Source organism: Pelodiscus sinensis, chromosome 1 (genome assembly GCF_049634645.1).
Source record: "Pelodiscus sinensis isolate JC-2024 chromosome 1, ASM4963464v1, whole genome shotgun sequence".
Classification (NCBI taxonomy): domain Eukaryota; kingdom Metazoa; phylum Chordata; order Testudines; family Trionychidae; genus Pelodiscus; species Pelodiscus sinensis.
Genome location: NC_134711.1, coordinates 273180880 through 273325058, shown reverse-complemented (window position 1 = coordinate 273325058; position 144179 = coordinate 273180880).

Below are 144179 nucleotides of genomic sequence, written 5' to 3'. Positions count from 1 at the left end.
CAATACATCAATGATATTATCAGAAAGTGTTAATTCACTCTAATTCTCTGCTATTCTGGGAGGCTGTTTTGCTCACAGTATGGAATTGTGACTCTTAATCCAGGTCCTTTCCAATTTTCAATAATAGTTTTAAAAAAACCACAGTTAAATGTTGTTAGCTTGCCAATGACAGTTAAATCAAATCTAATTCTAAAGCTGGAAATATAATAAACAGTTACTCTAATTACTGAAATGTCAACTGAGTTCAAAATTCCTGTACTACAGTGACAGTGGCATTATGTGTGTGGGTATTAAATATGATACTACTCAACATGAGTAAGTTATAAATTCTGAGTCTGGGATTCTAAATAGCATGGAATTGATTCTTTCTATGCTTTTGTATTTTACATTAACAAACATTGCAGTTAAATTATGCTCCATAATGTCTGGGCTGAATTTGACCTAACTGTGTATCTTCCCTGTCTAATGGCTGGTACTATTAATTGGTAATGGCTGTTATTATTTATTAGTGAGGAAAGGAAAATAGGTATTTTTTAAAAAATTCTTGATCTTGGATTGTTCTTATAAAAGGTTTTATGACTGATGGTTTTCCACGATGCTTCATACATTTCACTTTGTTGTAACATGAGACATTTTCAAAAGGTACACCCTTGTCAGAAGGTGCACTTTGAACTCTCAGAATTTGTGCCCACATTACATGTGTGCAATTCAGCTGAGGGTAAATATTTTAAACAATTGTGTCGCACAGAACTTGTTTCCTCAGTCAATCACCCTTATAGGCTGGAGACAGGAAGTACTTGCAGGGATTCCAGAGAATGTACATGGTCCTGTGGACAAATAAACCTTCTGGAACGTAACCAGCATCCTGCCTTTCCTGCACAGTAGAACATTACTGGTTTCAAGGGAGGCAGGATTTATTCCCAATTGACCAAGTCCAGTAGAAGAGTTGAGCCACCAGTTTGTAAATACAACACAGGCTTCTCATGGTAATTTTTTCAGAACGTGGTATAGTAATTGATTCTCTTGAAGTTAATGCAAAATATGTTTTTCTGTGCAACTCTCCTAATATAGTTACTCTTTAAAACACGAGTTTTAGAAATGGGATAAAGAGAGAATTCATACTCGGGAAGAGTGAAATGCCATTCCATTTTATTGGGTGTGTCTAGACTACATGGCTCCGTCGATGGAGCCATGTAAAGTAGTTTACTCGACATAGTCAGTGAAGCAGGGATTTAAATAATCCCCGCTTCATTAAAATAAAAATGGCTGCCGCTGACAATCAGCTGATCTGGCACAGTGCGGCAGTCTAGACGCGGATTGGTCAACAAGGGATGCCTTTGTCGACCGCTCTGTTATGCTTTGTGAAACGAGATTTACCGGAGCGGTCGACAAAGGCTTCCCTTGTCGACCAATCTGCATCTAGACTGTTGCACTATGCCGGATCAGCTGATTGTCGGCACAGCACGGCAGCCATTTTTATTTTAATGAAGCGGGGATTATTTAAATCCCCGCTTCATTGACTATGTCAGGCAAACTACTTTACATGGCTCCACTGACAGAGCCATGCAGTGTAGACATACTCATATAGATGAATACCCTGTCAATAAATACAAAACCTCAGACACTCCACCTAATTATTTCTTGAAAAATTCTCTTGTTTTAACTCCAACCATCTTGTTTAGTAGGCTATTTCGCAAGACCTATTACTGTTTCCATGTCACAGATGAAAATATTTTTTGGAGATGACGTGATCCATACTTTTATATTTCTATACACTTCAGTGAATTCTTTTTTCACATCTTTTTTTAATAAGATTTTGATTTTCAACCTGTTTTTATAGTGCAAACATTTTGGTCTCTGTATCAGCTTTTTTACGCTTCTTTATATTTCTCCCTCCCAGTATCGTACTTTAAAAAATCCTGTGTCTGGAAATAAACTGGTAGTAACAGTGGAAGCTAAAAGAGTATTTAATCAGGTAAATATTTTCCTGAGAACAATATACTACAAAACAATGTATATGCACCCTATGAATCTTTAGACTTCTTAATTTTATTTTCATTTTTAGAAGGGTCTGCTATAATTAAAAGTTATCTGTCAAACACAATACTTTTCAACAACTTATGCCTCTGTTCATTTTGAATCTGTATCATGTACAGTGGACCAAATTCAGCCCTGATGTAACTGGTCAAAATCTCCCAAATATCTGTGAAAGTTGTATTACATGATGCCAGGGCTGAATGTGGTCTGTTCTGTACTCATTCTTATTTCTTCATATCGAGGCTATTCTTGAAATATTCTGATCATCTTTTCAGTTTTTGAGCCTTAGAATTCCATGTCTTCTGCTGAGAATTTCCTGCTCTTCAAGATAAATGTCATTAAATAAAAAATTCTGACGTCTTGCTTAAAATAAGTAAGAAAATAAATAAAAACCCTCTTGTTTTCTGCAGTTAGCTATGGTTATTTCTACACTACAGAGTTTTTTCAGAAAAACAGCCATTTCTTTCGAAAGAAGAGGAAAGAGGAAAAAGCACAGATGCCCTGGTGGCCACTCTGTCCATAGTAGTCATAGCTTAAATGTGAGATAGCATCCATTCAGTGTGGACACTTTCTTTCGGAAGAAGTTTTTTCAGAAGATCTCTTCCGGAAAAGCGTCTTCTGAAGGAAGCCTGCAGTCTAGACATAGTCTGGAATTCTGAAGCTGCTACAGAACAATAAATGTCTAATTGTACGGGAGACCAAGAAGACAAGGAGCCTACATCAGTGGTCCCCAACGTGGTGCCCGTGGGCGCCATGGCGCCCACTGGGCCATTTATGGGTGCCAGCAGAGCAATCTGGGCTGGCCCTGCCCCCGGGGTCCCGGCACATGCCGGTAACGGCCCTAGGCATGCGGTGCCTGGGAGGCCCCTGCCCGGGGTCGCAGCACATGCCGGTGCTGGCCCTGACCCCGGGTGCGTGGCACATGCCAGTGCCGGCCCTGGGCACATGGCACCTGGGCAGCCACTGCCCGGGGTCGCAGCACATGCCGGTGCCGGTCCTGGGTGCGCGGCGCATGCTTGGCTCCACCCCCAGGCATGTGGCCTGTGAGCCACCCTGCCCCTGGACGCACGGTGCATGAGTGGCCCCGCCCCCAGGTGCCTGGCAGCCCCAAAACGTTGGGGACCACTGGCCTACAGTATAGCACTTTGGTAATGCTTATACTTAGCCCTTGTCAGGGCTGTTTCCCACTTTGACACTCAGGCAATGTCTATATAACAGTGATCTATCAGAAAAAGGTACTCAATTTGCATACCTTTTTCTGATAGTTCTTTCAGAAGAGGCTTTTCCAAAATTTGGCCCATCTACACTTGCACAAATTTCAGAAAAGCCTCCTCTTTTGGAAGAGCCTTTCTTCCTTCTGGGAGGTGAAAGACAGGGCTTACGAAAGAGCATGTCTGCTCTTCCACAAAAAAAAGCAGAAGAGCAGATGTGTTCCCTGGACTCAGCGGAGTTTTTCTAGGCTACCTCTGGTATCCCGGAAAAACCACACAGTGTAGACATAGCCTCAGAGCCTCAGATGGGGCCCCGCAAAAAGCTCAAGAGAAAAAAAAAACTTGCTTCTATAGGCAATGGTTATAACTCCTCCCTCTCCTCCCCTCCCCCCCCCCCCGGATCACAATACATAGATTTGGGGTGATCACTAACACTGTCATGTAATTTTATCCTTACCAGGGATGAACACTTCAACCCTTCTCCACGGTTACCCAAGCTCTTTTGCCCTAAAAGAGCTTGGAAAAAGAAAAGAGAAAAACAAGCAGAAGTCTCTAGTAGTTGACCTTTCAGTCTGAGGCAGACCTCCTGTACCTTCCCAGACAGAAGAATCAAATCATCCCCTTAAAAAAAAAGGTGATTTTTATTACAAAACTAAAGATGAACTTGATAAAGCATACTTGGTTGCTAGAACAACTAAGGAAAACAAATAAAACACAGAGAAAAGTCTCTGGGCACAATGCTAGATGGTAAATGGGGAGAGGAGGTGTAGATTAACAAAGAGCAGTTCAAACCAAACCACAAAATAAAGAAAAAATACCTGGAATATGACTAGATTCACTTTTTCCCTTTTCTTACTTCCAATCTTCTCTTTATTCAATCCACTTCCATGCCCCAAACTCCTTAGATGCATGGTAGTCCTGCCTGGGTTTAAATCATTCTGTGTCTCTGAACTCTTGGTTTAACTTCCCCACACAAAGAAAGGAAGTGTACAATTCAAATGTTATCCCTCTATCTCAATTGGTTCTCCCACCCCCCTGGCCAACACCTTTGCTAGCTACCTTACTTTAATCCCTTAGTCACTGGGTGCTGGTTAGCACTCCCCTTGTCCATTACAGTTCTGGATCAAAATCTGGTCAAGAAAGTGAGTCCAGGTTCACTGATAAGTGCCTAAGTCAGAAGTCAGACTCTTTCATGGGAAGACAAGGGAAAAGAAGGCCATAAGGACAAATGGTCAAAACCATGACCCAGGAGGAAATGCCTAGATTTCCCTCACATAACCCAGAAGGCTACCCTATTTCTGGATGCTTAATATACCCTGAAAATGGTAAACATAAAACACACAACCTGGCAGGAGGGCTGAATCATTGAAAGGACTGACCACCACAGCATCACACTGGCTGCCATTAGAAGGGTGACAGGAATGAAGAAGTCCTGTCCCAAACCCTGCCTGACCACAGGGTGGTGAAGGACTGGCTTTACAAGGATATAGTGACTGTATAGTAACTCTGGAACAGGGTTTGGTAATTAATTAAGATTAGTCAGGATGCAATGAGGCTGGTTTGGGGAGAAAAGTGATCCCTTGGGAACAGGATCTACAATCCTAGCTTATTGACTTAGTTACCTCCAGCATCAAATCTCGAAGGCAACTGTCGCAGTGTAGAACTGGTCATTTTTGGAGCAAGTCCTACACATCCATCCCAGTGGCATGAGACAACAGTGTATTAATATAACCCACTCTAGGTGTGTAACCCACACACCTAGTGTGGTTCACTTTAATGCTAGGTAAAGTTGCTGGCCAGTCTACCAAGACAAAAATTATATGGATGAAGAGGCAGCTCCCAACTTTGCAGAATAGTCTAGGCTGGTAACTCTTAGTTGGACCCAGAAGAAACTGTCCAGGGTGTGGTCTAGGAACACAATTTTTTTTCTTCCCTGATAATAAAGCTGAATACTGGAAGATATTTGCTTTTTTCCCACCAGACTTATTTCAATATGAAAAAGCCCACTCCAGCACTCACACTCCAATATTTGGGCTAACCACATACGTGAAAAGACCTTTTGATTCCCTAGTATCTGTTTACCCCCCTGGGCATGAATTAACTGGCATAGTAGGAAGCCTAGAGTGCTTTGGCGTCATACCACATCCGAGGTTTCACAAAACAATAAGCCAAATTCTGAAGACCTTACTAAATCAAAACTCTCAACATGCTGGTATCCATTATGCATTTTCATCAAGCAACTAGTCGGTCTCAAGAAGAATTTGTCATTACATACCAACTCAACAGGATTTCAGGCACAAAAGCTGCTGTTTTCTTAGATGAGGTGAATGAACTCCAAAAAATTGTACCTGAAAACTCTTAGACTTCTTTAGCTTTCCCACAGTTGTGAATAAATAATCTGGAACCTAATGGTAGACAATGGGTGATGCTGCTAAGCAACCACCATGTCCTGCATAGACAACTGTGCTGCACGTATTGCAGTTAGCTACTTAAATGCCTAACAGAGCTACAATGGACACATTAATAAACCGTAAAGCAAATTCATGAGGCAAATATTTGGGTGCTTTGTGGTAAGAGAAGCAAAGGTGACTTGGTTCAACATTACATATACTGCAATATACATATTAGCTCTAGGGTTAGAGTATGTAAGTATGAGTACAGAACGTACTATAAGACTGACACTTTCCCATATGGGTGCTTCATGTTAAAGTTATAAATTCATAGTTACATACCTAAACAATAGAGGATTGATAATCAGAAGCACTGAGCATGCGTAAACTCTAAAGAAAGCAAGGTAACATGCAGGTGCTTAGCACCTTTGAACAGCATGTCACTTTTCTTTACGTGCATCAGGATATGCAAATATGGATTTAAAAACCTAGCCTGCTTTGTAGCTATGTTTATATACATATACATGAATCAAGTGTCACTCTGACACATATTTAGATACTTTTTAAAGCTTGCAGTCCATGGGCCAGTCTTATTTGTGAGTATGTATTGGCATAAGCTGGCAGATTCTTTTTCAGTCTCCTGGCCATGGAAAGCTCGTTAGGGGAGAGAATGCAGTGGCACAAAGTAGCCACAACATCAGATATGTAGGGAGAGCTATAGGGTCATCATCCACGGTGGTAACTGTTATTGTGTCGTAAGAGGGCATGACCAGAAGATGTGTGGATTAAATACATCTCCATAGCAGCCTCCTTTCACCATGCTTATATGGAGTCCAGCCATAAATTAAGCTGTCCACCCTTTTTGATCAGAATTCTTCATGCCAGCATGGAACCAATGCCAATTGATCTGTCTCAGGGATGGCGTCTTCTGAGCAGTAAGTCCCTTTCTACAGCAGAAGGTATATGTCAGACTTTCATGTGCCAATACTGATGCATGTTTCCTGCAAATACCCAGGGTTCAGGGGCACCTTGTTACCATCTCCCCTTTGTATGAAGAAGCTTTGCCTGTGCCTACCACGAGCAATACTAGCACTCTCCTCTAGGTTTTGCTATTGCTATACAGGTTAGTGAGCCCTTTGGGTCTCTTCCTGGAACGTCCAGTCCTTATTCCCTTGATCCCCTGAAGTATTTACAGATTTGTTGCTTCTAAAGGACGAGTACACCTCAGCTTCGCACATAGAACTTAGATCTCAAATCACCAAGCCACTTAACGCATAGAACTTAGATACGGTTATAGTGAAATCAAGTACAAGTTTATTTAATAATATTCAAAGATTCAAATAACAGCAAATAGAAGTATTGGAGATAAATAGTTATATACAGAATAAAATCATAACATATATTCTGGAATCTAGATTTACTTAACTGGATATCTCCTATTTTGCAGATTAATAAATCCTTTCAGCATTTTATAGTCAGGCTTTGCTGTGATCATCTTTTCATGAAACAGCTGCTCTGCTGTATGTATTTCCTTGTCCCCTCAGTTATTCCCTAACAAACTTTTGTCTTTAACCATAAACAAGATACATCCTTCTCTATCTTTTCTCCAGTGAATTTTCTGACTTGTAGATTTCATAATCTCTTTTTGCCTGTGGTTTAATATGAAAATAGAACTGTATTGTGGGGCATAGAATGTGCATCACACAAAGAGTGTGACTACACAGAACCCTAAACTCAAAATGAGATACGCAATCTGTGCTATGCAAATTGTGTATCTTATTTTGATTCGGTTTTGAAATAGCTTATTTTGAAATTTGGTGTGTCTACACAGTGCCAAATTTTGAAATAATGCACTATTTAAGCATCCCCGTAACTCTCATCCCTCGTGGGATGCTTAAATAGTGCACCCATTATTTGGAAAATATTTCAAAATAATGGGCAGCTTGTTAAGACGTGGGGTAGCTATTTCAGGATACCTCTGGTATTCTGAAATACCTGCACAGTGTAGACCTACCCAAAAGGAGATAAGCATCTGTTACTGCCTGCCTTTAAGGAACATGTCATTGAGAGCTGACCTGCCTTAAGTTCAAGACTTTAAGAAAATAATTTTCAGCATAGATACATAACTTTGTAAATATTATCTGTACTTACAATTCACAATGATAGACCAGTGGGCTATTGGCTTATGGTGGAGTTACATTGTGGTGAACTGTTATGAATATATCTAGTCTAGGATATCCCTGTAAAAACCTGTGCTCTCCGTCTGTTAGCAGCCAGAGGTTCTGGGGTTACTCTTGCTCCTCATTGTTTATTTTGTGCTTTCTTTGGATTTAATTGATAGATAGTTGGGTGCATGTGCCTTGATTATACGATCCGTAGATGTTCTTTTAAGCATGAATAAACATTTAACACTGTCTTGTGTAAAACCTCAATAAATTACTTTTCCAGCAAATAAACTCTGGTCTGTTTTTTAACCAGTTTTTTTTATCCTTTTCTGTGTCTTAATCTGGATCTTTACAGCTTGTAGTTTTATGCAGAGGCCTGTCAGGTAAAAGGTGATCAAAGACTTGCTGGAAATCCACATAAAATATATTATATGCACAACCATTATCAAACTTGCCTGTAAAATGAAGATATAGGTACAGAAATCTCAGGCTGTAGCAGCGTATTTGCAAGCATTACAATATGATCTGCTACAAAGGGCTATTCTTTTGATGTTTCATTTGTTGGCTGTATTGTTCTATGAATAAGATAATCCCTAATATCTCTTTGTACTGTACAGGGTGTAAAAAGAATGTCAATGAGCAAAGAGATTAATGTAAAATAATGCAATTTCTTTACTAAAATAGTGTATTGAATTTTTTGGTTTGAAGTAGGTATTTGAGATATAGCAGGATCCTCAAATCTGACCTTTTAAAAAAAATAATTGTAATGAGTGCTGAACTATGCACCTAATTTGCAATGATTTCACATAGAAAATGCTACATAAACTTGCACATTTCACCAAGAGTGTTGCTTTAAACTGTCTCATCACTAAGGATTTAGTCTGAAAGACTGAGAATTATGGTTGGTGTTAAATAAACTATTGCACTGTGAATCAGGGGGCTCTGTTCTTCAGAGTTACTGCCTTTAATTTTTGAGGTGTGATTCCCCTGCAGACCAATCAGCACAGCATGCGAGTCAAGAGGCTGATTGGTCTGCAGGGGAAGCCTTTGTCGACCGCTCCTGTAAACCTCGTTCCATGAGGCATAAGGGAGTGGTTGACAAAGGCTTCCCCTGTCGACTGATCAGTTGAGCCGGCACAGCGCAGCAGCCATTTTTATTTTAATGAAGCCGGGGATATTTAAATCTCTGCTTCATTGACTATGTTGGATAGCCTATTTTACATGCCTCTGTCGGCAGAGGCATGGGCCGTGTCTACACTGGGCCACTTATTCCGTAAAATCAGCCGCTTTTCCGGAATAAGCTGCGAGCTGTCTACACAGGCCCTTAAATTTCCGGAAAAGCAACGATGCTCTACTGTACAAAATCAGCCGCTATTCCGGAAAAACTATTCTGCTCCCGCTCGGGCATAAGTCCTTATTTCGGAACACTGTTCCGGAAAAGGGCCAGTGTAGACAGCCCAGTAGTCTTTTCCGGAAAAAAGCCCCGACCGCGAAAATGGCCACATTGGCCACAGACGCTTTTCCAGAAAAAGGGCTTTTCTGGAAAAGCAGCCTGCCAATGTAGACGCTCCTTTTCCGGAAAAACTGAAAACGGAATAGTATTCCGTTTTAAGCATTTCCAGAAACTCATGCCAGTGTAGACACAGCCATGTAGTCTAGACATACCTCAGTAGTCTATACATATTTGAATCTGGACATGCATTTCAAAAACTTCAGCATATTCTGTAAAAGTTGCAAGAAAAGGATCACAGGATAGCATGATTTTAAATTCAATTCTTTAGTGTTGCTTTTAAAGCCTCTTACTGCTGTTGACCTTCTGGTCCCTTGCTCTGTAGTTGGCTCAAGGAAGGACTTTTATCCATAACTGAAAAGAAGGGATTGATTCTGTCAGTAACCATTCAGAGCAGCAAGGACAAGAGAATTATCACAGATGTTAATGGTAGTAAGGAAAGATGTATGGAACAAAATTTCCATCAGAATACTACAGTTATGGAGTGACCTGTGCTTTGGAACACTTTTAGTTCCTCTCCAAGAATTGGTTTTCCTACCTACTGCCTTTTATCATTGGAAACACATGGCCCTTCTGGTCCAGTCTTACATTGCATTCTGGGCTACTGACCTTTGGTTAACCACCACATCAACAAGTCAAACTCAACCGGATTTAGCATCTGCAAACTCTTTTGCTTTGGGAGTCTGTGATAGTGGCTGATTAAAATGACTCAAAAATAGCTTCTTCAAAACAAGGGATTATTTATTCCTTCATGTTGAGGTGAAGCAGAAGGTAACATTGCTGAGACTAGAAGCTGATCTGTAAGAAAAAAATAGAAATATTGAAAGGTTTTATTATTGCACTGGAGCACATCATTATGAAATTATAATTATTATTCAGAATTCTGAAGCACACCAGTCTCTCAACTCTTAAATTTTAAAGCTAAAAGCTAGATTTTGAAGCATTATCCCCTTTTTCCCCCCCATACTGATTATCTTGCTACTGATTGAGGGGTATCTGTTCTAAGGGATTCAAACAATTTTAGAGGGTGGAGAAAGGGAGTTAGTAGTGTAATTTAGTAACAGAGATGGGATCAGAAGGCAGAACAGAAATAATGTCGGCAAACTTACGAAGATCAGGAAGGAAACTTATAGCAGACCAAGAAAGGTCCATTGAATTGAAGATCTTCAGATGGCTTTTCAGATCATAAAGGCTCATGTCTGTAGGGAATGCATTTTATACATCCTAGGCTTCACCAAGGACTTCCTACTGATTCTGAAGTTAGGATCCTATCTGATTCTGAAGTTAGGATGGGAGATATCTTGTCCCAGGTGACTGGTGGTGCAGAACATCCTTTCTTCTATTTGAGCCAAAAACAGTTCCCAGGAGAGAAGGCCTAGTCTGGTATAGAAAAAAGTGGGATTAAGCTGGGAAGGGGGCAATGGAAAGACTGTAATATTACTTTTTTGGCAACAAATTCACTCTAGTCAATGACTGTGCCTGTCTAAAATGGTTTCAACCTTACTCATAAACAGGTATGTATTCCTCCAGCTCTTCATGTCCAAAATAGGACTAACAATATTCACCAAAATAAAGACTTTTTCTCTTCATGTAGAGGGGAGTTGGAAGGCTGTAGGTTCTGAGAGGAAGGGTGTTTGATGGGGCAATGCTGCTGCTGCTAGTGCGATGCCAATAGGATTAAGGTAAACCCAATAATCATCCTTTACCACACTTGCAGCAATTGTTAGGTAATGAGAGAGAAGTTTAAAGGAAGAGACCAAGGCCAATTTAGGATTGCCAAAAAGGAGAACAAAGTTACATTTTTCTTGATGTGAGAGAAACCGGATTGTAACCTACAGTCTGAGTTAGTCTGTCAGTTGGATGAGCCTCTTGCTAGAAGGGATGAGGAAACCCTGGCAGACTGGCTAAAGTATGAAATATTTGAAGACAAGCTCTGAACAGAAAATCAGAGTCTCTCTGAAAATTCACTGGATGACCATGTTTTGAGCTATGATTTCCTTTGGACCTTAACATCCCCAGAGAGGTAAGACTGAAGTCTTTTGGCTAAAAGGCTAAAACATAGCTACTTCAGACGTATACAGACAGTGATCTACAAGCGGAGACCTGCACCTGTGTCAGTCATGTCTTGACAGGCCACAAGGGTATGCCTTAGAAACAAACTTGATCACACCCTCAAATATTTTAGGTAGGCTCTCGTTTGAAATATTTGTATCCTTCATATATTAGATCATGAATGCACCCATGAACATGCCCATTAAATATGGGCAGGAAACAGTTTGGTGAAGAGAGATCTCAGTTGCCAGTAGCTTGGTGATCAGGGAACTCAACTGGGAAGTGGAACACCCAGGAGCAAGTCCCCAGTATGAATAAAGCAGAGCAGGTACTAGAATGTATGTCTGTCATAACCCAGCTGAGTGTAGATCACCAGACTATTGGATATTTTTGGGACTCTTTCTCATTTGAACCAGAAATTCAATTCCTAAAAATAGTTTAAAAAAAATGGTACATGCCCCCCAAAAAGTTTGGTTTAATTGAATTGACATTTTCTGATTAAAAATCATTTTGTCAAAAAATTCATGACCAACTTTCTAATTCCCTTTCACGACATCAACCCTTGATATATGTTTCTCTTTCTCTGATTTATTTTAAACAAGTTTATAAAGGGTAAGGCTTTGAATATGTCCACATGTAATTCTGGTGTTAATTTCTTTTAAGTGAGTTCAGAATTCTTTAGTGAGTACAAAACAATTCAGCGGGTGTATGAAGAATATTTAAAAATCAAGTAATTTGTTCTACAATTATTAGGAATAACTTTGCTGTTCTATGGGACAAGTAAATATGCAAATAATTAAAGTTCGATAATTGGAAATAGAGTATACAGATGGAGTAAATCTCTCTAAATTTTTCCTAATAATTTACTAGAAAAAAGTATGGAGAGATTATTATTTGGAATTATTATAAATTATTAGGAAAACTCTGGAGAGATTGTTAGAAGTGTCCTCAACTGCTGGAAATTAACTGTGTTTTGTATGAGACAGTGATATGCCGATACTATTGCATATCTGATTCATGTATAGGGGAATTAAAAGAGAAGCAAGGCTTTTTAGTTATATTTTGTGCTGGTGCTCAACATTGCTTACTGTACAGTTTATCAAAATTACAATACTGAAGTTAACTATAGTTTAAAATTGTTGCATATGATCTTATGATTTAAAGATGGAAAATTGGTGCATTCAAAGCCTTTCATTATGTCTGTGATGCATTGATTTTTCCTGGTTGCTAACATGCTGATAATGTTTGTATTTAGAATCACTTTAAGTTATAATTTCAAAAATTAGGTCAAGTGTATTGACCTAATTAATTTTAATAAACCAAGTAGGTCACAATTAAAACTCCTCTTTTCAAAGATAAATGATCTCTTTTCTCAATTTTCCTTAATAGTTTAAGATTATTCTTAAGGCTATTGATTCTGAGCTAGTCTTGATCAGCAGATCTATTCTAAGGAACTCTATTTAAAAAACAAAACAATGTCCCTGGCCAGCACTCTCAACAAATAAATTAATGCTAGCCAAATAGTTTGAGGGCAAGAAGGAAGGGCCATCAGTAAATGAGGGGAGGGATGAAATTAATGAGCATTCTGAAATGGCAGAAATGGAACAACAAACTCCTTTTAAAAATCTATGTGCAACAGGAAAAATACAAACAAGAGGTTGGGTAAAGAAAAAATGACTGTGACAAAGTTGATTTCAGAGAGAAATTAAATCCACTTTTACTATGAATACATTTCTTGACCCTGCAGCTATGTAGACTCCAGGAGCAGATGCAGATCAAGAACTACATTAAGATGGCAAATGTCCATGCTAAAGGGAAGGATAGTCCCTCAGTTATGCAGGCAGAAACTAGTCCTAACAAACCCTCCGAAGGCTTCCTCCAGCTAGCTAACATGACTTCTGCCTTAAATATACTAAGCTTCAACCATTTCACTCTAGTAGAGGTTTCAAACTCATCCAGCCACTGGAAAAGCAAATATACTACACTTTCTAGGTTTAATTGAAAAGAAACATAGAGCTAGATGTCAGCCTTACACTATTTCACTATAGCACAAACCAAGTACTAACCCAGAATTAAATCTACAATGAACAACAAGAGCTACAGAACAGAAACCCTGAGGAACCATCCTGAAGGGAGAGTTGTTGGGGTAGATGATACATTTCCCAAGACTACTATTCTTAAATGCTTCTGAATTGCAGAAAGAAACCATTTAAGTGTGATTGTATTGACCCATGCCAAAATTCACAAATGAGTCAACAAAACCCTGTGGACAGCAATCTCAAAGGCTGCTCCTAAACTTAAAACAGCATGGATTGTTGACTATTGTCCTTTGGATTGTTGATTATTGTCCCCTCAACCAATAGGCCAATAAAATCTCCAAATCATGGGCAAGCCAAAGGTTTGGCTGCATGGAATGAAGTAAATCTGTGGTCTCCAGATGACGCCAACATTGCTCTGCTACTTTCTTGATAAACTTGGCCAAGACATGCTGGGGATCAGGTGACTGCCAACCAGAATGTCAAGGTTAAGAAACGGTTTCCTGAGCAGAGACCTAATAGCTATTTGTCTTAGGGAATCTGGAATAATTGGCAGTGGAAATAAAAATAACAGCTAACAGAAGACCCAGTTCATCCAGACTTGTTTCTTTTCAAATCATGGCAGCAGCAATAGCAGCAGCACATGATGCCATGAAGCAGGAACAGAGCCCATTCAAATCTATTGTGATGATAACAACATTTTGCCCAATTGTTTCATTGCATTTCCAAGCAATCACCACTTGGGAGTATTCCTATGGAGTCCTACATATGAAAATTCCTTTTTTCCATTGTAACCCATACTGAGGGTATGTCTACGCTACAGAGAATTTTCAGAAAAAACATCGCACTGCAATCATGTTCTTTTGAAAGGAAATCAAAAGAACAGAGGGGTTTTTCTGACATTGGTAAACCTCTTTCTATGAGGAAGAAGCCTTTTTCTGAAAGAGCACTTTCGGAAAAAGGCGTGTTTGGACAGGGAAGAGGAAGTTCTTTCAGAAGAAGAGGAAAGAGTAAAAAACACAGGTGCCCTGCTGGCCACTCCATCCATAGTAATTACAGTTTAAATGTGAGATAGTGTCCATTCAGTGTGGACGCTATTTTTCAGAAAAGCAGATCAATTTTTCGATGCGCTCTGGCAGTGTGGATGCACTCTTTTGGAAGAAGTTGTTTCAGAAGATCTCTTCTGGAAAAGCTTCTTCTGAAAGAAGCCTACGGTCTAGCTGTATCCAGAGTGTCCTGTAATCAGTTTCATCCTCTACCAATGATTAATTGATCTTATTTCAACAGATTTTTTTCCCAACTGTTCTAATTTATTCTAAATATTTTTTCCATAGAATGGAAAGTACCACTGTGATCATCTAGTCTGACATCCTGAATCTCAAAGACCACAGAATTTCTCCCAGTGGTGAATACTTGCATAAATGCAGTAAGAAAAAAAAATTGAACTTGCCTTTTGGAAACCTGATAAGATATCAACAGTTTTGCTTTGCATTCTAATTACTTTACAGAGCTCTACAGAGTGCCTTAGGCAGCCTCCCCACCCCCTTATCTTTTTGTCACCCAATCAAGTATAGGGAATTGTTACTATCTTTCAAGCAGAAACCTTTCCTTGCCAAGAAAACAGCATGATGATTTCTCTTATCCCAACTGGTCCCTTCGTCATAACATCCACCTCTAATATCATGAGACTTCAGAATGAAGCAATTCTGCAAGGATTGTTCATAAATCAGATTGTGTGCATAATTAAATGTGTGACAGGGCACTTCAGCTAGACTTTATGAAAAGTCTGAGTTATCTGCTGAGCATATCTTGATATTTAAATTACATACAGCATTTCATTGTCTGAAATGGCCTAGTTCTCAAGCCAATAGCTGGGATATATTTGTAAACCTGGGGAAAAAAAAAACCCTGTCAGTGAGACAATTTGTATCTTGCAGAACTCCGTGTTTGCTGGTGAAAAAATAAACCAGAATATTTTCAAAGCATAAAATTTTCTAAAGGGCAGAAAAATCAAGCTAAAACATCTTAATGATTTTATGTTACGTTCAAGGGACACAAGTTATGTCAATAACTTGACATAAAAAGTGCTATTTTTTGTTGCCATGGAAATTAAATAACCCCTTATTTTAACACATCAAGCTGAAATCTGCAACATTAACCCTCTAAGTATGAGAACTTGTGTGATGTAGTGCGGGGTACCTTGCTGGTTGCTATGCAGGGCAGTGGGTTGTGAGTGACCTCCACTGGCTGCTGGCTGCAGCACGGCCCAGCAAGGGGGCTCCGAACCTGTCTGACCAGTTATCTTCCAGGGAGCGGAACAATGGGAAGAAGGAGAGTGGAGCCCTGGCTGGGGGCAGGGCTAGAAGTGAGTTAATTTGGTTTCTGGATGGTTTCATTGAGGAAGCAGCCTAGGCAATGAGCTGGGATTTAGGGGCCCAGGCTCCCCCATCCCAAGGGGGGCTGAGGCATTCTAGGCCTGTCCTGTAACCAGATTACATCTGTGCTGTGCTGTGTCCTGGAGAAGCAATAAACTCCCTCTATTCTACTGGCTTGTGGAGTCTGTCCATGCCATTACGGGGGTGCAGGAGACAGGAAAACCCCAGCGTGCCGTCACAACTTGTTATTTCTGAGTATGTCTAACTGGATATTTTTCTATTTAGCTTATATAAAACCTGTCTTTTGTTTTTGTTTTTTTCAAGGTCTAGCTACAGGCTACAGCAAAGCACTGACATGTGCTACTGGACTTTCACAATCTGTAGTCAACTGATAAACAGAACTTCTATTTTCCCCTTTCCCTGCCATGTGGAGTATTTTCATGGGAGGAAATGCATGGCTTAATCTGATATATTAGAAAGTGAATATGTGTTTTGATGACAGAACAAAGTCAGTAAAGCTTGTAAAAGTGCCCTCTTCTATCACAATACACCTACAAAAGGCTTTGGGATCTCTAGTAGCTCTTTGCTTTTAAAAACACCCAGCCTCTACAACAGAAATACCCAAATGCGTCTTTTGCATGGAAGAGATGCTGGAACCATATGGAAAGCAATATTTTCCCTGTCACAAACTGCTTGACTAGACAAAATTCTGTTAGGCTTAGGATGGGGCACATCAGGAGCATGAGGCTGCACCTGGTTTGTCAGGATTACTTGCTAGCAGGCCACCTGCTGATTTGTTTACCTAAGCATCCACAGGTACAGAGCCCTGCAGCTCCAGTGACTGTGGTTCACTGTTTCTGGTCAAGGGAAGCTTCAGGAACTTCCTGCAGCTCCTGTTGACCAGGAATGGTGAGTTGCAGAGCTCTCAGAGCTATGAGAGCTGTGTCTGCAGATGCTCAGGTAAAGAAACCATGAGGTTACCCACAAGTGATTAACTCTGACAAACCGCATACAACTGGTGTGCTGGAGGTTCCCCACCCCTGTGTTAGACCCTCATCATACTGTCAGCTGTTAAGGATGACATAGTGGTTGGAACACTAGCCTACAAAACTCCGATTCCTTTCCCTGTATAATGTTAGGCAATACACCAAGCCTCTCTGTGCCTCAGTTTCCCATCTTACAGTTAGCAGTAATAATACCTCCCAACCTCAAAGGACTGTTGGTGAAGAGAAATACATTGAAGACTGTGAGACCTTTGAATACTTATTAGCGTATGGACCATATATCTTAGACATGTCTGTTTACATTTTTTGGAGACACACTTCAAAGATTAGCTGAGATATGTCCATCTCCAAAGAGAGAACTGTTTGTGGAAACTGTTAAACCTCCCCATGCAGCAGGGACCCACGCTGCCACTGCAGCCTCATGGTTGGCACGCAGCCATGAGGTTGCAGCACGAGCTCTCCAGCTGGTAGGCGGGGAGGTGAAGAAAGCAAACTCACTTCTCTGCACTGGCCACCGTGTTACGCGTGGAAGAGCGCCACTGCCATGGTAAGAGCGGTGCATCCCTCAGTTGGTCCCGTGGGGCAAGCAGTAGGTTGGGCTGGGCGGGGTGGGCTCTCATGGTGTACGAGCAGCCAGCGCCCCCCGGCAGATTGGTCCCGCAGCAGTGAGACAAGGCAACACTGGGACTGAGGACCCTGCCCATACAGAAGGCAAGGGGGGGGACTCAAGGCCCTTTGGAACTTTGCAAAGTTCCCTCGAAGCTGCATGGCTGAGCATTCACACCTGAGCACTACACAAAGGTTCAAAGCTCCCCAAGCAGGCAGAGAGATGGGGACTGGCCTCTGGAAAAAGCAGCTTAACGCTGCCTGCCTCATGCTTGAAATGGGAGACAATCAGTAGATAAGCAGGGAATGAGTAGCTAGGAGGAAGAAGGGAGGGAGTGATTAACTGGCTTGAGGAAAAGTCCTATCTGTGGGAGAAGACAGAGGCAGAAACCCAGCAGTCTTCAATCCTTCTGAGCTGGAGAGGGGAAAGTAAAGGGGCTGACTGCATGGAGTAGGTGAGGGAAAGAAGGCATGATTGAGTGCTGGCATCCGTGCAGTGAGGTGAAGTCAGGGGCAGTTTGTTTGGGGTGTCTGACTCACTGAGGTCCTTTGTTAGGCTGGTTTGGAAGGGTGGGGGAAAGTTTAGTGTGTGTTTGTGTACTAGGAGGGCATTTGCATGATTATATTTCAAACAAAGTTTGCATATAGATGTTAAAAGAATCTTTTCTTATCTTAAGCCCTTAACAGTTTCAGAGGAGTAGCTGTGTTAGTCTGTATCTAAAAAAAATATTAAAAAACAAGGGATAATCCTAAAGAACGCAGGAGTTATTTGCAAGACCTTTGAAACATGCAAATGTCTACCAACCCTGAAGCTATGTGCTAATTTGTTCTGGGACTTCTACTCTTCCTCCAGTGGAAGAAGGGTAATTCCCTACCTTTGTACAGCACCTTTGTAGTCACTAAGGGTACCTCACAGCCACTAGTCACAGGTGTCTTGTTTTAATATATTTTATTCCACGCATATGGACTGCTTAAAATATGTGTATATATGGTATGTGTGTGTGTGTGTGTGTGTGTCTGTGGCTATGTCTAGACTACAGCTCTGCTGCATCCAAGGAATGCGTTTGCTTTTTTGGAACAGTTTCTGAAAAAGCGGGCGCATCCTTTCAGCATCCCTGTATTCCTCTCAGTGAGAGGAATAAGGGATGTTCTGAAAGAGGAGTTTTTTGCGAAATTTGGCCCCGTCTACATGGCCTATGTGTAGATATGGCCTATGTGTGTCTGTGTGTCTATATGTGTGTGTGTTTTGTTTGTATTGGTACTGTACATAAGATAATTCAACCCGCACAAAAGAAAATTCAACCCCGCCAAGGATAGAAAATGTTAGAGGGAACAATGCTTTGCACCCACAGGGATTTGTTCTGTGGGGAGGGCTGAGCAGTGGTTCCACCCCTGAGGGTGCCATGGACTTGACCTCTGTGGGACCCCTTCCCCTGCAGGGGGACACCCTGGGGATACCTACCTCCACCTTGCTCTGCTGTGCCCAGCCTCACTGCCCTCTATCCCTCCATTTCCCTGAACCCCCCCAAGCCACTGTGACCCCAGCCTTCTTCCCAGGGGCACCCTTCCCACATCTCCCTGAACCCCCTCAGCCATGCTGCCCCCCAGCTTTAGCCCTAGGCACTCCCTTCCCCCATCTCCTGGCCAAACACTCGACCCCAAGTCTGCTCCTGCACCCTCCCTTCTTGCCAGACATCCTATCCCCAGCCTGCCCGTGCATCTTCCCTTGTTCCTCTCCATAGCTAGACACCTATCCCCATTCTGCTCCTGCACTCATGGTTGCTCCTTGCATCCACCCTTGTTCCTGCTTGTAGGGATAACATATTAATGTATTGAAAATGATTCCCCCAAATGGAAGTGACTCCCCATAATTTGTTCCCCACAACTTAAAGTATTTAGATTTATTATTAATTCTTCTTATTATTATTATTTGTTAAGATTGTTAAATGTTTAGATTTATTATTATTATTGCCCCTTTAGAATATAATGTATTAGGTCATGTAACTTAGAACTGTTAAGAATATAATCCTATGTAAACAGAAACAGCCCCCCCATCTTTGCTCCAGGGCATGCTCAAGTTTGTGCAAGGGGCTGCTTGAAATTGACATTGCAGAGATACATTGTAACAATGCATTGTCAAGCCACTAACTCTGCTATGGGAGCCAAGCCCTGTAATTGACTAAGGGCATTGTTAACTTTACTTAGCAGTCAGAGAATGTTTTAAGCAATACCACCCAGAAACTTTCTGTAACTACAACTCTGATATATGTAAAGTTATTATTATACAAAAATATTGTATGGGAAACATTAATTAAGGAATATATGTAAGAGAGAGAGAGTGCTTGGATGATGAGTGAATGGTTCTGAGAGGTGCCAGCCTGAGAATACAGCAACAAAGGGCTGAAGAAGGCGTCAGGTGCCAGTGCAACCAAAAGGTGTCAAGTGGAGAAAACCAAGTACTGGAGGTCCACCCGATGAGATTACTGACGAGCACCTGGCAGCCACCCTGGAGACATCAGCATGATGCAGCAATTTCCATAGACTGGCATAGGAAAAAATTCCTATAAGAACTGGACTAAAAAACTATGGAATCAGAGTCCAAGGTTCTGCTGCCAGCCTACCAGGAGCTTCAGATGCGCATCTGATCAGGACTTCGCTCCCCACTACCATCACTTGTGTACAGAGTACCTGGCCAGTATTCTGTCACAAGCAACTTCCAGGCTGGTAACTATACACAGAACTTGAATTGGATGTATGAATGAATGGTTATATATATATATATATATATATATATATATATATATACACACACACACATACATACAAGTGTATAAGGGGTTAAGTAGTGTTAGGAATAAGTAGTTAAACAACGTTGTTTGCTTCTATCTTTTCTTTATTTTTTTATTATTATCTTTACAATAAATGTGGCTTTTTGCCTTATCCCCCTCATAAGATCCTGCTTGCTTTTATTTGGTACAACATGCTCACTCCCCAAGGCCAGATTCCCTGCTTCCAGCCTTCTTCTGAACCCTACCTCCCACTAAGACCTTGCACCCTCACTCCCTACTGCACCCCTCCTCCCTCCCGGATCCTGCACCCAATCTGTATTCCAATCACTGGCAGCCGTGTCCCACACACTAAACCCCTCATTTTTGTCCCTACCCCAGAGCGTAAGGTGGTCCATAAAATTCACTAATTCTGGAACCCCAGAAAATAAAATCTTGCCTCCCTGTCCCTTCCCTTCCCCTTTCCCTGTGGGGCTGGAATGCCAGAGTAGTGAGGTGTCTGAGTTGGGGGCCACACCAGTGAGGTTTGGGGTTTTTTGGAGGAGTTCTTTTGCTTTTCACTTGTGTGGTCCCCAACTGATTTTTCTGTGGGGCAGTGGTTCCTGACACAAAAAAGGTCCCCCATACCTGCCATAAATAAAGAAAACACTGAAACCTTTTGTGTTGGACATAAATTAATATTTTATTTTATTTAAAATGAAGTTTGATAAAATAACACGAGAAAGTTAAAATGCTTAATCTTTTAAATAATTTAAATTAAACCTTTCCCCCTAATTGCAGCACTAGCAAAATGGCTTGGGCGTAACTATGTGATTAATGGTTAGTTTCCATTAGCAATTGGCGGTCTGCGGAATGGTTTACATTGAGCCAGGTGGTCCATGGGCCAAAAAGTTTGAGAATTACAGATATAGACTCTTACCAACTTGCTGTATGTTTCCCTGTGGGACTCTAAACATTCACAGGCAACACCACAACAACTATTGTAAGAAGCTGATCTGAACCTAAGAGTAATGTGTGGGAGTAAAGATCACTTGGGGAAAATAATGCATCTTATTGTATCTGAAGTTGATATTTTGGAGACTAGATCATAAAGGTCACACATTTTCAGTACTCTGAATGGCAAAGGTAACTCATGCGATTCTTTATATCATATTAAAGGGTTTAGCCGTAGTGGTGTTCAACATAAGCAACCTGCACATGATGGGTCAACCTGCACAGATTCCAAGGCCAGAAGGGACCATTGTGATTATATAGTTTGATCTCCTGTATAACATCATAGAATCTCCCCAAAATAATGACTAGAGCAGAGCTTTTACAAAAACATCCAATTCCAAATTTAAAAATTATCGGTGACCAAGAATCCACCACAACTCTTCGCGAATTGTTCCATGGTTAATTACTCTTGTTAAATATTTACATCTTATTTCCAATCTGAATGCGTACAGGGGAGTGTTGAGAAATATTCCTAATAAACTACTGACAATAAGTAAATGTCCACTTACGGGCAGGCTAGAAGGTTATTTGTTATGTTCTATGCAAAACTCAATCTCCTGAATTACGTGCCACTGTATAATTCCTAGTTAAAACAATTCATCATAGGATAGTTTGCATTTTAAGGTTTTGTCAGAGAAATTGACCCCAATGATCTATAAGCCTGAAATTCAGACTAAGAAAGGAAAGGTGACAGAACACTCTCAACAGTGCAAACACTATGTATTGTTATTGAGGAAGAAATCATTGGCATTTCAGAAACTGTGATACTCAAGTTATAATTTCAATTTCATGTTTTTTTTCAGGTGTTGTGACACTAATGTACTGTAAACAGCATCAGAATATAGTCTCATTGACATAAAAATGACACTAGATCATACAGTTTCTTTGTCATAAGATTTATGGGCAAAAAGCTCTTGAAGTATTAAAATGTATGCATGATTCATCAAAGAAAATGCAGTTAATGTCATTACTTTCCTATACTGAGCTGAGAAATCCTGTACATTATATGTGTTGAAGTGACATAAATGTAAATAATCACATGAAGAACTTCATGAGATCTGAAGAACACCACCAACAACAATGCTGGCACTTTTTTGGACCAAAAACGGAGAAATGGGTTTAAACACTGTCAGAAAAGGCATATAATGTAATTGCTTTTGATCCACAATGACATGGAGGAGCAAGCATATTGGGCTGGGGTGTTGTAACTTCAGCTGAGGAATTGGCAAAAAGATTAGCTAGAATAATAGCTTTTAATAAATTACTGCCATCATGAAATTGAATACAGAGAATTTGTGATTTTGTCCCTGTTTGTCCCTCTTTACACTACAGAATCTGTAATTATTTTCCTCTTCTGTTTGGGATAGTTTTTCCCTACAGAGGAACTCTAAATCTTCACTGTCCCATAAATATGTGAACATAAAACTGTGATTTATGGGAATTTAGCTCCTGTTTCAGTGGAGGAGGTTTACAGTGCTGAGAAAACTCATTAATCTCATTCACAGCTCATCGTATAAACATAACCTTTACAATATAGAGCAGAAGAAATTATGTGTGGGTATGATTTACTGGTTATGTTTTGGAAGGAGAACCAACTGAAAACTTGTTTTTCCACTTCCAGTTTAAATACTCATTGTGAATTAAAATGAATCCACCTTAAATTACAATCTATGCATATTTTACTTTCTTATATACATTTTATATAAATTAGTCTCACAGAAGTCAAAGGGAAACATTTGTAAATTAATGCACTAGTCAGTATAAATAAGGGTGCCAGAATCTGACTCTAAATGTGTATAGATTTTCCAGAGACCTACAAGTTGTTTGAAAAAGACTAACAAACAGCAAGGTAACCTAGACTAGAATTTCCAAAAGGAGTTAAGTAGCCAAATGCCATTAAATTTAATATGGGGTGAGTGCCTAACTCGCTTAGGCATCTTTGAAAATCCCAGACTCAAAGCAGCACCAATAAATCATAATAAAGCAGGCTATAAAGCTTTGTCTTATTTTATGCCATTGCAATTTTCTGAAAATTTTTTCTCATTTTCGTAAATTTCCTGATAATTAAATATACAGCACAGAAAGTCCTTTGTAATATTAGTTGTACTCAGTTGTATAAATGTTCCTGCATCAGTTTAATGGAATGACAAATTTTACTTCTATCAAGTAAGGGAAGAAGAGTATGTTTTAAACTTTACCAGAAAAATATATTTAAATATCAGGGCGTAAAGTGGTAGAGAGCAATAAAACATGTTCATCATGTTGACAAAGTATCAGAGCAGTTCAAATGGCTGGTAATTGCTTCTGAAGATTTAAATACAGAAGGGCCATATACTACCCTTGAAATGCATGAACAATGCATGATGACACTATGAGAACAGCGCCCAAAAATCAGTGAACCTTTACTAAAGTGGCCTAAGTAGAAAGAAAGCATATTCTTGAATGCTAAGTCTATCTTGCAAATAATGTATAGATCATGCATAAACACCACCCCATTTTCTGGCTTGGTTAAATTGCACATGTTCCAGGAAAGGGCTTTATATAAAGGAAGCCTGTTTAAATCTAAAAGGCTTACGTATGTATTTAAATGTTATAATAGAGACAAATCTATAAATAAAGCTCCTAAAATGTTACAACAAATCTACAAGTAAATTTCCTCAACACCTGAAAAGCACAGGAATAAAGTTGGCTTACAGCTGTTGGGTCTGTGGTTTTACTCATTCAAAACTGAAGCTAAATGATTCAAGATCATTCAGATTGCTCAGACAGATTTGATGTGACATGGTTGTTTCCTCCCTAGATTTATCTCATTCCTATAATTCTTAGGAATTCATTCTGAAAATGACCAAATACAGAAAAGGGATGTCTACACTACAGAGTTTTGAGGAACGTCCACACTTGAGGAACATCCACACTGCTGTTGCATTCTTCCACAAGCAAATAGAAAGAATAGAGGGGTTTTTCTGGCATTGGTAATCTTCATTCTACGAAGAAGAAGCATTTTTGCAAAAGAGCTCTTCCAAAAAAAGCTTCTTCCGAAAGAAGCCTGTAGTCTAGACATAGCCTAAAGGAAGAAAAAAAAGCTAAGTTGGCAAATTGTCTACCTTCTCTTTCAATGGCACATTAACCTGAGTGTGACATTTGCATCTTCCTACTGCCTTCCAATATTATTTGTCTGGGAAAAAATGTCACACAGGCGTTTATTAATGTAGACATTTTAAATGATAGTGATAGAAATGTAGCCGTGTTAGTCTGGGGTAGCTGAAGCAAAATGCAGGACAATGTAGCACTTTAAAGACTAACAAGATGGTTTATTAGATGATGAGCTTCCGTGGGCCAGACCCACTTCCTCAGATAAATGACGGTACTTTGTTTTGTCTTCTGAATAGGACACCTGGTTTTTATATTGTCCAATTTCTGTTGCTTTGGGATCAGTCCTTATTCAACTTCAGGAGCAATTTATTCCATAGGTTTCTGCACTGAAGTCAATGGGACAGTTAACAGTGAAATATGCTATTCAGACTGATTAAATGTATCAGAATTTCGCCCGATTCTTATATTTTTGCTGCTCAGAGGTCTGGGAGCATTCACAGGCAAGAATGCTTAATAATATTTTTATTGTTTACAGTGGTACTGTAGCTGTGTTGGTCCCAGGTTATTTGCAGGACAAGATGGATGAGGCAATATCTTTACTGGACCTATTCTCTTGATGAAAGTTACAAGCTTATGAGTTATACAACATTAAAGAAGAGTGTAAGGTGATTTTTCTGAGGCACCACCATCCCCTGGTACTCCAAGTATCAGTCTCCCCTGGGGAAACCCATTTTCCTGTCAAGGAGCCTTGGATTTCACAGGAATCTTTCTCTACTTTTCTTGACATGAGAGTTTTCAGAACTGGGGCTGTCTGCTTCAGCTCTTGCCTTCTCCAAGGAGGGATCAGCTAGTTGGGAACTCTATAGCTGGAGCAGAGAGAGTAGCCTGCTACTCCCTGATAGAACCATTTCCCTCCCTCCTCGTCCCCTTTCCCTCCAAGCTGGGATTTCATCCATTGCAACACTGACTTTGCCCCATGGCACACACTCTCACAGGCTGGGACCAGAAGCTCACTGCCACCCATTCTGTGTGCCTACATTCTTGTGTAATGGCTGGCTGAAATTCTCTGACGCTAGCTCCTGGAAATACCAGATTGCAGTGGATACTGTGTGGCCAAGTGTGCAACTTATACACAGACAGCACCTCCACAGGAAGGTTGCAGCTCATGCAGGTACTTGTGCTCTTTTTTCAGCAAAATACTTGGCCTCCAATCCAGCTGCTTCTCATCCATAAGCAGCTTCCTTTCCACCTGCTCCTTCGTCTTCGGGTCCTGCCATTCTGAGGCCCCCATCCTGGATGAAGACTGACCATTCTTCCTGTCTAAATACCTCATGTCCTCCAATGAGTCTACATGACTGTTGTTAAATGGTCTCTGTAATAGGACTACAAGTCGCTATGAAAGGCAGAAGGGGATAATGGATGACTGAACGCCCAGTTAGCCCAAATTCAGAAACTGGATGTAGGTGGCAGGCTTCTAAGGAGGGGCTTAAAAAGAAAAGCCCTGCTGAGCTGGGAGGAGCTGGCAGAGATAGCAGAAGTAGAACACTCTTTGTGGGAGAGGAGGGCTACAGACAAGGACTGGAAAACACTTGTGTCTAGAAGATTTTCAGGGGGAAAGGGAAAAAAATTATGTTGCTTTATGCTTGTTTTGGACTTTGAGTGCCATGGAAGGGACATATCTATAAGATATGCTCAGGGGACACTGCAAATAGATCTGTTATTAGGCCTGGGATCTTGACAGTTTCTAGCTCTGGGACTCTTGTGCTCAGTCGTAGGCTCAGATCTCTTTCTGAGGACATGTGCAACTGTCTGGAATAAAGTAAAATATGCTGTCTGGGCAAGTCCAGACTTGCATATTCACTGTGGCAATATTTCCACGTATAGTTCTACACAGTTCGTAATCTGACACCGTCATATCCCGCTCTATCACAAACTTGTCTCTGGCATCTGGAAAAGGAAGATCCTGCTAAAAAGAATCACCAAATGATAGAAATCTTGAACTGAATTTACACAAGTTTTATGACTCGGCATAACAAACAAGAGGAATTGAAAAAGTGCACATTTATGAACACATTTACTGAAATCTGGTGGGATGATTTGCAATATTGGAATGTTAAAAATCAATGGTTATAATTTATTTAGGAAGGATCAAGTGGGCAACAGTAGAGGACAAATGGCAGTTAATGTCAAAGATAGCATTACCTGTTTTCCAGTCACTGATAAGTTGGAAGAAAATAATCTTGAATGCTTATCGAGCAGTGTTCTAGCAGATAAAGCACATGATGGGGTTTTAGTTGGTGTCTGCTACAGATCACCAAATCACACAAGGGAGCAGGATGATCAACCCCCTACACAGATATTTATAATGTGTAGACAAAAACGCTGAATGATTATGGGAGACTTCAGTTTGAATGAATTATTCCAGAGGTTTCTTGCTGGCAACCCTAAAACATTCTTAGAATTTCTAAACAATATAGATGACTATTTTCTAACTCAAAAAATGTTGAAACCAATGCAGCTGAATGCTATGCTCATTGTTAAACAAATAATGAGGAACTGGTCACAGAACTAAAAATTAATAGTCACTTGGGTACAATAGAGCCTGCCTTGTTCACATTTATTATGTGTAAACAGAATGAATTCTAGACCAATAATCAGGGCCGCAGACATGGGGGGAGGGGGTGGACAAGGTGGCAGTTGCCTAGGACCTGGCAATTTCAAAAGGCCCAGGACTCCTTGCTGCCACCATTGCTACCGTGGGAGCAGAAGTGGCCACGATGCCCAGCTCCTTAAGTTGTCACTAGAGCCCCACACAACGCAGTCCAGGTGGTACTGAGGGCTGGCTGGAGAAGCCTAAGCCCCAGTCCCTCCCCTTCCAGGGGCTTGAAGCTGAGCCCCTTCCCTGACCTTTCCCAGGGCCCAGCAAGGCTGTCACCTGCCCTTCCCTGCTAGTAATATGTATACTTGGTCATTTAAAATACTCAATTACATAAAGCAGAAAACACATGACACACAAAACAGGGAAGAATTAATCAGAAATATGTGAATGATGGCAGAGAGTCATGTGAGAATATTTACTAGATACCCCATAAGTCAAAATCCCACTATTCTGGGGGAAGGCTATACTGGTTAGAAAAAAATACACCTGGTTTAGAAGGGACGTAAAGATATATATATATATAAAAAATGGAAGAAAAGAGAACTTGCTAGTAAAGTTTGAACCTCTCTAAACTGGGAATCTCTGGTCTAACAGGACCATGGATCGTCTAGGACCAGAGAGGGTCCTGATGGAGGGCTGATGGTTGTGAACTCAGTGGGCTGGCAGAGCAATGGGTTGCCAGCAGCGAACTGCCAGTGAGGCAGGGAGCCCAGTGTAAGGCAGTGGGGCTGCCCAGTAGGCCCAAGAGCCTGGTGTGCAGTAGCAGGGCTGGGAGCCTGGCACATGACAGCAGGGCTGCCTTACGGGGCCTGGAGTCCAATGTGCGGGCATGGGGCTGCCCAGTGGTGCCGGGAGCTGGGCGGGAAGCAGCTGGGCTGCCCGGCAGGGCTGGGAAAACCAAGTGGAGCCAGCAGACCAGCATGGCCAGTGACAGCAGAGGAACTGGCTGAGAGGCTGGTGGCCAGGCCAGGGTTGGGGGGGGGCAGTGATGAGGGGGCCAGAAATAACCTCCCTTAGTCTGGAAAAATCCATCATCCGGGGCTGTTCAGTTCCCATGGGTGCTGGGCCAATGAGGTTCAACCTGTAAATATTATGAATCAGCAATTGGGAATTGGAGACAATTGATAAGGGAAGCCAAAAGTTATAAACTAAATACTATGGCTAGAAGTATTTTATGTTGAGGACAATAACATACATTTTAAAATGTTTGAAGAAGAAAAAGAATCCTTACAATAGTATTAATCCACTGCTAAATGGAAAAGCCACAGTTATCACTAATAGCACAGAAGAGGCAGAAAGGTTGACTAAATATTTCTGTTCAGATTTGGGAGAAAAATCAGATAATATAATCTCACTATATGTTATCACTCTTTCTACTCCACTAATAAAAGGAGGCTATTAAACAAAATTAATTAAACTTTCTAAATCAACAGGTCCAGATGACTTGCATACAAGAGTTTTAAAAGAGCATGAGGTCAGACTAGATGATCAAAATGGTCTTCTCTGGCCTTGAAATATATAAATCTGTGAATCTGTGAGCTGGTTGAGGAGTTTGCTGAACAGTTAATGTTGATTTTCAATAAGTCTGGGGGCACCAGAGAAATTCCAGAAGGCTGGAAGAAAGCTAACGTTGTGTCAGTTTTCAAAAAATGTCATCAGGATGACCTAGGTAATTATCGGCCTGTCTATCTGACATCAATCCCCAATAAGATAATGGAGCAGCTGAAATGGGACTCAGTTAATAAAGAATTAAAGGAAGGAAAGTAATTAATGCAAATCAGCATGGGTTTATGCAAATTAGGTCATCCAAACTCAATATCTTTTTCTGATGAGATTAGAAATTATCTTGATAATTGATAACTTGATGGTAATAGTGTAGATGTAATATATAGTCTTCTGTAAGGTGATTGACTTAGTGCCATACAACATTTTGATTAAAAAACTAGAATGATATAACATTAACATGTCACACATTAAATGGATTAAAATTTGGCTAGAGGATTGGTTTCAAAATGCAGTCATAAAGAGGGAGTTGTCATAGAGAAGGTAGTTTTCTCATGGGGGTACTGCAGTGATAGGTTTTTGGCCATATGCTATTCAACATTTTTATCAATGCCCAGGGAGAAGACATAACAACATCACTGATAAAGATTGTAGATGACACAAAAATCATGGTAGCAGTAAATATTGAAGAAGATATGACATTTTTACAGAGCAAAGTGGATCACTTGGGAAGCTGGTTAAAAGTAAACAATATGCCTTTTAATATGGTTAAATGCAAATGAAGGCCTTACTCACAGTATAGGGAATTCTGTCCTGGGAAGCAGTGACTCTCAGGGTGCATCTGCATGTCACTGTAACTGAAAATAAGATACGCAATGTGAGCTATGCAAATTGCATATCTTATTTTGATGCTATTTTGAAATAGCTTATTTTGTCATTTAGTGCTGTCTACATAGCACCGAATTTTGAAATAAAGCACTATTCTGAAAAGTCCCTTACTCCTTGTAGAATGAGGTTTAGAAAGGACATCAGAATAGCCAGACCAAAATAACAGGATTGCTGTGAAGATGTGGGATAGCTATTTCGGGATACTCCGGTATCCCAATATAGTGCTGCAGTGTAGACATAGCTCAGAAATCTTTGGGAATGTGGTGGATAATCTGCTGATGATGGGCTCCCAGGGCAACTCTGTGGCCAAGAGTGAATGTGAGTTTTAGATGCAAAACCAGACAAATCTCAAGAGTAGTGAGGTTATGTTACCCTACATATTTGGCACTGGTGTGATCACTTCTGCAATATTGTATCCAGTTCTAACTCCCACAGTTCAAAAAGGATGTTGATAAATTGTAGAGGGCTCAGAAAAGAGTCATGAGAATGATTAAAGAAATAGAAAATTTTCCCTATAGTACAGTACTAGAATGAAAGAGATCAATGTATTTGCTTAGCAAAGAAAATGTTAAAGAATGACTTGATCACAGTCTATAAATATCTACTGGGGGAAAAATATTAACCATTCTCTTTATAACAGCCTCTCACTTATTTAAAGACTGTTACCAGGATTTCCCTTGGTCTTCTTTTCTCAAGACTAAATATGCCTAATTTTTGAAAATCTTTCTTCAGAAGTTTAAGACTTTTATCCAGGTTGGTCCACATCTTCCTTGAAGAGTGGCATCCAGAACTGGACACAGTACTCCATCTGAAGCATCACCAGAGCTAAATTGAGTGTGACAATTACCTTCATTGTTTTACGTAAAATACTCTCCTGAAAGACATTACTTTTTTGCAACTACATCATGATAGAGTGTAGTACTTTGCGATTGTTTTATTGCATTTGAGTGTATTGATTTTATATCAAACCTTTAATTTGTGAAGGGTGTCTGGAATTCTAACCCTGTCCACCAAAGTATGTGAAACCCTGTCCAACTTGATCTCACCTGCAAACTTTTAAAGAATTCTTTCCACTTAGTCTTCCAAGATTTTTGTGACTGGAAGTGGAAATCTCATTGTAGAACCCACTAAATACATCTTTCCCATTTCACAGTGAACCATTGATAACTGTTCTTTGAGTATGTTTTTTCAACCATTTGTGCACTCATCTCATAATACTTTTATTCAGACCATACTTCCTCAGTAGACTGTGTCAAAAGAATCATCAAAATTAAGATACATCACATCTATTGCTTCCCCCATCTATTATCAAGTAATGTTAAATAAGAAAATGAAGTTGGTTTGGCATGATTTGTTCTTTACAAATCCACATTCAATAATGTTATTAATGTCCAGCTGCTTATAAAGTGATTGTTTAATAATTTGTTTCAGTATATTGTCAGGTATTGAAATTAGGAGGACCAGTCTTTAATCCTCAGAGTCTTTCCCCCACCTTTTTAAAGATAGGTGCTATGATGCTTTTCAGTTCTTTGGTACCTTCACCAGCCTCCTTAAGTTCTGAAAGATAATCGCGAACAGAGATTGCTTTTCCTAGTTCTTTATGTCTTCTGCGGTGAACTTCCTCTCCCATGTCAATTTAAATATATCTATTTTATATAAAAAGATGATGAATAGGTTTCTGATACTGGATGAAAATCACCAGATCCTCTTCCTATGATCCAGAATCTCCTGTTCTTTCTGGAGAAGAAGTAGGCCAAAAGTTCCAAGGAGCTCGGCTTCTGTTTTTGGAGAAAATGGGTTGCTGTCCTTGATATAGGTTCTTTGCTAGAACATAAGCAGGTCATTAGCAGACTGAGTCCTATTGCTTCCTCTAGATGAAAAAAGAAGGGACTCGGTGTCTTGTGCTTGCTGAAACTGGGGCTTTAATGGGCAATGTCCTCTCTCTAAGAAACTGCTACTACACAAGGAAATGGGGGTTTGAAATAGATTTCTCACCTGTTTCTTCCTGTGTTGCAGAAGAAAATGTAGTTTATTTACTTTTGACATTGCAGTGCTACACATTGTTAATGGCAGCAAGCTATGTGCTGCACATCAGGAGATTTTTTCACCTGTCCACCTTGTTTCCTCTGCCATACATTATCTTCAGTGTCTCCTTTTTTGACCTTGGGCAGCTGATTGCCGTGAAGAGAGATGCCCACACATCTTTTTATGTTACATTTTCCCTCCACACAGATGGCAAGTCCACCTGCAGATCTGTCTTTCTCTCAAGCTATTACCAGCTTTATGCCCTGTTTAAACTGTGTGATGTTTGCAAGCAGGTCACCTGCTGAGGGGATGGCTACTTCTGAAAGACCTGATCGTCTATCAAGAAAATGAGATACAGACACAAAGGCCCAATTATTATTAAGTGTTAGCATAATCGTAATTATAAGTAGAGTGTTTCATTATATTACAGCTGTTGGGGCTTTAATGCATTCCTGTAATGTGCCTTATTAATAAGCTGTATAGAACTGCTGACTTCACATTTTTCTGGATCACATTTATGATAACAAAAGAAGGTATGAAAATGAAATCACTACCAGAGCCCCACTGTGTTAGTTACTATGATTCACAAGTTTATTATGGTAATAAAGCAACATGAAGCGATAATGTTGAAAACAGAAACACACTAATGATGCTTCATATTGTTCCAAAAACATTATGCAGAATTGGTGAAAAGTGTTATGACTCTCAGACAATAAAATGTAGCAGATGTCATGCTACTGAGTAAGAGCAAGGGCTACACAGCCCCTTGCCACTACTCTGCTTCTTGCTTCAACTTAAGGTTTTCTCAAGTGAAAATGTATGCATTGGCTCTATCCCTAAGAAAGAAGTGGGTGGGATAATGTAGATGACACTTGGCTTCTTGATCTACAGACCACAGCGACATGAGAGAGAGAGTGTGTTACTCATGGTGGGAGCTGTAAATTTTATCTTATTACATGAATTTCTCTTGTGATTTGGTGCGTGGGACAGTGAGATCCGGTCATTACTAGACTTCTTTTCCTGAGTTAATGGGCAATCAGTTAATAGGGTGATCTTTAGACTAAAGAACACTGTATAGGGAGTGTCCACACTTGTCTTTGAACATGTTAATTACCTTAAAATCTTTGGCAAGGCTGTATGAAAACCTAGACTCATAGAATCATAGAATACAAAAACTGGAAGGGACCTAGAGAGATCATCAAGTCCAGTCCCCTGCCTTCATGGCAGGACCAAGCACTGTCTGGATCATCCTGACAGATGTTATCCAGCCTGCTCTGAAATGTCTCCAGTGATGAAGATTCCACAATCTCTCTAGATAATTTATTCCAGTGGTTAACCATCCTGACTGTTAAGAAGTTGCTGCAGTTTAAGCCCATTGCCCCTTATCCTATCATCAGAGGCCAAGGAGAACAATTTTTCTCCCTTCTTGTAACACCCTTTTTGATAGTTGAAAACTGCTCTCATGCCCCTCTGAGTCTTCTATTTTCTAAACTAAACAAGCCCAATTCTTTCAGTCTTCCCTCACAGCTCATGTTCTTTAGACCTTTAATCATTCTTCTTGCTCTTCTCTGAACTTTCTCCAATTTCTCCACATCTTTCTTGAAATGTGGTGCCCAGAACTGGACACAATACTGTACTTCAATTAGCGCAGAGTAGAGCAGAAGAATGACTACTCATATCTTGCTCCCAACACTCTTGTTAATGCATCCCAGAATCATGTTTGCTTTTTTGCAACAGCGTGAAATTGTTGACTCATATTTAGCTTGTGGTCCACTCTGACCCCTAGACCCCTTTCTACAGTACTCCTTCCTAGACATTCACTTTCCATTTTGTATGTGTGAAACTGATTGTTCCTTCCTAAGTGGAGTACTTTGCATTTGTCCTTATTAAACTCCATCCTATTTACTCCAGATCACTTTTCTATCTTGTCCAGATCCTACTTTGAATAGGAGAAAGACTGATCAGAGCTATCAGATAGATGACAAAAAAGCCGCAAACACAGAATCAATGAAAAAGTCCATAAATCCAGATTAGCATTTCTTTGTATATCATATTTAGCCTACTTTAAGATGGGCAACAGCAAGAGTCACTATTGTTCTCTTATAGTTTGTCTGGCTTTAATAAAATTGTCCACAATTTTGGACTTCAACACTAGCACCACCGACTAATCACGACAAAGTTAAATCTAAGGGTATCCAAAGCACAGTGTTTACATCTACCACTCAATAATGTACAGTAAGAAAGTACTATACAGTAAGAAATATTGGGCTGGAGGAGACCTCTAGAGGTGATAAAGTCCAGGTTCCTGTGCTGAAGCAGGACCAAATAAAGTTATAGCAATCCTTATAGGTATTTGTCTAAACTGTTCTAACCTTGAATGAGATCCCACAACCTGCCTTCAAAGCTTATTCCAACGCTTAGCTATTCTTATTATTAGATTTTTTTCCTTTAAATTTGCCCCATTTTTTACCTTTCCTTACTTTTAATAAAGACGTTAACAAATTGGACAGAGTCCAGAGGACAGCAACAAGAGGTTTAGATGAGAGAAGGCCTAACTAGTGCCAAGCAGTATAGGACAATTATATTATGTATCTTAATATGACACTCCTCTTAATACATTCTAGAATTATGTTAGTCTTATTTGCAACTCCATTGCACTGTTGATTTATATACAGTTGGTAATGCTCATAACCCCCAGATCCTTTTCAGGAGTACTACTTCCTAGCCTAAGTGGAGTAGTTTGCCTTTCTATTTATTAAATTCTAGTTCATAGATTTCCAAACAATTCTTCAATTTGTCCAATAAATTTTTATTTTTAATCCTGTCCTACATTTCCAACCCCTCCCCAGTTGGTACAATCTTCAGATTTTATAAGCATATGGTCCATTCCACCATCAAAATAACTAATGAACATTCTGAGTAGTACAGGAGCTGGGGGACCCCATTAGATATATCCTCTTGACATCAATCCACAGATAACTACTCTGAGTAAGATGGTTCACCAGTATTGCACTCATCTAATAGTAATTTCATTTAGGCCAGAGGTTCTCAAGCTGGGTGTCAAGCCCCTTCTGAGAGGTGCTGCATCTATTTGGGGTGGGAGCGGGGGCAGGGGGAGGGAGGAGGGAAGGACATGAGAACCTTTAAGGAAAAAAAAGTACTGCCCACATTCTGGTGGTTGACTTAAGAGCGATGGCTAATGGGTGCCTGGGGAAGTGGTGGCGGGAAGGAGGAGTAAATTACTATAGACCCAAAGAAGAGAGGGCATGATCAAATAAGTTTGAGAAACACTGATGGATCCCATAACTGTAGTTTGCTTATGAAGCTATCTTGTTGGACTGTGTCAAAACCCTTGCTAAACTCTAGATATATCACATGTATCACTTCCAGCTATCTGTTAAAACAGTAATCCTGTGGAAGAAGGATATTAGTTTGTTTTGGCATAGCTTGTTCTTGATAAGTCCATGTTGAATATTAGAATCGAATCATAGAATACTAGGACTGGAAGGGACCTCGAGAGGTCATCGAGTCCAGTACCCTGCCCTCATGGCAGGACCCAGTACCATCTAGACCATCTCTCATAGATGTCTATCTAACCTTCTCTTAAATATCTCCAGAGATGGAGATTCCACAACCTCTCTAGGCAACTTATTCCAGTGTTTAATCACCCTAACAGTTAGGAACTTTTTCCTAATGTCCAACCTAAACCTCCTTTGCTGCAGTTTAAGCCCATTGCTTCTTGTTCTATCCTCAGAGGCCAGGAAGAACAAGTTTTCTCCCTCCTCCTTGTGACACCCTTTTAGATACCTGAAAACTGCTATCAGGTCCCCTCTCAATCTTCTCTTTTCCAAACTAAGCAAGCCCAATTCTTTCAGTCTTTCTTCATAGGTTATGTTCTCTAGACCATTGTTTCTCAAACTGTGGTTTGCGACCCCCAGGAGGGTGGTGAGCAACTTAGAGGGGGGTCACAGCTGGATTTAGTTTTTCACTTGTGACCCCTCTCCCCCCGAGCCACAAAGAGAGGCAGTGTGACAGAAGGCAGCCGCTGGGCAAGCCGCACAGCATGGCTGGGGCAGCGGGACTCCTGGAGCGCAGCTCAGCTGCAGGAGGAGGCAAGGCAGTGGGAGAGTGAGGCTGGTGCCGGCGCAGGAGTGGACGCGCAAGGGGCTGGCCAGGGCGTGGTTGCAGGGTGATCGAACTCTTCCCCAGCTGGGAAAGGGTGGGGTTCCTCGGGTAGCAGGCTGGGGGATTGGGTCGGAGCAGAGGACCCGGAGGTAAATAAGGGCATGTGGGGGTTAGAGGAGGAGGCAGAGGAGACACAGGAGAGGAGGGGAGGGGAGAGGAGAGGAGGAACCAAAGGGAAATGGAGTGGAAAAGAGGCACAGTGGAGAAAGAGATGGGGGGAAGGAGGCTGCAGGGAGGAAGGGCGTTGAAGACTGCAAATGCCTTGAAGGAACCCCATGAGGGCAAGGAGTATGGTGAGAAGGGGGGAGGAAGTGACCCAGGGCAGTGAGGGTCGGGGGGTCACACAAATTCATTTAGCATTTTAGGGGGTCGTGGTATCACAAAGTTTGAGAACCCCTGCTCTAGACCTTTAATCATTTTTGTTGGTCTTCTCTGGACCTTCTCCAATTTCTCCACATCTTTCTTGAAATGTGGTGCCCAGAACTGGACACAATACTTCAACTGAGACCTAATCAGTGCAGAGTAGAGTGGAAGAATGACTTCTCGTGTCTTGCTCACAACATACCTGTTAAGGCATCATAGAATCATGTTTGCTTTTTTTGCAACAGTGTCACACTGTTGACTCATACTTAGATTGTGGTCCACTATAATCCGTATAATCTCTTTCTGCTGTACTCCTTCCTAGACAGGTACTTCTCATTTTATATGTGTGAAACTGATTGTTCCTTCCTAAGTGAAGCACTTTGCATTTATCCTTATTAAACTTCATCCTGTTTACCTCAGACCATTTCTCCAATTTTTCCAGATCATTTTGAATTATGACCCTGTCCTCCAAAGCAGTTGCAACTCCTCCCATCTTGGTATAATCTGCAAAATTAAGCGTACTTTCTATGCTGATATCTAAATCGTTGATGAAGATATTGAACAGAACCAGTCCCAAAATAGATGCCTGTGGAACCCCACTTGTTATACCTTTCCAGCAGGATTATGAATCATTGATAACTACTCTCTAGGAATGATTATCCAGCCAGTTATGCACCCACCTTATAGTAGCCCCATCTAAGTTGTATTTGCCTTGTTTATTGATAAGAATATCATGCGAGACCGTATCAAATGCCTTACTAAAGTCTACGTATACTATGTCCACCGCTTCTCCCTTATCCACAAGACTCATTATCCTATCGAAGAAAGCTATCAAATTGGTTTGACATGATTTGTTCTTTACAAATCCATGCTGGCTGTTCCCTATCACCTTGTTGTCTTCCAAGTGTTTGCAGATGATTTCCTTAATTACTTGCTCCATTATCTTTCCTGGCACAGAAGTTAAATTGACTGGTCTGTAGTTTCCTGGGTTGTTTTTATTTCCCTTTTTATAAATGTGCACTATATTTGCCCTTTTCCAATCTTCTGGAAACTCTCTTGTCTTCCATGATTTTTCAAAGATGATAGCTAAAGGCTCAGATAACTCCTGTATCAGCTCCTTTAGTATTCTAAGATGCATTTCATCAGGCCCTGATGACTTGCCGACATCTAACTATTCTAAGTGATTTTTAACTTGTTCTTTTTTATTTTATCTTCTAAACCAACCCTCTTCCCACTAGCATTCACTATGTTATGCATTCCTTCATCAGACTTCTCGGTGAAGATCAAAACAAATAGGTCATTAAGCATCTCTGACATTTCCAAGTTTCCTGTTACTGTTACTGTTTCTTTCTCCTCACTGATCAATGGGCCTACCCTGTCCTTGGTCTTCCTTTTTCCTCTAATATATTGATAGAATGTCTTCTTGTTTCCCTTTATGCTTATAGCTAGTTTGAGCTCATTTTGTGCCTTTACCTTTCTAATCTTGCCCCTGCATTCCTGTATTGTTTGCCTATATTCATCCTTTGTAATTTGACCTAGTTTCTATTTTTTATATGACTCCTTTTTGATTTTTAGATCATGCAAGATCTCCTGGCTGATCCAAGGCAGTCTTTTGCCATATTTTCTATCTTTCCTATGCATCGGAATAGCCTGCTTTTGGGCCCTTCATCGTGTCTCTTTGAAAAACTGCCAACTCTCTTCAGTTTTTTCCCCCTCAGTCTTGCTTCCTATGGGACCTTGCCTACCAGCTCTCTGAACTTACCAAAATCTGCATTCCTGAAATCCATTGTCTCTAATTTGCTGTTCTCCCTTCTACCATATCTTAGAATCATGAACTCTGTTATTTCATGATCACTTTCACCCAAGCTGCCTTCCAATTTCAAATTCTCAACCAGTTCCTCCCTATTTGTTAAAATCAAATCTAGAACAGCTTCCCTCCAGTAGCTTTTTCAACCTTTTGAAATAAAAAGTTGTCTTCAGTGCAGTCCAAGAACTTATTGGATAGTCTGTGCTGTGCTGTGTTAGTTTCCCAACACGTATCTGGATATTTGAAGTCCCCCATCACCATCAAATTCTGCGCTTTGGATGATTTTGTTAGTTGTTTAAAAAAAGCCTCGTCCACCTCTTCCACCTGGGTACGTGGTCTATAGTAGACCCCTAGCATGATATCACACTTTTTTTTACCCCTTTTAGCCTAACCTAGAGACTCTCAACACGTCCGTCTCCTACGTCCATCTCCACCTCAGTCCAAGTGTGTACATTTTTAATATATAAGGCAACGCATCCTCCCTTTTCCCCCTGCGTGTCCTTCCTGAATAAGCTGTACCCTTCTGTACCAAAATTCCAATCATGTGTATTATCCCACCAAGTCTCTGTGATGCCAACGATGTCACAATTGTATTTATTTATTATTTATTCATCCAGTTCTGCTTATTACCTATATTTCTTGCATTTGTATATAGGCTTCTAAGGGTATGTCTATACTACAAAGTTAATTTGAACTAACAGCCATTAGTTCGAATTAACTTCCATAGGCACTACACATACAAACTGCTAGTTCAAACTTAATTCGAACTAGGTAAACCTCATTCTACGAGGACTAACGCCTAGTTCGAATTAAGTAGTTTGAATTAAGGGCTGTGTAGCCACTTAATGCAAACTAGTTGGAGGCTAGCCCTTCCCAGCTTGCCCTGGTGGCCACTCTGGGCCAAGCCAGGGAAACTCTTCTGCCCCCCTGCCGGCCCCGGAGCCCTTAAAGGGCCACGGTTTGGCTACAGTGCCCATGCCAGGTGCAAGCCTGCCAGCACCCAGCCAGCAGACCCTGCACCTGGCACGGCATGACGCAGCCACCCGCTACCACCCAGCCCTCTGCCTCTTCCCAGGACAAGGCTGATAGCTCCCAGAAGCCTGCCCGGGGCTGCAAGGCGGGTGCCCATCTGGTCTAGTGCAGAGATGGTGGACTTCATCCAGGTTTGTGGGGGGAGGCCTCCAACGTCCACAATCTCCTCTCTAGGAAAAGGAAAATGGCCGTCTAGGGCAGGATAGCTGCCAGCCTGGCCACCAAAGGCCACATGCGAACCCAGGAGCAGGTTTGAATGAAAATCAAGTTGGTCCAGTGAGACCCCCAACCCTGAGCTCTGAGCTTAGAACACAACATAAGAACAGCCGTACTGGGTCAGACCAAAGGTCCATCTAGCCCAGTAGCCTGTCTGCCAACAGAGGCCAGCACCAGCTACCCCAGAGGGTATGGACCGAAGACAATGACCAAGCCATTTGTCTCATGCCATCCGTCTCCAGCCTTCCACAAACAGAGGCCAGGGACACCGTTCCTACCCCCCGGCTAATAGCACTCCATGGACCCAACCTCCATGACTTTATCTAACTTCTCTTTAAACTATGTTATAGTTCTAGCCTTCACAGACTCCTGTGGCAAGTAGTTCCACAGGATGACTATTTACTTTGTGAAGAACAACTTTCTGTTATTAGTTTGAAGCCTGCTACCCATTCATTTCATTTGGTGTCCTCTAGTCCTTATATTATGGGAACTAATGAAGTTATGGGAACTTTTCTTCATGCACCCTCTCCATACCAATCATGATTTTATAGACCTCTTTCATTTCCCCCCTCAGTCTCCTCTTTTCTAAGATGAAAAGCCCCAGTCTCTTTAGCCTCTCTTCATATGGGACCTGTTCCAAACCCCTAATCATTTTAGTTGCCCTTTTTGTAACCCTTTCCAAGGCCAAAACATCTTTTTTGAGGTGAGGAGACCACGTCTGTACACTGAAGATATGGTGTATCACAGTTTGATACTTTCCCTCCTCCTTCTTCCCCTGGCTTCCCCCTTCCAGCTCCCTCCTCCCACATTTCCCCCTCCCCTCTCCCACCCTTTCTCTTCCCCTCTCCCACTTCTTTTTCCCAGTCTCCCCAGAGGTTAATCCTCCCCCCTCCCAGTTTTGTTAAATAAAGAGAGTTTTTATTTTTGAACTCACGTGTCCTTTATTTTTTACATCAGGAAGGTGGCTAGGGAGTGGTAAGTGGAAGGTAGTGAGGGAGGAATGGGGCACAAGCCCCCGATGGGGAGGACTAGGGTGGCTCTGCAGGCTCCTCAGGGTGGAAGCTCTCTTGCAGGGCCTCCTGGATCCTGACAGCCCCCCGATTGACCCTCCTGGATGGCAGCCTGCTGCAAGTGCAGCCGAGCTGATGGCTGAGTGCTATGATGTGCCGAGTGCGGGCACTCAGGGCACTCCAAGACAGGACTGCTTTGCTGTCGCTCATCGAGGTAGACAAGCAAGAGGGGAACCCCGAGAACTGTCTGTCCAGGGTGGAGGTCGGGTCCCTTTAAGCACAGCCCTCAGCTAGCCTGAGGCAGCAGCTCCATACTCTAAATCCTAACCTGATGCCTTGCCAGCACTGGTTCCGGCCAGCCTTAACTTCAGTTCAGGGTCCACTCAATGTGGACATCTTAGTTCGAATTAGCAAAATGCTAATTCAAATCAGTTTTTAGGTCTAGATGCACTTGTTTTAATTAGCTTAGTTCGAATTACCTAATTCGAATTAAGTTAGTTCGAATTAGTGCTGTAGTGTAGACATACCCTAAGATACTGATTTGATCTGCCTCCCAGTTCTGCCTTGTCCCTCCTTTCTCTGTGCTATTAGAGCCACTTTCCCTCCAATTACTGACCCATCTCCCAGGTCTCTATGATCTTCACTTACCCGTGGGCTTTGGTCATGTATCCCCGTCTAATCTAGTTTAAAGCCCTCCTCATTAGGGGTACGTCTACACTGCATCCCTAGTTCGGACTAGGGATACAAATGGAGACGTCCGAAGTAGTTAATGAAGTGGGGATTTAATTTTCGAACCTGGAAGTGCGTGCCGGGACGCATTAGTTTGGACTAAAGCCCTTAGTCCGAACTAACGTTACTCCTCATTTTTTTGAGGAGTAACGTTAGTTTGGACTAAGGGCTTTAGTCCAAACTAACACGTCCCGGCGTGTACTTCCTGGTTCGAATCAGCTGTGATTCGACCTAGCACGCCAGCGAGATCATGTTAATGAAGCATGGGATATTTAAATTCCTCCTTCATTAACTACTTCGGTCGTCTCCATTTGCATCCCTAGTCCAAACTAGGGATGCAGTGTAGACGTATCCTGAGTTAGCCAGTCTGTATCCAAATACTGTCTTCCCCTTCCTTGAAAGGAGAATACCATCCCTGCTTAGCAGTCCTTCAATATTACTTAAAATTGTATTAATATCTACGTGCTTACAAATTTATTGTTTAGTAATTTGTTTCAGTTTCTCCCCCACTGACATTTTTATGTATTGACACTTCTATCCAATATGCAGAATCCACTACACAAAGATGTGGCGATTATACTATATTCCAGCTCCGACAGCAAAGGCACTACTATACTATGTTTGTATCTATGTGGACTTTATTCAGCGTTGATTAATGGGAACACATGATGACTCATGCTGGAAACTGGAGGTGGCAGTATGAAGCATTGCCAACCGCCAAATACACAACAATATGATTCTGAGAATGCTTGAGGGCATGGAAAAACCTTTATGAAAATAGATTAAAAAATGATGGTGTAAGAAAGGTAAATTAAGATCTTCTGTTCTCACTGTTTCAGAGCACAGGAGTAAGAGAACGTTCAATGAAATTAAACGGTGGGAAATTCATGACTGAATAATATGGTTTCACGTAATGTGTGACTAGACCATGGAGCTCATTGCTACAAGAAATGTATTAATGCCAAGAATTTAGCAAGATATAAAAGGGTTTTGTACATTTATATGGATAACAAGAATATCCAGAATTGTTATAATTAACAAAAACAAAAAAAATGGCAGTGTTGTTAAACATCGCAGCTTAGGGCTTAAGCCAGTTACTGATGACTAGAGAGCTGGATGAACCCTAACAAGGCAAGGAGGGGAGAGTCGAAAATCCAATATTTGTGGGGTTCTTAACCCTTCCTCTGAAGGCTCTGGTGGGGAAGGCACTGCTTGAGTCAGGAAACTGGTGTAAGTGGCCCTTGGATCTGGCAAATCCTATATCACTATGATAGACATGCCTTTGACTTCTGATGTATGGTTCTCTCTTGATATGAGTACTTATGGACTTCAGATTAGGTATCAGTCATGAACAATGATAACTTATTTGGAAGTCTTGTGGGAGGCAGAAGGCATGGTAGGTACTTGAGGCCTACTGTAAATTTTAGCAAAACGAAAGAGCTGAGCTGAAAGCAGCTCTTTTAAGAGGATAGCATTCGCAGGGATAAACTGGTACAAAACAACGCAAGGTGGAAAAGATGAAGGTCCCTGATGGCAAAACCTTGAGAAGTCTCTATAGATTGATAGTTGAACAGTTGTGTGAAAACAATTTACCACAGTAGCAAAAAATAGTGAAAAAATGTTTAATTCCCCTGATTAGTAAAAAGGAAGAAAACCTTTACAATTGTTAAAGGTTTAAAATGCTGTTGCTAGACTCACCGTAGTTCAACATCTATCTATCTATCTATCTATCTATCTATCTATCTATCTATCTATCTAAAACAAAACTAAATACACAACATTCCATGCTATTCCGCACACACAAAGGGCAGAACATGTACAGTAGACTTCTGATAATCCGGAACCTATGGGACCTAGGTGGTGCCAGATTATCAGATATGCCGGAGTATCAGGAGGTACTATAAGCTGGTTATGTATATACTGTATACAGTATATACTGTATATAAAGTATTCTTAACCCTTTTTATTGTACATACTGTATACAGTATACTGTAATGTTTTAGTTTTTGTAACCCTTTTCGCTCAGTTCAGCTGCTGCCGCTGTTACCTTGTGACTCATTTTTTGCTGAAGCTCACTCACTAGGCTCTTGCCATTTTGATGCCGGACTATCAGGAGTGCCAGACTATTGGATGCCAGACTATTGGAGTTTTACTGTACTTTCAATCTAGATAGCTTGTTTTTTATTAAGAAAAACAACAAAGAAAGGAAGAGAAAAGATAAAATCTCCATGAGAGAGTTAGCGAACAAGCAAGCATGCATCTCTCTTTCTCTCTGTAAGATCCTTCATCTTGAAACCTCACACAGCTATGATCCCTGGCATATAGGCAGCAAAGGCATTTAAAAATAAAGTAAACAAAAACAACAACAAAACCAGAACTGCCACTGTGAACATCACAAACTTGGATAAAATTTCACCTTCTTTCAGAAACTTTCAACTTCTTTCTTTTAATTGAAACTACCTGAATCTAATCAAGTCTCCCTCTAGTTCAAAAGTTACTAATTTTTTTAAAATAATTTGCTAGGTTGCCTTTTGAAAAAAAATCCCCCAAAATGTTTATTTTTATGGGCAAATTTATTCTTGATAGGAGCTGCTTCTGGAGTTAGTGAACATAATTGTATTTTGGATGTTCCAAAGTCAGCAGTTGCTGTCTGATACATGAGAGTGACTTGTTTACATATGTTTAATCATTCAGAAAAGGCTTCTAGAGTGAATTACTTTTGACACTAATGTTCAGTTTAAACTCATGCTCTAGTACATTGGATAAAGTACAGCTGCTGCCCGACAACTCTGGGTGTCCTAAATGTCTTACAAATTTAAGTGTCAGGGGAACATGGCTGTATAAAAAAGCACCTGAAAGGATTTTATTGTGTCATTTGCCAGTACAAGGACAACCATTTTGTGGCTTGCTGTTTAACATTTAATTTCTAAGAGAACACAAAACTTTAAGTACTTTGATTTAGTCTTCAAAATGAGCTGCACAGGTTTGCAGCCTTACTAATTTGCTGTTTATTTGTGCATCACAGTTAACCTTGAACAGACTAAGCACATTGATCAAGAAGCACAAACATTTTTTTGCCCCTTCTCACTCCAAATAAAATGCTAACCCAGTAGTTTATACAAACAGAATGCTAAATCAGTGTCATGGAAATACCTGGTGGTACAACTGATTTTGAGCATCTGGGAGACTTTGATCTACTCATGTGACTAGGACCCCATATTTAATTGTTTTGTTCTATTGAAGAGCTTGCAATTAGAGCATCAGCCAGCTCTCAGAAGTACCTTTTAAAAAGCTTTTTACACATGCAAGCTTGTTTGTTATCTTTGTCAATAATATTGAAATTTCATAATAAGACAAGCCAGTTCAATAATTACTGCAAACTGTTCATGAGTCTGTTAATTGTGCCAATCAAAAATGTAAACAGACAGGTTAAATGTTTACTTAGTGGCTCACATCAACAGGGGGTTTAAAAAGGGCACAAACATAGCAGTTGGAAACATTAATCCTCCAGCAACAGGCACTGCATGATGATATTTCAATGAACTGTACATGTATGTATGCTGGGTTTAGTTTTGCCCTCTATTTGGCCTTTGTGCAGCTGGGGTGAGGGATGGTGTAAGCAGGGCCTCTGATGGAGGGGGGAAACAGAGGACAAAACGGGCAGACATCTCAGGGCCCAATGATTTAAAAGGGTCTGGGTCTCCTAGATACCACTGTCGTTACCACAGCAATGGCAGCGGCCCTTTAAACCACTGCTGGATCCCCCTCCTCCCCATGTGGGTTCTGTGCCCCCATTGGCTGGAGGAGGCTAGTCCCTAGCACCACCCCTTCCATCGGAGGCCTCCCCTCTTCTGGGGGGCCCGGAGCTGGCTCTCTCCAGGGCCTGGCAAAGTCTCTTGTCGCTCCTGAATGTAAGGAACTATCTCAATTTTTGCTCCCCGTGTGGAGGGAAGGGCCACAATCACTGTGATCATGAGCACCTCAGACAAGTAACTTCTTCATAGCTAACACCTACTCGCTACCTCAAAGATTTTGGAGCGGGCTGGATGTGGACAGTGGCTGCACTTGTTTAAGGGGCAGATGTCTGTAGAGAAGCTAACAAAAGGCACGTGTAACAGTAAGTCTATTGTACAACTGGTTTCTGTTGTAACCCTCATGCTTGGACACTTTTAAATCCAATCATTTGTTATGTTAGGTCTAATTTTCAATGTAAGGGATCTAAGGCTTTTTAATCATCTGTAAACTTCAATACACACAACCTGTCCTTTTGTCCAAGTATTCAGGAGACTTAGATCATTAATCAAAACCAAAATACATAAAAAATGATTTTACATTGGCCACTGAATGTTAAGCAGACATTGACACATTATTCCTGTTGCCAAACTGGGCTGAATTCAGCTGGGTGGCCTAAGGTTGCATGTCTTTATAACCCCCAACAATCCCTTGGGCACTTAGTCGCATGAGGCTATTTGAAATACACTTTCCTTTTATTATTGTGGCAAATGAAGTTGAAAATTCTAGGCAGCAACAGCTCTGCAGGCATACACCATAATCTGTCATTTTTATTAAAAGTACAGAACACTGGGGCAGAAATATTGTTGTATAACAATGCAAGAATGTAATAATGCACATTTTACTGCAGAGGGAACTTTTTTTCCTATTTTATTTTATGGTAGATCGGTAAGGCTAGACAATTTCGTTTTTTGGAGAATATTTGGTTGACCAAAACTTTTTCATGAATTCAAGTCAAGTTTTGCTGAGTAAATAGTGTCTCAGCCTTAAAACAAAATCAAAACATTTGGTAATGTCAAAATGAAATATTTTGTTTTTGCCTGATTAGAGATATTTTTTATTTTTTTATTTTCCACTAATTTTCAAAATTTTTCCTTTTGCCCAAAATAAAACTGTTTTTTGATTTTTCAGAATTATCAGTAAACTGTAAAATCATTATTCAACCATCTCTGGAAAATAGTAGACCTGGGTTCAATTCGTGGGTGTGCCACAGATTCCCCTGTGACCTTTTATTGGGGCCTTATTTCTATCTTGAAAAAAGGGATAAGAATACTAACATTCTCCCACCCTTTGCTGTATCTATTTTGGTTGCAATCTCCTTGGGACATGATTATATTATGAGGTATTTGTCCAGTGCTTAGAACAGTGAGGGTTGGGGGTTCAAAGCACTATTTTTTCCCCTTAAAAAGGAGATTAGAAAACTGCTCTCTGCCTCTCCACCACTTCTACTGGTCTAGATGTAGCCTAACATACAGGACATAAAAACCTTCTTTGCAAATTTTGTATGCTTATGAAGCGGAGATAACATAATCCCAAGAGCTAGTCTATTCCTCCAGTGAGAATAAAGAATCAGATTATTGTGAATTATTGAGTGGCCCTAGAAACTGCTCAATAATGCTTATCAGGTCAAGTGTCATACAAAGAAAGCTCAACTTCTGATGACTTCCAGCTGTCTTGCTCAATCTTTATCCACCTCTTAGAGTCTTAGAGTTCACTTTGGAGGAGAGTGCTTGCTTGTTGGAAACATCCTCCTGGCGAATAAGAAGCTATTGAAGACCCAGGATGTTGAATGCTCTGAGATCGTCTCAAAATGTCTTGATTGGTCTCCAGAGTGCTGTTAGTGTTAAAGTTATCATTGCCATTGGTATCATAATGCCAAATTTGATCCAGGGAACACTGCAAGGTCAGAACACCAGAGTGGTGTTATGAGTCATTACTGAAATGCTGCCTCTGTGGTTAGCGCAGCCTTAACATCCTGCTTTGTACCAACACACAGCAATCACTTGGAGTGCAAAAACCTGTCACGATATAAGAAAGTACTTTTACATTCTTTTTATTAAAGAATGCATGTTAATTTTCAGATAAAGTCACATTTAAAACAGCTGAATTAGATAAGTCTTGTCACATATTTTAGAGGATTACAAACAGGTTCAATTGTAATGAAAGGGAATTGTGGGCTACAAGGATAGGAAGGTCCAGATATTACAGCAGAGCAGTAGGAGTCAGGAGAAACGAGGTCTGAACTTATTCTGTTCTCTGTAGATTCTTTACCGAGCTCATTACTGTAATGTCTGAGAACTCCCAGTACTGATAAAAATAACATCTGGTATGTTATCCTTACCTCAAATGGAGAAGGATGTGTTCAGGTGTCTTTTCGATTGTTTTTAAATACATTTATAGACATACACACTTGTTATATGTTTGTTAGAGAAGGCCAGGTCAAAGGAATATGCTTCACACTCAGAGCAGAAGGTAGTGAGAATTTTGATAGTCCAGAGTTTCTGTAGGATTTTGCTTCACTGTCTTGGGCCAGTCCTGTGAGAAACTGAATGCTAAGGCAGCTTTAGTATCTTGCTGTGTCAAACGCTGGGCTTCTATTTCTGACCTTTTCACTTACTCTCTGTGCGATATTTAGCAAGTGAGTTAACTCAGCAGATAGTAGGAATGGCATGAAGACACTAACAGATCCTCTTCCTGAACCAGAATGCTACTCACAACTGCAAGATAGGTTTACTGTGATAACACTTACCCACCTCCATAAAGTGATTGGAGATCCACTGATAAAAGTGCTATATAAAAGTTCAAAGTATTATTACTATTGTTATAGTTGTGGAGAGCATCTTTTAGCAGCCCATCTATGGATGGAGCGGAGGGAGGTATATACACGTCAGAAGGTCAGAAAGAAGGAAGTTGCAGCAATCAAGATGTGAGATAATCAGGGTATAAGCAAGCCTTCTCGTGGTTTAGACAGCTGTCCAAATATATGATCTTCTCTTGAGAATGATGTTAATGGTACAATGAAACACTTGTATCATTCTTTTATGAAGAAGTGGAATCCACTGGAATGAAGAAGTGAAATCCAGAAACATTAAAAAATGAGATTTTTTGATCATTTGCTGGGAATCCTACTTCAAAGTAGGAATAAGAGCCTCCGGAAAAGGGCGCTTTTTCCGGAGGATCGGGGCCAGTGTAGACGCTCTTTTCCGGCTTTTTTAAAAGCCGGAAAAAAGTGGCGGACATTTTTATTTAAATGCCGCGGGGGATATTTAAATCCCCCGCGGATTTCCCTACTACGATAGGTGAAATTTACATGCCCCTTCCGGAAAAGGGGCCAGTGTAGACGAGCCCTTGGAGTAACACAAACATTACTCAATGTGCGTCTTTCATTGAAATGATCACAATACTGTATATATGTCTGAGGAGAAATTACCTTTCGAGAGAGGTTTACTAATAAGGAATATTTTCAAGACAATTTAATAAAATAAATGAAAATGTGATCCCATGCTGTTGTCATGGTCAATGAGACCTGGGATATGGTGCAGGGTAAATACTATTTGTTCAAGTTAAAAATAGCTGGCCACAACATTAATTGCAGACAAAACACACAATCATGTAGGGCACCACAAAGTGTAAGGCACCAAATTGCCCCAAATTTCATGGTGCCCTATGCAGCTGTATGCCACCCAGGGGCGCTGGCAGCCCCCAGCACCAGCCCCTAGATGACTCCCGCTCAACTCCGGCCAGCTGCCTCCCGCTGATTTCTGGGAGCAGCTGAGCAGTTCTCGTGGGCTAGAGGACTGAGCAGGGGGCAGCCACGCAGTAGGTGGCTGGCATGGCTTCTCTCTGGCTGGCTGCGTGGCTGCCTGCTGCTCCTCCAGCTCACACTTCCCTCCCAGCCCTGCTCCTGTGTTGCCAAGTCTCCCGGACCAAGTGGATTAGACACCATTGCAGTAAATGGAATCCGGGCTGGGACAGTTGGCAAACCCTTTTCCTACAGCTTTCACCCCCATCCTTCCTCTGTGTGATGTGTCTACTCCAATGGTGCTGGTGCTGGTGCTGGCCTGCATAGGGCTCCAGCACTGGTAAGGAAAGTTTCGGTTAATTGTAGCAGGCATTTTAATACCAGGAAGGATAATGATTTATTGAATGAAAGCCAGACTACTACTTTTCCCATTCCTATCAAAATAGAGGCCTAGCCTTTTAGGCTAAGCCAAATGGTGCTTGTAAAGAAGATGAAGCTTCCCTTACTCCTACCCTACAGGCAACACACCAAGTCAATTATGCAGTTCTATACATGGAAGAAAAATTGTGCTCTGACCTCTGTATGTGCTTATCTTATGTTCAAGCCTGAAGCATAATATTTGAATATCCATATCTTAGCTTGTGAAGCACATGCTATTAATATTCATACAATTATCTAGCACTTTGAAAAACTCTGGCCATGGCATTAGACTTGAAATAACATGGAAATCAAATATAAGCTGGTAATAGAAATACAGAAGTAAAGAATTACTGGGAAATAAAAAAAAATGTAATTTCGAAGACATTATTCCCAAGTCACGGAAACTAAGCAATGAGCTGGCTAGTGGTATAGCTGATATGATGATAGTGACTCTATATTTGTGATCACACCTGCTTTTAAACCGTAGACTAAGGTGTCATTTATTTGGTATCTTTTACCCAGAGGCATGATTATGTTACCAGAATGTTGTATGTGAGAAGGCAATTGCGGAGTATTGGCAAATTCTGTTATTTATTTTAAGATATTTGGTTTTTTTTAATGAATGAATTAATTATGAAAAACAGGGGATTCGAAGTGTAGGGTAAATATAAGCATCCTGTGGGTATTGAAATGTAAACTAACTTATACACTAGTAGCTCAGCTACGTGATCTCACTTCTGATATTTAAATTCCTTTTCATTGCAATCATTGTCTTGAATGGAAACTCCAGCTTTCAGTAGTATGGAAAAAATTGGAACCTGTTTTTAAAGAGATCACCAAGAGTTTCTCTGGATTTACGTAGGAGTAAAAGTCAGATCTGAATCAGATTGAGATGGATGTCTGAGCAGTCAGCTTTTGTTACTGTCATGCAAAGGTAGATAAATGAAAGGTAGATATCATCTCATTTTTGTAAGATCCTGTGCTACAGCTGGAATTGTATAAAGGGACCTTAAGTATGTTCTAACTAGGCAGCTAAGAAGACAGGAAATCTTAACGGCACAAAGCTACAATAACTAGTTCACCATGGGTGGAAACTATTTATTCAGCTGTCAGCCAACGTCATGATTGGGGAGGGGAAAAAAAAGTTGATAAGAGCTTCCCCCTTATCATCAACTGTGCAAACACTATGAAGAACAGAGGCAAATATTATAGCAATTGAATTTACTGCTCCTCAGTATGTTTGTTAACTATTAGAACCTATAATTTCAAAGAAAATTAATTTAATTTGTAAGGTCCTTAATACTAAAAGTATAACTAAAATCAAAACTGTATGGGAAAATGGCATTACAGAATCACCTAACTTATCATTCCTGCGCTATCAATACCCCCACTTAACCCCCAAAAAGTAAAAACATTCTTGGAATGCAAGGATGCTGCAGATAAACTCTTATTTAAACTCTTGAGGAGCAAGAACATTGCCCAAAGTGGTAGTAGCAGCAGAACTAGAGTAGTACTGAATGCAACAAAAAACGTAGATGGCATGCCCAGATTTAGCATGAACAAATCTGTACTGAATCTGAGTTCTTGAACAGGTGCCAGACATTTATAGAGGAAGCTCTTCAGAAGCTTTCTAAAAGTTTTGCCTATATCTATTAAATTATGTTGCCTTATCTACAATTGCATCCTGTCAGCCTCTCCTCCTTTCTGACTGTAGTTCAATGACAAGTAATGCTGCAAACTCAACTCCAGTCTTTTCTCCATTCAGTGAATGGACAGGGGTTCAATGACAAATAATCTCCTACCCAACTTTCTAAAATTCAGTCCGGTTGGTGCAAGTCAGCCAGCCATGCCCTAAAGAGGAAGCCACCTGATTAATTCCACAAGACAGCAGTGGTTAAATGGTGTATGCTCTTGATTAGGGAAGGGAAGGTTCTGGGCAGTTCAACTCCTTTTACAGTTTAGCGTGAACCTTACAAAGAGAATTGGGGATCTAAATAAAAGAATGACATTTGTATCAAAATAGGCCAAGTGAGTTTAATGTTTCAATTAAAAAAAAAAGTTCTGCATAGCTAAGCTATGGTCACAAATAACAGGTATAGGAGGCAAACTTTATCTCAGGCCAGCTACTTTAGTGCCATATGCACAATGACCCTTTCATAGTGCTGTACACACATCATTGACATTACTGGAACTGAAAAGCATAAGGACTTTTTTTTTTTGGCAGAATGACAATTTGCATTTGAAGAAGAACAGTGTTTGATACAAAGAGTTCTCTTGTGATGTCTAAACCCATCAAAATAGATTAATGAAGAGGCTTCTTTGCCTGCAAAGACTCTATTCTTCCATAAAGTATGCAGGATTTAGACAAGATTTATTGAAATGTTGCTTGGAATGACAGCAAAACAATTCTCTTCCAAATATGTTAAATTTAATTAGTATTCCATCATTGAGTATTAGTTCCATGATACATAGTGTCATACAAGGCTGATATCTAGTAGATGTGCTGAAGTCTACAATTGGAAAATAGGCAGATACAAAAGGGAGTAAAGAACAGTAATGAGTAAGTTCCTTTAATGTGGAGCTGATAAGAAAAAAATCCACGGACATTTCTGATGATAATAAAACCAACCTTCCCCCATATGTCAAAATTTTCTATTTGTACTTGAATAATCCAAACTGCTGAAAATAAATTAAAAAATAATGGGACTTCAGCTACAAATTGTCTAGTTTTCTTAATCAAACGTATTTGTAAGGATACATGCTGAAAAATAGATTACTTGCCTTCGGTTTTCAGATTCATATTTAGCCAAGCCAACCCATAGTATTACATCTTCAACAAACTTCTCTATATGTCAATATCTCTTTCTCTCTTAGCAATTGTCTGTATCATTTCTGATCATCCAGAGATCACAAATGGTTAACTCTTTGTTGCTCTTTGCTGGTATAATAAATACAATTTATCTCAGGTATTTAATCTCAGTGGCAGTATCACTACTATGAACAGCATTGATCATAAGGAATCGACTTGAAGAGTCTCAGCAAAGGTAGTCCCTTTCAGTTAGACTTGAATATTCTAATTAACCATAGATTGCTGCAGAAAGGAAACGATCTTTGAATGATCTTTGTGTGGAACTTTCAGTTTCCATAATGGGGGACACTATGCTTTTTAGTAGCCTCTCCACACCATCTCTATTTTATTGTCTTTATTGTTTTGCATTTTCTGTGAGCCTCTTGTTCAGCCTGAGGAAGTCTTTTCACTTTCATTTTACTGTGCACCCATATTTCCTTAGGAGGCAACATACCATTGTGAGCTGGCAGCATCTTGTTATTTTTTTTTGCAGATTTGAAATTAAATGCTTCCACACAGTTGGTAAACTCATGAAAAGTCTATAATTGACAAGATCACACTGGCTTTCTTTTCAAATTATGACGATCATGATGATGGCAATTAAATGTTGGGTGTATTGCACAAATTAGGAAGATCTAAATCATGTACAGTATTATGGTATCAGTTACTATGGCAAAGTGAGATTATTATCCATCTTTCAATTATAAATGTGAATAAACAGACTTTAAAATATGTTTTAATGCTGATTTTTTTTAAAAAATCATGATTCAAGAAAAATGGTGATATGCAAGTTTAAAATAATGTTGGGGAAATACCTAATACTGACTTTAATACACATTTATCTTCCATTTAAGTTAATGGAAGTTCGGCTTCCATGCATGTATTTGAAAAATGACTCCTTTTCCTCAAATGCACACAATGATGCATAACAACTTTAAAAATATTTCCCATCTCCAGATATTTGTGACAGTGTAATTTTCAATGAAGTCAATGGAAGCTGTAGGTGTTGTACCTCTGCAACTAGGCCACTTTTTATGTATTCAAATACAGATTTAATAGCTAACTTTAAGTACCTACGTTTGGAAATATTGGCTATTGCCTTAGTCATTTACATAAAGTACATTCCCTTTGAAGAAGTGTTGTTAGAGATTAACAAGGTAAAGTATGTAAAAAACACACCTAACAAAACACAACTTTAAAACTAAATAATCAACCTGAACAGTTCTATCCCCAGACCTTACTATTATATCAGACCAAATAAAGGGGAACTTTTCAGATAGATATATAAAAAAAGGCAACTTTTACTTTGAATTTCCAGCTTTTAACATGTCTTTCTGTTTATTGCTCAAAGTTTCCTCTGGTTTAAAAGGAAAATATGCTGTATTTTTATCAGATAACAGCAAACTGAACTCATCATAAACCCAGATAAGAGGAGAGTTTTAATTCTAATTCTTTAATTTCCTCTCCAAAAGTTATCTGCTCTCCTATTTCCTCTCTCTCTTTTCTTGACTGTAGCAATATTATCAAGATAACCCCAGATCATACAGCTTTAGTAATAGCCCAGGGACTCTTTATTTGGATATGAACAATGTCATTTAACAAGAAGACTCTTGTGGAGCACAGTTAAAGTAATCAAGCACATGAGACTTATTCAACAAGAGTTATTAATTTTCACATCCTTTTGGAAATGCAGCTGTTGGTAGTGGTTAACACTGCAATACTCTTAGAGCCTGGGCAGAAATGGTGACATTACCATTCTGATAGTCAGGAAGTTATAATCAGGCTGAACAATAGTAGTAGCATACATCATCAAAAGAGTGGAAATAAAGTATGCAGCTTGTTTGCCAAGGATGGGCAGTGTTTTAACTTTTTAAGAAACTGATCCTCTGTAGGATTTGGTTCAACTCCATTTGTAGTTTTTCTCTAATATCAGAAAATGTCCTATAATCTCTTTAAAGAGCCCTTCTTTCTCTAGGCACAAGGGACCCTATTTTGCTCTGATTTACACCCCTGGCCATCCTGATGAAGTCATTGCCCAATGGTACTGCTCTGGTTCCGAGTTCTCTATTCTGTCAGGTGTAGAAATTGTATTGTGCATAATATAATATCAATTTCTTCCTCAAGTCATTGAAATTCTGGCCAGTGCTTTACTTGCATCAAACTGTACGTGTTCCAAAATAGAAGTTCCTCTGAGTGCTCTGGAATGTATTAACAGGCAGTATCCATGTTGGGATATTGCTCTGAGAAAAAGAGGGAAGGAATTAACATCCCTTGTTAACTGGTTTACTACTGTAGCAACACAGTTAAGGTTAAAGGTCTAAAGGAGTGCTATGATAAATCCCTATTTGCTGATTTTTATAAACTCTATCATAAAGATTGGCTTAGGTACATTGCAATGGAGCTCAAAGAGGCACATGCCCCAACCTTTGGGGGCAGAATGGGCAAGGGGGTCAGAGTCCCTCCCTGGCCATCCAGGGGAACTGGTGGAGGGGGCTAGGTGCCCACAGCATATGTCCAATCCCCCTGCAGTCACTGGCAGTGGCAAGGGAAAACAGAGCAACACGGCCCCATCTCATTCTGCTCTCCTGGTGCACTGTTCAGGGGAGTGGGACTCGTTCTGCAGTCACTGGCAAGAAATGGAACTACGCAGCCAGGGGAGCAGAGTGAGCTGGGATTGTGTCGCTCCACTTCCTCTGAAGCTGCTGGTAAGTGCAGGAAGAGAGAAGGGGCTGGACGCCCACTGCCAGTGACAGACCCCTGTTGCTACTGGTTCCCCAGGTCTCATTACTAGGAGAGGGAGGATGTGGGAATAAGTGGGGCAAGGGCAGAGCAAGAGTGGGGAGGAGGAGGGGAAAGGATGGAGTATGGGCAGGGAGATGTGGGGCTTGGAGTGGAGGGGTTTGTCACAGCACCCTAAAGTCAAAATAAGATACGCAATTTGCGCTACACAAATTGCATATCTTATTTCGATTCCATTTCGAAATAGCTTATTTTGAAATTTGTTGCAGCTACACAGTGCCAAATTTTGAAATAACATGATATTTTGAGACATCCCTTAATGAGGGCTACAGGGATGCCGAAATAGTACACCCATTACAGGCAGTCCCCGGGTTACGTACAAGATAGGGACTGTAGGTTTGTTCTTAAGTTGAATCTGTATGTAAGTCGGAACTGGCGTCCAGATTCAGACACTGCTGAAACTGACCGCCAGTTCTGACTTACATACAGAATCAACTTAAGAACCCCAGGCGTCCCCAAGTCAGCTGCTGCTGAAACTGATCAGCAGCTGATTCCAGGAAGCCCGGGGCAGAGCAACTCTGCCTGGGGCTTCCTGTAGTCAGCGCTGGTCAGTTTCAGCAGAAGCTGACTTGGGGACGCCTGGGGCAGAGCAGCTGGGGTGCTACTGGACCAACCCAGCAGCACCCCATCTGCTCTGCCCCAGACGTCCTGATTCAGCCGCTGCTGAAACTGACCAGCAGCGGCTGAATCAGGACCTGGGGAAGAGCAGCTGGGGTGCTGCCGGGTTGGTCCAGTAGTGCCCACGGGCGCTGCAGGACCAATCGGCAGTGCCCCAGCTGCTCTGCCCCAGAGTCCAAAACAAAAGCCTGGTCTGCTGGGGGGGGGAGCACACTAGCTGCGCCCCCCCCCCAGCAGACCAGGGACACGGGGAGCAGAGCCGCGGGACCCCCCGCGGCTGCGGCTTCAGTCAGGGTGCCTGTGGTCTGCTGGGGACCGTCCCCAGCAGACCACAGGCACCCTGACTGAAGCCGCAGCCGCGGGAGGGTCCCGCGCCTCTGAGGCTTTGCCAGAGCAAAGCCTCAGAGGCGCGGGGAACCGCCGCTGCTGCCGCTCCAGTCTGGGTGCCTGTGGTCTGCTGGGGACGGTCCCCAGCAGACCACAGGCACCCGGACTGAAGCCGCAGCCGCGGGGGGGGGTCCCGCGCCTCTGAGGCTTTGCAAAGTCTGGCAAAGTCTGGCAAAGTCTCAGAGGTGCGGGACCCCCCCGCGGCTGCGGCTTCAGTCCGGGTGCCTGTGGTCTGCTGGGGACCGTCCCCAGCAGACCACAGGCACCGGGTCTCATGCGGCAGCAGCGGGGGTTCCCGCGCTTCTGAGGCTTTGCTCTGGCAAAGCCTCAGAAGCGCAGGAACCCGCCCGCTGCTGCCGCTTGGGTCCCGGTGCCTGTGGTCTGCTGGGGACGATCCCCAGCAGACCACAGGCACCGGCACCCAAGTGGCAGCAGCAGCGGTTCCCGCGCTTCCGAGGCTTTGCTCTGGCAAAGCCTCAGAAGCGCGGGAACCCGCCCGGTGCCCCTGGTCTGCTGGAGATGGTCTCCAGCAGACCAGGGGCACCGGAGCAGCTTACGAACGGGGCTTTCTCGCCCCGACTTCCGGGGCGAGAAAGCTCCGTTCGTAAGTGCGGATCCGACGTAAGTGGGATCCGCGTAAGTCGGGGACTGCCTGTACTACAAAAAAATATTAAGATGTGGGGTAGCTATTTTAGAATACTTCCAGTATCCCGAAATAGCCACGTAGTGTAGACGTGTCCTAAGACAGCTTCTTTCTAAAATCGCCAATTAAGTTTGAAAACTGACTAGTCTGTGTTATGAACAAATCACATTTCACATTTATACAAGAAAGCAAAAAATGAATAAATATGATAGCCTAAATAGATACATAGCTTTGGCTATGTACGGGGGCAAAGAAAACTACATGTGTGTATTTTAACAGCTCTTCTCTTATATGAAATGACTCTGCCATAGTTTGTAAAGATAGTCAGTGCATCCATTCTAATTATTTTATGTCAATTTGTTTTTAATTTGTAGAAATTAAGGGCCAGATACTTCCAACAGGTGAATCAATGTCTTATTCTGTGATTAGTCTACAATAAGAATTCCAAGAAGACTGCACCATCTGAGCAGGGGCAGAAGAATCTGGTCTCAAATTATGGAAATCTACAATGAAACAGATATCAAGCCACAAAAAAAGTGTGCTGAAGCAATGGTAAGACTGGTTTGACTTACCCATTGATGCAAGGCAATTTAAGTTAAACACGAAAGTTCAGGAATCCAGGTTAACACTCCATACTTTACTCAGACCGCTGTGTTTTTTTCTTCATTATTGTGTTAGGAGATTTATATAAAATATAGATAAAGCATCAGGTAGGTTTTTATCACTTGTTTTTTTAGAGGGTTTAATTCAGATCTATAATTATGCTTTAATATTTAAATTTTAAAGCACAAAGACTCTGAGAAATATTTAATGTTAGAAGTACCTAAATCTGTTGATACCATTGAACTGGGGGGAAGCAACATATAAAGAGGACCAGTGCAATCACATTTAAAATTATTTGAGTAGATGAGGCTTCTGGATTGATCAGTCGCTCATGCCATTGGCTTAAAGTAGTAAACTGTCAATAAATATTAGTAATATAAATCAATTGAAGTGTTCTAGACATTATTTTAGCAAAAAGGAGAAAATACATTGATTGATAAAGAGTTAAAGGAGGGGTATATAATTAATGCCAAATAATATGGTTTAAGAGAAAGTAGATCTGTTAATCCAGGGTTTGGCATCCATTGGCACATGGCCTGCCCGGGTAATCTGCTGGTTGACCGAGAGACAGTTAAGAACATAAGAACGGCCATACTGGGTCAGACCAAAGGTCCCATCTAGCCCAGTATCCTGTCTGCTGACAGTGGCCAGAGGGAGGGTACACAACAGAGAATCATCACGTGTTTACTCTCCTGTCACCCATATCCAGACAAAATGGATTTTTGAAAAGACAAAAAGTTTGTTTACATTGAGCATCCGCAGGCACGCTCTTACCCTCAACTCCCAGTGGCTGTGGTTTGCCATTCATCATCAGAATAGAAGATCACTGTGATACCTTCATTTTCTGAAACTGGAGAAGTTTGAAAAGTCACAGTAGAAAAAAAGAAAAAAATAACAACTGATGGGGAGGATTAATCACTGCTTTTCATGGAATGTGTTTCTTGGAATGTATGAACAAGCGAGAGCAACAGGCTGTGTGTGTAATGGAGAGAAACCCAGTCTATAAAAGGGGATGAAAGTAATTTACAAAGGGGAGGAGCAAAGGGAAGCAAATAAGATGTTTTTATTGACTTTCTGAGCAGCTGTGTGCCCTCATTCTGCGCAAATTTTAAAGATTTTTTAATTGTGAAATATTCTTTTCAAAAAGTTCTAAAAGTTTTTTTGTCTTTTTTGTGCTTTCTGCCCAAGGTAAAATACAATGAATGATTTACCTTCCCCCAGCAAGTTAGTTCTTTTTCCTTTTTGCTATTGTAACTTTTCAAACTTCTCCAACTTCAGGAAGGTTACACCATGGAAAAAGGAAAGTAGAAAAATTAAAAAAGTAAAACAACATCATATCATGTGATATATTGCTTTAAGAATCAAAATATTAAAAAGGAGGTAATGGAGAAAATATTAATCTAGAGAAGATAAAAATTGGAAGCTTTTCATAATAATTTTCAGTTCAGCAATAGGCTATTTTTCATTGCAAAAATTAAATCTTTTTGGAGCTCTATTAAGAAAAATTATGCTATGTCAAAAGATTTGTATTAATAACAAAAAAAAAAAAAACAACCTGTGTCAGGGCTGTTCCCCACTCTGGCACACTGAGTGCAGAAGGTGGGGGCCTATAAAGACCTTAAATACCTAGCCTCTGTAGGCTCTGCTTACAAAAAAAACCTCCACAGTCACAGACCAGTCTCTGAGGGAAAAAACCCCCAAAAGCTGCCACTGTCAAATGATTTCACCCTAAAAATGGGGGTGGAGGAGTGGGGCACTTGAATTCCTTCCCCAGGGGTATCCCAAGCTCTTTTGCCCCAAAAGAGCTTGAAAAAAAAAGAGAGAACACAAACTGCAGTCTCTGGTAGCTGACCATCCAATCTTAGGTAGGCAAATACACACACAGACACCCTTTACTTTCCAGGACACAAGAATCAAATCATCAACTTAAAAAAAAGTAATTTTTATTAACAAACAAAAGATATACTTGATAAACATACTTGGTTACTAGGTGTATAGAGCACCTAAGTAAAACAAGTTAAAACACAGAGAAAATCTCTGGGAACAACTCTTAAATAGTGAATGGGAGAGGGGATGCACAGATTCATACAGAGACATTTAAACCAAACAATCAAAATAAAGAAATATTCCCTGATCGTGACTAGATACACTTTTCCCTCTACTCATGATACATTCTGATCTGTACTTCAAGGTCCAGCTCACTCCCATGTCCAAAATTTCTTATAGGCATGGTAATTCTGATCCCTGCATCTGCTCTCTCCAGATCTTTTCTTAGAAATCCCCACAAAGGAAGAGCGGGGCAGGTATCTACATCCAATTCAAATTTCGGCACTGTATCCCCATTGGTTCTTCTGGCCCCCTGCCAACACCCCTGCTAGCTACCTGAGTTTAATCCCTTAGTCACTGGGTGACAGTCACAACCAGAAAATGGCATTGCTCAAAAAGAACTTGCAAATAATATGAGGTAAAAATTTTCAGTGTGGGAAAAAAAATGACTGTCTCCACTGAAGTAAAAGATCCAAAAGTCTGACAGTGCTTGAGATTAGCAGTGACTGGATGACTCTTGGACAGATACAGAGTCAGTTAAGTTTTGTGTGGCTAAATCTAAAGTCAGCTGAAGGATGAGTTTTGGACCAGTGCCTTTGTGCTCTGGTCACTATCATTTATTCATTTAAAGCTAGCTTAAGCATTTTTCATTTTAACTCTTGGCTAAATCTTAGCACCAGTGAATCTGGTCATTGACTGCAGGGTCTGGAGTGAAGTTGATTGAAATCCTTGCCAAGAAACAGTGTGAATAAACTTCTCATATACCATTTTTGTTTTGCTCAAAGGCATTTAACTATTTTGCATATTTGTCAAGTGCCTCTAAAGCCAAGTAAACAACAGCAGAAGTCTGAAAAAAAGACAAAACTGTGATGGGTTGCTCCCTCTGAGAACCAGCTGATGTGCTGGGGCACCTTTGGCCGTGTCCACACTCAGGGGTTCTTTCGAAAAAAGTACCCTTTTTTCGAAAGAACTTCCCCTGCGTCCAGACTCAAGCCGCGTTCTTTCGAAATTAAATCGAAAGAACGCGGCTTTTCTTTCGACGGCGGTAAACCTTGTTTCACGAGGAAGAACGCCTTTTTCGAGGGAGATCCGTCGAAAGAACGTGAGTCTGGATGGGGGGAGCCCTTTCTTTCGAAATTATTGGCCTCCAGGAAGAAGCTCTGGTGGACAATCTGGGCCATGGGTTGCACGTCTGTGGTTCCTGGCTGCAGCCATTCCTTAAAGGGACAGGCGCACCCTCACAGCCACTTGTTGCAGACAAGGAGCCAGAGCACACGGCGACCTTGCTGCAGCATGTCACAGCCCCAAGAGCATCCTGGCCCTTCCACAGAGCCTTCTGGGGACCCAGCCAAGGGCTCCAAGCGCCGGGCACCATCCTGGTCCGGCGCAGAGATCAAGAGCCTGCTGGAGCTGTGGGGAGAGGAGGAGGCCTTACAGGCCCTCAAAAGCCGGCGGCGAAATGCCAAAATTTATGGCCGCATGGCTGAAGCCCTGGCCCAGAAGGGCCACTACCCCCGCACACAGGACCAGGTGCGCTCCAAGGTAAAGGAGCTGCGGCAGGGCTACGCCAAAGCCAGGGAGGAGAGCTCCCGGTCTGGGGCAGCCCCCCACTACTGCCCCTACTAACGAGAGCTGGACCAGATCCTGGGTGGCAGTGCAGAAGCACGCACACCACGGAGGTTCATGCAGTCCGGACTGGCAGACCCGGTGGTGGACGCTCCAGAGCGGGAGCTACAGCAGTCCGGAGACGGGGACATGGGCCCAGAGGAGGAGGACAGCGAGGAGACGGCGACCCTCACTCTGGAGCCAGTCACCCAGACCTCTGAGGCCTCCCAGGCGTCATCTGGCGCGGGAAAGGAAGCAGCAGGTGAGTACAGTGAGTTTGTGTCACACCCGGGGGGGGGGCAGGTAGGTGGGTGCACAGTGGGTGATGCACAAGGGAAACCTGTCATGCTCAGGCTGATGCCCAGGTCACACACACACACACACAGTGTGACCTTCAGAATGTCTGCTTCCCCTGTCTCAAGGGAGAGGGCATGCCCTTTTGGACAGCTGTTGCACACATGACTGATAGAAATGTAGCCGTGTTACTCTGATCGGAGGAAGTGGGTCTGGCCCTGGAAAGCTCATCCCCTAATAAACCATCCTGTTAGTATTGTAAGTGCTACAGAGTCCAGTTTATAGGACTGATTGTGTCTTCTTCTTTTCCTCCACAGCCGGACCAGCCGTGGAAGAGGGCCGCAGCACCCCAGGCCCACCTCCATCTCCATCTCGGAGACATGGGAGCCGCAGACACAGGCGTGTCTACGCCGACATCCTCCGGCAGCACGTCGAGGCTGTGCAGGAGCAGAACGCCATCCTGCTACAGAGGGCGGAGGCAGAGGAGCGGTGGCGTGATCGGCTCATGAATGAGCTGGTCCTGCAGCGCACGGTGCTGTACGCCACCCTGAGGGAGGTCAGTGGCTTGCCTGCTGCTGTGCCTGGTCCTGCTCCTCCAGCACCCCATGACCCCACCCCACCAAACCCCCCTTCCACAACAGCAGCCCTTTCCCCCCTTGGACCTCCCTCTCCCCCAGCCACCCCAGCTCCCCAGCCCCTCTCTCCCCCTGGCCCTCCTCTCCCCCAGGCTTCCACGTCCCAAGAGCCCCCCAGCAGCCAGCCAACTGACAGGTGCATCACCCGATCCCGTAGCCGGGGAGCACCCCAAACACGAGGCCCAGCCAGGAAAGGGAAATCTGCCAAGCCCCGTTCAACCTGATCCCCTTCCCCCCTCCAGGTTTCCAGTCCCCTTCCCCCCTCCAGGTTTCAATCACCCCCATCACCCCAGTTATTAAGCACAAACAAAGGATTAAACGAACTGTTTGTTTATTGTATATAGTTTGGCAACAACAAAAATGAAAAAAAAATTTGTTATGTTTGCAACATTGTTTGATAATATGTACAAAATTATAAATAAGTAAAGAGAACATTTTATTTTGAAACACACCCTGGTGTAAGTGATGTGTCCAAACTGGGTCAGGAGATGGGTTGTGGAGGGAAGCTTCTATTGGGGGCCAGGGCCCAGTCCCCAGGCAGAAGCCCCTCAGTGCACTCAGTGGCCTCCACTGGAGAATTGCTCCTGGAGGGCCTCCCGGATGCCAACTGCAGACCGGTGAGCCTGGCGGATGGCAGCTGTCCGGGGCTGGGCAAAGAACCTCTCCTTGGGCATCAGCAGCTCTCCCCCACCCTGGTAGGAAGGCCTCCCCTTTCCTCTCCACGAGGTTATGGAGGACGCAACACGCGGCCACCACCTCGGGGATGTTGGTCTCCCCCATGTCGAGGCGTGTGAGGAAGCACCAGAATCTGCCCTTTAAACGGCCAAACGCACATTCGACCTGGTTGCGAGCCCGGTTAAGGCGAGCATTAAACTGCTCCTTGCTCGCATCCAGGTGGCCGGTGTAGGGCTTCATCAGCCACGGCATCAGGGGATAGGCGGCATCAGCCACTATGCACACCGGCATGTGCACATCCCCAACCGCAAACTGGCGATGGGGGAAAAATGTTCCTGCCTGAAGCCTCCGGTACAGGTACGAGTTTCTGAAGATGCGGGCATCGTGTGCCCGCCCTGACCACCCAACACAAATGTCCGAAAACTGTCCATGATGGTCGACCAGGGCCTGGAGGACCATAGAAAAGTAGCCCTTTCTGTTTATGAATTGGGCTGCTCGATGGGGCGGTGCACGGATGGCAATGTGTGTCCCATCGAGCGCTCCTCCGCAATTGGGGAAGCCGAGGGCAGCAAAGCCGGCCATGACGCTGTCCAGATCCGGTAGACAGATGAGCCTGTTGAGCAGCTCCGAATTGATGGCCCTCACCACCTGCAGAATGAGACAGACAACAAAGTGTTAGAAGGGGTGCCTTATGTCTTAGGAGGAGAACCCACCGCCCACCTTCCCTCTCAAACAGCCCGGGAATCCCCTCCTCAGAACCCCCCCCCACAATTCAGGGTGAGTGGAGGAGCTCCCTCCCACTCCCACTCCCACTCCCACTCCCACTCCACTTGGCCCTTCCTGACAGTCTCCCTTCCCCCCACCCCAAACTGTGACTGTCCCCAGACAATGACTTACCTCCATCAAGACGGCCCCGACAGTAGATCTCCCCACGCCAAATTGGTGTCCCACGGAGCGGTAGCTGTCGGGGGTTGCCAGCTTCCAGAGGGCAATGGCGACCCTCATTTCCAGGGGGATGGCGGGCCGCAGGTGGGTGTCTTGCCGTTGCAGAGCAGGGGCGAGCCAGGTACAGAGCTCCTGGAAAGTGGTCTTTCTCATGCGGAAGTTCCGTAGCCAGTCTTGGTCATCCCAGATCTCCATCACGAGCCGGTCCCACCATTCAGAGCTGGTGTCAAACCGCCAAACACGCCTGTCCACAAAAAAGTTCGGAGGCAAGGGCAGTGTGGCTACCGGACGGGGGAACCCCTCGTCCCTCTGGTCTGGGTCCAGCTCGGGAAGGAGCCTCATGATTGTCTCATGAAGATGCAGCAACAGCTGCAGTATGGTGGTGTGGGGCCATCACCTGCCCAGGGGCAGCTCTGGCTCCATGCCAAAAATAAGGGTCTGCAAGCAGAAAAACCTCAAAAGAAAAAAGCTGCTGGGGTGTCCCAGGAAGCTGAGCACTCCAAAGCAGCACTGCAATGCCTTGCAAAATTCCTCAAGGGACAGCAAAGGCAGCTGCAGGAGCAGAGCAACGGGTGTTCAGGAGTGTCCCTCTCACCACGCGTCTCTGCAAAGGGCAGGCAGGCAGCACCCGGAAGGAAATGCTGCCCCCATGCCCTGGCAGAAGCAGTTCCGGGTGGCTTTCAATTTCGAAAGAGCGTCCAGCAGTCTGGACGCTCTTTTTCGAAATAGCGGATCGATCTTTCGATCCGCGCATTGTACTCTAGACGCGCACTTTCGAAAGAGCCTCTTTCGAAAGATGCTTTCGAAAGAGGCTCTTTCGAAAGAAGCCTGCAGTCTAGACACAGCCTTTGAGTCCACCTGTTCAATAAGACTGGAAATCCTTTTTCCCTGTCTTGCTGAGTCAAGATGTTAAGCCTCCTTTGACACACATACAGGCAGGGCCATACCCAATTGTAGAATGACAAAGACATTGGGAACTGCTCTGAGAAGATTTAGCTTAAGGGAATTGCTTCAACACTCAGGTGCCCACCTCTCTTGCAGTGCACTGTTGTACCTGAAGGGCCAGTGAGAGGTGACACCCAAAGCTGGACATTTGAAATAATGATATATGGTCAATATTTCTAATATTCCAGATACTGAAGTGATACAAGCATAGCCACTGGATAATCACAATACGTAAATCAACCTTTTCCAATGATTTCTTATATGAGCTATCTTATAAGAACAAAAGAACGGCCTTACTGGGTCAGACCAAAGGTCCATCTAACCCAGTATCCTGTCTACTGACAGTGGCCAGCACCAGGTGCTCCAGAGAGGGTGGACCGAAGACAATGATCAAGCGATTTGTCTCCTGCCATCCCTCTCCAGCCTCTGACAAACAGAGGCCAAGGACACCATTTTATCCCCTGGCTAATAGCCTTTTATGGACCAAACCTCCTTGAAATTATCTAGCTTCTCTTTAAACTCTATTATAGTCCTAGCCTTCACAGCCTCCTCTGGCAAGGAGTTCCACAGGTTGACTACACGCTGTGTGAAGAAGAACTTTCTTTTATTAGTTTTAAACCTGCTACCCATTAATTTCATTTGGTGTCCTCTAGTTCTTCTATTTAGGGAACTAATAAATAACTTTTCTTTATCGGCTCTCTCCATACCACTCATGATTTTATATACCTCTATCATATCCCCCCTCAGTCTCCTCTTTTCTAAACTGAAAAGTCCCAGTCACTTTAACCTCTCCTCATATGGGACCCATTCCAAACCCTTAATCATTTTAGTTGCCCTTTTCTGAACCCTTACCAAGGCCAAAATATCTTTTTTGAGGTGAGGAGACCACATCTGTACACAGTATTCAAGATGTGGGCGTACCATAGTTTTATACAGGGGCAGTAAGATATTCTGGGTCTTATTTTCTATCCCTTTCCTAATAATTCCTAGCATCCTATTTGCCTTTTTGACCGCCGCTGCACACTGTGTGGAAGTTCTCAGACAACTGTCCACGATAACGCCAAGATCTCTTTCCTGATTTGTCATAGCCAAATTAGCCTCCATCATACTGTACGTATAGTTGGGATTATTTTTCCCGATGTGCATTACTTTATACCCGTGGTCCCCAACACGGTGCCCGCGGGCGCCATGGTGCCCGTGGGGGCATTTGTGTGCGCCCGCCAAGTGCTCGGGACTGGCCTGGCCCCGGGCACGTGGCGAATGCGTGGTCCTGGCCCTGGGCATGTGGTGCACAATAACTCCAAGATCTCTTTCCTGATTTGTCATAGCCAAATTAGCCCCCCTCATACCGTACGTATAGTTGGGGTTATTTTTCCTGATGTGCATTACTGTACACTTATCTACATTACATTTCATTTGCCATTTTGTTGCCCAATCACTCAGTTTGGTGAGATCTTCTTGGAGTCCCTCACAGTCTGCTTCTGTCTTGACTATCCTAAACAGTTTTGTATCTTCTGCAAACTTTACTACCTCACTGCTTACACCTTTCTCCAGATCATTTATGAATAAGTTGAAAAGGATTGGTCCCAGGACTGACCCTTGGGGTACACCACTAGTTACCCCTCTCCAATCTGAAAATTTACCATTTATTCCTACCCTTTGATTCCTGTCTTTTAACCAGTTCTCAATCCAAGAAAGGACCTTCCCTCTTATCCCATGGCCATGTAATTTACACAAGAGCCTTTGGTGAGGGTCCTTGTCAAAGGCTTTCTGAAAATCCAAGTATACTATATCTACTGGATCCCCCTTGTCCGCATGTTTGTTAACCCCTTCAAAGAACTCTATGGGTATGTCTACACTACCACGCTAGTTCAAACTAGGGTGGTAATATAGGCAACCGGAGTTGCAAATGAAGCCTGGGATTTGAATTTCCTGGGCTTCATTTGCATAAAGCCGGGTGCCGCCATTTTTAAATCTCCACTAGTGCGGACTCCATGCCGCGCGGCTACACGCGGCATGGACTAGGTAGTTCGGACTAGGCTTCCTAGTCCGAACTACCGTTACTCGTGAAACGGTATATCTCGATCATCTAGAGGACCCACAGGTTTTTTAGCTAGCTTCCTGCTTCTGATGTACTTAAAAAACATTTTATTTCTTTTTGAGTTTTTGGCTAGCTGTTCCTCAAAATCTTTTTTTGCTTTTCTTATTACATTTTTACACTTGATTTGACAGTGTTTATGTTCCTTTCTATTTATCTCACTAGGATTGGACTTCCACTTCTTAAAAGATACCTTTTTGTCCCTCACTGCTTTTTTTACATGGTAGTTAAGCCACGGTGACTCTTTTTTAGGTCTCTTGCTATGTTTTTTTTAATTTGGGGTATACATTTAAGTTGGGCCTCTACTATGGTGTCTTTAAAAAGTTTCCATGCAGCTTTCAGGGATTTGGCTCTAGTCACTGTGCCTTTTAATTTCTGTTTAACTAACCTCCTCATTTTTGTGTAATTTCCCTTTTTGAAATTAAATGCCAGGGTGCTGGACTGCTGAGGTGTTCTTCCCACCACAGGAATGTTGAATGTTATTATATTATGGTCACTATTCCCAAGCGGTCCAGTAACGGTTATATCCTGGACCTGATCCTGCACTCCACTCAGGACTAAATCTAGAATTGCCTCTCCCCTTGTGGGTTCCTGCACTAGCTGCTCCAAGAAGCAGTCATTTAAGCCATTGAGAAATTTTATCTCCGCTTCTCTTCCTGAGGTGACATGTATCCAGTCAATATGGGGGTAATTAAAATCCCCCATTATTATAGAGTTCTTAATTTTGGTAGCCTATCTAATCTCCCTTAGCATTTCAATGTCAGTATCGCTGTCCTGGTCAGGTGGTCGGTAACATATCCCTACTGCTAATTTCTTATTATTGGAGCATGGAATTACTATCCATAGCGATTCTATTGAACATGTTGATTCACTTAATATTTTTATTTCATTTGATTCTACATTATCTTTCACATACAGTGCCACTCCGCCACCCACCCGGCCTGCTCTATCCTTTCTATATATTTTATATCCCGGTATGATTGTGTCCCACAGATTTTCCTCATTCCACCAGGTTTCAGTGATGCCTATTATGTCAATCTCCTCATTTAATATGAGGTACTCTAGTTCACCCATCTTATTAGTCAGACTCCTAGCATTTGTGTACAAGCACTTTAGAAATTTGCCACTGGTTATTTGTCTGCCCTTCCCTGATGCATTGGATTCCTTTGTATGAGATTGTTTGTCTGCGCTGGCCAATGGTTTGCCCTCTCCCCTCCTCTCTTTCTGACTACAGCTTAGAGAATCTCTATCAATGGATTCTCCTCTAAGAGAAGTCTCCCTCTGATTTACGTGCATCTCCGCACCAGTCGGCTTTCCCCCATCTCTTAGTTTAAAAACTGCTCTATGGCCTTTTTAAGGTTTAGTGCCAGCAGTCTGGTTCCACCCTCGTTTAGGTGGAGCCCATCCTTCCTGTATAGGCTCCCCCTCTCCCAAAAGTGTCCCCAGTTTCTAATAAATCCAAACCCCTCTTCCCTACACCATCGTCTCATCCACGCATTGAGACTCTGAAGCTCTGCCTGCCGACCTGGTCCTGCGCGTGGAACTGGAAGCATTTCCGAGAATGCCACCATAGAGGTCCTGGATTTCAGTCTCTTTCCTAGCAGCCTAAATTTGGCCTCCAGGACATCTCTCCTACTCTTCCCTATGTCATTGGTACCTACATGTACCACGACCACCGGCTCCTCCCCAGCACTACACATAAGTCTATCTAGATGCCTCGAGAGATCCGCAACCTTCACACCAGGCAGGCAAGTGACCATACGGTTCTCCCGGTCATCACAAACCCAACTATCTATGTTTCTAACGATTGAATCACCCACTACTAACACCTGCCTCTTCCTAACTGGCATTCCCTTCTCTCAGAGGTATCCTCAGTGTGAGAGGATACCGCAACATCCTCTGGGAGGAGGGTCCCAACTACGGGATGGTTTCCCTCTGCTCCCATTAAATGCTCTGTTCCTTTGAGACTTTCATTCTCCTTAAGAGCACTGGGGCTCTCAGCCTGGAGGTGGGACTGTACTACAGTGTCCTGGAAAGTCTCATCAACATAGCTCTCTACCTCCCTTAGCTCCTCCAGTTCAGCCACCCTGTCCTCCAAAGCCTGAACTCGGTCTCTGAGGGTCAGGAGCTCCTTGCAACTGGTGCACACATACGCCACCCGCCCACAGGGCAGGTAATCATACATGTTACACTCGACGCAATAAACAGGATAGCCCCCACTCTGCTGCTGGGCTTCTGTCTCCATTTTTCCAATGAATAAGTTTAAGTATAAACTGGGATTCTTTTTAAACCTCTGGAGTATAGATTATTGTAAGAGTTATGTTTTAAAGAAGGTCACAAGTCACTAGTGCCCTCTAAACTCCCTCTCCAAACTCTCCTGTTAGTTGTTCCTGGTCGCGCTCTCCCTGGTCACTGAGTCACAGGCTTATATAGCTCTGATAGCCCCTCCCCCTGACTGAGGCTCAGCCAATTAACAGAGGCTTCTAGATTTCAAACCTTTTAGAAGCTCCTTCAAACAAACCAACCAACCAACCAACCAAACAAACAATCCAGACAAACACAAGCTCAGCACACTGCAAATAACTCCCCCACACACAAACACACACTCCAGACAGCCACTTACCACAAGGGTCCCGTTTTAACTCCTCTTTTACCTGGAGAACTCCCTCTCCAAACTCTCCTGTTAGCTGTTCCTGGTCGCATTCTTGAATTAGGTATATTTCACATAAGTACACAAGTATAAGCAAATTTTCATGAAGAATACAGAATGTAATGACACAAAAACAGCAAGAAATTCAAAATATACTGCATGGAAAATAAGCCTTAGAACTATCCTGCATTAGCATGAGGATGGAGCAGGAGATCCAGTACTTTAATGTTGCATTCAGAAAGGAGTGCAAAATAAGGATATTCACATGTTTCACATTCATTTTAAATCCCACTCCTCTAGTGACATTGTGGTGTTTTTTTTGTTTGTTTGTTTGTTTTTTTGGTTACCCGAGGTCTCTAAAACAAAGGAATTGGGTAATAATGACTATTGGATTGTTTATTAGGGTTTGATTGTAAATACTGGCTTGTGCAACTGTTTGGGAAAATAAGAAGGAAAGACATATGATAGTATCTCCGTATAGGTTCTTGCACAAGCCAGGTAACATCTAATACAATATGAGAAAAGTATTATTAATAAAACAAATTCATAAGGTCCAGTGTGTAAGTAGAGTGAGTAGAAGAGTCTGAACAGGGATGACAAAAAGGAATAGAATATTCTGAGTTAATCCCAAAGTAATTCTTCTCCTCAACTCATGACTTGATATCAGGAAAGCATTATAAGTTGGACATTAATTGTGATCCATTCAATACAGACAAATTAGTGTGTGGGGGGGAAAGCATCTGGCTTAGGCGTTATGGCACTAGAAGTGCTTGCAATGAGGTAGGGAACGGGCTTTAAATTATCACCAGCAATTTCTATTGATGAGGAAAAGTCATTCAATTGAAACATCTAATTGGCACACTATTGAGTAAAAGTGATTTGTTTTATGGCTTAGGAAGGAAACAAAATTGGCATGGAGTATTGGCTATGAGTGCAGCTGTTGTGAAAATGATCTGCATTGGAAAATGAAGATGAATAAAGGCCACCAGTGAACAGAGAGTTTGGAAAAATACTAGCATCGCTCAAAAAACCTATACTTTTTCTTCAAAGAGTTGGAGGATTATTTATCTTTTCCAAATCCATCAATAATCTCTATAGCAACTTATAGGAAGAGCAAATGCTCTGTAGGAGTTAGTGAGCAACACACAGGGCTTTGTGAGTATAAGAAATGCTTTGGAAACACTGAAGTGCGGAAGATGACTTGTTGAAACGTGGAGGGTGACTTGTTGAAAAGAAGAGAAGATAGAAATGTTCTTTCTCATTGATTTAAGGCACTAACTAAATGGTGATGAAATTATTGATAAAAAATAACAGAAAGGTTGAGAAAAGGCAAGAGTGGATATTAAATTTAATAATTTACATCAAATGAATCGATGGCTCATTGCACAAAATAATAGGCAAATAACAGTATGTGCACTGTGTACTGTATGAGATGTGGGATATGCCGAGGAAAATCTAAACTCCAAGCTTGATGGAGCAGATAAGTGGCAATCCTATGAGATGCTGGGCATCCCATGCTAGATGCTGAGCACCTTCAAATTACACTGAAGTCAATAGATGAGAATGTTCAAAGTTTTAAAGTAGGTGCTCAGCTCTTTGCATGATTAGATGTGATATCCAGTTTCTGATAAACTTACCATTGTGGTATGTCTACACTGCAATAAAACGCCCGTGTCAGCTGACTTGTGTTTTCATGGCTCAGACTGTGGGACTATAAAATTATAGTGTAGATGATCAGTGTCAGATTTTAGCCCAGGCTATGGGATCCTTCCCCCTTTTGGGGAAATCAGAGCCCAGGCTCCAGGCCCAACCTAGACAGCCCTGCTGCCCATAGCTTTAGCTGCCTAAATCACAGTTTTTGGATCACTGAGGTCTGCACAACCTTCAGTCAACTGTCATCCAACCTTACAAATGCTTAAGCTCACTTGTTAGCACCTTAATTGTTTGGTGTAAATGTCCTCTAGGGGCCTACATTGCTGCCTTTGGTAATCCCACTATGATCCTCAAACCAAATGAACACAGGTAAGCCTAATACTGAAGTGCCTTGAAATTCAATGGAATCCACCATGTCTGTGTTTGTTGCCAAGGCTCCCTATACAGAGCACGAAAAGGAAAAACAGTGTAGCACTTTAAAGACTAACAAGATGGTTTAATAGGTGATGAGCTTTTGTGGGCCAGACCCACTTCCTCAGATCATATTCTGGAAGAGAACTGGCATGACCGTTATACCAAAGGAATACAATGAAAAAAGTGAACACATGATTAAACTGACAAAGCAGATTTAGTACAGAAGATGGGGTGAGGGAGAGAGGGGGAGGGAATAGCTATTTATGAGTCAATGAATGGCTAATCAGGAGTGATAAGCGGGGAAGCTATCTTTGTAATGGGTAAGGTAATTAGCATATTTGTTAAGGCCCATTCGTAAAGTGTTAAATTTAAGCATGAATGAAAGTTCTGAAGTTCCCCTCTGTAATCTGGTGTTAAAGTCTCTTTGAAGTAAGATGCATGTAGTAAGGGCACTAAGACTATGTCCAGGTAGGTTGAAATGAAAAGAAACTGTTTTTTCCCTGTGAAGATTTGTGAGCATTAATTCTTTGGCGAAGTGTCTGAGAAGTCTGTCCAATATACATAGCAGAAGGATACTGTTGGCAGAAAGTGGCTCTGGCCCATGAAAGCTCATCACCTAATAAACCATCTTGTTAGTCCTTAAAGTGCCACATAGTCTGATCTTGCTAAAACAAAAGGAAAAACAAACATGGCTACCTCTCTATTACTATTCAGAGCATGGGGAGAGATAGGCTCCTTAGAATGAGATCACAAAGAGCAACACCTTAGAGAGCTCCTTTCCTAAACTAACCAGTAGAAGAGTGTGAGTGGCAAAAGCCTCACCATCTCATGGAGTTCTTTTCCTATATACAGGGTGCAGGAAGAGACCCTAGGTATTACTCACATTGAGGAAAGGGTATCTGAACCAGGGCACAAAGAAAACACAAAGGTTTGACCTTGAAAGTCTGAATAATTGGCTTAAAAAAAGATGGTAAGCTAAGGGTCATCATCAAGCAGGTAAACTGGTTACAGTATCTCAGTGAGAAATATTCAATGTCTGCTCTTCTGCAAGCGAGGAGTATAGTGTTTCTGCAAGTTGCATGAAGAGAAGCATAATGTCTTTCAGCTATGATGGTTACTTTATCTTTTATCACTGCACAGAACAAAATAATACAGATCTGCTATGTTGCACAAAGCAGGTCAGGTGTAGTCTGCAGTTTAAATAATAAACTAAGTCTGTATATGTATGCAGAATATCAATGTGAGGTCTAATATGTCAAGTTCTAAACTCGGCAGAGCACCTGGGTGAAAGGAAAACGGATGGGTAATGACAAACTTGGCAACTTAGCAGATTCTTGGAGAGCTTGGAGTAAAAATCAGCTTATTAATGCCAGATTCTCTTGTAATAGAAAAACAAGAGTACAACATCCAGTCATTTTTTTTCTGCCTGCTGCTCAAAAGCTGGTAAATACCTTAACTTTTACAATGAGTATGTAGGCTTGTTTAATAGGACATCTAATATTTCACAGGATTGTCTGACATTTCTGGTATGTAAGCTGGAGTGGCCAAAGTTCTTGCTTTTACACAGTTTTCTAAAATGTGTTGTTGTTCAAACTGAAATCTAAGAATTCCGCGCGGACATAAATTTTGCATTGTCTGGACTAAAAATATATTTTGGATCAAATTTAAATTATTGATTACTTGGATGAGTATCCAATTGATACCTAAAGGCCAGATACTTATACTGAGTAGTATTTTACTACAGATTTAGAGAATTGAAAACAAAGGAATAATTTGTAGGTAAGAGTATGTCTACACTTGCGGCCTATTTCAGAATAAGGCTTCAAATGTAGGCATTCAGAATTGAAAATCAAGCCCAGGATTTAAATATCCCATGCTTGATTTGCATCTTCCCGGCTGGGTGCCATTTTTGAAATTTACAAGCCCGGAATAACTGCCCGCGTCTACACGCGGCACTGAAATGGGCGTTCAAAATAAAACCTATTTCGAACTATCTGTTAAACCTCATTGCAGGAGGAATAACAGGTAGTTCTAAATAGAGCTTTATTTTGAACGCCTGTTTCACTGCTGCTTGTAGACATGGGCCATAATTCCGGGCTTGTAAATTTCAAAAAATGGCACCTGGCTGGGAAGATGCAAATCAAGCACGGGATATTTAAATCCCAGGCTTGATTTGCAATTCTGAATGCCTACATTTGCAGCCCTATTCTGAAATAGGCTGCAAGTGTAGACATACCCTAAGGTACTACTCTACAAGCAATGCCACGTACACAAAGCTAGCGGAAGCTAGCTCATTTATTTATAACATTCAGCTGCAGAGGGTACATCCTTCTATTACTGGGCCGTATACCAGTGGTTCGCAAACATTTGTACTGTGCCTCTGAGTGTGACCCCCTTTATAAATTAAAAACACTTTTAAAAATATTTAACACAATTATAAATAGTGAGGGAAAACAGGGTTAAGGGATGGAGCTGACCCCCCTGTAATAACTTTGTGAACCCCTGAAACTGTCACCCTCCATAATAACTTCATGACCCCAGGTTTGAGAACCCTTGTTTTATACTTTAGCATAACCTATGGTACCTATGGTAGGGCTATCTGATAAGACAAGCCGTTATTTGGCTTTAAAAATCCACTCTTAATGCTGCTTTGATTTGATTTAATCTTGATTTATTTGAAAGATCATTGATTTTCTTGACTGTGGGACTTTTGTTTTGTTTCCAATTTCTGCAGTGCTGAGAGATGGCTTTGCTGCAAAAAGCTCCTTTATAAAATAAAGTTGCAGTAAAAAAAATAAAAATAAAAAGCATTGCATTGAGGTTACCTGGAGATATCACAACATGACATTTTCTCTTTAAAAGTACTGTGCAAGAAGTAAACAGCCATACCTAGAAGAAAAAAGGCCTTTTAAAAAGCTCGAAGTCTGGTACACAAGATAAGCAAAGGGGATAATGAATGTTATAAACCCTGAAAATTACTGCTTATTTTAGTGAAGTTTATATGTCAGAGAGAAGAAAAAGCAAATTTTAAAAAGAGTGTCCTAGATGTACACAAAAAGTTAGATACCTAAGTGCCAACGTCAGGCTTCACTGCAGTGCATAAAACTTTAACTGAATTCTGTAGATGCCTAAATATATGTGGCATCTCATTTTTGTAGTAAACGTTCCATAGTTATCTGTCTTCTGCCTCTGAGCATGCACACTGCTGCTGCTCTCTAAGTACCTAGGTTCTTATCTCATGTCTATGTGCCAGAGTGATTCATAATGCGGGATTAGATGCGCACTGTGGAGCCCAATCTGGTAGGTGGTCCTTGAGATTACATACTGGGTCAGGAACCTCAGGGGAGTTCACTCAAAGCATCCAGAAGAGGATTTCTCCCATAACTTTTAGCCCAGAGGTTAGAATACTCACCTGGGATATGGAGACCTCACTATTCATATCCAGTCTCTCCCTTACAGGTAGAAGCGATTTGAACAGGAATCATCCAATGCTCAGAGGAGTGCTCTAACCGCTAATAGCAGGCTCCCTCACTCTCTTCAAGTGACACTGTGGATAATCAATTAAAAAACCAATGGAGCATAAGAACAAGACCCTGGGTTTCCTAGAACCTATGTAAGCAGTATAACCTCATGGTTATAGAATCTTTCCCATGCTTGGGTTCTCTCTCTCTGGAACAAGTGACTCTTAAAGAGAAAGTGAGCACAAGTGTTAGAATGAGTCACTGGCCTGGTGGCTAATGAACTCTTTGGAGAGGGAGAGACCCAGAATCTAGTTTTCTGGGCTCCTGGCTCTAGTTATTTATCCATAGTGGAACACGTTGAAGGGGTGAAATTGAGGGTAAATACCACAGCCATTGGGCTGAAAGTTGGACAGTGGGCACTCCCTCTTCTACCAGAGTCTTGCAAAGTGGAAAAGGTGCCTATCTCTAAAGCGGGTTCTTGGCTGTGAATTGCTAGCAAATGTAGGTACTTCCTTGTTGCCTGGATTTAGGCACCTATTTCATAGAGAGGGACAGGGCTTAGCATACATCCCCTCATTGATATCTCCCATTAGCTGAAACAGTTCTTTGCACAGCATGATGGGTTCTGTAAATTACAGCCTATTTTCCTCTATTTATTGTCCAGAAGCCTAGGCTCAGGCTTTGTGCACATCAGTGATTTCTAGGTACCTGGAATTTAGGTGCTGTGATTTCAAACAGAGAAACAACCAACTCTTTTTGTGTATCCACATGAGAGAATCATAATCATACAATACTAGAACTGGAAAGGACCTCGAGAGATCACCAAGTCCTGTCCCTTGCCCTCACAGCAGGAACAAGCACTGTCTAGATCATCCCTGATAGATGTCTATCTAACCTGCTCTTCAATATCTCTAGTGATGTAGAATCCACAACCTCCCTGGACAATTTATTAAAGGGAGAAGCAGTGGATGTCATATACCTAGACTTTAGTAAGGCATTTGATATGGTCTTGCATGATATTCTTATTAATAAACTAGGCAAATATAACTTAGATAGGGCCATGATAAGGTGGGTACATAATTGGCTGGATAACCGTAGTCAGAGAGTTGTTGTTAACGGTGCTAAATCGTGCTGGAAAGGGATAACAAGTAGATTTCCACAAGGGTCTGTTTTGGGTCCCATACTGTTCAATATCTTCATCAATGATGTTGATATTGGGATAGAGAGTACGCTTATTAAGTTTGCAGATGATACCAAACTGGGTGGGGTTGCAACTTCTTTGGAGGATAGGGACATAATTCAAAATGACCTTAGCAAGTTAGAGAAATGGTCAGAGGTAAACAGGATGAGGTTTAATAAAGAAAAATGCAAAGTGCTCCACTTAGGAAGGAACAATCAGTTCCATACATAGAAGATGGGAAGCGACTGTCTAGGAAGGAGCATGGCGGAAAGGGATCTAGGGGTCATAGTGGACCACAAGTTGAATATGAGTCAACAGTGTGATGCTGTTGCAAAAAAAGCAAATATGATTCTAGGCTGTATTAACAGGTGTGTTGTAAGCAAAGCTCGTGAAGTCATTCTGCCGCTCTACTCTGCACTAGTTAGGCCTCAGCTGGAGTACTGTGTCCAGTTCTGGGCGCCACATTTCAAGAAAGATGTGGAGAAATTGGAAAGGGTACAGAGAAGAGCGACAAGAATGATTAAAGGTCTAGAGAACATGACCTATGAAGCCAGGCTTCATGAACTGGGCTTGTTTAGTTTGGAAAAAAGAAGATTAAGGGGGGACATATAGCGGTTTTCAAATATCTAAAAGGGTGTCACAAGGAGGAAGGCGAAAATTTGTTCCTCTTGGTTTCTGAGGACAGGACAAGGAGTAATGGGCTTAAAGTGCAGCAGGGGAGGTTTAGATTGGACATTAGGAAAAAATTCCTAACTGTCAGGGTGGTCAAATATTGGAATAAATTGCCAAGGGAGGTGGTGAAATCTCCCTCTCTGGAGATATTTAAGAACAGGTTAGATAGACATCTGTCAGGGATGGTGTAGACGGAGCTTGGTCCTGCCTTGAGGGCGGGGGGGCTGGACTCGATGACCTCTCGAGGTCCCTTCCAGTCCTATGATTCTATGAAAGGACATTGCATTCTTCTCTACACTGCCTGGGAGGGGGTCATTTGTTGGGGAGAAAAGATACACAAATCACCCCATCCAATCAATCCCTACACTTTCTTCTGACACTGCCAAAGGACTTAGTAAGGTGGACACCTGTATAATAAGGATTGTAATTCACATTCAGATACTAATTCATTTCATAGAGACTGCCAAACACCTGTCAGACAGCAATGGTCCAAATTCTTCTGTCCTTAATCAAACAAGCCTCCCTTGGCTTCAATTAATGTTTACTTAATTAAGGGCTGTAGAATTTGACCCACTGCCATAAAGTAACAATTAGGTAGCCTTGGAAACTCTAGACCACATCAGCCACATAGCTGGAGCAGCACACAGTGTTTAATAAAGTTCCACTTGCTCAATTTAGCTTGTATTCAACTTCATTGAGTGTGATAGCACGTGGAGGTAGTGTCTGAGCTGTGAGTTCTCTCAAGTGCAGCAGTAGGTAGTGTGAGTCATGGTACTCAATGTGAAGTCTCCCCATAGCCGCAGACTTAACCTAGCAATGGGCCTGGTGGAAGGAGAGTTCTACATGGATGTGGCTAGATAGGGGGCAACAACAGAAGGAAAGCAAAACTGTGATTTTACCTTACTGGGAACAGGGCAGTGAGATCTGGCCACTCTGAACCTCTCCATTACCTCAAGACTCACTATAGCCCAAGGAGCCCTGGGTAATTGTTACTTCCCAGAGCAGAATGAAACTGAGAAATAGCATTTTTTTTTCACTAGAGACTACTCCAAAGGGAAGAGGACCACGCTGTATGCTGCTGCTATTCTAACACTGACTGATATTTTTGGGAATTTGACAGATTCCCTAATTTGGAGCAGGCTAGTTCACCCTTAGGATCAGCATCAGCTGCTCCAGGAAGTTTATCTCCCATAAAAGAGTAGCTGAAACATGCAGCATACAGCAGATATCTTATACATCTTAAGAGAAAGGATGAAAGCCCTAGGAGGCACAACTCCCCTAAATATACATGCAGTGAGACAACAGCAAAGGGGAGCAGGTGGCCAATGTTCCATATACGTAGCAAGGCACATTTACAGTGGCAAACTCTGAGGGGGGAAAAGAGAAATGCCCTGCACTGTGACAGCAATACAAGAAATGTGGAAAGTTGGACCATTTCATCTGATGAAGTGGATTTTACCTACAAAAACTCATGGCCATATATATATATATATATATATATATATATATATATATATATATATATATATATATATATATATGTACACATGATCATAATATATATTGTTAGTCTCTAAGGTGCAACAGGATTACTTGTTTTTTAAAATAACAGACTAACATGGCTGCCTCTCTAGTGTCTACACTAGCTCCCTAGTTCAATCTAGGGAGGCTAATGAGGGTGACCGAAATTGCAAATGAAGCCAAGGATTTAAATATCCCGTGCTTCATTAGCATGTTCCCGGCCAGTCGCCATTTTAGAAATTGGCTAGCTTGAAGTAACTGCCCACGTCTAAACCCTAAATTGAATTAGCTGGTAAACCTCATTGCAGGAGGAATACCAGCTAATTTGATTTAGGGCTTTAATTTGGAATCCCATTTCACTGCTGCGTGTAGATGCGGGCAGTTACTTCGGGCTAGTCAATTTCTAAAATGGCGACCGGCTGGGAACATGCTAATGAAGCGCAGGATATTTAAATCCCACTCTTTATTTGCAATTTTGGTTGCCCTCATTAGCCTCCGTAGATTGAACTAGGGGGCTAGTGTAGACATACCCTGAGACATTTTAGTAGTGTATGCAGCAGCAGCAGAAGCTCTGAGGAATATTTGGTCAAACCTTTACATTTCCCATCAGATCTTGGTGATGACATCATGGCTTTCTCCTTGAGTTCAAGAACATATCAGGCACAGACTGATGGGACAGGAAAGCAACAAAGTACTATACCAATCACGGTGCTTGCAAGAAGGTCAATAGGGGAACACCATGTGTGATTTCAGCTGGATAATGAGGCCTCCTATAATTCTTTAGGGTTATTTACATATCAACACTCCTATTACAAAGAGTAGGTGCAATCTCATAATGTACAATGAGAGGGATATGGGACCTCACAGTAACTAACCTGAAAAATAACAAATGGTATTAGCTGAAATTTGTTATGGTAGGTGGGATGGTATACACTCCTCTTGGGGAGTAAAATCAAAGTGCACCATCAGAATGTTATAGTTGCAGTGCAAGAAGCAAAAAGGGAAGTCCTATGGACAACAGAGACAAATTTAAAAGCATATGGTGATGTTTTCAAAGGCAATGTGTGCCTCAAAGGAAAACTGAGATGGGAAGTACACCCCAATGTGGAAATGTTTAATGTTTACCATTAAAGAAAATTCTAGTGGCACTACAAAATCCAGTGCACAAGAAGATTACAAGTCTGCAGAGGAAAGGTGTCATAGCACACGTAAAGACCAGGATAGCTGAGTAAGCAGCTTGGTCATGGTAAAAAAGATATCAGGCATATATTTGCATCTATATAGACCCCAAACCACCTAACCAGACTTTAAATAGATGTTACTATCCACTACCCATAACTGAAGACATCATAACTGGGAACAGAACATTTCCAAACCAGAATCTTTATAGTCTCTGATATGGGGAACAAGATTTGGCATACGAACCTGGATAAAGCGTCCAACATACTAACAATATTTGCAACACCATTTGATTACTACAGATGACTGAACATGCGAATGGGAATAAGACTAGCACCAGAGGTGTTCCAAAGAAGACTTGTCCAAATGCTACTAAGATTGGCTGGGGTGAAAATAATTGTAGATGATGGGAATGACAGAGAGGTTGAACAAGTCCACGAGAACAAACCAACAAGCTTTTCTACAATGATTCAGGGGCAAAATAAAATAAAATACACAAAAAAAGCAACTCAAACGGTGTGAGGTGAAGAACACTGGACATCTGCTCAAAACAGAGAGACTGAAAGCAGATCCCAACAAAATCAAGGCAGCCAGCTCATAAGGCAGGATGTTGAGTGAGACTGGGCAGGTCCCCAAGATCAATCATTTTACATGTCGAAACAAATGATTAATCAATGACTTGTCCAAAAGTGGTGCCAGCCAGGGAAACCACTGACAGTCTATTATGATCCACCAAAGAAAGGACGAGGTGTAGCTCTTTTGCAGGAGCAGTGCTTGTTTATGCTGGCATATCCATATATGAAATGAAACAGGGATAAACCCAAACAGAAAAAGATATTCTGGTTGTAGTATTTGGAGTGAAGCAATTCCATCATTACATCTGTCATCAAGAAATAATGGTACCATCAGACTACAGTTATCCAGGGACAATCATGACAAAGGCCCTTTTTAGGGCTCTAAAGAGATTGCTATGCATAGTGATGTGACCCCAGAACTGCCAGATAGAGATCAAATATTATTCTGGAGAACTAGTGGTGTTAACTGACACACTAATCAAGACATATCTGCCCAGCATCATCAAGTTGTGGGTAGGGGTTATGAGAAAGAATCTATTAACATGCTGCACTCTCAGTTTCTGCAGTGAAGATGATAGAAATGAAAGAGATTATGGAAAAGGACAGTCAGCTACAGGCAGTTAAAACAGGAATGCTGGCAGAGGGGCTAAAGGACAAAGGCCAACTGCTGGAGCAGAACCATATTTTGAAATGAAAGATGAACTGAGTGTGCAGGATGGAGTCATATTTCAAGGACAGAGTTATTGTTCCTGTCTCATTACATAAGGATGTCATGCAAATATATATATATCTCATACAGATGTCTTAGGCTGAACAGTGCATTTTCTTGCCAAAAACTAATATAGAACTCCACTCCATGATAGAAGTTTATGACACCTGACAGTCATATGATAATAAATAGCAAAAAGAGGCTCTATTACCACATAAGCTTCCTGCCTATGGGCAAAATGGGACTGGACTTCAGTGAAATGCAGTATTTCATTGTGGCAGACTACTATTCATGGTAGACTACGTTGATCAGGGAGCTTGGTTGTGCTGTGAGGTCAGGGGACTGGATTTGATGAACTCTCGAGGCCCCTTCCAGTTCTAGTGTTCTATGATTCTATAACACATGGCAGGGTAAGGATGATAGGAAGGTCTGTCCCTATTATGAGTCAAGATATTCCAGTTAAGTGATAGCTGACCAGGTCCTGGTTAAGTGACCAGGTACCTGTGCTTTTTCCTGGAGGCCTCTTCTTTCGAAAAAAACCCCTCTTTCCTGTCCACACATGCCTTTTTCTGAAAGAGCTCTTTTGGAAAACGGCTTCTTCTTTGTAGAAAGAGGTTTTCTGCTGTCGGAAAAGCCCTTGTGTTCTTTTAACTTTCTGTTGAAGGAATGCAATTGCAGTGTGGCTGTAAGTGTAGTTTTTCTGGAAAAATGGCTGTTTTTCCAGAAAAACACTACCATGTAGACATACCTTAATCCCCACAGGCTTCTCCCAGGAGATAATACCACAGCAGTACCTTCTATGGCAGCACCTGAACATGGTAGAGAGCAAGTTAGGCTGCACACAGACCCATGCTCAATTGTACAAGCTAGTTTCTGCAACTCCCTTTCTCCCTTCATGCCCATTAATATGATTAGGTTCAGTGGGAGCTGATGGCATCCATGGTCCTCAGGTTTTGACATAGAAAAGTAATTAATAATTCAAAATGAAGTAATGGGTAATATCTTCCAAATACATGTATGCCATGACGGTTTACTATACAACCTTTCCTATGAAGCTTACAGCCGCCTCATAGCATGCTGTTTGCCTGCTTTCACTTGCTCTTATGTATTTTTCTGCCTCTCCTTATAGAAAAGCTAAGGTCAGTTTGTGGCCACATCCTCAGCAGGTGTAAACCTATGTAACTCCACAAACTGGTGAAGCACCTTGGATTTCAGCGGCATTATTTATGTCCATTTACACAAACTCAGGATCTGACACCTGTAAACTCTATGGCTGTGTCTAGATTGGCAAGTTTTTCTGCAAAAGCAAATGCTTTTGCGGAAAAACTTGCCAGCTGTCTACACTGTCCGCTTGAATTTCTGCAAGAACACTGAAGATCTCATGTAGGAAATCAGTGCTTCTTGCAGAAATACTATGCTGCTCCTGTTCGGGCAAAAGGGCCAGTGTAGACAGCTCAGAATTGTTTTGCGCAAAAAAGCCCCAATCGCGAAAATGGCGATCGGGGCTTTTTTGCGGAAAAGCACGTCTAGATTGGCACAGATGCTTTTCCTCAAAAAGTGCTTTTGCAGAAAAGCATCTGTGCCAATCTAGATGCTCTTTTCCACAAATGCTTTTAACGGAAAACTTTTCCATTAAAAGCATTTCTGGAAAATCATGCCAATCTAGATGCAGCCTATTAGTAAAAGGCAGCTTCTCAAAGGGCATTATTTTTGTATACTTGATAGTCATATCAGACCAATTCCATCCTGCCTGTAATTATGTACTTTAGTCAGTGTGTCAGATCAGAAATCTCAGAGACACCAGTAATTTTCCACTTTTAGAGTGAATCACATGAAATATTAGGGTTAGAGAATGAACCTTACGTAACCGAACCTTTGATTTTCCATTTCTTCCAAGAGATATGAAAACACAGAGGCTAACATTTTTGTTAGTGCCTGCTCAGCTAAATGACCACAGTCATTTTAATGGCAAAACCAGAGTAATATCAGAAAACATATAGAACTGCTCTATGCCTTTAATAGCAGCCGCAAACCTTACTGTGAAACCTAAGCTCTTGAAACATAAAAAAGGAAGAAGTTGTTTTATTTATTTATTTATTTATTTATTTATTTATTGCAAAACATAAACCCAACAACAAAGCTGATAGACAAGATAGTTGATAAGCAGCTGTGGAACCTAAAGGTCATCTCTAAACATGAAGCACATTTACCCTTTTAGCAGTTGTACTGGGATTTTGTTCAGGCACCAGACTCTTGAGGTTTCACTGTATTTCTTCTGTGTTGAGTTACATTGCTAATTTAAATACCTAGTGATTATGCTATGTTATGATATCAATTGAAAGGTCAATGGATTCATTAAATTACCTTTTTTCCCTGTAGCTCATATGACAGACTGGTCCCAGGAATTTTTGCCATTTTCAGCTGAAAACTGAATAGTTGAATGCTTTGCATATTACAGAAGACAAGCCACCAGAGCATATAATGATGCCATTCATAAGGAGATATAATGATACATTTTGCAGCTTGCTTTATAACAGGATGGTTAATAAACTGAAAAGTAAATAATGCCAAAGAAGTCTCCTCTTTTTAATGAAATATTAAATCTATTTGATATATAAACTAAAACAAATGCAAAAAACTATTCAACCATGTAGTGGTTTAAATCTCTAATACCCATATGCTTCCTTCCTATGTTAAAAGGCACAGGAGGCTAAAATGCTCTTCCATATAGAACTAGAGAAAATACTTAAAACATGGTGTTTACAAACATTTATTTGAATTCCAAATGACTTTTTACTTTAACTATATTCCTTTTCTTTGCTAATTGAAGATATATGCAAAAGCAAGTTTTTCTTCATAAAAATGTATGGGGAATTACCGTTTTTCCTGTGGATACACTTTTCTATGTCAAGAAGAGCATTCGTGCATACACATTAGTATTTATGATATCCATTAACCTCTTTTTCAATTACAACTGGGGGAACAGAAATAAGAGCAGAATCAGTCCAGAGAGGTCTCAGTTTGTGAAGATGACTTTTCCTTCAGAAAGAATGAAAATACACCTGGAACCCATGAAACAGATACTTTGAATGCTGGGGTAGCAATCTTATGCCTGTTGGTTGATCTCTGGTTCTGGTCCTAAAGAACTGGCACAGTGTACATCATCTTTAACCTCTAATGACAACCAATGACTGTGGAACTTCAGAATTAGGATGCAGACATTTCATCTAGTTGTTTGAAGTACTTGCACCAATGTTCATGATCACTCATTTTTAGAAACATATACTCAGAAGAGGATTATAGTTTTGTGGGGCTTTGGGAGATGTCTACTTCTTCTTCACCTCCCACTCCTCCTATTCCTCAGACATTTTCCCAAAAGTGGAGAATGTCTAAGGAATATTCTGTAGACTAAAACATGGGGAAATCTCCTACGTGAGGTTTGGGACTGGGTATAGACTGGACTACAGGGACAGGATGGGACTCATTGTTTCTCTCAAGTATCAGAGGGGTAGCCGTATTAGTCTGAATCTGCAAAAGCGGCGAGGAGTCCTGTGGCACCTTATAGACTAACTGAAGTATTGGAGCATAAGTTTTCATGGGCAAAGACCCACTTCGTTAGATGCATGTAGTGGAAATTTCCAGATGCGGGTATAAATATGCAGGCCAGAATCAGGCTGGAGATGACCAGGTGGATCCAATCAGGGCCTCATCCTCCCTAATTGGATCCACCTGGTCATCTCCAGCCTGATTCTGGTCTGCATATTTATACCCACCTCTTAAAATGTCCACTACATGCATCTGACAAAGTGGGTCTTTGCCCATGAAAGCTTATGCTCCAACACTTCGGTTAGTCTATAAGATGCCACAGGTCTCCTCGCCATTGTTTCTCTCCTTCATAATCTGGAGGGCTTGTCTATGAAGGGTTTGGGGTGTCAGAGGAATATCTTGTGCCAAGCATTCACCATGCATTTCCCTGGTAGGGGGTGGGAATATACAACGTCAGCAGCAGACTGGACTACTCTGGAGGAAAAGGAGAAGGAGGAGAAGGTGCTGATAGTTCCAGAAGAGAAGCCGAGGAACTGGTGGTGGCCAGCCCCTTAAAGTTGGCCCAGGGACTGCATGAATGCATGACCTTGTCCCCTGGGCTTTCTCTCATTGCCTGTGCTGTGTTTCCATTTGCAGGTGTGCCTCAATCTACCCTAAGAAAGTCCAACTTCTCCTGATTTCTGTATATGTCAAAAACCAGGCCTCCAGGATCTTTCAGTATCCTCTTCTGCACTGCTGCTCCTGGCCTCTCAGCAAGCTGGGTTACCCATCTGCTCTGGAGTGTCCTGCCATGCCAGACTGCAGGAAGGCACCTGGATCCCCCTGCATAATATTGATGTGCTGCTAAAGGCCACAGTGTTGATACTTTTAAGAATGCATGCATCTGTGACAGCCTTCTTCACTCAGACTACTTTGCAGCCCACAAGGCCAAAAACATTAAAATACCTGTGTTTTTATTTAAAAGTGTTCCTGTTTACACTACATGGATGGGAGGCTTTCGGTCGTGTTCAGTTCTTTCCAGGGTAACCTTAGCAAGTCACTTTTCTCTAAAGGCTGGCCAGTATCTGGAGAAGATGGCTGCTTTGAAGGTACCAGAATGGAAAAGAGAAGTGGCTTTCCTGTATCTGAGAGGACACAAAACAACCTGTGCCACAGAGGTGTTTCAGATAAGGGTGCCTCCTCTATAAATTGTAGTCTGAGGAGATTTATTGAACTATCAGTTTAGACCAAGAACATTTGCCCTGTCATTAAACTTGAGGAGCAAGCTTGAATTTCTGGTATGACAAAAATTTGTGGAATAGGTGGCAATTGCACAGGTAAATCAACTGTGCTAGCTGATGGCATTGCCATGGAAGAGACCCAATGAACTACAGACAACATTCAACCTCCCCAAACACTTTCTACATCACTTGAAAGTCCAGTCAAAAAGTATTGAAAGGGACAGAGAAACAGAGGCACTGTAGAACTGTATTTTCTTTCCTGATTTATGCCTCAAGCCAGTCCTGTCTCAATTACCAAGGGACACAGCATTGTGTGAAGATGCATTGTAACTTACCTGCCTCAAATTCTGACTCCTGTCATCACTTGAAATCTTCCTTAGGCTCCTTTGGGCAGCGGGGAGCCTTTCTCAATGGGGTCTACTGCATAGACATGAAGAATCACATCCTCCTCTTCCTCTAAGGTCCCTGCTGCTTCCTTGTCCCACTACTCATCTGCATCACATTTTATGAGGGAGATGGCAGGAGTGGGTTGTGAGTGTCTTTGAGCTCTGTAATCACAGCCCTTGAAAACATCCAAGGGCAGCTCACTGAAGTATGGACATCTGCTAAGTCCTTTCCCAGAATGACTGTTTGAGTCCTTCACTCTGGTACAGGAGCCGAAGGGGCTTCATATGCTGTTGGCACAGAGGTCAGTGAATGCTCACCTCCTCTAGATCACCTCTTGTTTCCTCGTTCCGGGTACCCCAGGTGAACTTGTGGAGGATGGAGTAATCTGAACAAACATTGTGCAGCACCTGTGTGATCTAGAGTCTAAGCTCTTGGACCATGATCCCAAATCATCTGCATTGATCAATAGATTTCACCAGAAAACCCTTTTGGCATGCTCAGTGCACCCTTATATCTCTGGGTAAAGCTCAGGCATCTAAGGATCAATGCACTGTGGGAATGGCCTTGGAGGACTAGTCACACCTGTAACCTGGTACATGCTTCTTACTTCCATCCACAATACGCTGTAGAGTGGGCACAGGGTGTGTGTTTATATATCCTCACCTGCCATCTGTTCTGGCTTTTGTACTCTAAATTGTCCTTCAGGAGCTTCTACAGGGCTTCATATGTGGACAGTATGGTGATTATGGTACAGCAATGCATGTGCAACTGTGTACACTTTCAAGTGTACACACTCTTGCAGTAGGTATATCTACACTGCTGTCCAAGTTGTGTGTGCAGCGTGGGTAGGCATACCCAAACTTTACTCTAACTAGCATGAGTAAAAGTAGAAGAGAAGGAGATATTGTTGTACAGGATCAGATGTGGTTGTACAAGCATGCTAGATACCCAGGATGTCTGCTTACATTACTGGCTGATGCTGACTGTGTCTACTGTATTACAACCATACCATAAATCACAATATAAATACCCATCATTGCCAGAGAAGGTTTTCTGTGTTTTTGATTTCCACATACTACTGTACTAGGGAGAACATTGCACTCAAATTGCCCTATTCTATGTCCATATATGCAAGTGTATATCACTGCCTAGTTGGCAAACACAGCTACTGTATGCATGTGTGCACAGTAGGTAAGTTTTCAGGATACCCAACAACTGGTTTGGTTTACCGGAGATCAGAACTGGGTAATTAATTTCAGAGAGAAAACTGAGCAAACAACATTTTTCCCTCAGTCTCATTTTCAGATGGTACAAAATTGATTGAGCAATATATTTATGCAAGGTGGTAAAATGTGCAAAAGTGAAATAATAGCATATTGTGAATAATTGCAATATTTAGGTACAATTGGTCTATCATTCATTGCATACATGTAATAATTTGTGGCAACCACTGGGGCTCCTGGACAAGGTGGGGAGCCCAGGTCCAATCTCCTAGAAGGGATGGACATTGGATCAGCCAGCTCTCTGCACCACCCAGAGAGTGTTACAGTGTGGTTTCCCCAGCTATCCCTCAGAGCTACTTGGCGTGCAGCATGGCACTTTGGCAGCAATTTAAAGGGAGCCCCAGGGCCTTTAAAATTGCCAGGGCCTGGGGTAACTGCCCATTTGCCCCCCATCAGCGGGCCTAGTGGCAATTAAGAGCTGACCATGTTAGATCAGATTTTGCAAACAATTTAAGTATATGCTTAAATTAAGCACATAAGAAGTCCTTGAATATACAGCCCATCAGAAGATGGAGAATCTAAACCTTTGTTTATTTTCTAGTAAAATAATTCTGAAAAATAATCACAGACTGCACATGGTATTAAAAGAGATTTTTAAAAAGAAAAATAAATTCAAGACTGTGTTTCTGTTGTTTGGCCACTGCTGTCAGTATAGCCCTGTGTAATGTGTCATACTGCCATTTCCCCCCTGAAATCTATGAATTGTAAGGAAACTACAATAAATAGATATTCTTGCTTCTGTGGTATTTTACTGGTGTTTTCCTTTCAACGTGATAGCTGTTCATCAAGACATGCAGAGAAGTATGAAAATGAATGCCTCTTCCCTCAGTGCTCTCCCACCATACACACACCAACACTCTACAAAAATTGACTGACTTTTTTAGAATGTCTGTAAAAACTTCAGTGAAATCCAGCTCTGTGGAACTGAATGACAAGGTCTTTCATGACTTTCAACGGGCCCACAATTTCACTCCTCATTTTTGGTTTGTTTGAAAGGATAGTTGGAGACCTTAGTTTATTTGAGCCAATGAATCCATCATGCTCCTTCCCATCTAGAAATACATTTAAAATAATATAATGGTAAGATATTATTTGTAGCCAAATCTATAGTTCTAATAGCTAGCCCAAACGTGCACTGGTATGTGCTACTTGCTCAACCAAAGTTCATGGGTACATGGGCCCTTTTAAGTAACACACACTGCAAAGTCATGGCCTTAAAATCCAACAGCTAAAACTCAAGCAGAAGCAGAACAGTTCAGGGGAGGGAGGCAGAAACAGTCTTCTCCAATGAGCTAGCTTTCAAATCTTTTGTGATCAACTGGATTAGATGAAAATAGAAATGTTAAATGTATCCACAAATAACAATGGTGAGATATGAATACTTTCCTGTAGTACGATGAATTAATACTCACACATGAAAAGCTGTTTTTAAGGTTTTTTTCTCTAATTATCATAATATTATTATTATTGTTAAATGCAAAGAAAGTGATTTCAGATACATCATTATAATTTTTTTTCAAGATGATAAAATATTTGAAGGAAAAAATGATTTGGAAGTGTGTCTCACACCTTCATGTCAGCAATACACATATACTAATTAGATAATGTTTGCAAAGCACTGTCAGGATGAAAAGAACAAGACAAAAGGCTAAGTACTATGATTGCTTTATTATATCCAACTGTATAGCAAGTATTTGGAGAATACTTACTTTGTTTTATCTGGCATACTTTATGTAAGCAACAATCAATATCAGTTACAGTAATCTACTGAAAATGCACACACGTCCAACCAGAAAGTATGAAATACTTGTGGCTTAGATGTATATCATGAAGAACATTTTGCTATGCAAGGGTAATTTCAAATGCAAAGAAGTGCTGCAGCAGCACAGCTTTCATAACAAGAGATCTTGCTAGTAGTCAGAATATTCCATTTTTCTCATGTAAGATTACCAGATCTTTGTATTTGTCAGTGTAAAATGTTTTCTAAGAGTATGTCTACACTTGCAGCCTATTTAAGAATAGGGCTGCAAATGTACGCATTCGGAATTGCAAATCAAGCCCAGGATTTAAATATCCCGCACTTGATTTGCATCTTCCTGGCTGGGAGCCATTTTTTGAAATTTACAAGCCTGGAATAACTGCCCACATCTACACACGGTAGTGAAACGGGTGTTTGAAATAAAGCCGTATTTCGACCTCCTGCAATGAGGTTTAACAGATAGTTCGAAATAGGGCTTTATTTCGAATGCCAGTTTCACTGCCGTGTGTAGACTCGGACAGTTATTCCAGGCTTGTAAATTTCAAAAACGGCACCCTGCTGAGAAGGTGCAAATCAAGCATGGGATATTTAAATCCCCGGCTTGATTTGCAATTCTGAATGCTTACATTTGCAGCCCTGTTTCAAAATAGGCTGCAAGTGTAGACATACGCTAAGTGTAAAAAGCAATACATACGAAATATGACATCTGGAAAAGCATATCTCATTTTTGAATGGTTAGTTTGGAATCTTATTATAACTTTGCAGGGGATTCCAAAAAAGGAAAAGTTGAGTGAATAACAGAAAATTCGAGTACTCAGTTATGGTGCTTTTCTAAGGCAGATAGGCAACAGTGCTGTAGGTGAAATGTATTGTTCATGTATATATTAGATAGTACTAAAAAGGAGTAAACATGATGGATGGGAACATTGTCCCAGAGCAGGAAATAACTTGCATATGTAATCAGTGGATTACTGGAAAGAGCATGGTTAAGACAGTTTAGAGCACTATCATTGGCTACATGCAAATCAATTGAAATATAGACTCAGTGAGTATCAAGTGGCCTGTAGCTATGCAGGACCCCCCAGTATATGCTCTTGTATCATCATCTCAAAGAGAGAATGGAGGCAGAGGTTTACTCTTCAGCTGTCACTCCAGGGTGTATCTAGACTACGCTACACTTTCGAAAGAGGATATGTAAATTTTCTGTGGGAATTTGCATATCTTCTTTCGAGCTCACTTTCGAAAGCAGCACTTTCTAAAGTGAAAGTAATTAAGATGCAGTTTTGTCAATGAACCCTCCCGTTTGTCAACAAGCCGCTTTTCCTTAAAAAATGATTTTTTTGTGGCTTGTCGACAAATGAGAGGGTTCGCCGATAAAACCATGTCTTAATTACTTTTACTTTTGAAAGTGACGCTTTCAAAAGTCTAGTGTAGTCTAGATACAGCCCAAATGTCCTGATGTTGCATGGTTACTTGAAAATATGGATTCAGTTATATTATGCCAATGCTATTCCTTAAACACATTTTTTATTCAATCCTTAATTTACAGTTTATGCAAACTGCTAACCAAGGGAATGATCCATCCTAAAGGAATTGCAGGGTATTAGCAGGGTGTTAGTTTCTTTTATGCAAAAAGTTCCCCAGAGCATGCTAGGCCTGCTAATTCTTGAAAGAACATGGACACATCCTTCTGCTGAAGTATATACACACAAGCAGGAATTCTTTAAAAAAAACTTATTTATTGAAAGAACATTGGCCAGGGTATATCTAGACTACAGGCTTTTGTCAACAGATACTGTCAAAAAAGCCTCTGTCGACAAATAGCGTCTAGACTTCATTATGCGGATCGACTGCTGGACGCTCTGTCAACAAAAGAAGGCACCCGGAACCGCTTCTGGCAGGTCACAAGGGCAGCACATACTTCTTGGTGCTGCTGCCTGCCCTTGGCAGAGACGCGTGCTTAAAGGGACCCTCGTGAACAGCCGTTGCTCTGCTGCTGCAGCTGCCTTGCTTACCTCCTAGAGGGACAGAAAAGGTTTTGCAGTGCTTGCTGTAAGTGCCCTGCTTCCTTAACACCAGAGAAGTTTGTTTTGTTTTTGGAGGTTTTTCTGATTTAGATCCCCTTTTTTGCCATGGAGCTAGAGCTGCCTCTGGGCAGGTGATGGCCCCACTCCATAGTGTTTCAAGTGCTGCTGCAACTGCATGAGATCTTCATGCTGTTAATGCCCGGTCCAGATTCTGAACCCAGCATGGAGCCCCTCCTTCAGGATGCAACACTACTGTTCTTGCCACCGAACTTTTTCCAGGAGAGGCGTTTTTGGAGGCTGGAGAAAAGTACAGACTGGTGGGACCGGCTTGTCATGGAGCAGTGGGATGACCAGGGTTGGCTCTGAAACTTCAGGATGTGGAAGTGCACTTTCCAGGAGCTCTACCTGGCTTGCCCCTGCCCTGCAATGACAGGACAGCCACCTGCACCATGACAGGACAGCCACGTGTGCCCTGCCATCCCACTGGAGAAGAGGGTAGCTATTTCCCTCTGAAAGCTGGCCACTCCTGACAGCTACCGGTCAGTGGGACACCAGTTTGGTGTGGGGAGATCTGCAGTTAGTGCCACGTTGATAGAGGTAAGTCCCTTAGGGGGTGGACAGTCCATGAGGGATAGGGGGACATTAACAGGAGAGGGTGGGAGGCCCTGGCCTCACTCCACCCTACTGCTGGGAGCAATCTCTGCGGGGGGAATCCTGGGGCCTTGGGGGGGACCTCCCAAGGACTTAGGTAACCCCTTTAACTTCCTATTCCACGTGTTTATATGTGTCTATTTCTGCAGGTGGTGAGGGCCATCAGCTAAGAGCTGCTGAACAGGATTGTCTGCCTAGGAGAATTAGACACTATCATGGCTGGTTTTGCTGGGATGAGATTCCCGAACTGCAGAGGAGTGCTCAATGGAACTCTCATTCCCATCCGTGCACTGCCCCATCGAGCAGCCCATTATATTAACAGAAAAGGGTACTTCTCCATTGTGCTGCAAGCCCTGGTGGATCACTGTGGACTATTCACAGACATTTCTGAGGGGGTGGTCAGGCCGGGCATATGATGTTCGGATCTTCCGCAATTTGCACCATTACCAAAGTCTGCAGGCTGGAACCTTCTTCCCCCGGTGAAACTTTGCTGTTGGGGACATGGAGATGCCGGTCTGCATTGTGGCCGATGTGGCATACCCCCTATGCCCTGGCTCATGAAGCCATGCACAGGGCATCTGAACCCAAGCAGGGAACTCTTTAACGTGCATGTTTACAGGTGGAATGTGCGTTTGGCTGGCTGAAAGGAAGGTTTAGGTGCCTGCTCAGTCGCCGCGACATGGGGGAAACACAATATCCCTGAGGTAGTGGATGCATGTTGCGTCCTCCACAACCTGGTGGAGAGCAAAGAGGAGGCCTTCCTCCCAGGCTGGGGGCCAATGGCTGAAGTGGAGGGGAGGCGGTTTGCGCAGTCTCGGACAGCTGCCATGCACCAAGCCCATAAAGTGGAGGCTTTGCATGAGTGCTTCTCAGTTGGAGCGCAATGACTTTCCCCAAGGTCTCCACAATGGGGCCTGTGGGCCTGGGCCTGGGCCTGGGCGTGGGCGTGGGCCTGGGCCTGGGCCTGGGCCCCCCATCCCAAAACCTTCCCTCCCACAAACCATCCCTGCACCAGCCTCTGGACAGTACACACACACACACACACACACACACACACACACACACACAGTTAAATCTCAAAAATATAATGTTTATTAACAATTAACATTTCTATTTTTTTTTTCACACAGTTATTTATTGTACTGTTCAACAAGTATTCAAAAATAAACTGTTTTTTCAACTCAAACTGTTTTTAAAACTGGGGGAGATGGGGGGAATGTCAACCTGGAGGGAGAAAGGGAGGGCAGGAAGCTTAAGGATAATGGCAGTATCGCCTGGGCTGCAAGCCTTTGCCACCTCGGATCCGTGGACCCTGCTGTCCTCGGGCTCAAGTCAGGGCTGTGCCAGTGGAGGGGTCTGCAGATGACTCTGCCCTAGTAGGGATGGTGGGGGCAGGGCTGGAGGGGTAGAAGGGACTGAGGGAAAGGAAAGCGGGGGGATCAGAGGGGGCTGGAGCCAGATGAGCAGGAGTCCCCAGGGAAGAGGACCTGGCACATCCAGAGCCTCTTGGACACTGGCACACATAGCACTCCACTGGGGGAGGAAATCCTCCAGGAGCCAATTGTTCCAGCGAGCCTCTCCCTTGTCCTTTCCACCATGGTGTCCTCCATTCTCGTCATAGTGCCTTCCATTTTCTCCATGGCCTCGACACGCCTCCTCAGGAGGTCGTTGTAGGACCGCCAATGCCTGCGGGTGCTGTGGGACTGGGTGGGTGGTGGCACAGGTATTGCCTGACATTCAGCAGCAGCAAGTCGGTCTGTGGAGGAGAAGAGGAAGAACTGATCAGTGTTAGGAATTCACACACTGATTCAGTCCTTACAACAAGGGATGGGAATGTTGTTACTGCAAGGCCACGTCTGGCCCTGCCAGCCACCCTGGCCTCACAGGGGCCCCATTGTGGCTAGGGCAAGGTCCAGCTCAACCCCTTACATTTCCCACCTCTCCCCCCACCCTGGCTGTACAGGCCAGGGAAGTGTGCAGCCACAGTGGGTCACAAGATGTAGGACAGGGGCCTGGAGCACCTTGGGCCTCCCAAGGTCCCCACCCACATACCCACCGCCTGCCCACCTGCTTGCACATGTACAGAGAGATGCAAGACGTGCACATTGCTCTGCATCCTCTGCTCCCACCTCTCCCATTCTGTGTCTGTGACCCTGACTGCACTCACCTGATGTTCCCTCCCAAGCATCGGAGGATGCCTGCGAGGCCTCCTGGGTCTCAAGGACAGGCTGCAGGATCAGGGTTTCTGTGGTGTGCTTCTCCTCCTCCTCCTCCTCCTCATCTTCTCATAGAACCTCCTCGTGGCACTGCTGCACCAGTGTGTGCAAGCCTGTCCGCATGAGCACCAGAGCAGACATCAGTTTCCGACCACCCAGGATGCAGTTGAGCTCCTGATAGTAGGTGCAGTGCACTGGGGCTGCACCTGAGGTGGAGCTAAGCTCTCGGGCCTTGCCTGAGCTCCTTGACTTTGGTCCGTACTTGCTGCAATGTCCTAGGGTAGTGTCCTTTTTGTGCCAGCCCCTGAGCCATGCGTCCATATATATTCACATTTCTGCAGCAGGTGTGTAGGGCCTAGAGCACTTCCTCCTCCCCCCAAAGTTCTGGCTGGAGCTCTCTTTCTGTAGAGGGCACCTGAGATGGCTCCTTTGAAGGTCTGTGGGGGCCTCGGGGATCTTGTGCTTCGCACATGGCCCCGTGGCAGGGATGTAGGGAGATCTGCATGCTGACAGTGTTGGTCTGTGACCAGCTTCCTGTCAGAATGGCTGCTCAGGGTGTCTGTGCATTTAAAACATGGCTACAGACAGGAACAATAGAGGTTTTCCCTGAAGGAGGACTGCCCAGTAGGGGTTTTCCTTGGAGGTCTTTTGTTGCCAAAAAAAGAAACACCTGCGTCCACACTGCCACATGGCATTATTCCTCATAAAATGAGGTTTCCCGCTGTCGACAAAACTGCTCCGTTCTGTCGACTTACTGTCGACAGAATGCTGCGGTAGTGTAGATGCAGGAATTAGCTAATTCAGAATTAGCACTGTGTAGACACTTAGTCCAAAATAGGGGGCCTCCAACCTTCCCATTTCCCCCTAGTGCCCACTCTGGGCCAAACCAGGAAAACTCTTCTCCTCTCTCCCAGGCCCGGAGCCCTTAAGGGGGTATACTCTGGCCACACTGCTGTGTCAGTGCCAGGCCTGCCAGCAGTCCCAGACCCTCAGCAATGGCCACAGCATGAGCCAGGCAGCCAGTGGCAGCGAGCTGTCCTCCGCCCAGGCCCCCAGCACCCAGGAGCCGTACATGGCGGTCACCCTCATGGACTAGTGCGGAGATCAGGGACTTCATTGAGGTTTAGGGGCAGGCCCCCAATGTCCATGATCTCCACACTAGATGGAGGAACATGGCCGTCTATGGCCACATAGCTGCCACCATGGCCAAGAAAGGCCACAGGTGCACTCAAGAGAAGGTGCACCTGAAGATAAAGGTGATGTGGCAGGCGTATGCCAGGGCAACTCGGGGCAGCTCCTCATCAGGGGCAGACACCTGCCCCAACTTCAAGGCACTGGACCAGATCCTGGGGGGGGGGATGGTCTGTGCCACCCCAGGGGGTAGCGAGCCTAGAACCAGAGGGGCCCTGACCAGAGCGTGGAGCAGGAGCCACCATGCTGCCAGGACCCTTGCGCAGACCCACCTGCAGAGTCAGCAGGATTGTCCGGGGAGGCCACATCATGTAAGTGCCGTCACTGTCCCCTGCCCAGGGGGAGGGGGACCAGGGACTGCACATGTGGGTCTTGCTTACCACGGATCACGCAGCAACTTGTGCATGTGCGAGCATGTGCTGTGCCACCCCTGGGCAGGTGGCTCCAGCTGCCTGCCACAGTGGGGCCTTGACCTGATCTTCACACACGTGTGTGAAGAGACATGACATGCTCCTGATGCCGGGACAGGACACAGCAGACACCCTCCCTTCACAAGCCCCCTCTATACAGAGGCAGGGGACATCTCCCCCCCCCCCCCCATCTCAGCCACACTATACACTGCACAGGGACATGGGTGCGGTCCCGGGGCAGCTCCCACTCCCAGGATGTCCATGGCCTCTGTGCAGCAGAATGCCCTCCCTCCACAAGGCCACTCTATACAAAGGCAGGGGACATCTCCCCTCCACCCCACCCACACTACATACAGCATGGGTGTGTTCTTGGGGCAGCTCCCATTCCCGGGGATAGCAGGACATTCCAAACAGGGCCGCTGTACAAGCACATCGGCTCTGATGGTGCAGGGCCCGGTCATCCTCATCTCGCAGAGGGGTACTGGGCTTCACCCACTGTGTCCCCAGGGAGAACTGACTACTTCTCTTTCTCCACAGCTGCACCAGCTGCACATGCAAGGCACACTACCCTGCCCAGAACATCATTCTGCACCCAAGGGCTGAGCAGGACCACCCATAGACTCAAGGGATACAGACAGCAGCACGTGGAGGCCCTGCAAGCCATGCACGAGTGGGTGCAGGACAACTGGGAGTTCCACCGGGAGCTGCTTGCTCAGGGTTGTGCTCTCTGCAACCATGTGCAGACCCTGGTGCAGAGCCTGCTGCCTCCTGAGCAAGCACTCCTTCTCCCGCTCCCGCCTCTCCCTCCTGAACCTCCGCACCCTTCTCCTCAATCTCCCCCCCTCCCTCCCAGCCTCCACACCCTCAGCCCCATGCCTTTGGGGACACCGAAGTCCCTGCATCCATGGTGCTGGGAGTTAGTTGGCCCAATGAGACCCCCACCCTTGAGCTTCCCCTCCCACTTCTTCCCCTTACTTCCCCCTTCCAGCTCCCTCCTCCCAGTTTCCCCCTCCCTTCTCCAACCTTCTCTCCTTCCATCTCCCACCTCTTTCTCCAGTCTCCCCAGAGTTTCATATCCTCCCCTAATTATTAAATAAACACAGTTTATATTTCTGAAAAAAAGTGTCCTTTATTTTTTACAACAGGGAGGGGGGCTAAAGAGGGGTAAGTGGAAGGACGTGAGGAATGAGGCACAAGCCCCCAGTATGGCAGACCAGGGAGGCTCTGCATGCTCCTCTGGGTGGAAGCTTTCCCCCAGGGCCTCCTGGACACTGACAGCCCCCCTAATGGACCTCCTGGATGGCAGCCTGCAGCAAGTGCATCCAGGCTCTCAACAACGCATCCAAGAGAAGTGCCAGAGTGCCAGGACACAAACACTTTGCTGTACCGCAGCGAGGCAGGCAAGCAAGCAGGGACACATTAGAACCAGCTGCCCAGAGGTGGGGCAGGGTGCAGGTATCCCTTTAAGCACAAGACTCAGATAGCCTCAGGCAACAGCCACACACAGACACTCCTGACCTGATGCCCTGCCTGACCCGGTTCCAGCCAGCCTTAAATCCAATTCAGGGTTCACTCTGTGTGGATGTGGTAGTTCACATAAGCAAAAGGCTAATTCAATCTTCGTTTTGTGTATAAACATGTTAATCCAAATTAGCTTAATTCAGATTAACTAATTCAAATTAAGATAACTCAAATTAATGCTGTAGTGTAGACATACCATTTGAGATCACATATTCAAATAGCACAACAGACTACACAGATTATAAGACAAATAGAATGTTGCAGTAGTGCTCCGGGTGGTGTGGGATAGATCTAAAAAAGAAGCAGTGATTTCTTTCAAAATAGACTGGAAATCAGATTTACACTCCTTTCCAATACCTCTGTTTCATCTCAGGTCCCTCTGCTCAATCTGCCTCCCCACTGATCTTTCCCTTCTGTCAATTCCACCCAGTTTCCTTCTCTTCTCTTCTCTTCTCTTCTCTTCTCTTCTCTTCTACTGCTGCTCCTTTCTTGCTCTTTTCCTCTCTCATTCACACATCCCCACACACCAGTCTGTCCGTGTCTCCTTATATTCAGCTTCTGGTTTTCTCTGATTGGTTGACCTTTCAAGCTTTATAAGCCCCTTGTGGGTGACAGTTGTTCAATCACCCACTGTATTCATTCAAGCTAGTCCTCCTCCAAACCCCTTCCTTCAGGTATTTTGGAGCGAGTTGAGTCATCTCAGTCAGAGTTTCCTGTTTTTTCCTTGCTATTGCTCGATTTAATCTATGCTCTCCATTTTGAAATTTCTAATAGAAACTTACAGTGGTGGACATATTGGATTTAAAACTATAAACTATCTTTAATTATAATTTATCTACAACATCTTATCTAAAATTAACTACTATTTCATGTAAGCCAAAGTACCACTTACTCATATCAGTTGGGAGAAGTGAACTTTTATGGTACTTTAACTCTCTTCCAAGGTTTTTTCTGCAAGTCTCTTTATAGGTGCTGTAAGGGTTCTCAGAGTGTTTAAGATACAATCTCTCATTGCAGCATACTCTGTGTGATCCTGCACCCTACACACCATCCCACCCAAGCCCAGCTGTTTATATGATGTGAAATGCTGGATTATAGAATTGTCCAAACAGTTTTCCATAGGAAAATAGTGTATACATTAACATGCATCTCTGCTTCAGGACCATTTTTAACTCTCAGTATATTACTGATATGTCTGATTGACACCATTCTACACCAAAAATGTATGTATTTCAGCTGTCAACATTCCCCAACCTTTGTTCTTAACATTATATTAATGGAATATATATATGTTTCCAGAGGGTAGAATTTCCCAGGTTGTGAGCAATCACCCATACGTCATACTGGGTGCCTGCTCTCTTGGAACGCTAAATGCTGGGAATATTTAAGGGACTTAAGCACAGCAAAATATTGGTACGGAGAATCTCCTAAAGTCCCAAAGCAGTGAAACAGGCCATTTGTATAAGCACAGGTGTCATAAAATTGTGCTTTGATCTCAAAGAGCAGCCATTTTGTGCTGAGTTGCTATGTCTTGTGAATGAATCATTATGTGACTAAAGCTCTTAATATGGCATTTGTTTGTCCACAAACCATGCACTTAAGCAACTGGAGCTATAACAGAATCTGAGCCTTTACTATTATTAGAAGAGGCCCCAGTAGGCCTCTAAAGAACAGGATTAAACATCTGAATGCAAGCTACATCCTTGGTTTCAGCTTCTAGCTTCTAAGCAGTTCACGGAAATAAAGCAATTTATTTAATTTATTTATTTGTGTATTTATTTATCTCTTTTATTTTTAGACGGTACTTTCCTTAGAACATTTTTATTTGGTAATTAAATATTGAAATGGGTAAACGATTTCCAGCTCTGATAAATTATCTTATTGTGAATATATAGATACACTGGCCAACACTGGCAAAAGTGACAGTAAATGATGAACAGGAAAAATCAGCACTCAGAAGTTGTGGAGTCAATTGGAACTTAAAGGGGTAGCATCTTTCAGAAAATGATAGAAGAAGGAGAAATCCCTATTCTGTGTAACATCCTCCCATTCCTATAATTCAACTTGTTGAATTCTATAGGTATGAACTTGTCCATCTACTTAATCTTCTTTTATGATGGAGTCCCTAGACCTCAGTTGTTATTTATTTTTAATAGGGGGCAAATACAATGACGTGTATTATAAATATGAAATGTAAACCTATGACGGGGTGTACCATCCCCGCACTGTGATAGCTGAGACTAATCAGACCCATTTGGCTGAAGAAACCCTGACCCCACAACCCTGCTGGGCATGATCAGACTGCAGCCCAGGTATAAAAGCCTGGAGGGAGGCTCAGTCTGGGCTGACTGCCAGAGAAGGATCTCAGGTCAGAGTGCCTGAGCTGCAGCAGCCAGCTGCTCAAGGGGAGAACAGCAGAGGCCCTAATGCTGCTTAGAATCATAGAATAATAGGACTGGAAGAGACCTCAAGAGGTCATCGAGTCCAGCCCCCCACCCTCAAGGCAGGACCAAGCTCCGTCTACACCATCCCTGACAGATGTCTATCCAACCTGTTCTTAAATATCTCCAGAGAGGGAGATTCCACCACCTCCCTTGGCAATTTATTCCAATATTTGACCACCTTGACAGTTAGGATTTTTTTCCTAATGTCCAATCTAAACCTCCCCTGCTGCACTTTAAGCCCATTACTCCTTGTCCTGTCCTCAGAAACCAAGAGGAACAAATTTTCGCCTTCCTCCTTGTGATACCCTTTTAGATATTTGAAAACCGCTATCATGTCCCCCCTTAATCTTCTTTTTTCCAAACTAAAGCAGCCCAGTTCATGAAGCCTGGCTTCATAGGTCATGTTCTCTAAACCTTTAATCATTCTTGTTGCTCTTCTCTGCACCCTTTCCAATTTCTCCACATCTTTCTTGAAATGTGGCGCCCAGAACTGGACACAGTATTCCAGCTGAGGCCTAACTAGTGCAGAGTAGAGCGGCAGAATGACTTCACGAGTTTTGCTTACAACACACCTGTTGATACAACCTAGAATCATATTTGCTTTTTTTGCAACAGCATCACACTCTTGACTCATATTCAACTTGTGGTCCACTATGACCCCTAGATCCCTTTCCGCCATGCTCCTTCCTAGACAGTCGCTTCCCATCTTGTATGTATGGAACTGATTGTTCCTTCCTAAGTGGAGCACTTTGCATTTCTCTTTATTAAACCTCTTCCTGTTTACCTCTGACCATTTCTCTAACTTGCTAAGGTCATTTTGAATTATGTCCCTATCCTCCAAAGAAGTTGCAACCCCACCCAGTTTGGTATCATCTGCAAACTTAATAAGCGTACTTTCTATCCCAATATCTACATCATTGATGAAGATATTGAACAGTACGGGTCCCAAAACAGACCCTTGAGGAACTCCACTTGTTATCCCTTTCCAGCAGGATTTAGAACCGTTAACAACAATTCTCTGACTACGGTTATCCAGCCAATTATGCACCCACCTTATCGTGGCCCTATCTAAGTTATATTTGCCTAGTTTATCAATAAGAATATCATGTGAGACCGTATCAAATGCCTTACTAAAGTCTAGGTATATGACATCCACTGCTTCTCCCTTATCCACAAGGCTCGTTATCTTATCAAAGAAAGCTATCAGATTAGTTTGGCATGACTTGTTCTTCACAAACCCATGCTGGCTATTCCCTATCACTTGGGATGTAACCACCACAGATTACCAGGGAAGTACAACCCCTGAGGAGCCAGAGGACCTTGTGACCATGTGGGAAGATGGCCTGTTGGAGCAGGTAGGAAGTGGCCCAGGGAGGGTGCAAGAGTGGCCTCTCCCACCCAGAGGACCTTGGTGCATTTTGGTTGGATTCCCTGCTGAGGGAGTGGTGTGGACTATTCTGCCACTCACAGGGCTCTGGACTGGGACCTGGTGGAGTAGGTTGGGCCCAGGTCTCCCTACTGGTGATCAGCCCCACTTTGAGACTTGGCTCAGTGGGCTGTCCAGCTCTGCTTTAAAGGGTTGGTGATTGACTTTGTGTTACTGACCCTGCCTTTGACTTTGTGTACTGACTCTGGCCAGTGGGCCACCCAGCCTGGCTTTAAAGACCAGGGATTGACTTGGATAGTGACTCTGGACATGGGCCATCCAGCCCTACTTTAAAGGGGCTGGCAAGCAGCTTTGTTTTATTGCCTTTGGCAACCAGGCCTTTCAGCCCTGAGGGAGGGGCCAGACTGCAGATCATACTAGGCATGCAGGGTTGATGGTGGACTGAGCTTGGGATACAAGTCCCTACCCCCTTAAGGGGGGGCGGGGGGGAGAAGGACCACCCTGCGACAGAAGCATACTGTATATAACTGTAGTCAGACATTAGTGATCTACCGAATGATTCCAGAATCTGGTTTTGCCACACTTCTGTTGTGAAGTATCCTGAACTATGACTTGTTCTATTGATTTAATGATGAATGGTGGAAAATAGGCCTCTTAACTTTTATATTACTGTCACTATCATTATATGAGTTTCTGAATTAGACAGGGAGCCTAATTCTGATCTAATGTCAGTTTTATACAGCTATATCTCCACTGAATTCAGAGGAATTATTCTTGCTATACACCACTGTGAGAGTAGAATCACATTCAAATTAATCCTAGGAGTATTATCCTGAAGCCAATAGGGTTACCTCAGAGACTAATTTACCACTCTGTCTGTCTGTTTTGGGAACATGCTGTTTTTTGGTAGCATGCAGTTATAAAATCCTGTACTTCTGAATAATCCTTAAAACCATCTTAGTGAGAAGAGTGAGGGAGGTAGCAAACAATAGAGGGGGGAACCCTTTATTTTTGTATGTTTAGATAACGAGCTTAATATGAGACTCTTATTATTCTTATTATTATTACCCTATTACTTAGCAATTATATTGTGCTACATACAGTTCAAACACAGAGTAAATAACATTCCCTCTTTCCAGAGAACTTAAAAGACAAACAAGGAGTCAAGAATGGAAAGATGATGCAGGAAATATATTAAAATGTGTTCAATTCTTAGCTACTCAGGAACTGTACTTATTTTATCTCTCCGCATCCATTGTAAAAATATTATTATGATTGAAAAGTCAAGCACTCAGAAGTCTGGGTATATTACGTTGTGTCTAGACTACAGGGTTTTTTTTGAAAAAAGAAGCCTTTTTTAAAAAAAAACTTCTGCGTCCAGACTGCTGCTGTGTTCTTTCAAAAGTAAATTGAGAGACCGCAGCAGTTTTTTTGACCACGGAAAACCTTGTCTTACGAGGAAGAACACCTTTTTTCAAAAGTGCTCTTTCAAAAAATGCACATCTGGTCCAAATCTATTTAGGTGGGCACAAAAGGGCCATTGCAGTATAACCAAATCAATTTTAAAGCCATTTTAGTTAGGAGCAACCCTGGATAAAGACAAGAGCTTAGTCTATGAAGCAAATAGCAAAGTGTCCTCTAAAAAAAAACACCCTTTATTTAAATAATATTGCTAAGGTTAAATTTTTGTCACAGTATAATTACTTTAAAAATCATAACAAAAACTGTGGGCTTCATACCCATCCAGTGTGGTAAGAAGAGGTATAAAATGTATCTTCTGCTCTTGCATGAACTGTTTGGATTGAGGACCAAGCACCCTGGGATTTGTGGCTGCTGTGTGGCCATCCAGACCCTTTTTCCCTACTCTTGGAATGTATTGACAGGGAGAGTTGGGGAATAGACATCCATTTTGAAACACTTGGAGGAGAAGAAGGTGATATGGATTCACCAAGAGCAAGTCATGCTAGATCAATGTAAGTCCCTTGTACGATGAGATAATGGTCTCTGTGGATATGGAGAAAGTGATGGACATGATATCTCTTGTCTCTAGCAAAGCTATTGATATTGTCTCCCTCAGTATTCTTGCCAGCAAGTGTGACTTGGATGAGTGGACTAGAAGGTGTATAAATTGTCTAAATCACTGGTCATCAATGGCTTGATGTCTACTTGGAAGCCACTATCAAGCAGAGTACCTCAGGGGTCTGTTGTGGGGCTTGCTTTGTTCAACATCTTCATTATGATTTGGATGTGTTGCAGCCTTAGCAAGTTCACAGATAACACTAAGCTGGAGAAGAGGTAGATATTCTGGAGAGTAGAGAAGGTCTAGAGTGACCTAGAGAAATTGGAGGATTGGTCCAAAAGAAATCTGAAAAGGTTCATCAAAGACAATTGCAGGGTTCTGCCAAGTAGGATGGAAGAATCACATGCACTGCTACAAACTGGAGACTGACTGCTTAAGTGGCAGTTGTTTAGAAAATGACCTGGGCTTTACAGTAGTTATAATAATAATATAGAGATATACCATTTCATAGAACTGGAAGGGATCTTGAGAGGTCAAGTCCAGTCTGCTGCCTTCACAGCAGGGCCAAGTACCATCCCTGATAGATTTTTCCCCAAATAGTTCAAAGATTGAACTCCCAACCATGGAGCATGTAGCTAAATGCTCAAACCACTGAGCTATCCCTCCCCCATAAGGTAGGTAAAACTTGGTATGAATCAACAGTGTGCCCTTCTTACCAAAAAAACAACAATCTATTGGGGTGCATATGTAGAAATATTGCTAACATATTGAGAACAATTATTATTCCTCTGAATTTGGCACTTGTAAGAACACAACTAGAGTATTCTGGATAGTTTTGGGCAGACAGGCTGATAACTAATTGGAGAGAGTACAGCAGAGGGCAGAAAAATAATTAGAAGGTTGGGGCACATGAATCAGAGACTTGGCTAAGGGAAGTGGACTTATTTAGTCTGCAGAAAAATGAGGGGATATTTTAGGTCAGTCTTCAACAATCTGAGGGAGGTAACAAAGAGGATGGAGCTGGGTCATCCTCAGTGGTGGCAGAGGACAGAACAAGGAGTAGTGGTCTAAAGTTGTAGTAGGGGAGGTCTATGATGGATATTAGGAAAAACAATTTCACTAATGATGAAGCACTGGAATGACTTACCTAGGGAGGTGGTAGAATCTCCATGCTTATAGGTTTCGAAGACCACATTTGACAAAACTCTGGCTGGTGTGATTTTTGTTGAGGTTGGTCCTACTTTGAGCAAGAGGTTGGACTAGATCAGCAGTTTCCAACTGTTGGTCTGCGGACTGGTACTGGTGCGAGAACCACTGGCTGCCAGGCAGTGGTGGCTGCTGGAGTTGAAGCTGGCTGTTCACCATGCTGGCTGATTTTTCCTGCCACTGAGACTGAGGCAGCATCAGGCGGCACAGCAGGAACAATAATGGCAGTGCTGCTGGGGCTCTGAGCTACCCCCACTCCCACGCAGTCAATTTTGGTGGTGGCAACACTGAGGCTGAGGCAGCAGCAGGAAGAAGCAGAGCAGGAGGTGCCTCCCCTCCTTTCTACTCTGGTATGATGGCAGTCCAGCCCAGGCTCTACCCATGGGGCTGCGAGACATGCTTGGGGAAGAAGGGGGCACAAAGGAGCAGAGTGTGTGTGCTACCAATGGCCACTCCCCCTGCCGACACAGCAATAATGGCCATGCTTCCTAGGGGGGCAATCTCGCTCTGGGGTTGTATGGGAGTTGGGTGAGGGCAAAGGCGTGTTGGGTGAGGGCATGGTGGGGTTATAGGGCAAGAGGGTGTTGACGTGGGCTGTATGGGTCAAAGGTTAAAGGGCACGGGACATGGGAAGGGTGATCAAAGGGTGTTGAGCACTAGGAGCAAGGGTCTGGGTTAGGGCTAGGTGGACAAATAATATTTTATTTTTATATTCATATTCATTGTTTATATAACGAATATGCAAATGTGCAAATAGAATGCTGCCAGTCCACCAAAAGTTTGTGAATGGGTTTTCCGGTCCACGGTATAAAAATGGTCAGGAACCAGTGGACTAGATGATCTCTTGAGGTCTCTTCCAAGCCTAAATCACTGGTTCAAGAATGAATAGCCAAAACCTTGACTCCATCCCTCTACTATGTCAACCAACGTGGCTGCACAGTGAGATGTTATAAAGGGGTCTGGGACTGATTCATGATGGCTGGAACTATAAAACTCCTGATGTGAAATCGTGGCTCCAATGAAAACAATGAGACTTTTTTTGTCATTGTCCTGAATGACAGGATTTTAGCTAAGAGACCCTTTCTTGGTACATATTAATACCAGTTTTATTATTCTTTGTTGTATAGATTCGTGTGTACTGGGAGCTAGACTGTGATTATTAAAAAAAAATATGGACTACATGAAACTCCTATGTTATCTTCATTATAGGAATTCCGGTCCATCTATTATTTACCAAACAGAACACGTAAGTGCGCACACACTAATGTAGCAAGTATTATACTTAAGCATTTTAAAAATGAATTTTTGACCAGATAATCTGCAAGCACAGATAATATCAGATGTGTAGTGATGTGTAGTCTAAGTTTTTGAGATGTGATCATTTGGCATATCCATTTCAGATTAAATTCTAGCTTTAATGTCTGCATACTAAAACTCTTAATGACATTTTTTATTTACAAAATTACTAAGCATGCACACTAGCTGCTTCTGAAACTTCAGTAGTTCACTTTAAAAAAAAATCAAAATTCTAAATTCCATTTACCGCATTACATATTAATAGCAAGACACTACATTGTACTTTTAAAACAAAAATAATTTCAGAGCTAATGTTCTGATTCTGCCATCTTTACTCACATGGATAGTATTTTACTGAGTGAGGAATCCCTCTAATACTAATGTAATTGTCTGTGGAGTAAGAAACCTGTCATGTAAGAGTGGCAGAATTGAGCCCCCTTGGGACTGAACCTATGTCTATTGAAAATAATGGCAAATTTTGTATTTATTTCATTTGGTGCTGTGCTACAAAGAGCATCAACTTAAACTCAAGATTCTTGTTGGAATATAAAATATTGACGTACAGGAAGACCTGACTTTGGATACCAAACTTAGTCCAGAGCTTTCAGAAAACCAGAGGATGTTTCACAAGCCTCAGAACCTTGGAGGTTATCTGACCTTGTTTAATTCTCATTGTTTTTATAAGTTAAATCAGTATTCAACTGGCTCAGTACTCAGATGCAAAGCTTGAAGGAAAACTCAGTGTGCTGACGAGAGATGGCATTGTTGAATCAGTAAGCAGCAATCTGCTCCCTGTGTTGGCGCTAAAGTAATAATTAATCCTGGTGTAAAACCTTAGGTCAGACTTTTTGAGCTCAGGAGCCATTTGTAAATGTTTATGGCCTGTGTCGATGCAGCAAAGTCTGGGTGTGGAGGCCCTGGGGTGGTTTTGGTCTGATTCTTCTACCCCTAGGTGTGGGGGCTGGGCAGCACTCATTCCACTCAGCGCTCATTCCACAGTAGTGGTTCCTGCAGGTCCCTGGGCTGTGAGGCTGGCGTGGCTTAGCTCTCTGTTCCAGGCATGTCAGCCTCTGGGGTTGCTGCATAGTTCAGGTTTGGCCCTACACCTTTAACTGGACTACAGCTGTGTGAGTGTAGTTGTGAGTTGGCTCATGTGGTTGCGGTATAACTCACTCTAATTTGTCCTACCTGGACTCAAGTCATCATTCCAGCTGTGGCAAACCTGAGCTATGCTGGGACCCCAACGATTGCAATACCTGGAGTAGGGAAGTAAGCTCAGCCAGACCTATGGGATAGGAGATGCCAGACTCAATTTTGGGTCATGAACCACAAACTGAGATCTTGGTTTGAGACAAGTTATTAAGAGTTGTTATTCGGAGTTTTTTCATAGACTGCAATGGATACAAGTTCATAATCATATACTGTTTGTTGAAGACACTTTATGTTAGGACATTGATAATAGGTCTCCAACCCACAGTGCCTTTAATCTAAATGCATAAGCAAAGACAGACTTAACAAGACTACATATATTCTAGATATCATATTCTTTGGCACTTCTTGCCTGAAATGATCTAAGGTTGATATGTACTGCTTAAGAGATGCCGCATTTTGCTCCCATAGTTGACTGCATTTCAGTGACGAATGAAGCTGGTGAAACAATTTTGAGTTATATCACCAAATGAGCAGGGTGCAATAGTAATATAGATTAGTTATTCTATATTACATGCATCTGACGAAGTGGGTCTTTGCCCACGAAAGCTTATGCTCCTATACTTCAGTTAGTCTATAAGGTGCCACAGGACTCTTCGTCGCTTTTATAGATTAGTTATTGCTTTTAATTTTTATTTTCACATAATGTATGTAATCCACATTTTTTGAAGCTTGAAATGTATTTCCTTTTTATAAAATGTCAAATTTTGGTATCAAAATTCTTTCTCTATAGATGAAAATTTGCTGTGTGTGTTCCACTGCATAGTCTGTTCATTGCTTGATAGATTCAGGATGTCATGCTGTCTGGAGTGGCTCTTGAGCGAGAATAGCAACCGCAGTGCAGACTGTTAAGATGCAGGGCACAAACCCCAACTTGTTTTGAGTTCTATACTTATATTTCACCAACCAAGCACTAAGAGAAAGTGCCTCAGGCATTATACAGCATTAACAAACAAGAATAACAGATCCGACTACCCAAGGGAATTATCTATCTTGCCACCCAGGCAAGCTTGACTCCATGATAGATGGCCCCTTTACACCAAAGATCACAAACTAGTCATAGGACCAGTCACTTAGTGCAAGTCAACTTGTACCTTAGATCTCATATCAAAGGCAATACTTGTAGCCAGTCTCATAGGAAACTAACTAAGGATTTACTAAGGAAAAGAAATGAGTTATTTACAAAGTTAAAACAGATAAACACGCACACAGATGAGTTCTGATCTTAGGTATCAGATGATGATAGAGTTGCTGAAATATCCCTGATCTATATCCTTTTAGGATAACCCAAATTAATCTTGGGGACCACAAGCTTCTGTTTGGTAATAATTGCATCTTAGCATTGAAACACAAAGATTAATTCCTTCTTGTCAGATTTTTATCCCTGACCCTTGAGCTCCAACTAACTAGACTAGTGCTTTTGCACAAACTTCTTTTTGGGTGTTTAGCAGGCCTGTCCCTAGATCTGGTGATTCAAAGAGGCAGTGACAGCGGCTGGAGTCTCGGGCCTTTTAAATTACCACTGACAAGGTGTGCTGCCTGCTCCAGACCTCAGTAAGGGCTTGGGAAGTGCACCATGCTCTGGGCAGCATTGATGGCGACCTGGGAGCTGACGTGGTACACTTGAGATGGTTCTGAAGGCTGTCAGTCTGAAGCTCTGCCCCTTCCAGAAGCACAGAGCTGGCCCTCCCATACCTTATTCAGGGTCTGCAGAGGCTATCCTGGTGTTTCTCGGAAGCGATGAACAAAGTGTTTGTCCCATAATGGCCCATTTGGATTCAATAGTCCTTCCTGATGAGCAGGTGATAACGTCTGTGGGACTCCAGTATTTTACATTAGGTGGCTTTTATCTTGCTTGGTGAGTTAGTTTTAGAACAAACTTTTTACAGTTATGGATCACAAACTTAAGCATAGACTACAGATATTCTAAGTAAGATTAATACATGAAAACTCCTTTGCACATTCTATAAAGTCTGAACACTAAGCACGTTCCTGTACCACTAATATGTATTTCAACTATTCTAATTTACAGCCAAGTCAGACTGGTTTCCAGCTATGCATATGTCAGTGTTCAGTCAGACCAAAGACCTTGATATGAGTTGGCACCTGAATTGCCAGCATCTTACAGGACTCTGTGGGAAGCATCGCAAATCTCAGATCCCAGAGATTCCATTTGGAACTTTGATTTAGCTAAAACTATAAAATTGCATGTAGATAAACAATTCCATAGCTGCAGATGCTAAGGATTAGTGTTGGTTTAATGGTCGTTCCATTCATTTCTGTGTCTATAGTGCTAGTAAGACAAATTTGGAAGAAATGTAGATCTGGATGAGCCATCTTTCTTTAGTTACTGGAGCATGCCTCACAATTCTTACATATGAAATATGTTGCACAAGTCCCATGGCCTGACAGACCACCAACAAAGGCACACACACTGTCATAGGGTGTGGCACTTATCTTTTCTTTGGCTGGAAACTGGCACGTGTGTCGGGTGCAAAGATGGAGTGTCCTGTGCAATTTCTAGCATGCCAGGTGCACAGTTCTAGCATGCCACATGCAATTTTAGTAACCAGTGCAAACACTTAAGGTGGGAAAAGTTCAACTGGCCACAACTCCACTTTGTTTGTCAGTCACTGATGACAACCACCATTTTAAGAGTACACCTTACCCAAATGCTGTACACAACAATTGCACTATAACCATTATGAACAAATCAACATTATAACATTCGAGTCCCTCTAACAATCACATTGTGACTCTTAAGTCCAAGGGTACATCTACACTGTATCCTTACTTTGAAATAAGCTACACAATTTGAGTTATGCAAATTGCATAGCTTATTTCGAGGTAATTTCAAAATACCTTATTTCAAAATCTGGCACTGTCTATACAGCACAGAATTTCAAATTAAAGCACTATTCTGAAAAGTTCCTTAACCCTCAGAGTTACAGGGATGCCAGAATAGTGCACCCGTTATTCTGAAATAATGGGTATGCTGAAGAGACCTGGAATAGCTATTTCAGGATCTTTTGCTATCTTAAAATAGCTCAACATAGCCCCAGTCATATTGTGGCTTCCTTATTTTAAAAAGGAACTCCTTATTAAAAGTTGATTACACCTTTTAAATTTTTGTACTTGATAAACTTACCCTACCCTTAGGCCAGCAACTCATCAGGCCCATAAACAGAATTTTAGATAGTACAAATAAGACTTTAAAAGCTAGTGCAGTCAGTAGAAACAAGTAAAACAGCAATGTCAGCTTTTATTGTCAGCAGCGATCTATAAGTTTGTGCGTAGGCTAATATGAAATTGCATAGGTATATGAATACAACCTTCTTTGGCTATTGCTTTCTGACAAGGAAGCTAAAATTTGTGAGGTGAGAATCACTTAGGCTATGCCTAGACTGCAGGCGCAGATCTTCCAGAAAAACTTCTTCCAAAAGAGTGTCTACACAGTAAAAGTGCAACGCAAAAGTGATGTGCTTTTTTTAAAAGATCGCATCCACATTGATTGGATGCGATCTCGCATTTCAGCTGTGATTACTGTGGATGAAATGGGCTCCAGTGCTTTTTCCTTGAGGCCTCTTCATTCAAAAAAACACTCTTCGGCATCCACACACACCTTTTTCCAAAAAAGCTCTTTAGGAGAGGCTTCTTCCTCATAGAATGAGGCTTACCGCCATCAGAAAAACCCCTCCATTCTTTCAACTTTCTGTCAAAAGAACGCAATAGCCATTTTTCCAGGAAACTCTGCAGTGTAGACATACTCTCAATGAGAACAGTACGGTTAGTCTTCCTTTTTTACTTTTTTTTTAAAGTCTTCCTTTTTTAACACCCCTTCCTCACAAAAACACCACCCTAAAATAGAAGAAATTACCCTTGTCTCTCTGCACTATTATTGGAGATGATCCTGAATCAAAATCCTAGATATAAATTCCCATAAACTTTTGTTAAGTTTAATATGGGATTCTGAAGGTCAGGGCCTGATTGGCCAAAGTGTCACTCTAGATTTATTCTGATATAACTTCATTGCTCATCTTTTTAAACTTGTAATGGCAGATCCTTTACTGGCATGAATTGGCCTAACTCTTAGGAAGACCCAGCAGAAGTAAAACAAACCAAAAAAATCAGGCCAGAGGAGAGTCTGGAGATCTCCCTAGGCCTTAAAGTGATCATCACCCAAAGCCTTCCTGAGCTGCAAAACTTTTTACAGAAATTGGCCAATGCTTGGTGCCTTTCAAGAGGGAAGAGTTCATAGGAAATTAGTTAGCCAGTCATGATCCTGGACACTTTGGCCAGTTAGCCAGCATTTTGAGCAAACAAAACACATAGACTGTCAAGGTGGAGCCAAAAGCTAGCCCACCACATGATTGTGATAGGTTTTTTTTTTTCCTTTTTCTTTCATGTGTGTATCTCTGCACCCAAATCAAGGAGAATCTCTCACTTTGGATGGAGTGAAGTAGCCCTCTGTTCCCCCCACCCCCCAATCACTTAGTGGTATGTTGAATGTTAGCAGTGCAACTGGATCTATGTAGGTTCTGTGAGTTGTATCCCAACCAAAAGGCATATAGCTGTCCAAATAATAAATAAAAGATCTAGTAAAATACCCAACACAACATTTTAAAAATGGATAAATCATTGCTTTCCTTTAAAAAGGACAAAGATTAGCAATTAGCTCAAAATGAGGATTACACGTAAAGCTGATCAAAGTGACAGCAATGTGCATAATAACCGCACTTTAAAAGATTGAACTCTTTCGTGCAGAGATATTTTAATTACAAACTTTCTGGTTTTGCTTTGTGAAATATTCTCTGCATAACCTGAAAATGTATAAAATAAATTATGCGTGTGATTAGGAAGCAAAATAGCTTGAAATTTTCCAAAAATTATCTTCTGAGCAAATCAGCTGGTTTTGTTCCTTATAAAAATAAAGTGAGTGGGAGGAATGTTGGAGTTTATCAAACATGCAGTACAGGTCAGTGAAGAAAATGAAAACTTTGCTTCTAGGGCATCCAGTTTGAGGAGTCAGACACTTAGGGTGTGTCTAGACTATAGGGTTTTTTTAAGTGGCCTTTTTTCAAAAAACTTCCCCTGCATATAGACTGCTGCTGCATGTTTTTGAAAGGAAGTACAAAAGAATGCAGCAGTTTTTTCGACCGTGGAAAACCTCGTTTTCTGAGGAATAACGCCTTTTTTAGAAATCAGTCTTTTGAAAAAAGGTGCAATGTAATGCAAACTGTGCTTGTTCGGAAGACAGCATCCAGACTGCCTTGGTGCTCTCTTTTGAAAAAGCAGCTTGCTTTTTCAGAAGTACTGGTTGTAGTCTAGATCCTCTTTTTCGAAAGTATCTTTCGAAAAAGCCTCTTTCGAAAGAGGCTTGCAGTCTAGACATAGCATAGGCTCAGGCCATTAGGGCTATCTGCAGAATCACCTACAGCTCTGCGATGAGGATTGTGGAAGACAAATCTAGTCCTCATGGACAATGGAACTTTATACAACAGAGGCAAAAACTGGCTGCGGAGGAAACAGTGGTAATCTCAGGTATTAGTCTGGCAATAGGGAATGGACTCCCACAGGAAAAAGAACCATCACCGATTTTACCACTTTAAACTTCAAGCACCAGTCTCACTTTTTCAACCTTTCCCTCTCTAAGGCTAAGTCTAGACTGCAGGCTTCTTTTGGAAGAAGCTTTTCCAGATGAGATCATTTCGAAAAAATTCTTTTGAAAGAGCGTCCACGCAGCAAAAGCTCATCGAAAAAGTGATCTGCTTTATCAAAAGATAACTTCCACATTGAGTGGATGCTATATCACATTTAAGTTGTGATTAGTATGGACGGAGTGGCCATCAGGGCACCTGTGCTTTTTCCTGGAGGCCTCTTCTTTCGAACCCCCCTCCCTCTTTCCCATCCACACACACCTTTTTCTGAAAGAGCTCTTTTGGAAAAAGGCTTCTTCCTCAGAGAGGTTTACCACTGTCGGAAAAACCCCTGCATCCTTTAGACTTTCTGTCAAAAGATGCAATTGCAGTGTGGACGTAAGTGTAGTTTTTCTGGAAAAACTCTGCAGTGTAGATATACCCTAATATAAACACATCCCAGCAAAATCAGAATACATAAACAAAACTGGCCCAACCAAAACACTAAATTGCACACAATTTTCCCTTTGGGAGTAGGATAAGAGAATATCAACTACAATAGAAATCTGTGCCAGGATCTGGATATAAAGTTTTCCAATGCTTCCTGTCTTTCTAATGGCTCATCATGAATCCCCAGATGCAAGCATTTCTTGACTTAATTGCATATGAAAGCGAGATTTGGATCTGAATTTTGTACTGCATGTGAGTGAACACCACTTCATGACTTACTATGTGCAGTAGGGAGAGACTGCAATATAAGTTGCACCTCTGAAAACTGGCACACTCTGGTTCTGCAACTTCTGTGGTCCAGTAGTACCACAGATGCTCCTGGACCAGCAACACCAGAATCTAATGGCAGGAAGATCAGCAGTCTGGCTGGGGCTGAGGTAAGTGGGGCTGGAGCCCCCCAGCCATACTGGGGTTGGTCTGGGGAACCCAGGCAGCTTTTGGGGGTGGGAGGCTGGGTTACCTTGGTCTCCCATGGCAGCATGGGGCCAGTGGCCAAAGAACCCCAGTAGCATGTGGCAGCTTGGGGTTGGAGTTTGACTGCCCACAGCAGTGCAGAACTAGGGAAACTTGGCCACTCATGGCAGCACAGGACCAGAAAAGCCCAGCAACTCACAGCAGTGTGGAGCTGGGAGCCATTAAATCCTGGCCACCCATGGCAGCCCATGGTCATGACTGGGGGCCAGAGGCAGCAGGGTGGACAGCCCAGCTAGGGAGGGAGTAGAATGGTCCAGCGGCAGAGGGCTGGCTGGCTCAGGGCTGATAGCAGGAGACGGGTCTTGACCATGCTGGCCCAGGAAGGTCCAACCTGTATCAAACAGAGGAAGAGGGAATCTAAATGAACAAAGCAAAGGGAGGGTCAGTAACAGTAACTACAACTGAGCTAGTAAGGCTTGGACCGGTGTGTCCATCATATACCTAGCAATCAACTCCTGAAGGATGATCCAGTGGTTGTGATGGTAGGCTGTGCCATAGAAGACAACGATTCAATTCCGCTATAGTCTTTCAATGGCGTGCTAGACCAATTACTTTAAAGGGGGTTAGGTGCCTGAAATGCATATAAACACATTGGCTGCATCTAGACTGTCAAGTTTTTCCACAAAAGCAGCCACTTTTGCGGAAAAACTTGCCAGCTGTATACACTGGCTGCTTAAATCTGTGCAAGAACACTGACGATCTAATGTAAGATTGTCAGTGTTCTTGCGCAAATACTATGATGCTCCCGCCCAAGGATAAGCCCTCTTGCGCAAATGTATTTGCGCAAGAGCCAGTGTAGATGTGGGGGGGACTGTTTTGCGCAAAAAAAAAACCCCGATGGTGAAAATGGTGATCGGGCCTTTCTTGCACAAAACCGTGTCTAGATTGGCACGGATGCTTTTCCGCAAAAAGTGCTTTTGCGCAAAAGCATCTGTGCCAATCTAGATGCTCTTTTCCGCAAATGCTTTTAACAGAAAAACTTTTCCGTTAAAAGCATTTGCGGAAAATCATGCCAATCTAGACGCAGCCATTGTTTTTAATTTTCTGTGCCTTACCCATTTTACAGTTAGGGAGCTATGTACTGGCCTGAGTCAGCAGGGTGCCATGCTGACTCACTGCATTTCTGTTGGACCCATTAATGGGCCCAAGGAGCCCTGCTCCAGGGCTGACCCACCAGTGAGTAAGGTGAGGTTGCTGGCCTACTGTCCAGCTAAATAGCAGTTTCAATGTTCAGGCCCTAGTTCAGGGTGAGGCTCTAAACCAGTGGTCTCCAATCTTTTTACACCCAAGATCACTTTTTAAATGTCAGGGTAAATCAAGATCTACACCATCCCTTCCCCAAGACCCCACCACTTCCTTGAGGCTCCTTCCTCTCCATTTGCTGTCCCCAGCCCTTACTCACTCTCACTGGGTTGAAACAGGAGGTGCAAGCTCTGGGAGGGAATTTGGGTGCAGGCAGAAAAGGCAATGCTGGCTCAGGGAGGGGGCTCCAGGCTGGACAGAGTTGGGGGTCAGGTGGAGGATTGGGGTGATGAGCAAGCTGCAGGCTTATTGAGGTAGGGGTGCAGGAGTTTGGGTTGGGGTATATGAGGGGTCTGGGCAGGGGGTGTATGATGGGCTCAGAGCACATATTTGCAGTGTGTAGATGGTATAGGAGTGTTGTGGCAGAAGACTGGTGATGTGGGTGGTGAAAGAGTTTGGGGATGTGAGGGGCTCAGGGCAGAGGGCTCAGGTGTATAATGGGCTTAGGATTGGGATCTGGGGAGACAGAACAGCTCGGCCGGTACTTGGGAATCCTGCAGCATGCACTGCTCCTCCCCCAAACAGCTAGCGAGCTTCTTGAAAAGCCGGGTCTGGTGCACAGCTGGGGATTTCCTTCCCCCTGCTGCCTTCCTGACTTCCTTCCTGCACCAATGGCAGGGGGGAGGGGAGTACCGGACTACACACTAGAGCTGGCATCTCAGGAAGTACAGTGCTACCTCCATTTTCCCAGGAGGTAGCACCAGCATGGGCTACTTCTTGGGGGTGGAGGGGAATGAGGCAGGTGGCTGGAATACCTCATGATCGACTGGTTGTGCCCCCAAAACCCGTTGATCGCGATTGGTGATCATGGCTCTAAACACTTCAGGGACTCAGGATGCAGGCTGAGCAGCAATCCGTGAAGTCAAACCCTTGGCCAGGGTAGAGCAACAAAACACTCTATAAACAGTTTAACAGGTAAGGCCCGGGCTTGTCAGACGCTCAGTGGCTGTCTATAGGCCTGGACCCTTACTTAGGGTGGGGCTGCAAACTAGTAAACAGTAGCATAAATCAGGGGGCAGCAGTCAAGATGCGCAAGCCTCTCTGCTGGTTGAGTCATAGTTTATAAGGCAGAGACAGACACAGTACAAAGAGCCAAACAGTTTAAAGCTCAGGCTGGTCAACAGCGTGGGCTGCCACTGGGTCAGCAGGTATCCTGAATGTAACGCACTTCCCAGTTGACCTCCATCTCCTCAGCTTACCTGGAGTTGGCTATCCCTAGGTGGCTTCCCAGTTCCCCCTGTGGGCCTACCTGACTTAACCACTGCTTCTTGGGGCCCAATGGGGATGAACATGCTGGTAAGGTGTCCGTGGACTCTGGGTCTGGGTAACTCAGTGGTCAGGCAGCACAGTCCAATCTCTGGGGCCCAATAGACTGGCCAGCCTTCTGAGTCTGGAAGTGGTCAAGCGGCCTTGGCCCATCTTCTCGATCAGGCAGGCGCTCAGGCAGTCCAACCCAGTCATCCCTCCTTGGATGGGGCATCCATGCCTTCCAGGTGGGGAGTCCAGGGACCTGCAACTGAGGTCTCAGCCATTGCTTTTCTGCTTCCTGTGGGTGGAGCTGAGTTGCTCTTATACCACCTACCAAGGGGCCTTAGGGAGTAGTTCTCCTCCTGGGTCTGTGGGAGGCCATGCTGACTCCCTACAGGGTATAATATCCCTTCTCTATCTCAGAATGATTTTGTAAGGAAAATATATTAAAGATTGTGAGGTGCTGACATGCAACAGTGATGGGAATCATATCAGTTCAGTACCATGGATAGATGATGATTATGAAGAATGAATAAATATGGTAATGAAAGGTTCATTGCACCATCAAAAGGGACATAGACTACTGCTGCATTATTTATTTTCCAAATAGTTTCCTATAGAGAGATAACTATACTATTTTATCCAATGTAAACAGTTTTTCTTAAATCAAGGAACATGTATGGCCAGATTCTGTTTCCGTTGGAGTATTTTATGGTTTCACCATTGGCTTCAGTGGCACCAGGAATTAATGCCAATAAATTAAATATTGATATACGATCTGCTTCTCTCCCAGTCATGAACTATACTGTAGCTCTAAGCAAAGAAATAGAAAATGAAATTGACAGATGGTACTGTGTCTGTTCCGGGGTCAAAATCCGGGGCTCCACAAAACAATGTTTTTACATTATCTAGATGTATCATTGAAATGAACTGCATTGAACAGCAAACCAAAACATGCCTAGAGTGACAAACAGTGTTTTAATGTGCTGCTTTAGCATCTCTCTCTTTAGTGTCTGTCAAAAGAATCCCCAAGAGATACACAATTCTGAATACTAAATAACCAACTAATATCAAAAGTGCTGCTACGCTGATCTTTTCCAGTACTGCTGCTCTTTGGCTTGTCTGTTATCATGAGCTCTTCTGCCTCATCTGAACAGGACCAGGCAGTTAAAGGAGGATAGAGCCGTGGTCACCAACCAGTAGATTGCAATCTACCGGTAGATCTCAGGGGCTCTAAGAGTAGCTCTTGAGCCCTCTCTGAACTGTGTGCCTGCGCAGTACATTTACATTAGATTTCCTCATTTGAGGAGCAGCTACTCACTGAGCAACAACACAGGTGAGGAGCTGCGAGGAATGGTGGGAGCTGGGAGGTTGGGAGGGCTGAAACACCCCAGCCAGCTGACTGTGGCTTTCAGCTGAAAGAGGCTGCCCTGCACTCCAAGTGATCAGCGGCTTCTCCTCTGCGCCTGCCCACATGGAGCTTGGTGCACCCTGGCTGAGCGCCAGGGCCAGTTGGCCGGGAAGCCACTTCTCTTCCCTCCAGCCCAGCTGCCCTGCACTCAGCCCAGGGAGGCTGTGTCTAGCTCCAGCTGTGCTGGAGCAAGCTTCCCGGGCTGAGTTCAGGGCAGCTGGGCAGGAGCGAAGAGAAGCGGCTTCCCAGCCAGCTGGCCATAGCACTCAGCCAGCATGCACCAAGCTCCACGTGGGCAGGTGCAGAGGGGAAGCCGCCTGATCAGCTGGAGCGCGGTTCAGCCTCCTCTGGGCTGAAGGCCACAGCCAGCTGGCCAGGCAGCTTCTCCTCTGCACCAGCCCACATGGAGCGTAGTGCACCCTGGCTGAGCACCTCTTCCAAATGTTGGAAAAACCTTTTAAAAAAAGCAGCAGTATAAGGATTGGGGATAGCAAGTGATGGAGAGGAGGAGAATAGAGAGGGCGGGGCTTCAAGGAAGGGGCGGAGCTTCAAGTAAGGGGCAGGGCAGTAGATCTTGGCTTGGTCTGTCATTTAAAAAGTGATCTTGGGTATAAAAAGGTTGGAGACCACTGGGATAGAGGTTCTTCCATCACCTTGCAAAATTTCCAGCACATGACTCAGTTGATGTCTTAATCCAAGGAGGTCCTCAGATTTTTACAACATAAACAGGTCCTTATTATTATTTGTTGATTTATTTATGATGCCTCTAGTATTTTTTTACAGACAAGGAATATAGCACATGACTGCCTCAAAGATTTTATAATTGAGTTCAGACAAAAACATAGTGAAGAATGACAGTGAACAATGGCAGGGAAGAGAAAATTTGGGAGGATGAAGTTTAAAACAGTAAAAGATCATGGAATGTGTTGAATTGTATGTGCAGAGGTTGTTAGTTTGTCTTTAGACTTTGCTGGGCAAAAACATTTTAAGGTTTTGTGATGCTTGGACTGAATGCTAAGATGCAGGTCAGTGTGGAAGGCTAAGTGAAAACAAGGAGCATTGGGTTACTGGGTTTAGAATTGAAGGAGATTTGATGTTTTATGGTGCTCACTATCTAGGAAGCTATTTCAGATCTAGTGTGGTTGCATGGATAAAGACACAGACCCATTGAGGGAGCATCAAGTTACCACCATAGTTTACATGTGAGATCATGGCAGTGAAGGTAGAACTATGAAAGTAGAACAGTGAGTATGAGAAGTCAGTGATGGAAAAGAGAGGGCAGTTTCTGTAAAAGCTATCACATACTGTTGGAGTACGGAGTGAGGCGCATAACATTAAAGACAGCTTGTTGACTTGACATTGGATAGGAGAATCTGGGAGACCAGAGAGAAGGAAATTGAAAAAAAAAATCCACTCAATGTGCAGTTAGAGAAAATGAAGTTTGCAATAGTAAGATTTAGAAGTCCGTACCTGGCAGGGAAAATGAGAGGAAATGGTTACAGGCTGGACCTCCATGGTCTGATACTCTCAGGGCCTGACAGGAAGAGCAGCTTTTCGACGAAGGGGGTGGTTTGCCAAAAAAAGCCCCTTTCAAAAGTGCAATCAGACAAAGATATACACATTTCTGCAGAATTTGCATATCTTTCGACCATTCCCTGTAGTCTAGATGAGCCCTTCCTCAAAAAAAGGAGGTTTATTCAGTTTTTCGACAAAGGAGGGATTCGCCGAAAAAGCCGTGTCTTACTTTCACTTTTGAAAGCTCTGCTTTTGAAAGTGCGATTGGAAGAAGATATGCAAATTCCCATGGAATTTGCATATCTTCTTTCAACCGTTCCCTGTAGTCTAGATGAGCCCTAACAGTCCAGAGAGCTCTTCAGGAGCTCTTTGAAACCTCTTGGATGTAAGGGTACGTCTACACTACAGCGCTAGTTCGAACTAACTTAGTTCAAATTAGTTAATTCGAACTAAGCTAGTTCGAACTAACGCGTCTAGAACTAAAAACTAGTTCGAACTAGCGTTTTGCTAGTTCGAACTAGTAAGTCCACATTGAGTGGACTCTGAACAGGGCTTAAGGATGGCCGGAAGCAGTGCCGGCAGGGCATAAAAGGAGGACTTAGAGCATGGAGATGCTGTCTCAGGCTAGCCGAGGGCTGCGCTTAAAGGGTCCCGACCCCCACCCCGGACACACAGTTCTAAGGGGTGCCCCGCTTCCAAAGAAGTTCTGGCTTGGAGTGCCCTGAGTGCCCACACTGGGCACATCACACCACTCGGCCATCAGCCCGGCTGCACTTGCCGCAGGCTGCCATCTGGGGAGAGGGAGTAATTGGGGGGCTGCAGGAGAGCTTCCACCCCCAGAAGCCCGCAGAGCCAGCCCAGTCCTCCCCATCGGGGGCTCGTACCCCATTCCTCCCTCACCTCCTTCCACTTACCCTTCCCTAGCCCCTCTTCTTATTGATGTACAAAATAAAGATAACGTTTCTTCCAACATTGACTCTGTCTTTATTGAAAAAAACTGGGGGACACTGGGAAAAGGAGGTGGGAGAGGGGAAGAGAAAGGCTGGGAGAGGGGAGGGCAACTAACATGATCAGGGGTTGGGAACAGGTCCCAGATGAAGAAAGGCTACAGAGACTGGGACTGTTCAGCTTAGAAAAGAGGAGACGGAGGGGGGACAGGATAGAGGTCTCTAAAAGCAGGGGTTGGGTGGAGAGGGTGCATTCAGAAAAGTTCTTCCTGAGTTCCCATAAAGAAGGACTAGAGGACACCAAAGGAAAGGAATGGGTATCAGGCTTGAAACTAGTAAGAGAAAGTTGTTGTTCTTGACAAAGCAAATAGTTAACCTGTGGAACTCCTTGCTGCAGGAGGCTGTGAAGGCTACAACTAGAACAGAGTTTAAAGGGAAGTGAGATAAAGTGATGGAGGTTGGGTCCATGGAGTCCTATTAGCCAGAGGGTAGGAGTGGTGTCCCTGCCCAAAGTTTGTGGAAGGCTGGAGAGGGATGGCACGAGACAAATGGCTTGGTCATTGTCTTCGGTCCATCCCCTCCAGGGTCCCTAGGGTTGGCCGCTGTTGGCAGACAGGCTACTGGGCTAGATGGACCTTTGGTCTGACCCAGTACGGCCATTGTAAGCTCAGGGCTCAGTGTCGGGGGTCTCAGTGGACCCCCTTGATTTTCATGCACACCTGGTCCTGGGTGGCCAGGCTGGCAGCTCTCCTGCCCTAGACAGCCACTTTCCTGTGCCTAGTGTGGAGATCGTGGACGAGGTCCACGATGTCCGCACTAGCCCAGGAAGGTGCCCGCCTCTTGCGGTCCAGGGCAAGCTCCCGGGAGCCGCCAGCCTGGTCCCGGCAAGAGGGGGTGGGCTGGGGGGCATCGGGTGGGTGGCTCTGTGCCGTGCCAGGTGCAGGGTCTGCTAGCTGGGTGCTGGCAGGCTTGCACCTGGCACGGGCACCGTAGCCAGCCCGTGCCCCTTTAAGGGGTCCGGGGCCGGGAGGGGGGCATAGAGTTTCCCTGGTGTTGGCCAGAGTGGCCACCAGGGAAACCTGGGGAGGGCTAGCCTCCCACTAGTTCGAACTAAAGGGCTACACAGCCCTTAGTTCGAACTAGCTAGTTCGAACTAGGCGTTAGTCCTCGTAAAATGAGGTTTACCTAGTTCGAACTAAGCGCTCCGCTAGTTCGATTCAAATTCGAACTAGCGGAGCGCTAGTGTAGCACCTATTAAAGTTAGTTCGAACTAACGTCCGTTAGTTCGAACTAACTTTGTAGTGTAGACATACCCTCAGATATTTAGACCTGATCATTTTTTAAAACCTCTCCCTTTAATAGTACAGTTTAGCAGTGCAACACACCAACACATAAAAGTGTTCAAGAGAGCTTAGGGGTCCTGTTGGGCTTGCATTGCAATACCTAGAGCCTGTGCCAGGCCTGGTGGTAGAAGAAAAGGAGAGAACCTGGCTCAGTTCAGGACTGACTGGTGGGGAGGCAGTATCAGGGCCAGGCCTCATGTGGCCTGCATGCACCAAGCAGCTGCAAGTTGTGGTCAGAGATAAGTAGTGAGGTCAGGATTGAGCTGGACCAGAATGTCAGGAAGTCCGGGTCAGGCATCAAGTTGTAGGGGGGGCAGGTGAATAACAGTTTTGGGGTCAAACTGGCTCAGATTATCAGGAAGTCAGGGTCAGATGCCAGGTTATGGATAGCAAGTAAATAGCAAAGGTGAGGATGAACCAGCATCAGATCCTGGAGTCTAGGGTCTATAGCAAGTAGGGTGTGGTTTCCAAGGCCAGGAAAGAGGCTGTGGTTCTGGGGAGTGAAGGGGGCATGGACAGTGGTAACGGGGATCACAGCTGAGGGGGTGGTGTTGGATCTGGCGTCTCACCTAGGGGATTAAGCCAGCAGCTGGGACACTGGCCAGGCACGGGGCTGGCAGTGGAGCCCTGTATGTGGTACTAGCTGCCAGGTCCTTGGACATAGGGCCTTCACCCAGGCTTCAGGCTTTTGCTCCCCACCACCTATGGGAGCTGGCTCAGTTCCTAGCAGTGCCCCCTGTGCATTCCACAGTTTGGGGACCTCTGGATAAATTAGGTATATAAAATAGCGTAGCCAGAGAAGTGGTCATTTAAAATTAAATAAATAATCCAAAATTTAGAGAATTTACTAAACCTGTTTAAAATCTAGGTTGAGAAAGCAATCGCACACACACAGCCTGCTGTTGTAGCTTTATAATCCAGTAAGGTGTAAAATTGAAATCCTTACATTAGGACTAGAGAACTATTTTAAGTAATTAGGGCAAAGCCTTTGTAAGATTGTGTTAGACATAAAACATCCAGGATAAAGAATTAAAATATGATCCAAATAGGGCATGTTATAAACTTTGAAAAATACAGTATGATTTTAAGTAGCAAAATAAGTGTTCAGCAGTTTTACATTAAGATTTACACTATTTTTTAGCACGAATACTTTTCAGTTTGACACTATCTTTCTCTTCATTCCTATTCTCTCCCTCCTTTCTTTGTCATCCTAAATACTACCCTTCTCTCCTCCTAATAACTTGGAGTCACCCTTAATTCTGCATTCTCTTCTGACCCAAATCTTCCTGACTGACAGGTCCTTGGGCATATATAGCTCCTTTTTTCCCCCATTCAGATTGGCAAAACTCTCATGTAGGCACTCATCATGTCATGTCTTGACTAAGGAACTTCAACCTTGTGACTGGGTGTGGTCACAGAAGACCCCTTGGGGCTGCTTCCCAGTATGTTGACAAAGCCACTGACGTGCCTCCTTGCTTTCGTGGGTTTCTTGCCACCTTGTGTTTCTGGACCAGATCTCCCAGCCAAAACACCGTCCCCCAAATAGCAATACAGACAGCGAACCTCTTCAGGTCTGAGCAGAATGCAGTTCAGGGCACAGTTTCCAAGAAACCAGCTCCCAGAATGGCATCTGAACCCCAAATAAATCATTCAGGCAAGCTCCCTTTAATAATGAAAGTATGATCTACATGCTGTTTGCTCCCTCAGGGAACAATTCTTTATGCTGGGCTTGATAGTAAATAACTGATTTTTATAAAGTACAAGTTGGACCTCCCTGGTCCTGCACCTTCAGGATATGAGTGGTTCCGAACCAGTGAGTCTGCTGGACCAGGGAGGTCAATGCTCCCATGCAGGTTGCCCCACTCCTGGGCTCCCAAGGCTAGGCTCCCTTCCTGCACCCACTCAATCACCAGAGTTCCCCAGATTCCAGCCTGGCTGCTGCCAGTTTTCCCTGGAGTTCCCAGTGCCACCCCGCTGCCGCTGGCCCTACTCAGAAGCCATCAGCCCTGCTGCCACTCGGGTTTCTCTGGGGTTTTCCAGCCAAGGCTCCCCTGCTGCCACTTGGCCCCACTTCTGCTGGGCATTCTCTGGCCAGGTTTGCCCAGCCACCCAAACCCCACTGCTGTTGCAGATTCCCCAACTGGGGTCACCCAACTAGCTTGCCTCTGGGAGGTCTCTGGCCTCCCGGCCACCCCACCCTAACTGCTACTGGGGATTTCCCAGGGATTCTCAGGCTGGAACTCCCTGGCCAACTGGCATTGTTGACTTGGGGGATTCCCCAGCGTGGCCTGGCTGGCCCAGATAATGCCAGAGAGTTCCCTGCCCAAGGTCTCTGGGCTGGCTTCTGCTGAGGGATTCAGGGTTCCTTGGCCAGCCCCACTGCCGGGGGCCAGTCCTGCTCCTGCTGGAGGTTCCCAAGGGTTCCCTGGCTGGGGCTGCCCAGCCACTGCCTGGTGTAGGAAGTTCCCCAACTGGAGCAAGGGCTCCTCATTTGCCACTTGGCCTGGCTGACACCAGAGGTTCCCTGGCTGGGGGGAGCTCTCTGTTCACCGCCACGTCCAGCTGATGCTGGGGGTTCTTTGGCCAGGGCGGGGTCCCCTTATCCCCACCTGGCCCTGCTTATGTCAGGGGTTCCCCAGCTGGGCTGGGGCTCCCCAGCCACCACCTGGGCCAGCCACTGCTGTCCCAGCCATGATTCCCCAACCCTGCTTTCTCTGGCTGGCTCCTGTTCCTGCCTCCAAGGCTCTTTGGTCCAGCAACATCCGTGGTATGGCAGAGCCACGGATATTGCCAGACCAGAGAATCCTGCATTTCAGAGGTTCATTCTGTATAAACAGTAGGATTTAAGTAGTTACAAGTTAAAATAGACAGAGCAAAAAGAACTACAAATTTAAAATAACATAAAATGCATAGGAGCTTCAGGGGGTAGTCCGAGTTAGTCTGTTATGCTATGTCTAGACTACAGGCTTTTATCGACAGAGGCTTTGACAGATACTGTCAACAAAGCTTCTGTCAACAAAGAGCATCTAGACTACATTCAGTTCTGTCGACAAAGGGGCTTGCTTTGTTGACATGAGAGTGAAGACGCAATAACACCTTCTGTCGACAGAACTCTGACAAAAGGTGTTATTCCTCGCAGAATGAGGTTTAGCGCCGTTGACAAAACTTCCGAGTTCTGTCAACGTTATGTCGACAGAACTCAGCAGTAGTGTAGACGCAGGTATAGTTTTGTTGACAAAAGTCCACTTTTGTCGACAAAACCCTGTAGTCTAGACACACCTTACAGAAAAAAACAGCAAGCAAGTGGTCTGGTAGCACTTTAGACTAACAAAACATGTCAATGTTATCATGAGCTTTTATCCTAAAACTATTTTGGGCAGGAATTTTTTACATTCTCCCCTTCCACAGAAAATTACCTGGTTAGACCCTACCAGTTGGGGTGGTCACATCTTCCTAGGATCAACCACTGCTTAGACTTAAAGGGCAAAAGAGGGTGTTTACAGGTGATTACCCAGACATTGTGATGTCCGAGCATTGGAAACACCCTTGAGGGCTTTCATTTGCACATTTAAAACCATAAACCATTCCATACTCCATATTTCTAACTGTATATATGCCAAAATAAGAGATACAGATCCAGCAGATTGTGACATTAAGATTGATAGGTCACATGAGGCATTTTGTCCAAAGTATCTTTGAGTTATGCACATTTGTATTCATAAGTCAATTTCATAAAGTGTCAGTGGGGAAGCCATCACAAACCTCCTCTTTTTCTGGCCTTGAATTCTGAAACATGGCGTCCTGCAGATGCAGTCCTGATTCATCGTTTCAATGATGTCACGTGACTCTCCCTTCTGCTCACTCCGGATATGTTTAAACTGGCGTGTCTTTCCGGGATACCAGAGGTATCCCAGAAAAACTCCGTCGCATGCAGAGAATGCATTTGCTCTTCCGCAAAAGAAGTGGAAGAGCAAATACACTCTTTTGGGGAGACCTGTATACCTTGTTCTATAAGGAATAAGGGTTTCTCCCAGAAACAACCTTTCTGCCATTTGGCCCCATCCAAATGGGGCCAAATGGCAGAAAAGCCTCTTCCGGAAAAGCAATAAGAAAAAGCTATGCAAATTGCGGAGCGCAATTTGTGTAGCTTTTTCTGACAAAGGACTGTAGTCTAGACCTAGGCCTCTGAATTCCTCCTTAGTGTAGATATAAATGTGTGCAAGAAATAGACCATATATTTTTGATATTGGTGTTAATTTATAAACAGGAGAACAACAGTTATTTCCTGACAGGGTATTTAAAACAGTGCTCAGTGGTTTTGTTCTAAAGTTAAAGTTGGTGGATTACTTCTGGAGATGATCAGTGGGGGAGCTGTTCATGGAGACTCTTGCCAGACAGAAGAGCATCACCAGTGTTAGAATCACCAGGAACAGGAAGACTGACTAGACAAAGTGTAAGGAGTAAGATGCAAAGGCAGGTGAGGCTGGGTTGAGGTGTGTGAGCCCTTCAATGTAGTCACTTTGTCTGAACTGTGAGGCAGTCAGAGAAGTACAATCCAAAGGGAGTTCAAAGCAAATGAAAGTTTAGAAAAGCCCTGTACAGAAAGGAGACTGCTGTCCAAAGAGGTTATAGACACATTTTGAGAAGGAAGATGTCATTATGACCATTAGTGGAGGTCCACAAAGAAGCCTTCCTCTTGTGGGATTGGCAGGGGGAAGCAGCAAGGTTGTACATCGGTGTGTTGGAAATATTCCTTTAGGCAGAGGTGGGGAAAATAAGCTTCCAGACCTCCACAGAACTGAATCATATTTGTAGTGGTGGTGGGGCAGAAGGAGAGTCCTCGAGATAGCACAGCAGAGGAATCTGTCCTAAGAGTGTGGTTGGATAGGTTGTCATTTTGAAAAGTGACTGTCAGTAATTATTTCAGTCTGACTGAATTCAGTTCTGTGTATTTCTTCTTTTCAGAGTGCAGTAGGGAAGGCTTCTACTGTGGCCTACTGTAGATAACTTGCCAGAATACACTCTCATAAAAACACTTAGGAAGAGAGCTAAGAGAGGGCTGAAACTTGGCACAGATGGTGTTGTATGGGCATAAATTGAATCATGTCACATGGAATGACTCTACCTTCAAACAGGAACAGAATCATAGTTTTAGTTATAGTGAGGACAGATCAATATAAGAAAAGCATTCTCCGGGAATAGAAAGGATTGTAGAAAACACTGGTCTAATATCAGTGATGGATTGGATGTGAGACTACATTAGGATTGCTTGAGGTCATATATTGAGAAAAGGAGAGCTGATGAGCCTTTGTGTAAGTTCACTTGCCTTAACACAAAGTTCAGGAGGAAAATCATACTTGTACTGCATGTTGCTGAATTAAATTGCTGGACCTGATCCCTTTTTGAGTAACATATCATCTATGTGACCCCATCTTGATGAAGTATTATTAGAATATATCACAAGAGCTAGGCAGCCATAAGGATATATTATTTAAAGGAAGGTGCAATTGTGGGAGAACCAAAGTAGAAACAGATTTACAATAGTTTAATGACAATATAAAGGTCAGTAGATCTCAATACTTTACTAGCACTAGGTAGGAATATTCAAGCCTCTCTCATGTTGCTGGAGCCATAATGTCATATTTTCAATCCCCATTTTAATATTAGGAATTGTTCAAAAGTTGATGTTTTTTCCAATCTTTGAATGGGAGCTCTTCCCAATGGGAGGGAAAAAACATTCTGCATTGTTTTGCTAACAATCAACTATGGTACGTCTAAACCCTGCTTAATTCAGAATAAGCTATTTCAGAATTGAAACTCCAAAAAATAGCTAATTTTGAAATAGCATGTCTACACAGAAAATGCCCATCGAAATAGCACTGAGCTATTTCCAAATAGAGCATCCACGCTCATTGGACGTTGAATCACATTTAAGGTCACTTGGAAAAAGTTCAGGCAGGGCATTAGGACAACAGTCACTTCCTGGAGCTGTTGCCTGAGGCTCGAGCTAAAAGGGACCTGCATGTACAGTTGTGTCTCAGACTCCTCTTCTTTGCTTACCTCCTTGAGAGACAGCAAAGTTTTTTCACTGCCTGCTCTGGTTGCCCTTGAGGACACCACAGCACTCCAGCCATGGAGCCAGACCTGCCTCCAATCAGTTGACAGCTCTTAGACCTCATGCCGTACCTCCTGGTGCAGTTACTGCATGCTGCAGGAACAGGACTCTCAGCTCATTGTGGGGCACCTCATCTTCTCTCTCCGTGCACTGCTCATGTAGCGTGACCTCTCCCGCCCTTCCCTGTACACTGTGCACTGTGGCTTCTGGCAACTGGACACCAGTTTCGACTGGTGGGATTGCATCATCATGGAGCAGTGGGATGACCAACAGTGGCTCCAGAACTTCTGTATGCATAAGGACACCTTTATGGAGCTCTGAGTGGCTCACTCCTGTCCTCAGAACACCCACACGCAACCTGTATGCGACTCACCATCCCCTTCCAGATCCATCAGTATTTGGAAGTTTGCCACGCTGGACAGCTACTGCTCCATCTGGAACCAGTTTGGCATAGAGAGATTGACTGTCAGGGCTGTGGTCATGTAGGTATGGCGCTCTTGTGCTATTGTCCCAGAAAGGTGGTGAATTGCAGGAATGGCATTCCCTAGGGAACTGGGGGGGGGGGGGGGAGCGGTGTAGGCTTCCTTGTGGAAGGGTTTTCAGTCCTGCCTTCACAAAGCCCTGGTGGGGGATGGGATAAGTAGGGGTTTGGTTCTGGTGTGTCCAGGGGTTGGGGTGTAGGTTGGCCTCTGGGACCTCCTGAGTGCCCTGGTAACCCTGTGATTCTGTCTCCTTCTACAGGTGGTGAGGACCATCAATACCATTCTGCTGCACCAGCTCATCTTCCTGGGTGATGTGGACCCCATCATTGCCAGCTTTGCTCCATGGGCTTCCTCAACTGTGGAGAGGGGCCATTGATGGCACACACATCCTCATCCAGGCCCCCAAACACTGGGTATCTGAATATACAAACCATGAGTGGTACTTTCAATTGTGCTGCAGGCCCTCGTGGACCACCAAACATTAACGTCGGGTGTCAGGAAAGATGCATGATGCCCGCATCTTCCACAACTCCAGCCTCTATGAGAAGATGCACACTGGCACTTTGTCCCCCAACTATACCATCATGTCGTGAGGACGTGGACATGCCAATGTGAATCCTGGGGGACACAGCCTACCTTCTGCACCCCTTGTTTATCAAGCCCTACATGGGACACCTTGACCAAAGCAAACATTTCAATGCCAGGCTCAGCAGGGCTCACATTGTTGTGGAGGGCACCTTTGACCATCTATAAGGGAGGTTCCCCTACCTCCTCATCTGCCTCGAACTTGGCAAGCAGAACATCCCCAACTGGTGGTGGCCTGTTGTGTCCTGCATAATATATGTGACAACAAGGAGACAATGTTCCTGCCAGGGTAGGGGAGCAGAGGCTGAGCAATTGGCGAGGGCCTTTGAATAACCATACATGGCTGCCCATCAGGTGGCTGTGCATATCTGAGAGGCCATGAGGGAGACTTTCACATGAGGACCCCAGTGACACTCTCCCCTGGGTGGGAGAGGATGGGGAAGAAAAGGGATGAAAGGCTAAGGGATCAGGCTTGGAGTGGCGCTTGCCTCAAGTGGTCCCACTGCCTCATGTGCAGGGCCCTTCATGGCCACAGGTGGGGCTAGGGGGAAAAGCTGGAGGGGCAAGAGTTGGGGCAAGAGCAGCCAGCAGGAGTCAATGGCAGTGGTGTAAGCTGTGCACATGGTCTGGGCCTTCTGCAAGAGCTCCTGTCAGGTAATGCAGCATAGCTCCATGTCCACCTCCAGAGACAGCTTCAGGAAAGTTATGTGCTCCTGCTCAGTGCCTCATGGGCTTGTCTCCCACAGGGTTGGGAGGCTGGCACAGGAGGTGTTGCATGTGCCTCACTTGGAGCTGGACCTGCTGTGAAGAAGAAAGAGAAGGGCAGTCATTCCAGGAGACAGGGTGCATGAAACCTAGCCCTCATCTCTGAGGTGACACCGAAAGGTCTTGCATCAGATGAACGCAATGTGCTTTGAGCAAGGCCATCGGTGGCCTAGGCTGCAGGTTCCTTCCTGCAGGGGCACAGATGTCCCTAGGGGGAGCCTCATTATTGAAAATCCGGTATGGCTGGGAAGATGCCAGCAAGGCTGGAAACCTGTGGGTGGGAGGGGAGGCAATGGGGCAGCTCGGCTTCCATCTGTGCCATGCACATGTCAGGACTGTCAGATGGTGTCTTGCAGGGAGAGGACTTCTATCCCTGTCCACTGGAGGAGAGGGAAGTGGGGTGTTTGGGGAGGTGTGTGTGAGCAGCAGCCACTGCTTGCTGCAGTGAGTGCTACTGGGGTCCCCTCCACTTCCTTCCCCTCCCAGCAGGCTCCCCTAGCTGGGGCTCAGAGTCCTCAGCCTCACTCAACTAGCCCAGGAGCAGATACTACCCTGGGAGTGCATGCATGAGCCTGTGTTGTGTGCACCAAGGCTGTACCATTAAAGCCTGCACGGGAAGGAGAACTATAGATTGTGGACAGAGGGGTCACAAGGCACTTGTGAGAAGCCCTGATGGCCACTTATTTCGAAATAGCCACAACTGTGCTGTTTATACATGCTGTATTTTGAATAGGCGTTATTCCTCATAAAATGAGGCTTTACTGATTTTTGGAAGAAGCAGCCCATTATTTCAAAATAATTTTGAAATAAGGGGCTTGCCGTGTAGACGCTCACTTTATTATTTTGAAATACACTATTTATTTCAAAATAACGCTGCTGTGTAGATCTCCCCCTATGTAATACTAACATCAATTTCTGCAATTTGAGATTTTAATTTTATTTATTTATTTTATGTACTTGCCAACTGTTATGACTGTTTTAACTTGTAAAATCGCTAATTAACAAAAATAAAAAATTTGATTGCAGAAGCCTTAAAGTCAGCTAATGTAAAAAAAATCATATTAGAAGTAGCCATTTGTGTGTTTCACTAAAATTATTTGTAGTTCAATGTCAGAAATATTATTTACTAGCAGAAATACCTGGTGTTGCCCAGGGAAAATCGAATAAAAGGTGTGATGAATGAACTACGTCAATTACATTAACATAGCATATTTTATTGGAAATACTTTTATCTTATATATTACTTTAAGAAATTAACATAGCCAGTCATGTGCTTACAAAATGACAAATCCCAAAGGTTCTCTTTTTTTCAGTCCCCACAAATCAGGAAGGCCCATCTTCCCTTAGGGTATGTCTACACTACCACCCTAGTTTGAACTAGGGTGGTTAATGTAGGCAACCAAAGTTGCAAATGAAGCCCGGGATTTAAATATCCCGGGCTTCATTTGCATCTTGCCGGGCACCGCTATTTTTAAAGCCCTGGTAGTTCGGACTCCGTGCTCGCAGCTACATGATACACAGGCAGTCCCCGGGTTACGTACAAGATAGGGACTGTAGGTTTGTTCTTAAGTTGAATCTGTATGGGTACGTCTACACTACAGCGCTAGTTCGAACTAACTTAGTTCGAATTAGTTAATTCGAACTAAGCTAGTTCGAACTAACGCATCTAGAACTAAAAACTAGTTCGAACTAGCGTTTTGCTAGTTCGAACTAGTAAGTCCACATTGAGTGGACTCTGAACAGGGCTTAATGATGGCCGGAAGCAGTGCCGGCAGGGCATAAAAGGAGGACTTAGAGCATGGAGATGCTGTCTCAGGCTAGCCGAGGGCTGCGCTTAAAGGGTCCCGACCCCCACCCCGGACACACAGTTCTAAGGGGTGCCCCGCTTGCAAAGAAGTTCTGGCTTGGAGTGCCCTGAGTGCCCACACTGGGCACATCACACCACTCGGCCATCAGCCCGGCTGCACTTGCCGCAGGCTGCCATCTGGGGAGAGGGAGTAATTGGGGGGCTGCAGGAGAGCTTCCACCCCCAGAAGCCCGCAGAGCCAGCCCAGTCCTCCCCATCGGGGGCTCGTACCCCATTCCTCCCTCACCTCCTTCCACTTGCCCTTCCCTAGCCCCCCTTCTTATTGATGTACAAAATAAAGATAACGTTTCTTCCAACATTGACTCTGTCTTTATTGAACAAAACTGGGGGAGACTGGGAAAAGGAGGTGGGAGAGGGGAAGAGAAAGGCTGGGAGAGGGGAGGGCAACTAACATGATCAGGGGTTGGGAACAGGTCCCAGATGAAGAGAGGCTACAGAGACTGGGACTGTTCAGCTTAGAAAAGAGGAGACGGAGGGGGGACAGGATAGAGGTCTCTAAAAGCAGGGGTTGGGTGGAGAGGGTGCATTCAGAAAAGTTCTTCCTGAGTTCCCATAAAGAAGGACTAGAGGACACCAAAGGAAAGGAATGGGTATCAGGCTTGAAACTAGTAAGAGAAAGTTGTTGTTCTTGACAAAGCAAATAGTTAACCTGTGGAACTCCTTGCTGCAGGAGGCTGTGAAGGCTAGAACTAGAACAGAGTTGAAAGGGAAGTGAGATCAAGTGATGGAGGTTGGGTCCATGGAGTCCTATTAGCCAGAGGGTAGGAGTGGTATCCCTGCCCAAAGTTTGTGGAAGGCTGGAGAGGGATGGCACGAGACAAATGGCTTGGTCATTGTCTTCGGTCCATCCCCTCCAGGGTCCCTAGGGTTGGCCGCTGTCGGCAGACAGGCTACTGGGCTAGATGGACCTTTGGTCTGACCCAGTACGGCCATTGTAAGCTCAGGGCTCAGTGTCGGGGGTCTCAGTGGACCCCCTTGATTTTCATGCACACCTGGTCCTGGGTGGCCAGGCTGGCAGCTCTCCTGCCCTAGACGGCCACTTTCCTGTGCCTAGTGCGGAGATCGTGGACGAGGTCCACGATGTCCGCACTAGCCCAGGAAGGTGCCCGCCTCTTGCGGTCCAGGGCAAGCTCCTGGGAGCCGCCAGCCTGGTCCCGGCAAGAGGGGGTGGGCTGGGGGGCATCGGGTGGGTGGCTCTGTGCCGTGCCAGGTGCAGGGTCTGCTAGCTGGGTGCTGGCAGGCTTGCACCTGGCACGGGCACCGTAGCCAGCCCGTGCCCCTTTAAGGGGTCCGGGGCCGGGAGGGGGGCATAGAGTTTCCCTGGTGTTGGCCAGAGTGGCCACCAGGGAAACCTGGGGAGGGCTAGCCTCCCACTAGTTCGAACTAAAGGGCTACACAGCCCTTAGTTCGAACTAGCTAGTTCGAACTAGGCGTTAGTCCTCGTAAAATGAGGTTTACCTAGTTCGAACTAAGCGCTCCGCTAGTTCGATTCAAATTCGAACTAGCGGAGCGCTAGTGTAGCGCATAGGAAAGTTAGTTCGAACTAACGTCCGTTAGTTCGAACTAACTTTCTAGTGTAGACATACCCTATGTAAGTCAGAACTGGCATCAGCCGCTGCTGAAACTGATCAGTTTCAACAGCTGCTGAATCTGGACACCAGTTCCACTTACATACAGATTCAAGGTAAGAACACCAGGCATCCCCAAGTCAGCTGCTGCTGAAACTGATCAGCAGCTGATTCCAGGAAGTCCAGGGCAGAGCAACTGTGCCTCGGGCTTCCTGTAGTCAGCCGCTGGTCAGTTTCAGCAGCGGCTGACTTTGGGACGCCTGGGGCAGAGCAGCTCGGGTGCTGCTGGCTTGGTCCAGTAGCGTGGCTGCTCCTCGGAGCTACTGGACCAACCCAGCAGCACCCCAGCTGCTCTGCCCCAGGCATCCTGATTCAGCCACTTCTGAAACTGATCAGCAGCTGAATCAGGATGCCTGGGGCAGAGCAGCTGGGGTGCTGCCGGGTTGGTCCAGTAGCGCCAATGAGCGGTGCTGCGGTACCAACCGGCAGTGCCCCACCTGCTCTACCACAGGCCTCCGGCTTTGCTCCACGTCTCCCTGGTCTGCTGGGGGGGGCACTAGCTGCATTCCCGCCCCCCCCCCCCCCCAGCAGACCAGGGAGACGCTGAGCAAAGCCACGGAGGACCCGGGCGGACCTGCGGCTTCCAGATCAGCTGAAAGCGCTGCGGGTCCGGCCCGGGTCCTCCGCCGCTCTTCTCAGCATCTCCCTGGTCTGCAAACCAGGGAGATGCTGAACAAAGCGGCGGAGCACCCGGGGCCGGACCCACACCGCTTCCAGCTGATCTGGAAGCGGCCTAGTCTGCAGACCATGGAGATGCTGAACAAAGCGGCGGAGCACCCGGCAGGACCCGCGCCGCTTCCAGCTGATCTGGAAGCGGCCGCGGGTCCGGCCCCGGGTGCTCTGCCGCTTTGCTCCCGTCTCCCTGGTCTGCTGGCCAGCAGACCAGGGAGATGGGGAGCAGCTTTTCTCGCCCCGGAGAAGGCGGGCGGCGGGACCAGGCGTCCCACTGCTCTAGTTCTCCGGGGCGAGAAATCCCCGTTCGTAACTGCGGATCTGACGTAAGTCGGATCCGCGTAACTCGGGGACTGCCTGTACATGTTATGGCCCGTGTAGCCGCGGGCACGGAGTCTGAACTACTGGGGCTTTAAAAATGGCGGTGCCCGGCAAGATGCAAATGAAGCCCGGGATATTTAAATCCCAGGCTTCATTTGCAACTTCGGTTGCCTACATTAACCACCCTAGTTCGAACTAGGGTGGTAGTGTAGACATACCCTAAGGGAAGATGGGCCTACATGGGCGTCATGTAAGATCGTCAGTGCTCTTCCGGAAATACTATGCTGCTCCCATTCGGGCAAAAGTCTTTTTCCGAAAGACTTTTGTGCAAAAGGGCAAGTGTAGACAGCACAGTAGTGTTTTCCGCAAAAAAGCCCCGATCGTGAAAATGGCGATCAGGGCTTTTTTGAGGAAAACCACATCTAGATTGGCCATGGACGCATGAGGATAAAAATCTTTCAGGATTTGCAACCAAAGTATCAATACATAACTCTTGGATTGAGCTTTTTCCAAGAATTAGCTTTAATTAGCAAGATTAATGAAAACAACCACAGTTTTATTACATAGGATCAAAAAAAAACCAAACTAGCTGTTTGACAGGGATTCAAGCCAACATGGTTCAAGTCATAACCTGAAATCATGGATGGGAGTTAAAAAGAAATTTCCTCTGTGAGTATGTTATTCCAGTGTTAACCACTTCAGGGTTTCCTCTACGTTTGATAGTAGTGGTCTTAGCTGGAGACAACCTACTGAAATAGAAGGACCAGTGGCATCTTCAGGCATGTCAATACCCAGATAGTAACTTATCATTACACCAAAACCCAGCTCAGAAGTAAACAGTGTAGGAGACATGTAGACCATAGGTTTCAGGCTCTGCCTCTGTTGATGGTCAGTCAATTAGGCCAGGTCTACACTAAAGGGGAAGGTCAGCTTAAGATATGGAACTCCAACTATGTTAATTACATAGCTAGAGCTGGCATTTCTTAAATCATGTTTTTGTGCCATCCACACAGTGGGTATGTCTACACTACCCCGCTAGTTCGAACTAGCGGGGTAATGTATGCATACCGAACGTGCAAATGAAGCCCGGGATTTGAATTTCCCGGGCTTCATTTGCATAAGCCGGCCGGCGCCATTTTTAAATGCCGGCTTGTTCAAACCCCGTGCTGCGCGGCTACACGCGGCACGGGCTAGATAGTTCGGAATGGCTTGCTATTTCGAACTATCTGTATGCCTCGTGGAATGAGGAGTACAGATAGTTCAGAATGGCTTGCTAGTTTGAACTATCTAGCCCGTGCCGCGTGTAGCCGCGCGGCACGGGGTTCGAACAAGCCGGCATTTAAAAATGGCGCCGGCCGGCTTATGCAAATGAAGCCCGGGAAATTCAAATCCCGGGCTTCATTTGCACGTTCGGTATGCATACATTACCCCGCTAGTTCGAACTAGCGGGGTAGTGTAGACATACCCAGTGAGAGGTCGATGGGAGCAAACACTCCTGTTGGGTTCTCTTATTCCTCATGAGGAGCAGGACTACCGGTGCTGACAGAGGAACCCCTCAGTTTCAATTACCGGGTCTTCACCAGACCTGCTAAATCAGCAGTTCTCAAACTTTTTGGGATTCAGAGCCCTTTACATGTGTAAAAATTTATGTGGCGCCCCAGCGGTCCACTAATTGTATGTGTTGTACTTATTGATGTTTCCAGTCTATCAACCTCGCGGAGCCCCTGGAGATGTCCCATGGAGCCCTGGTGCTCCGTGGAGCACAGTTTGAGAAACACTGTGCTAAATCAAACCCCAAGAAAATCGACTGCAGCAGAATTGAACTTCTGCATAATGTAGACGTGGCCTTAGAGAGGTAACCAGCATGTGATTGGCCCCTTCTATTCATATGCCCCTCTTAGATTAATACTGGATATTACTAATGCTTCTTGAGTGAGGAGAATAATCAGTCCCATCATGATAAACAAGGCTGTAATGGGAATCACAAGAAACTACTTTAAAGAGCAGGGCCCTGTTAGAAATCATTAAGGGTATGTCTACACTTGCACCCTCTTTCGAGATGCAAATGAAGACATTCAAAATTGCAAATGACATTTAAATATCCCAGCTTCATTTGCATAATTGTGGACCGGTGCTATTTCAAAATAACACTATTTCGGGCTAACACACATGGTGTAGATGTGTTATTTTGAGAGAAAACACTTCTCTCGAAATAATTCTTATTCCTTATAAAATGAGGTTTAACAGTTATTTCGAGAGAAGGGTTTTCTCTTGAAATAACTGTGTCTTAACAGCATCTGTTATTTCGAAATAGCGCCATAACACAAATATGCAAATGAAGCACGGGATATTTAAATCCTGGCTTCATTTACAATTTTGAATGTCTTCATTTGCATCCCTCTATCGAAAGAGGATGCAAGTGTAGACATACCCTCACACTCCATCTGCAGTATCTTTGTTAAGGCAGATAAAAAGAACCTCAAAAGCCAAAGGGAAAATAAAAAGGTGGTGGGCTCTAAAACAAACAAAAAAAATCTGCATGAACCACCCCTTCCCCATCAAAATAAAATGACAACTGGAATAGTAATGTGATATAACAAGAAGGTGACTTTCGGAGTTTGATGCAGATGTTTACTGTCCTCCAGCATGAGTCACACACATTGTTGGTTTATTTATAACAGCACTGCCATGTTCTGCAGCAATGTAAATCCTTATAATAAAATAGAGAAGGAGTGCACACAGCAGGGTTAGCGTTGCTATTCCACATATTTTCTTTAATAAGACCTGGGGGTCTGCAGGAGCTGACAGCTCCTAGAGCAGTGGCTGTTGACAAGGCATAGCACAGCATTACTCCTTAAACTACTTTTCAAATGCAGTGATCACTGGCATCAGCAGAAACTCCTTCTTAATGCATAAATGGAAGGAAGTAACATTAGTGATTAAGCATTTCAAAGGCTGCTGGGGTGGGGGGAATAGTAAGAGAGAGGTAGCCATGTTAGTCTGATCTTGCTAAAACAAAAGGAAAAACTATGTAGCACTTTAAAGACTAACAAGATGGTTTAATAGGTGATGAGCTTTCGTGGGCCAGACCCAATTCCTCAGATCATATTCTCAAAGAGAATTGGCATGACCATATATACCAAAAGAATACAATGAAAAAAAGTGACCATAATGAAGTCTGCACGCGTCTTTAAAAGATTTAAATATAAAAGACATGAACACCCCAGACTTTATCTAAATCTAAGAGCAATGCAATGAGATTGGATGGGGAGTCGTTTGATTAAAAGTAACAGGGCTTTGGGGATTGAAACCTAATGCTGAAATGTTTGCTGGATATACCTTTTCAGCTCTCTTAAACAGCATTTTTAAATTCTTAGCCTCACTTGTTATAAAGAAATGTACAAGTCCCAAATTTGCAAGCAGGCTCAATGTTTGTCTTTAATCAGAAAAATAACCTTTGAAAGTGAAAGTCCTAAAATGAAAAAAAAATATTTGGGGATCAGATGGCTTAGGTGAGTAGGAATTAGGATTCAGAGCTGTCAGTTGGTTCACGTTGCTAATGAGAGAAGCTCTTTGTCATAAGATGGCTATTTCATGCCCTTTGTGAAATGTGTCCATGACCCCACGGTAGTAATGCTTTTTGTTCAACAACTATTCACTTCCCAAAAATGAGTGACACAGAATTGTTTTAGGCAGTCTTAGCTATCAGAAGGGACAAAGATTCATTAAGAATGGAGCCTGAACTACTCTTCCATCTTTAGATGTGGTCCCTCCAGGAAGTGATATGAATAGCAACTGTTACACCATTGCCAGTACTGGGTTTTTGGGACTCTTCCATCAATATGCAATGGGAGGTAGGCTATGTCTGGAAGTAGCACTGGTGTTCCCACAAGGAGAAATGAGCCACTTTATGTTGGTTTAATTGACATGGGTGTCAAGTCAGCAATTGTGACAAATCACTTAAACATTATACAACAGATTTAGCTTTGTGAGGGGTGTGTTGATAATGTTGTTATGAAAGCTGAAGCATGAATGCTTCTCTGTCTGCAAGGCGGCTAACAACTTCCATGGGTCCCAGGCCAAGGTGTGTATGCGGGGGGCCTCGCTCTGCATCCCTGGACCTCAGGCGGAAGGGTTAGGGTTGAGGCAGCTCTGAGGGCTGGCTGCTTGGAGTGTGGCACTGGGCCTCTCACCCTCAGAGCTGCACAATTGTGCTCTGGGGACAATTTAAAGGGCCCGGAGTTCCGACCGCTGCCACTGCCACTGTAGCAGTGCTGGTGGCTGGGAGCCGCACACTCCATTCAAATGGCAGGCCCTGGGACAATTGTCCCATTTATTCCCTCAGTCAGTGGGCCTCTTTGTCTGTATATCCACCACAAACTAACAGGGTTGACTTAAATTTTAGGAGGTGTAGATGCTTACTTGGTTCCTTTTAAAGGTAAAACATAGTTGTCTCTCGTTGAGGCAAGAGGCAGTACAAAAGAGGATGTGGCTCCTCAGCCTCAGTACTGGGAGTGCACTTTTCAGTCCTTTGCACCATTGAGGCAATGAGGTCGGCTGTCTGTTTCTTGGCCAGATTAAGACATCGGTGTCTCTCCTCAGGGTGCTCTCTGTTGTGGCAGTACATTTCAGTTGGCTTTTGTTAGCTGTTTGCTCCAATGTCAGTAGTAATTAGGCTACAGGGCCTTCAAGAATTCCTGATTGTGTTTAATTGCCTTTTCTAAGGCTGGTAACCCCATCTCATGGGTCCAACACTGAACACTTCCCAGGCTAATCCTATGAATCTCTCTGTGGCAGGATGGCTGAAATAGCTTCTTTAAGAATCTGGACTGCCACGGTTTTTATATCTTGAACTCTCTTTCTGTGCCCCTCTACTGAACCTTCTGGTTGCAGGGCTCTTGCCTGATCTCTGCCACTTGTCTCAAGTGTTGTAGAGATGTATGTCTAGACTACAGGCTTCTTTCGAAAGAAGCTTTTCCGGAAGAGATCTTCCGGAAAACCTTTTTTCAAAAGAGTGTCTATACAGCAAAAGTGCATCAAAAAAGCAATCTGCTTTTTTGAAAGATAGCGTCTACATTGATTGGATGCTATCTTGCATTTAAGGCCACATGGAACCAGTTCAGGCAGGGCATTAGGTCAGCAGTTGCTTCCGAGTGCTGTTGCCTAAGCCTAGATGAGAGACGCACTTAAAGGGACCCCCTGGACAACCATTTCTCTGTGTCTGCTACATGCTTGCGTACCGCTCTAAGGGACAGCAAAGCTTTAGCAGTACACGCTCTGGTTGCCCTGTTTTTGGATGCCACAGCATTTTTCTTGCCAGGGAGCCAGAGCTGTCCCTAGGAATGCGATGGCCAAACACTGTCCTGCTGCACTTTCTGCAGCAGTGTGTGAAGGCTCCCTTCATGGCCCACCACAAGATTGACACCGAGCTCATTCTTGAGACCCTCTTCCTGTGTGTGGGAGCAAGACCCAACCAACCGCACCCTACAGTGGAGAGATGCTTTTGGAGACTGGCCACCAATTCTGACTGGTGGGGCCGGCTGATTATGGAGCGGTGGGACGACCAGAAGTGGCTCCAAAACTTCCACGTGCAAAAAGCCACCCCTGCCCTCCAACAATGCGACACCCACCTGCGGCCCGCCATCCCCTTTGAGAAGCGGGTTGCCATTGCCATCTAGAAGCTTGCCACCCCAGACAATTACCAGTTGGTGGGCAACCAGTGTGGAGTGGGGAAGTCCACCCTCAGGACCCTCCTCATGGATGTAAGGCACTCTCGGGCTGCAGTCCCTGCAGGTGTGGGGGGAGTCCTGGAAAGAGGGACCCTAGGGAAAGGGGGATGGGAGGGTGTGGGAGTGGGCTGAGGGCGAGGGTAAGCCCCGTCCCTGGGGGGTTGTGCGATCCTGCCCTTACACAGCCCTGCTGGGGATTAGCGTCATAGGAGGTGGCTCCTGGGATGTTTGAGGGAGGGAGGGGAGGAGGACAGGCACTCCCAAGGGCTCAGGCACTCCCTCTCATTCTCTATTTTGTGTGTTTGTCTCCTTCTGCAGGTGGTGAGAGCCATCAACTCCATCCTGCTGAGCAGGGTCTGCCTGGGAGACCTAGACCCGATCGTTGCACGATTTGCCACACTGGAGTTCTCTAACTGTGGTGGATTGATCGATGGAACACACATCCCAATCTGTGCACCAATTCATTGAGTGGCCCAATACATAAACCGCAAGGGCTACTTCTCCATGCTGCTGCAGGCCATGGTCGACCACCAAGGACAGTTTACTGACATTTTCATGGGGTGGTTGGGCAGGGTGCACAATGCCTATGTGTTTAGAAACTCAAGCCTCTACGGGAAGCTGGAGGCTGTCACATTCTTTCCCCAGTATGACTTTGGTGTTGGAGATGTGCAGATGCCACTGTCCATCATAGGGGACGCGGCCTACCCCCTCATGTCGTGGCTTATAAAGCCTTATAGTGGCCACCTGGACCCCAACAGGGACCAATTCAATGTCCACCTAAGCTGGGCCTGAATCCAGGTGGAGTGCACCTTCGGGCTCCTCAAGGAGCGGTTCAGGAGCCTCCTGACCTGACTGGACATGGGGGAGCACAATATCCCTGAGGTGGTGTCGACACATTGGAAAAGAAAGGCCTTTCTACCGGGCTGGGGGGCAGAAGCCGGCCGTGAAGAGAGGGTCTTCAAGCAGCCACAGACAGCTGCCATCTGCCACGCCCATCAGTGGGGGTGCACATTCAGGAGGCCCTGAGGGAACGTTTATCTCAAGGACCTCAGTAACTCTCCCCAGGGCCTCCCTACTATGGGCCTATCCCTTTCCCACCACAACCTCTCCTTTGCCCCTTCCCTTCAGTCTCAATAAACATACCTGTTTTGCTTTGAACAAAACAAACTTTGTGTTTTTCTTTCAATAAAATAAACTGGGGAAGAGAGGGGCTGAGAACCTGAGGGAGGAGGGGGAGGGACTGAGAACCTGGAGGAGGGAGGAAGGAGGCAAGCTCAGGGCTGGAAGTGGCATGTGGGGCAGCTGGAAATACCACCTCAGGTCCGGGGACCTTGGTGAACTTGGGGTTGGGTGGGGCCTGGGAGAAAAGAGGTGTACTGGGCAGGTGGGAGGCTGCCAGGGGGTGGGAGCAGAGGTATCACTTGGGGGGTAGGGTCATGGGGGGGGGAAGAGGGTGGGAGGCAGGAGCAGGGAAAGCAGCCAGATATGCCAATATTTCCCACATGGTGGTACGCATATTGTTGCCCTGCTGCACAAGCTGGTCCCATATGTAGCTCCGCCACTCAGTATCCTCGCAGACCTTCTGCTCCAGGGTCTGTTGCATGTCACACAGGATGCCCACATGCTGCCTCAGAGGTCCTCCTGGACCCTCATGAGCTTTTGGGTCCCCCAGGTTGTGCAGCTGCCTCAGCTGGCATGGATCGTCCCTCAATGACGGTTGGTCTGGCTGTGGAGAACAAAGAGGGAGAGGTGGTCAGTCATCCATTCAGACACTGTCTTTGAGGCCATGCCCTCCTCTGTGACCAGCAAGCAACAGTCCACAGTCCAGACGATGAGGATGTCCTGGCAGCAAGGCCATGTGTGGTCTGCACAGCAGCTCCTGCCTCACAGGGAACCCAAGGTGCCCAGGGGACCATATTTCTTTCTTCCCTCTTGGCCCCTCCGATGGACAAGCAGGCAAGGGAAGTATCCAGTCACAGTGGGATCCCATTAGTGGGAGAGGGGCCTGGAGCAGCCTTGCCCTTAATGGGGCCCACACACACACCTTCGCTTGGGAGCGCTGTCTGCAGGACTGAGTGGATCCTCGCATGGGCAGGCATGTTCGTGTGCTGTGTGAAGCACTCCTCAGTCAGTATGGGGTCATGCGTGTGCCCTTGTACTCAGCCTGCTTTCAGTGGTGGCTGGTGGTGGGAGGGCGTCCTTCCAGGGCATCCCTCCCAGGGGTCAGACATGTGTGTGGCCTCCCCTGAGCTCGTGAGCAGGGAGTGCTCCAGGGCTGCCTCCTGAGGCTGCATGATGCAGACTGGTGCTGCAAGTACTTCCATGTGCACAGACTGCAGCACACTGTCCAGGCTAAGAAGGCCGAGCAATGATTGCACCTCATTCCTTCTGCACCCTGCTTTCCTGCTTTGTGTGTGTGGAAAACTGAGAGCACTCACTTGATGATCCCTCCCCACCATCAGAGGATGCCTGGGACACGTCCAGGCTCAGGGGTACTGGCTCGAGGGTCAGAGTCATGGAGCTGGCTGTATCCTTCTCCTCCTCCTTCCCTTGCTATCTCTTGTCCTTCTTCTCCTCCTCCTCAGTGAGATCTGGGTGGGCAATGACAGCATCTCAAGCTCTGAGTCCACTACCGTTGGTGGGGAAAGAGCTTCCCCTCCCCTCAGGATCTGGTGGAAATCCTTGTAGGAGGGGCAGGTGTGGGGTCCTGCCTTGGAGCAGGAACTGTGCTCCCTCACCCTGGCATAGCCCTGGTGGAGCTCTTTAACCTTACTACAGACCTGTTCTAAGGTCCGGTGGCAGGGAGTCCCCTCTACCAGTACCTTTGCCATACGCCCATAAATGTTGGCATTTCTGCATTGGGAGTAGAGATCTTTCAGGGTCTCCTCCTCCCAACACAACTCAAGGAGGGACGGGAACTCTGCTCTGGACCAGGAGGGTGCACACCATTTGCTACCCCTGGCAGGGTCTGGGGAGTCGTGGTGTTGCTCCCTGAGAGGGCCAGGGGGAACTCAAGGGTCTTGTGGCCAGGCCATGGATGGCAATGCCTGTGCCAGGGAAAACCACACAGTTAGGTGCTGCTCCCAGAGATGGATTTCTGCCACAAGGCTTGTCCAGGGTGTCTGCAGATTTAAGAGCTGGCAGGAGACAAGAGCTATAAAGTTCTGTTTAGTTTGGATGGAGTGTCCATCAGGGCACCTGTGTTATTTCCTGAAGGCCTCTTCTTTTGAAAAAAAAAAAGCCTCTTTTACATCCACATATGCCTTTTTCTGAAAGAGCTCTTTAGGAAAAAAGGCATCTTCCTCATAGAAGGAGGTTTACCGCTGTTGGAAAAACCTCTCCCTTCTTTTGACTTTCTGTTAAAAGGATGCAATAGCAGTGTGGACATAAGTGTAGTTGTTCTGGGAAAATGGCCATTTTTCCGGAAAAACCCTGTAATGTATACATACCTTCAGTTACAGATACTCCACATATGCCTTTTCAGTTTCTGCTGAGCATGAGGCTCCTTAGCTTCTCTGCATCCTTGGCCTGCTTCCTTCTTTTGCTGCTCATTTGCCATGTAGCTCCCCTAGTGGTTCTTCTGTTCCCATTTCCCAACTCACTGTCTGGCCTCTGCAGCAGCTCACCAGCACATCCTTCACTACTCTGCTTCTGGTTTGCTATGAAGTGCCCAAACCCATCCTGCTATAATGCTCCCTTCTGGAGAGAAAGGTCAGTTCCTGGATTACACTCTTTGGCTGTATCTAGACTACATTCTATTTTCGAAAGAGGATGTACAAATTCCTGCGGCTCTCACTTTCAGAAGTGGATCTTTCAAATGTGAAAGTAATCTGGACAGGTTTTTCTTCAGAAAAAAAAAATTTCAAAAAAACTGCTCTTCCTTTAAAAATGAGACTTAAGTGATTTTTTCCTGAAAAAAACGCATTGAGACTACTTTCACTTTTGAAAGCTCTGCTTTTGAAAGTGAGATTGGAAGAAGATATGCAAATTCCCACAGAATTTGCATATCCTCTTTTGAAAATAGAATGTAGTTTAGATGTACCTTTTCAAAGAGTTTCTGCTCCTCCCTCTATGGCCTTGAGGAAGGAGTGGGTTTTCTGTTCCACCCAGAGGGTACTGGTATGGCCCTCTCCTTGAAGGCTGCCTGAAGTTCTGATTGCCTCATGTGAAAAAAGTATATATTAGAACTTGAAAAGGTACAGAGAAGGCCAACAAAAATGATTAGGGTATGGAACAGTTTCCATAAAAGGAGACGTTAAAAAGACTGGGACTGTTGAGCTTAGAAAAGAAAAGACTGAGAGGATATCTGTTATAGGTCAATAAAATCATGTTTGTGCAGAAAAGTGAATGAAGATGTGTACTCCACCTCTTCAACATAACAAAGAACCAGGGGTGACCCAATGAAATTAATAGGTGACATATTTAAAACAAACAAAAGGAAGTATTTCTTCATATAACACAGAATAAATATATAGCCAGGGAATGTTGTGAAGGCCATAAGTATAAAAAGGTTTAAGAAAGAATTAGCTAAGTTCATGGATGTTAGATCCATCAATGGTTATTCACTAAGATGGTCAGAGACGAAATCCAATTGGTTCTCCTGAACTTACAAATTTCAGAAGCTGGGACTGGATGAATTAAGCTTATAGTTATAGGAATTTGCTAGGTAACTCATAGATATAATGTAAAGTGATTGGAAGACAACAGATAAGGGCATATCTTCACTCGCCACCCTTGTAAAGACCAGTAAATCGAACACTGAGGGCAGCTCCGGCTGGCACCTGTACGCCTAATATGAAAAATATTTAGGCATTGTTGAATGTTTTAGATAAAGCCAGTTAATTATTTAAGTTCCACCTAATTTTTTTTTTATTTATTCATATATAATGATTCTAAAAAAGCTGAGCCAAGAACTAACCGTTTTCTGCACCCCATTATCTTAGGAACATTTCTTATTGCAGAAAATAACTGTTATGTCTTAGAATGGATTTAGAAGTGTCATTTGGAGAACATGACTAGAAGTGAGATTTCAGTGCTAGATATCACTAAGCATAACAGTATATTATGTAACATTTATAGCTCTCTTTTGTGCAATGGATTTCTATGCTGATTAACTGAAAAATTCTATCATTGTCATTTTGTGGCCCAGAGTGCAATGTGATGTTATTTAAAAAGATGTATAACCTTCTTGCCTGCCTATTCCTGTTGACACCATTAAATAGGACGTACATACATCATCATGACTGTAGCAATGGTTCTTGTTGATCTAGTTATAGTATTCAAAATATTTCATTAAATGACACAGTGACATTTTTTTAAAAGAGCAAGAAAAGGAGAGAGAGAGAGAAAGAGAGAGAAACATTTAGCCTTAGTTTCATATCTCTATTGCACAACCGTACAGTACATTTATAAGGTAATATGTAGGGAGGTCTAATCACCAATGGTAGTATTCTCAGATTAATTTGCAGTGAAAAAGTTCTCATGTTATGTCTCTTATTCTCTGCTCTATTGCTCATTTATAAAAACAAACATTAGCCATGAAGACATAACTGCCAATTTAGGCTAACGAAGACAAATGAGATAATGAGACCAGTGGCAGCTTCGAGTTGACAAATCCAGAACAATGTCCAGCTCTAGTTAGAAAGCTTTCTTTCCCTGCCAGCAGGGCTATATGCTAAAACTAACTAATTTGCCAACCTTGGCCCAGTATTGTTTGATAATGGCAGAGCATCCCAATTTATTACAGATGTGACATTAATTTGGATACAGACCATAGCTAGAGTTAATAATCTATGTAATTCTTCATCCAGAAACCAATCACAAACAAATGCAAGGGAAAGTTTACTTAACAACAAAAGATATTGAGAAAAATAAGATAGAAGCAGAAATAAATAACTATAAATAAAACCCACAACACCACTCAACTTTCACCTGCTCAGATCCTATTTACAGTCTCCTTTATTGCCCTTTCACTAGTGCCAAAAGACAACTCAGAGTGTTTGCTCAAAATCCATATCCCAGACAAAAAGAAAACATCAGACCTTTTGCTTTCTCAAAGATCTGTAATTCAGT